Raw genomic sequence first — 102,159 nt, 5'->3', positions numbered from 1 at the left:
ATAGAATAAAACCTGAAACTCGCTTAAAGGGATAGTTCACCCAAAATTCAAATTTACTCACCCTCATGTCAACTAAGAGCTGTGAGAATTTTCAGAGTCCTCCGTGCCTTCTCTGAGTTACGGGGGGGTCCGCGCAGCAGTATTTGTCCATAATGGTTGTCAATGGATACCAACTTTCTTCGTCCAAAAAGACACACCAAAAAACATCCAAATACCTCTCGTACTGCTCGTCTGTAATGTCCCTCTTGTATTGAAGCCCCGACATGAGAAATTGTTCCGAAAAAAATTTAATAAGTCTATATTTTAAGCTTGTTTGTAGCGGAAGCTCCCAGTGTCTCAGTTCACTGCTCTTCCAACCAGCGGAACAATTTCTCATGTCGGGGCTTCAATACAAGAGGGACATTACAGACGAGCAGTATGGAGGTATTTGGATGTTTTTTGGTGTGTCTTTTTGGACAAAGAAAAGTGGTGTCCATTCACAACCATTATATGGACAAATACTGCTGCGCGGACCCCCCTGTAACTCAGAGAAGGTACGGAGGACTTTTGTTAACCACAGACCTAATTTGAGGTATTTTACCAAGATACCATTCAAAAAATGTATTGGCTTTTATATGAGGGAACCGGAAGTGCTAAAGGCGCTAACAGAGTTCTGGGTTTTTACTGGCAGACTCTATTGGCAATGAGTCGGTCCATGGACAATACATGCACTTTTCCTTTGAGCTGTTTTGTCTCTAACATCCCCTCAAACATATGTGAAATCATTCAAGAACATGAAATAACTTGAAAAATTATGATTTAGAAGTACTAGGATATATGTGGTTTATTGTGTTTGTGTCGGCCAAAGGTATGGCAATGAGAGCAGACCAAGGGTCAGCTGTTCAGTTTAATCTGCCTTTACATCAGTTCAATACATTCAATCAATCATTCACAGTGAACATACAGAATTAGTCATCTTACCCACAGGCTAACTCAGGCCTGTGACCAGTGCTGCTATGGTCACATTCAGAGGAAAAAAAACAAACATGTCCTGCTGCAGCTGAACGGTTGGATGTGATTGATCAGTCAGACATTTTTTTCTTCTTCTTTTACATTTTGAAATAAGTAACTGATTTACCCAGAACTCATTGCACAGCAGTCTGGCTTCAGAATCAAGAACTGTACTGTCTGTGCAGCTGTGTCAGTCAGTCTCAGCTCCTCTTCTGTTCTCACACACTGTTACCTTCATGTGTCTTAGTGCAGCTGCAGCTTCACACGACAATGTCCTCGCTTACACCATTGTTCAGACTCTGTTGGCACCAAATCATTTCAAAAGAGCAACAACCAATCAGGAGAGACCAGGATTCAATCAGTCAGACAATAAGAGACGCTGGTCTGGCTACAAACACTGCAGTTACTTTACATGTTATCAGCTGGGGTGGGTTCAAAATATCAGTAAAAAATATATAATATATATTGAATATGATTTTCTATTTTTTAAATTCAAGCAAATATAAAAGTCCCACAACAAGTGCTGTTGTACTCGATTAAAATTGTGATGTGTTCTTTTTTTTTTTGTTTCTTTGCAAACACTTTAATTCAAGTTTGGGGAGAAATGATCACTCCACCTGTTTTCAGTGAATGTGCACAATAACAACACTGACATCACACACGTGTCAGAGGTGTTGAGTGCGTAGAGCAGGGAATTTGATTGACAGCAAATGTGCATATCAACACTGAAACAAACACAGCAGGTTTCCGATATAACAAATATGTCATTTCTCTGTGAATTATAATGTCTGTTGTTATGATTATGTTATATCTTGTGTAGGCAGGATTAATGCAGTCAGACAATGTCTTCGCATGAAACTCTGAAATGTTTTCTAATGAGGTATATGCTTTAAAAACACACAATTTCAAGTTCAGTCTGCTGGAAGACTTCAAAGTGTCTTGTATAAAACTGTTCAAATGGGTCAAAATCTGAGTAATGTTTAATTTTATTTAAGTTTGTGCAGTCGCTGGGTTTACAGTTACAGAAAAGCATAAGAAATACTTTGTACTATTGCAAGAAAGACCAGTGGTGGACAACAAGAGGCTTGTATTGATCATTTTTAATGCTGGTGAAATACAAAACTAATTGGGTGCAGTACAGTACATGATAAACAGTTGTATGTCAAACTCAATGTTATGAGCAGCAGCAGCTGCTCTCAGTAAAGGAAGTAAATTATAAACACTTGACATGTAGGATTTTACATGTGTTTACAGGTGTGTTCCACTGTGTACTCAGGACAACACACACACACACACACTGGTGGTTGTTAGATTACAAGTCACCAGGACGGTGTGTGTGTGTGTGTGTGTGTGTGTGTGTGTGAGGAAACTTTAGCTTGGCCTCTGAATCTACAATCACAGAACAGTTTGCTCTGGATGCTCGGGGGGAGGTATTCCATCAACGTGGCTAATGTGGCTAATTTCCATGGTTACCAATGTAGCCCTTTTCCAACCAAGGGGAATTGGTCCTAGTGCCGGTGCTTTAGCTGGTTCAACTTGCGTGCCTCCAAAGAGCCAGTTTGCTTTTCCCTATACAGAGGCTGCTCCTGTCTAAGACTACAGTACATTGCGATCCAGAGCCGGAAAATACAATTATTACTGGCTGTTTTCGTCTTAATCGCAGCAAACCGCAGCAACGTTTGAGGAGAGAGGTAATTATCAAAGACGTTTTTATTCTTAAAAGGTCCAGTGTGTAATAATTGCCGAGGTTTATTGGCAAAATCTGAATATACTACCCATGAATATATTTGTGTAAGTGTATAATCGCTAAAAAATTACAAATTGTTTGGGTTTTCGTAGCCTTTTATATATACAGCAAGGGTCTTGCTTTAGAGAGTGTCGCCATCTTGCGCCGCTATGTTTGTATGGCAGCCTGAATGGAAAATCCAGCCAACCAGAGAGCACGTTTCAAGAGTTTCGCGTTCATAAATAAAACAACAAAGAAGAAGGCGGAAGGAAAGAAGAAGTTTAGATCTTCACCTCATCGCTCCTTGCTCCTGAAATACTCCCAATCGTCCCAGTCGTGGTAAACAAGGTTTTTTGTCCTCGTAGGCCACCGTCACTTTGCCAACGGGAGGTGTGAGTGCGAGCGAGCGAGTAAACACTGCAATCTACTGTAGAATCTGAACGCTGGATATCGCTGTTTTACCCACATTTTACACACTGCACCTTTAAAGTTTAGTTCAGCTACATAGCTTCGACTATACTTGCATTGATTACATGGCAGTTAGACAAACGTAATAAGATACTGATAACATCTATGTATATCTTTATAAATGGGACGTAATCGGTTATTGGATCTCGACCAGCCAGGAGTTGGTGCTCGTCTACAACCAGTTTTGAGAGCCAGGATCTGGTGTTCAGGTGGTCGAAAGGCCCAACTGGCTCCAAACCAGCACTGGAACCAGGCGGCTTGGTGGAAAAGGGGGAATTGATGGACCAGAACTCGGTTTCACATTAGCCAGACTTGGTCATTTAAAGGGAAAACGAGGAGTTTCTCCATCGGCAGAATGAAAAATTGCGCGACAATAAAAAAGTCTCATATTAATGTGGATGAATCTACGTTACCACTTGTTAATGGGCCCATTTTTGATAAATATATCGTTTTGTCTCTATCGTTATTTTGTTATTATTAGTGGTGGTGGAAATGCTGGTCGAGCCGACCAGCGTTTCTTTACCTTCGGTTTCGCGGCGAGTCATGAGAATAACGCCGCCGGAACTACGACGGTATCTGAACCTCTTTGAACCTCTGACTTTAATTCTTGATGAATGAAAACATGAGTCTGTCTTGCGCCGGTCAAGGAATTTCACGGTGCGCGGAGGCTCATAAATGTAGTGTGAAAACGCTTCACTTTTCCAAAACTCCTCGTTGTCCCTTTAAGCCTGGATTTTCCATTAGCCTGCTTGATGGAATACCCCCTTGGTCTCTTCTTTTTGTGTTCAGTTTAACTAGAGCTGGTTCTACTCTTTGACCAGTGTGTCATCAGGACACAGTGAGATGTTCTCTGGTCAAAGATCAGAGGATGTCAATCAGTACAGAATCCACCATCATCTGAAATAAACCTAATAGATATATATAGAGAGAGATATATAAATAAAAGGGACTTAGGACAATTTTCAAGCAAAGTATGTTTCCTACAGTTTCCTGTTGTCACCAGAGCGTATGAAGTTCAGGTCAAAGTGAACAGGGCCCTCTAGAGGTGAGGATGGTGAAAGCTGCTGGTGACTGCAGCTTCTTGGAGGCAGTTCAAACATGTTTCCTGTGCAAAAAGACATTCCCATTCCCCATGTCCTACTAACATGTGACCTGTGTCTGGGGTATATCACCTGTTATGTGTTAATGCATGCTGAATGCAGTGCAAGTGGATCAGTCTGACCGCACACAGACATGTCAGGCTGGTCCGGAGTTATCGGCCCAATCTGAGGTTCTCTCATGGATCGGTCTTGGGCCTTGGAGGTTTGTTCTTCAGAAATAAAGCGTGAGGGGCGAACCCACCCACCGGAAAGAGTCCATACGGCAGCTGCGACGTGAAACACGAGGGTCACGTGACCGTCACGCAGAGAATCACTTCTCTTTTGAATCTGTGACACTCTGTACCATGTTAATAGGTCATAATTGAGGCAGAGGAGATAATAAAACTCTTGTTAAAATGTTAAGTGCAGGTCACAGATCACATGTGAACACCAGGCGGATTCGAGGAGTCAAAGGAGATCCGGGCTCGATTCGCTCCTCGTTTCCATTTCCTTTGAAATCCTCATGTGATTATGTGTTTCCTCGACTACAGCTGCTACCTCTATATGTACACGGAGATAATCTTACCTTAAAATGAAAATAAAAAATAAACCCTCTGGCTCAATTTAAACAACATACACATGAAATCTTTAGAGCCATATGGAAGCAATTACATCTCAAGCACACACTGTTTTTTGGAATGGTGGAACACAAGAGGTCTTGCATTGAGATTACTGGCTACACTGTGAGGTAAAAAGACACGACAGGTCAAGTAGAAAAAACATTTCAAGGAATCTTAATACTAAAACAAGTCTAGTTAAAACATGTCACCATATATGGCTTATGATACACATGAAGGCTGTGGAGGAAGTGGGTACGCCAGCACAATAAACTCTCTCATCCAGTGTCCACCGCCTCAGACGCTCATCTTCACTCTGACACCTACTTTTTAAATAAAGTGCTGATTACGTTTAAGAAATATATTAGATCCAATTGTTAAAGTGAGAACATGTCCAGGGATAGGTCGATTTTTTTAAGGCGCGGTTGCATCAACTGGTCGGAAAAAAAGCAGTTTATCTGGAACTAACCAACCCACTCAGTATTCTGAGCTGTTTGGGTCAGACTCTTAAAACTGAAGCCCCATAATACGAGACAACATGGCAGAAAGCCGATCCGTGGTGCAGAGACGGAGGGGCACGGTACTGTCGCGTTTCCCTCATCAAACTAAATACACAATCCAACAACTCCAAAACGCTCTGGTGGACAAGTTGTGACCTGCACATTCACCACGTTATGAAATAATAGCATATAATTATGGAACATTACAACACATGAAGCAAATACTCAGAACTACTTGCGCTTTTGCCCAGCAGCCCAGGGCTGGTTCTAGGCGGCATATATGAGGGGGCAGTCAGAAATGTGAAGGGGGCATCATGTGACTACATCAAGCTCCAGCACTTTTTTTTCTCTGTGCTTATAGTAACTTCATTGAATTGGGTTGTTGACTATGTGTCCAACCCCAACCTGGAGAAGTGGATTGCACTTTGACAGGCCTCTACCTTCAGACCTGTCCAACTCGGGGCCGGGGTGGCCAACCAGGGTCTTAGAGCCCAAATTTGTTACTGTCGTAATGCAAAGAGCCACATTATATGGGGGGTTAGGGGTGCATATACCTGAAGATGCATTGCAAACCCAGAGGGGGTGAAAAAGGTGAGTAGCTAAACCCCTGTAGGGGGGTCTGGGGGCATCCCCCCCCCAGAAAATTTTTGTGATTTTAAAATGTGAGTGAAGCATTCTGGTGTACTCTGAGAAGGGGGGGGGGGGGGGGGTCTACTATGGTCAAGATTTACAAAACTGAAAGGTAAACTTATGAATACTAAAAAGAACACTTACTAAAAGAAAAAAGAACAGAACATTTTAGAAAAGAACAGTGTCCCTTTTTCGGCGGATTTTTGTGCTACTGCAGATAATTTTGTCAACTTGTAATATACACATTTTTTGAGTATATTAAAATGTGCTTTCTCAACTTCTAAAAGAGATTTATTTGAGGTGGTGCTGCCCCCTCTTGCCCCTGCGTAGAGCCGGCCCTGCAGCAGCCGTGTCTGGAATGTAGTTCCGGCTACGCATTTGCCTCGAAAACAACTCAGTCTCGTGATGCTCCATGATTATTTCATAGCGTGGTGAATGTGCAGGTCACAACTTGTCCATGTGAGTGTTTTGGAGATGTTGGATTGTGTATTTGATGAGTTTGATGAGGGAAAGTCGAAAGTAGCGTACGCTGTGCAGAGCTCACGTCTCTGCCGCGCCGATCTAAAAACAGCTTGCACCGACAATTAAAGGTAATGAATCTACTCCTAAAACTATAGGGATTATGACTATGGGAGAATTTGCCAAAATGTTGAACTATCCCTTTAAACAGGTGTTTTATTTTGAGATGGGCAGCAAACATATGCTGTTAGTTTGGGCCGGTTCACAGCATTTGATCTCCTGTGTCTCTGTCCAGCACTATGAGCTGGTATGAGAGCAGAGAGCCGTCTACTGCACATATTATACTGAGGGGTCATTTGTACCTCATACAACCCCACTTCAAAGAAACTGAACTATCCCTTTAAGGAACTGTTTACTTCAGCCTTGCTGCAGAGGAAATGAAGGAAGAGCTCAGACTGCGTCTCGCAGCATTTGCTCCTCTCCCTCCACATCAGTGTATGAAGATTCCACAATGATACAGTGTAGTACTGTACATCTCTCTGGCAGTTGTGGAATAACTTCCATTTTATATTGTTAGTACATAAAAACGAAGTATAGGATTACTGTCAAGATAAAAACAAATTGAATTTAAAAATATCTTTTTTTGTGTGTGCTTTTCTTTTTCTTTACCTTAATGTGAACAGACAGCACAATATAAATAAAGCAAATTGTCAGCGTGGATGGACCTCTGTTTGATTCTTATCGTCCATGTGTCTTTAAGTCCTCAATACTCTTGTTAGAATGCCCACTACAAGTTCATTGCCCAGTGTTTTTCACCAGACAGAACCACAGTATGCAGACGTTATGTTTCATTTCAAAAGAGGAAAAACAAAGAGCTTTAAAGCTGCTCCTGCATGATGCCGTGTTATTTATAGTAGATTTGATTTTTTAGTTATTTAGTAATAGCATTAAAATGAATGGAAGTATTAGATGGTGCAGGGTGAATGCTACTGTATTGCAGCTGTTTTCAAACATGATATCATATAATCTGTGATTTCCACATTAAATATGTAAAATCAAGTTGATGAGTTGAGTTGTGTTCTTACATTTTCCATAATGTTTCCATCAAGTCTCAAACATGAGAACTTTGAGCATCGACTTACATCAAGTTTGTCAGAGAAGTAAAGAATAAATGTAAAACGCTGCAGCTCATTGGGCTGTGATCTCCAACCTGCATGAGGACCGTGAGTGGTGAAAAACAAAGGGAAAACGCACTTTTCATTACAAATGGCACAAAGGAGGGTGAAGAAGACACTTGTCAGTTAAAATGGAGCAGCATCGAACGTGTGTGGCCTATAAACAGCTGCCGACGCACCTGTGCTCGGGTGATCCAGTGGAGCTGAGACGCTCGCGGCTTCCAGGTGAGCGGGCATGAGCAGAAACTGTGACACTTCAAGTACACAAACGACTATTATGAGGTATGAGGGGACGACTCCAAACCAACAATCTGATACCAGCATAGGGTAAATAAGGTCCATGCAACATGCATGTTTAGTGCACATGTCGAGTGTGCAATTAGTAAAAGAGGAATGTCTGGTGTCACGTCACTCTGGTAGAAAGCGCAGATATTCTGCACCTTTAACCACACGTACAATTATAGATTTGACATCTAACTGGAATTATTAAGATTAGGACACATACTGTAGATCCCTCTGACAGAGTGTGATGTGGACTGGGTTCAGGACCTGGACTGGTTTTGTTGAATGGAAGCCCTCTGTGTTTTCTCAGTGTGTAGGTTACTAGGTTCCTCCTGCGGTGACACAGGAGTTTAGGGAAGTACAATAACATTAAATGTGGATTAGATCTATCTGGATTAAATGGGTGTTTAATAATCTCTGTGTGCTGACTGCTATTGAGTTTGTTACTGTGTCGAATGGGATGAACGTTTGGCCTGACCTGTCTGTAGGCCTCAGGTTTTTTTTTTTTCAATCTGGTGTTGAATTAGTCTCAAAACTTGCACATGGTAAAAAACCACACATGTGCATGTCTGAGGGCGGGAGCTCTTATCTCTCAGTGTCAAAGGTCCTTCAGGGATTTGACAGCCTTGGCCATGTTGCTGTAGAACTCGGCCATGCTGGACGGGAAGAAGGAGTCCACCACGGAGCGAGGGAGGAACCCGCCCAGGTCGGTCTGGAAGAAGCTGAACACCTGGGTTTTGTTGGGCTCTCTGGAAACAAAGCAGATCAAACACACACACACACATGCTGTGACAAACAGAAAAAAGGAGCTTCACCAGATTTGGCACAAACACTCATGGTAAACATGGATAAACTTATTGATTTGGTGGCTCAAAGGATCACTGTGACCTCAAAATCCCAAGAACTCCCCGAATTGCATTAGACTTTGGAGGTTAAAGGATGCTGTGACCTCACAAGATACGTTTTTTTTTCCTCTTTAAAGGCCCAGTGTGTAATAATTTTCAAGGTTTATTGGCAAAATTAGAATATATTCATATAAGTGTATAATCACTATAAAATAAAAGTATTTGGTTTTCATAGCCTTATGATTCTTTTATATATACATATAGCAAGGGTCTTGCGTTAGGGAAAGTCGCCATATTTGTACGGCAGCCCGAACGGAAAATCCAACCAGTCAGAGAGCACGTTTCATGAGTTTCGTGTTCATAAATAAATCAACGGAGAAGAAGGCGGAAGGAAAGAAGGAGGAGGAGAAAACAGCAGTTTAGATCTTCACCTCATCGCTCCATGCTCCTGAAATACTCCCAATCTTGGTAAACACGTTTTTTTGTCCTCGGAGGCCACCGTCACTTTGTTAATGGGAGGGGTGAGTGCTGCAAACTAGAATCTGAACGCTGGATGTCACGGTTTTCCTCCCATTTTACACACTGGACCTTTAAAGCCCCAACTTATTTGGCTTTTTATTAGCAAAAATCAAATATTTCTTTCATAAATACGTATTTCACTGAAGTGGAATCACAGCCGCATACAAATGAAAGCTTTCTCGTACCTTAGAATGAGTTGTTACAAGTCGTTACAAATACATAAGTGGGCGACACACCGAACCGAGGCGGCCATGTTGCATCGCCATTTTTTACGTTGAGTGGCAGCGTGACCGTAGCCTGATGCATCAGCCGCTTATTTCATTACATTTCATATAGCGTCTGAACACGAGCCGTAGAGATTTGTTTGCTTCCGGGAGGCGGTTGCTTCCGTTTGCTTTGACTAATCGCTGCTGCTTGGCGGTGACGTATGCTAAAAACGTCTTTGCCCTCCAAAAAATTCGTCAAACATGCTTCTTGTTCTGGCTTTAAGTCTTCAATATCCGGAATAGTTTCAAGCACAGAGCGTATAGCTTCGCCGACATCCATCTCGTCAACTGTTTACCGCAGCTTGGGAACTACACCGGTATTTAAGTTTGGGCGCTTCAGTTCAACGTCATCGCCCGTCATCGCCACATCTGCTCGCTGATTGGTCCTACCGTTTTGGCGGACGGAGCAAACCGAAACGCATTGCTAGTTGCCGGAACCAGTAGGCGGCGCCAGCCTGGCTAGCGTGACCGTAGGTAACCACGGAAACTCAGCGGAGCTGTGGGCTCGGCCTGTTAAAACTGTCACCACTGTGTAGTGTGAGGAAGGACGGAGGCACTGATGTTGCATTCAGGTGCAGTCAGGCAGACGGCCGTCGGCAAACCAACCGGATGTCATTTTACTCCACGAGAGAAAGACGGTAAAACGTGGGTCAGGTAAACAATACCACATCACCATGACAACATATTGTCACGTCTGTATTGTTTTGCGTCCGTTGTCTGTCTGACGTCTGCCTGATTTCACGTGAATGCAACATCAAGAATATGTTCAGATATGCAACCGCACCGCTGGAAAGGGGGAATTCCTACATATTATACCTTTAAGTCTTTTCTTTAGCTTTTTATGCCATTATTTTGACAAAGAAATGGGGAGAACGACATGCAGCAAAGGGGTGGAATCGAACCCAAGGTCGTTGCAGCAAGGACTACAGCCTCTGTTTATGGGGGCACCTGCTCTACCGGGTGAGCTATACGACGCCCACACAGGATTCTTTTTTACCACGACTCCAGACTTTTATTATGAGTAAATTTCATACGAATGGTTCATTTCTTCCTCTGACTCTGGATGAACAGATGTGTAACCTGAACCCAGACTGAGCAGAGGAAGCAGACGACCATCAGGGGGAGAGTCTAGATTCATCTGTAGTTTGGAATGTCAGTTTCATCAACAGTACTGTTAGAACTTAATTTAAAACTCCTCAGTAATGTGCACAGGCTCAGGTCCAGGTTCAGTAGATGTGATACTCAACAGACTGTTCCATTAGCAGGCGCCAGAATACAAATGTCAGAAATAACTTTTTATTATCATAGAAACAAATTATTTGATTTTTTTCTAATTAAATAACTTTTCAGAGGAGGGGGGGTGCACTCACCCTGAGATGGGCACACAGATGCAGCCACATGCATGGTTGAATCCTCTCACGTAGCCAGACTGGGGGGGGCAGCCCGGGTGACTCACGTTGGTGGCTGTTTGACACGACACAAAACAAACAGACACACGTGCACTTTTGTCAACATCATGTTGATCTCATGAAGACTCACACGGGTCACACACTAAACCAAGAGCCTTCAGTTAAATACACTTGGTTAAAGGTAGGCCTTAAAGGGATAGTTCAACATTTTGGCAAATTGGCCCATTGCCATAATCACTATAGTCATAGCAGTAGGTTTGTTACCTTTATTTGTCGGTGCAAGCTATTTTTAGAACGGCGGAGCAGAGCGGCGAGATGCTCAGAGCTACGCTACGGAGGCTAATGGAATTTCTAGGTTTCCCTCATCAAACTCATCAAATACACAACCCAACAACTCTAAAACGCTGTCGTGGACAAGTTGTGACCTGCACATTCACCACGCTATGAGATAATAACAGAACGTTACCAGACGGAGCTGTTTTAGAGGTAAATTCATGCAAAACCGCTGATGCGCGTTGCCTTCAGGGACACTTTTTCAGGAAGCAGTCTCTGTATTTACCTCTGAAACAACTGTTTCGTAACGTTCTGTTATTATCTCATATCGTGATAAATGTGCAGGTCACAACTTGTGTATTTGATGAGTTTATATCTTGCACCGACAATTAAAGGTAACAAACCTACTGCTATAACTATAGTGATTATGGCAATGGGCCAATTTGCCAAAATGTTGAACTATTCCTTTAATGATCTGACAGGTCCTCTCCAATTAGGGTTGCAAAATAATGGGAATTTTCAAAGTTGGAGACTTTCCATGGGAATTAACGGGAATATATGGGAATAAACTGGAAATTTACAAAATTGAAGGTTGGATTAGGGTTTTACATTTTGAATGGGCGGAGGCGGGGTGTGAGTGATATTTTACTCAACATTCACGTTTTTGAAAGAATTGATTGTTTAATACAAGAATTAAAGATTTAAAGTTCTACTCACCAATGAATCTGTTGACATGTCATGGTTTTTAATTGTTTTATTTTGCAAGGATGTCTGCACATGTTTAAATTATTTCCATTTATTTCCTATAAATTCCCATAAGTTCCCCAAAATTCCCATGGAAAGTTTCCAATTTGGAGTATCTTCCAAATTCCCTATCTTAACTCCCCATTGAAAGTTTCTGAACATGTTCCACCCATCTGCAACCCTATCTCCAATTCACTACGATTATGACAATAAACCTATTAGAGGCTTTTACAGCCATGACATCATCATTTGATATCAATTTTCCAGCTGTTACAGGAATCACAGTCAACTGAATGTATCTACATGTATTGTGATATTGTGAAATATACAGAGAAACAATCTGTCTCCAAACAACTGCTAGAAGTTACTTGTCTAAACTACAGTTAGCTTCTTTATAGTGGTTAAAGAAGGAGCTTTAATCACTTCAGTCTGTGTGTGTGTGTGTTAGTTTTCATAGGTCTGGCCATCGCTTCCATCAGCAGTGATATTTATAAGTTAATGGCTGAGATACAGGAACACAATGACATCACTGCAACAAAGTCCTGTACACTGGGACTCAACTTACACTTCACTTACGCTCTCTTTAATAAATCTGTTTGGGCCATTTTATAACTGGATGTGGCGACATCATCAAGTCATATGGGAAAATATATTTTCTCTTCCTGAACTACCTCTCATCTGTGCAGAATTTATACATTATACAAAATCAGACCTATTGGTTAATAATTACCATCTATTATAGTAATGACATAACTTTATTGGCAGTTACTGAATGTTACTGCTCAGTGATGTTAATGTTGGTCTGATCTCTGTGTGATTAAAGCTCAGTTTCAGCTTCTATTTCCCTGTTTACACCATATTAACTGTAGTTCTTCAGGTGTTTTCCTACAGAAGCAGAGGAAATACTCACAACTATTCCTCATCTTACTGAAAGAGCTTTGCTTTCTTGAGCTCTCAGGATAGCTATCCTGTGATCTGTAGATGAAGGAGCTTTGTTACATCCAGATACTGGATTAATTAAGAATTTAGCTGGAGATAACACTAATTGAAAACTTTGTTATGGAGCTGTGTTTTCTCAAGCTAACAGCATGATTGTGTCATTCTCGACATAACAAAGCTGCTAATTGAGAGAATGGGATTTTATTTTTTTGGCCTTTCTTAGCTTCTGTATCTGTACTATCTGTATGTTGATGTCAATGGTGAGTACAATGGTGTATAAACTTGCATGGGCAAAAGCAAGGTTGTAAAAAAAAAAAAAAAAAAAAGGATCATCCTTTAAATTACTGTTTAACCTACAGTGACAGGTTAGTCTGCCTATAAAACAGCACACGGTTTGCACACAGTGACAACCACAGCACTGTGTGACAGAGGACACACTGCAGGTCTGTGCTGGAGCCAATCACAGCCACAGTCTCACCACAGTCAGTTTGAAGGAAATCAGAGAAGTAAACACGGAGGTTTAGTGTCCACACTGAGATTTATCAACACCTCTATTTGACTTGATGTTTGAATATGCTACTGCTTTATGTTCAAACAGCCACAAGCTGTGTTTAAACACCGTCAGTCCATAAGTCTAATCTACAGCAGATCCTTATCTCCTGGGCCATGTCAAACATCCTGTCTGACACACTGGAGTCTATTCTGTAACTTTTTTTATGAGACATGTGACTGAAATCAATGTGATGTAATGTAATGTTTTAGACCTGTAGTGTGTCCTCAGTACAGAAAAAACAAAACAAACAGCCTTGCATCAAAGTAAAAACGGTCCAGCCCCGACAGCAGGGAACAATGAATCTTAAAAAGTACAAAGAACAAGTACAAGAAGAAGAAGAGATAAGAAAGGGTCATTACGCACCATTTGATGAAATGGTGCCATCTTCGTATTGCTTAATTAAAATAACATCTACAAAGTCTCGTGGAGCTATGATACCCATAGCTGCTGAGGGCGTGACTGTTCGGCAGATAGAGATGTCCTGTGCAAGAATGGGAGACAAGGGAACGTACTCAAACACTGACTCAAACACGGCTAAAGCAAAAATGGATATCACCTCTAGTATAACATGTAGTGTATGTATGCATTTAAAGCTGCACCGGGCCAGATTTACATTTTATAGAAACATGCATGGATTTGTCCAAACTTCACAAATGGAGCGGGTTGGGATGAGACAAGTGGTGTAAAGCCTCAGGGATGAGTTGTGGTATTAACCCCCTGGCACCCTGCACTCACTCTGTCATTTCTTAAATTTTCTTTTGTCATTTGCTTCTTTTACTGCATAAAGGTTTTAACTAGTATCAGTTCTTGTCATAAGTATCAAATATTCATTCCTTTTTTAATATTTTAACCCTTCAAGTGCCAGTGTGTTTGCACAATGCACTTGTTTGTTAAACAACTTCAAATATGACAATTTTCTATATACTCGACATTGTGTCATACCCAGGGGGCAAAGCAAAAAAACAGACACGGAGCGTTGTAAAAGGTTTGACACCAGAAATGATCTCTAGGAACTTGAAGGATTAAAACCTGGGTGGACAACCCGGTCAACTAGCTGCTGGAAAGCTACAGGGGCCAAAACCCCTTTCTGGGGTCATTTTGCTGGCGAAATTATGTAAATGCAAATATTTAGGTACTACAATGGCATAAATAGTCATACAACTATAAAATTTGGCAGAGAGTATCTTGACACATAGGGGGAGGCAGGAAAAAAAAATTCTGGGGTTTGTTGCAACTCAATTTTAAGATATCACCCTCAACATCCCAAAAAAGACCAAAAAAAAAATACTGTTCGTCTGACAAATTATCATGAAAATTATGATTTTTCAGCACTTTATGGAGAATATCTATGCTTAACATGTATATAGAACATTTCCTTAATTCATAAGCTTCCATGTGAGTCCAAGATAGCCTTTCTACTAGCTACTGGAAAGCTACAGGCTGTCTCCAAACAATGCAACACCTATTGTGAAAAACTACATGTTAACTGACATGATCAGAAAACATTCTATTTCTGGTCTCCCCAAAGTGAACAGATAGATAGAGAAGACCGTTGGCCACAGCAAGTGGGGCTTTTTAGATAGAAAGGCTATCTTGGACTCAAATGGAAGCTTATGAATTAAGGAAATTTTCTATATACATGTTAAGCATAGATATTCTCCATAAAGTGCTGAAAAATCATAATTTTCATGAGAATTTGTCAGGCGAACAGTACTTTTTTTTTGTCTTTTTTGGGATGTTGAGGGTGATATCTTAAAATTGAGTTGCAACAAACCCCAGAATCTTTTTTTCATGCCTCCCCCTATGTGTCAAGATACTCTCTGCCAAATTTTATAGTTGTATGACTATTTATGCCATTGCAGTACCGAAATATTTGCATTTACATCATTTTGCCAGCAAAATGACCCAAGAAAGGGGATTTTGCCCCCTGTAGCTTTCCAGCAGCTAGTTGACCGGGTTGTCCACCCAGGTTTTAATCCTTGAAGTTCCTAGATATCATTTCTGGTGTCAAACCTTTTACAACGCTCCGTGTCTGTTTTCCAAAAAAACTGGGATTTTGCCCCCTGGGTATCATTCATTTGTTCCATCAGAGCGCAGTAAACCTCATACGCCCCCTATTGGAAACTAAGAATATTATATGAAATTGCTCCCTTGGCCAAAAATGGACCAATGACATAATCTGGTAGAAAACTTTTAAAAAATACAATTTTCAAGTGTTGAGTATAAAATGAAAGATATTTTACCTACATTGTTTGATTTAATACTGTAAATAACAAGGAACACAAAAATTAAGTTTTCATGGGTTTCAATTGGCCACAATGGAGCCAAGTATTACAACTGAATGTATACTGAATGTGTATTATTGATATATTTAAAGAGCTGAAAATGTCCGGCCCAGAGCCCAGAGGGTTGAGCCATGAGGCATACAGTATCTGCAGATTGGTGACATAGAACATCACAGAGTTACAGTTTCCCAACATCTTATCTGCATTATGATGAGACGCCGAGTGCAGCTTTAAAACAATCCAGACAACCTTCGATGGAAATCCACAGAAATGTGCCAAGTAACCGTTACGGTGCGACGACTGGAGAGATAAGACTGGAACACACCTCTGTGATTTGTTCTAACAGCTCAAACTTTTTCACGTTGTTGTCCCACTTGACTCTGTGTCCGTTGGGAACCGGCTTCAGGCACTCCCACACCTTCTCCAGGCTGCCGCTGACGACCCCCTCGCCCCTGTAGCTGCAGAGGTCAGGCAACAGGACACGGTCAGGACAGGACAGGACAGGACAGCGCTGTAGATTACTGAGGCATGACTCCACTCTAAATTAGATGTTCATTATTGGACAAGCTAATTATTGAAGGCCTGTTCACAGATAAACAGTGCAGACCTAGACACCATGCATATAAAAACCTTTGGTCAATTATCAAACCATATTTTCTTTAAACATGATACACATTATAAGGATAAGAAATAAAAGTCTCTCCTTCTGCTGTGAACTGAGGTGGCTTCTTATGTTCTGTACATTGCAAGAGACTGAGGTCATGTGATTTGTACATATGTGTGTCCATAATAATAAATAACTGAATTATTAAACATGATTTGGTCTGATGCCATTAAATGGAGCAGCAATGGGGGTTAAAAGCTTTCTGAATGTCATTTAGCTTCATGTCAGAAACATTACATTCTAAATCACCACATGATCTACATTTGTATAGATGCCTGTGTTCAACTACCAACTCATAACAGCTAATAACATTTTAATGATCACAAAAATGCCAGCACTCAGTGTTCTCAGTGTGCGCATTCTGCCTCTAGGGGCCTGTCAATCAAACCAATAACAAGACAAGAGTTGGATGACGTCATGTGGTCTGTAGTGTGGGACCATGGGAGGTGTTACCATAAGCTCCTCCCAGTTTGGATTCCTTCAGTGTGTCATATTTCATATTTAAACTCAGTTTTTGACAGCTCAGCTGAAAAATAATGTATAACTAGAAAATGCATTTCCTGAAGGAAATACGGGTGAATGCTGAAAGCTGAATAAGCTGTTGAAACAATGCTGAATTAATTGAAGAAACTGCTGAAGAAATCTTCAATAATATGAAGAGTATGAAATGGTTGGAAATTATTTGAATTGTTGAAGATCAGTATGAAGAAATTGAAAGGCTAAAGTCTACTCAGATTTATTTAGAACTGACAGCTTGAAACATTTTTGAAATTAAATTTTTATTAATAAGACTATTAGACTACTCATCTCCAGCTCAGGATGTGGAGCTGTGTGCGTGGACAGGCTCACTACAAACTCACCACGAGTTGATTCCTGAGATATTTAGCTTTTAATTTCATCAGTACACTTAGTTACCATGGTGCGCAGGACAGGTAGGACAGGTAGTACAGTACAACAGAAACGAGGTCACAGGTGGAGGTACGAGGCCTTATCCCACTTGTTCAGACTTACTGTACACCAAAGCAACATGTCTTCTCAAGTTTACTACATGTACGTCACCAATGTTCAATGGTAAAAAGGAAGAAAAAAAAGAAAGTTGAGGTTTCTCACACATTCCCCGGGAACTCTGACGATGGACGCCAAGACACCACCACGTCGTTCTGCCAAAGAAAGCAACAGGGTTGTTAAAAAAATGTGAAGTTCGTCAACATTAATTTATTTATTCTTTAAATTCATTTTATTTTAGTCAGCAAGTTATTTTGCTGCTGGCTTTTATTTTATTTTTTCATCGTCCCCTTTTCCATTTGTCAACTGTGTGTGTGGTACGTACTGTACTGAGAACAGCTCCGTGTTTGTTTTTATTCATTATCATTATCATATTTTCACATAAACTTGAGAAAAAAAATGTAAAATGTATATAGAGTTTTGTGTGTAATTTTGCCATGTTTTGTAATGGTTGTTAAGTGCTGTCATCTATAATGTGGTGTGTTTTAGCCTGTCCTAACGGTCAGCTGTTCATGTAAACAGTAACCATTCTGATATAGTTTAAGTTTCTTTAGGTTTATTTATTGTAGGAGCTATACGATCACACTGTGCTCGTCACCTTTTCCATTTGTCGACTGTGTGTGTCAATCAATAGCTGTGAACCTGAGAGTGTGTGTTGCTGTCGATCTACTGGACCCGAGATGAGCAAACATGAGCAACATTTGCCTGTGTGACACACTACACATTTCAAAACAACACAAAAGGTCATCAAAGTCATATTTCTGAGCTTTTACATGTGTGTGGTGTGGGAGAGACACTTTATCAGATGGTGGAGCGGTGGGTGCTGTCAGGACAAGCAAGGTGAGCAGCTCTTGACCAGTTGAAGCTAAAATAGAAATCACATAGAATCATATAGAAGTTAGGGTTGGGCAGTAATACAGTAATTCTGTTGCTCTTTTATATTATATTATATTATTATAATTTCCCCTCTGGCATGAATAAAGTTTAACCTAAACTAACCATAAGGTATCCTGCAGCATCTTAAAAATAGCACCGTTTCATTACCGCCATTAGAAGAAAATTGCAATGCATTCATATAGGGGCCTGATATAATATTAAATATAATATATTTAATTTATAGAAAAAGACGGCCACCGCACACTGATAAGACTCTGCTGATATACTTTATTAATGAACAACGCGTTTCGCTTTCAGCGTCGTCAGGTTCTTAAATATATTTAATGCTTAAATAATGAGTGTATGTCCAGCACCACCAATAGTATAATGTTTTCCTTTCAGGAGATGTTTGATAAAGTTGATGGCCATATGACAGCTCAGAGAAAACAAGATCCTGGTCCCCAAGAAAAACACAACATCTGCAAAAACCTTGACTAGATTTGTTGCCTTAGTTGATGTTCGTCTTGCCTTGTGCCGATCAGCAATTCCATCCTCTATCAGCGATTGAGAGGACGATCGACTATGTTTTTTTCCCTTGCCGATGTTATTAAACACATACACACGCTGCTACAGCTGTGCAGCGCCTCATCCACTGTGATCTTGTTCAGCTGATCTGCGCTCAGATGGCGGTTAGATCTTCACATTTCAACTCTTTTTTATACAAAGTGTAAGCTGATTTATTTATTTTTTTGCAGTTTTTAGAAGCTATGTGTTGTTAATAAAAGCTGTTAAGTTGTTGTTATTGTTTCAGTCTCCTTATGTGGTGTTTGGTATAGAGTGCCGAAGCGGAAGCAGGAAGTAACGGCCCCATGGGTCCTCAACTCGGAAAAAGGCTCCATGTAAATGAACGGGAGTCAAAGCTTTATTTCGTGATCTGATTGAATTGTGTCATGAGAAACAAATATGACCTCTAGGTCTACCTGTTTAAAACATCATGTTTCATGCCGAGAAATCAGCAGTTTATCGTAAAACGGCAACGGAAGAATGTATTTTGTGTGAAGACCGCTCTAGGACTACAAATCTGGTGTCCCACAAAAAATACATCACCAACTGACACGGGAAAGGGCGGCATTTGGTGTGTGACGTCACCTACGCGACCTGTAGTCTTTCTGGTTACGAATTCTTCGGAATTTTATTCTACAATAGTTTTACAACAAACTGCTGATTTCTCTTCATGAAACGTGATGTTTTAAACAGGTAGAGGTCATGTTTTTTTCTCATGGCACAATTCAATCGGATCACGAAATAAAACTTTGACTCCCGTTCATTTACATGGAGCCTTTTTCCAAGTTGAGGTCCCATGGGGCCGTTACTTCCTGCTTCCGCTTCGGCACTCTATTCCGATGTAGGCGCAAGCCGACATTTTGGTGACTCCGTCGGAGCTGTACAACATGATTTTTAATTGGTCACAGTAATACTGTATACCCCGGTAACATGTGGAGGAGGTCTAACAGTATTAACATTTGGATACCACCCAACCCTGACAGAAGGTGAAGCAGACTAGGAGAGCACTCTGTCCCTTTAAGAAGCTATAATATTTACATTACGTTGTAGAAAGCTCAATTCCATGACCTCAAACATCGTCATTGCCATTGAAGCCATCACATCTATCACTGTCATGGGCGTGGCCCATTAACAAAGGCTGAGGCTTGTCAAGAGAAAGTAACAAGTAAATAAACACGTTTCACTACCATCTCAAACTGGTGAACATACTGTAGTCTGAAATAGTTGGTCTATAGGTGTATGGATGGACTAATGGTTGGTTCTTTGGATGGGCGTACATATTGAAATGTTGAATTTTGAATAATGAACTTTACACTGGATAGTTCCACGAGGTTCTGAAAACAGGTCCGGCTTTTACGCATTTACGCTGCCAGCTTCCTGTTTGACCACATCCCTAAGGTGTGCTACTGGATCCTGGTCTGGAGACTTAAAGAGCCATGAAGGGATAAACATGGTCAGCAACAAAACTCAGACAGACTGTGGCAATCAGACCATGATGATCTGGCATTGATGCAGATGGATCAGACCAGAGTGAGGAAACTTGAACATACTTGTAGGTATCTGGGTTGACTGAACATAATGTTCACCATCCTGGATAACCTGTAGTACAACAGTGATTATCAGTCGGCTCAGTCGACTCTCCGGCTACAAGCTCATTCATGTGGAAGAGGTGGAGTTCATGGAAAACCATGAATCAAGTACTTAACAGGATATGGAGAAGAAACACTGATGCCTGCAGGCAGGGCCGTTGCTAGGAGTTCTGGGCCCCCTGTAAGAATACTGAAATGGGCCCCCAGCCCCCTGACTTTTCATCACGGCTTTTTTCTTAGACTGCATTATCATTTCTCTATGTTCTTGACAGTGCCTGATGAGATAGTTCACCTAAAATTCAAATTTCACTCATTATCTACTCACCCTCATGTCGACTAAGGGCTGTGAGAATTTTCAGAGTCCTCCGTGCCTTCTCTGAGTTACGGGGGGGTCCGCGCAGCAGTATTTGTCCATATAATGGTTGTGAATGGGGCTCACTTTTCTTCGTCCGAAAAGACACACCAAAAAACATCCAAATACCTCCATACTGCTGGTCTGTAATGTCCCTCTTGTATTGAAGCCCTGACATGAAAAATTGTTCCAAAAAAAATTTAATAAGTCTATATTTTAAGCTTGTTTGTAGCGGAAGCTCCCAGTGTCTCAGTTCACTGCTCTTCCGGCTTTTCCGGCGGAACAATTTCTCATGTCAGGGCTTCAATACATGAGGGACATAACAGACGAGCAGTATGGAGGTATTTGGATGTTTTTTGGTGCGTCTTTTTGGACAAAAAGAGTGGGCCCCATTCACAACCATTATATCCAATACTGCCGCGGGGACCACCCCTAACTCTGAGAAGGCACGGAGGACTCTGAAAGTTCTCCCAGCCCTTAGTCAACATGAGGGTGAGTAGATAATGAGTGAAATTTGAATTTTGGGTGAACTATCCCTTTAAATTATTTTTCCCATATAACCACTCACTAGAATAACTGGGTATTTACACACATGGAATTTGCATTGTGCATAACAACCATAACCAGATTTATGTGTAGGCATTCTCTGTTCTTTCTGCTAGCATTAGTAACCTGTCTGTGCTATGTTAGCTAACAATTCCCTCAAGACTTTGCGAGGGGCTACTGTTGCTCCAGCGTGGACTAAACCTTTTTTTTTTTTTTTTTAAAGAAGACAGAGGGTTATTGCTTGGAAAATAAAACGTATTTCATGAATACTGCATGTTTTGTGGCTTTGCTTTGATGCTGATGCACCATTAGCATGAATATTAGTCTGGGTTATATGTAGAATAATTTAGTCATAGAAAGATTAGGCTAATGGGCTGTGGGGCTCTAGAACTGTCATCACCTTTCTCCCCTATGCAGCTGACCTTAGTCACAGCCGTGGTAAGAAGTGATGTTCAACAAGAATAAGAAGCTTATGCCTCTTGTCAGGCCATCATTGTAAATAAGAACATGTTCTTAATTGATTTCGCCTGGTTAAATAAAGGTTAAAAAAAACAAAAAAAACAATAGAAAATGTAAATTATGTGAATTTTAAAAAATAACACAAAGTTAGACTAGTATTAGATTGTAAATAAGAGCATTTCTGTGTGGTTTCTCTCTTTTGTCAGATGATGAACAGGCTGTTGAATGTTTCATGAGACAAAAAGCTGAAGTTAGACTGTTTCTGCTACAGGGAGGAGGAAAAACAGATGTTTGAGAAGACTGATTTATAATCATGGAATATTATGATCAGTGTGTGGATCATTGTTCTACACATCAGAGATTTAGATTTATTTCCAGTTCTTGTCAGAGAGTTTACTCGTTTTATTCTGAGCTGAGGTGATGAAGAAGACTTAAAATCACCATCATTGTTGGATTAAATAATCTTGGTTCTAATAAAATGAAGGAATGAGATTAACTATATACTTATTTAGTGAGAAAAATGTAATGTAATGTAGCTTGAGCTGCAGTGGACACGTGAGATCTAGATAAATGCACTGATGGTTATTGTTTATAATGGAAATGTAAAGTCTTTTGTTCTCGTCAGGACTGACTCCCTTTTTCCACGGTTCCGATTGGTCAGTAGTTTGGCTTAAATTGACTTGCTCTGAAGCAGTTTAGGACAGAAGCATCGTGATTTACCCTGGTAACATGTGAGCAACCGTTGTGTAGGACTGAAGACTTAGAGTTAAACCTAAAGTTACCTTGATAACCTCAAATCCTGCTTTGTAGTTCAGAGCAGCTCTGTCTCCTCTGACCTCTCTACCAACAACAACCTGTATCTGCTTGATTTCATGCAGACCACTGCTGCCACATAATTGGCTGATTGGATAAATGTATGAATAAGCAGCTGATTCTAATAAAGTGCTCAGTGACTGTATGTTCAAGATAATGGTCAAAGGGACAGACTTTCATGCTACTTTCAGATTACAACAATTTCCCAGTGGAAAATTGAGATTATTAAATTTTGTTCTAGCTTGATATATTTGTACAACACTGAACAAGAAACCTAAATTAATATGAAAACTCTCAGAGGTCACCAGGCCATAAACTGGAAAAACTCCAGGGAAACTCTGGACTCAGTTCAAGATTTTTTGTTTCTATTTCTATTATTCTGTCTTTATCTGAGAGCATTTTACTGCTCTGGTAGATCTGATAATGATAAAGTGTTTCTCTACAGCAGGTAGCTCATGAGCTACAACCAACTCACACAGAAAATGACTCCAATTGAGGTTTCAATCTGATTTTTTAGCCCATGTTTGTTTTCATTTTGGGGAAAAGAAGTGAACTGAATGATCTATTTTAAGTTGGTGTTTTTTTATGATGTAGTGTTAATCAAAAAGGTCACTTCCCTTTGTGGTCAGATCTATGACCATGTAACTACAGCGTGGTGTTATCAAGCCTCATATCATCAGTTTTGTCTGATGTGGATATTTAACATTTAATCTCAATCAACTCATTTAGTTTGTAGATCATTGAGTGTTTTGATAGCATGTATAAATTGGAATATAAGACATGATGCTGTCAGTCACTTTGATTTTGGTTTCTCAGGGTAAAAATCATAATCCTGCTGATTTCATGTCATTATATACATGTATGGAACCTTGAGCATATCCTTGTAAAAAACCATCTCTTCTTGCAGCAGGTGTCAGGTTTCAGGTGTTCTGCTCTGCAGGTGGGAGGGCCACGGCCACACGTCGCGTGGCACCATCATCAGAGAGCCTGCCTGTCAAACTCGCTGTCCACACACCACAGTGTGTAAAGGTCGAGTGGATGAAGAGCAACACAGTTTCACATCACACAACAACAGCAGAGACAGTTACCGATTTCTTGCAGACTTTCCATCCGGACTCATCCCTCTTGTAGCCCTGCAGGCAGTCGGCCACTGTTTTCGCTTTGTGTTCATAATCCATGACAGTTGGTGAAAGTTAACGTCACCTTAGCTAACCTAATTTTCCACTTTGCGGACTGACTGGCTGGGCTGGCTGGCTGACGCTACAGCGGCTAAAGTGGTCGACACACACACGTCGCTTCTGTTCCTCAGTTCAACGGAGACTTAAAGCCACACTGTAGACGACTTGTGTCACGAAACTTCATGTAGTAAACCTGGTGTTATCGAGTCGACCGAGCCCCCGGTCAGGTGAACGTGAGCCGCCGAAGCTAGCGTTAGCCAAAATGAATGAAATGTGCTATGCGAAGACGCATCGTTTACCAACAGGCAGCTAGCTCCCTTCGAGGTTACGTAGCCCTTCGCGGACAAAGAAAACCGGCGCCCACGTCTGTCAAGCGCTGAGAGCTGAAAATAATTTAAACCGCCCTGAGACTACACGACGGCCCCCATCTGCCTCATAGGTAACACCGGAGCTTGTAGTATCTGAATGAATTCCCAGAACGAGAGGAATTGCCTGCACAAGACACACAGACGTCAAATCAACCAGAAAAAACGCGCCTCCGCTTTTAGCCTTCAAAATAAAACGCCTAGTCGCAGACGTGTGCGTTAAATGGTGATGTACATATTCCGTAATGACGTTCCATGTGAATTTTCAACACCATTTAGATATTTAATCAAATATCATCTGATAATTTGAGCACAATGCGGCGTTTTTAACGAAGTGCCGAGTCCCATGTGTTTTATTTTGAAAGCCAGACCGCCCGGTTTGTTCTTTGATCCGTGCTTGCTGCAGCAAAGCCAGCTGGGAAGTGTAGTAGCTACAGTTACTACAATCCAGATGTTTATTCACACACAGTACACTGAGTACAGGACTGATTTATTTTTTCTTACAGAGATGCTTTTTATTGTGTTTGGTAGTGTGATTATCTAAGCTATATAACATTTAATAGCTTATGTTACACCGCCAGTGTTTCTGTTTTATTGTAATACACATTGCAACAGTAATTTAAAAGCTGACAAATCATACAAGACAATGACCACACACAGGACACACACGTATGATAATATACTTTCTGTGCTTTCAATGCAATGTATCAACACATATTGATATGATATTTTGAGAAATATTTTAACAGCATAGGCTATAACATTTTAGCAAAGATGTCATACGTTGGAACAGACCAGGTCATTTGACTCAGTGACATTTAGATCGAAGCTGGTCTTGGACTTCTTTTTGGCCATCTTTCCTTGTTTGGTGTCAGACTTGAGATACCGCTCCTTGTTGTGAATAACCTGAATGTACTGGTCAGTGCTGCTGTTCTGCTGGTCACTGCTGGAGGCCAGGGAGGCAGAGTCCGACTCGGTCAGCGCCGGGGCGTCCAGCTTCGGTCTCGTCGTCTTGGGCTTCACGTGAGATTCCACGTGTCTGGTCCTAGCCGGGGACTGAAAGTGTCTTCCTGGAGAATGGATGCGATGTCTGGTTCGCACAAGAAGAGGGTCCGCTCCTCTCACGCTGGCCTGGGACCGGGAACGCGACTCTAAATCCCCCCAGTCCGTTTCTCCTTCGCCGTCGTCCTCTCCGTCGTCTTCTCGTGCTTCATACCTCCCTCGGGCCGAGTGGCCGCCGTCTTTAGCCATGGACGCCTGGCTCTCCACGCGGTCGCCGATGTAGAAGTGCGCCGACTGGTGGAGGTCCGAGAGGGACCGGGGCCGATGAGTCTTCCCCAGTGACGTCCTTCTCCTGCCTTTTCCTTCTTCCTGCTCCTCCTCCTCTTCACTCAGGTGCTGCTGTGACGGGTGTGACGGGTGTGACCGGTGAGGGTGTGGGTGAGGGTGTGGGTGTGGGTGTGGTTGGTGGTGGGCGGCGGTGCGGGACGTGTAGCGTTTGATATTGCACGGGTACAGCTCCAGGATCTCCGCGGGCTCCTCCATGAGGTAATGCCGCGGGATCCGAGTGGCCGAGCGCAGCAGCTTCTTCCTGGGCTCGTGCTCGTTGACGATCACGTAGCGGGTGGTGTGGCCGCGCCGTCCTGCGTAATTCTGTGCGGCGATGAACCCGGCGGCGGGTTCCACGGGGTGTATGGAGCGTATGGTCTTCCTGTACAGGGGGTCAGAGTGGATGTTGTCAGAATAACGAGCTGGGGGATTGTACGCCATGTGATGGTAGGACTTGGACCTGCAGGATCCGCTAGGGCCGCTAAGAAATGGTGGGGGCCTGTATAAGAAAGAACAACATATAAGAATCAGCTTATAACATTATTGTTGGTTTGTTATTGCATCAAGCTGTTAAAAAGCATGGACAGATTTGAAATGTCTCTTAATTTTGACTGAACTGAAATTAAAGGTCCAGTGTGTAATATTTGTTTATTGGCAAAATCTGAATATACTACCCATGACTATATTTGTATAAGTGTATAATCGCTGTAAAATAAAATGTGTTTGGTTTTCGTAGCCTTATAATTCTTCTTTTATATACTGTATACATATAGCAAGGGTCTTGCTTTAGAGAGTGTCGCCATCTTGCAACGCCATGTTTGTACGGCAGCCCGAAAGGAAAATCCAGCCAACCAGAGAGCGTGTTTCACAAGTTTTTTTTGTCCTCGGAGGCCACCGTCACTTTGCGGACGGGAGAATGTCACGGTTTTCCTCCCATTTTACACACTGGACCTTTAATCAACAATGGCTGCAAAGAAAGAAAGGGGAAAAAAACTTGTACAGCGGGGAAAATAAGTATTGAACACGTCAACATTTTTCTCAGAAGATATATTTCTAATTGAGCTATTGACATGAAATTTTCACCAGATGTCGGCATCAACCCAAGTAATGCACACATACAAAGAAATCAGAACATTAATGTCCATAAATTAAGTTATGTGTAATAAAGTGAAATGACACAGGGAATAAGTATTGAACACATGAAGAAAAGGAGGGGCAAAAAGGTATGGAAAGCCAAGAAAGCAGCTGGAGTTTGTCAGTATTTAGAATGTAATCCTGTCTCCTATCAGTGCAAAGTAATATCTGCTGGTTTAGTCCTGATTGATGCCTTTTAAAAAGGTTTCTCACCACCAAGGTGTCAGACAAGAAGTATTGCATGATGGGCAATGGCAAAGAGCTGTCTAAGAGCTGTCTAAAGACCTACGCAACCAAAGATTTCAGACAGAAGAGTCAAAACAATATTCAGAAGGGTTCCCTAACAGTCCAGGACACTGGTGGAGAGCTTCAGAAAGACCTGGGATCAGCAGGTACAGTTGTTTCATAGAAAACAATAAGTAATGCACTCAACTGCCATGGCCTCCATGCACACACACCATGCAAGCCATGGCAGTTGAGTGCAGTACTTATTGTTTTCTATGAAACAACTGTACCTGCTGATCCCAGGTCTTTCTGAAGCTCTCCACCAGTGTCCTGGACTGTTAGGGAACCCTTCTGATTATTGTTTTGACTCCTGTTTTGCAATAGTAAGGTTGTGTAGGTCTTTAGACAGCCCTTTGCCATTGCCCACCATGCAATACTTCTTGTCTGACACCTTGGTGGTGAGAAACCTTTTTAAAAGGCATCAATCAGGACTAAACCAGCAGATATTACTTTGCACTGATAGGAGACAGGATTACATTCTAAATACTGACAAACTCCAGCTGCTTTCTTGGCTTTCCATACCTTTTTGCCCCTCCTTTTCTTCATGTGTTCAATACTTATTCCCTGTGTCATTTCACTTTATTACAAATAACTTAATTTATGGACATTAATGTTCGGATTTCTTTGTATGTGTGCATTACTTGGGTTGATGCCGACATCTGGTGAAAATTTCATGTCAATAGCTCTATTAGAAATATATTTTCTGAGAAAAATGTTGACGTGTTCAATACTTATTTTCCCCGCTGTATAATGTCAGTGATGATATAATGCATAATGCCATTTGAACAAAAACATGCAAAAACTACTGGTATGGTCCCCAGCCAATCAGAAGCATGTTTGAATTTGACCTTCACATGCCAAAAAGACAAACTTACAAGTACTCAGAGCTTCCCAAAGAATCTAATTCTTGTGAAGGTGAAAAGAAAGTGAGTCAACTCTGAAACCAGGTTAGTGCTAAAGTAGGCACAGAGTAGGGTCACAACATTTTAAGAGTGCAATTTTAATATTATAATTGCCACATTTAATAAACATTATTACAAGTGTTAAGCTGTGAGAATGAAAGGCCCCTGTTAAGACTGTCAATACCAGTCAAAAGTTTGGACACGCCTTCTCATTCAATGGTTTTTCTTTACTTATAAAGTTTTTTTTCTTTTCTGCATAATTTATTTGTATTTGTTCACTCATACAAGCCATTGTTCTTCATGGGCACCCACACTGTGCAATATCTTCGGCCAAACATATATATAGTTTTCTACTTTTTAGTTTTCTCTATTTTTTGTACACAACAGTACATACTGTATCTTTGTGTTTTATATATTTATATTCTTGTACAAAGTAAATCTTTTATACATTTTATTCCTTATTTCACTCTTTGCTACTGTTACAGCACATGGGATCAATAAAGAGTCTTACATGTCTTATTTTTCTACATTGTAGATTCAAACACAATGAAGGAACACATATGGAATTATGTAGTAAAAACAAAAACGTTAATTAAAACCAAAGTGTAATCTGTCACTTGACCTAAACCCAACTGAGATGCTGAGGGCAAAACAGCCAACAAGTGCTCAGCACCTCTAGGAACTCCTCAAAGACCAGTGGAAAACCGTTCCAGGTGACGACCTCATGAAGCTGATGACAGAATAACAAGAGCATGTAAAGCTGCCATCAAAGCAAAAGGTGGATACTTCAAAGAATCTAATCTAAATCTAAAATATATTCTGCTTTAACACTTTTTTACTACATAATTCCATATGTGTTGCTTCATAGTGTTGATGTCTTCAGTTTGAACCTACAATGTAGAAACTAATGAAAGTAAAGAAAAAAACACTGTCCAAACTTTTGACTGGTAGCGTTGACTTATTAAACTATGTATTTGTTTAAAAATTGTCCTGTAAGAGATCATCACTTGTTCACAGTCAACCCTGCCTGGCTTGATCAATATATTAGTATTGTATGTGAGACCTGTTAGGTATGTGCTCCAGCCGGTGTTTGGGCAGTATGGTCACTGTGGGACTCCTGACGGATCCAGCCGCGCTCCCTCTGTTCACGTCCGCCCTGGATGCTGACCGGGTGATGGTGCGGATGCTGTTTCCGCGGCGAACGGGAGACTGAAAGTTGGTGACGCTGCCGTTACGCCGAGGAGACGGAGTGTGGATGGAGGCCTCCTGGCTCGTGATGTCACTCTCCTGCTGATCCAGCTTTTTGTCCGCCGCAGCTTCTGGAGTCTGCAATCGCGCTGAGGGAGAGAGGTAGCACGTGTCAGATAGTGTCCAGTTCTACTATAAGGAACCTTGTGAGTTACTTTTAGAATTGACTACTTTACTGGAATACAACTCAAAGTGCAACCTCGTATTGTCCCTACTACTCAACTCTCATGGCTCCCAAGAAATTCATCTTCATGGTTCTCTTGTTATGTCATACATAGGTACCAAGGAGACATAGCACCTGATAGAGACTGCAATAATCCCTACATCCCTCTTCCAACGGCTCATGGCAAGCCTTCCATCCATCCTCTAGCTGTCAGGTCAGCATAGACCAGAGCGGCTTTTTTATGCAAATGAGAATGACTGATGCATCCTGGGTAATTTAGGGGCAGCGCCCGGCATCCCTCCATTGAAAAGTTCAGCCTAACTGGCTTGACAAACTAACTAACAAAAAGTTGGCTATTAAGGGGAGCATACGTCAGTCCGACTGCCCAAAGGTCCGACGGCTCATTTCTCCGACTACCCAACTGTTAAGGTTAGGTTTAGGGTAAGGTTAAGGGTTAGGGCTACTTAAGTCGGAGAAGTGGGAGGTCGGACTAATGGATGCAAAAATAAAGAAATGTATGGTCGGAGAAATGGGTAGTCAGACAGACGTCATGCGCCCGGCTATTAACAGGCTATTTACAGACAACATTTAGCCAAAACCTCCCCGGTGATTCGACCAAATACGTGTAGATGTCTGGGTAAGAACTTTCTGGCCACTGTGTGGAGTCATTGATCATTGTGGGAGGCTAAATGAGCATACCGGTAGTTTAATTAGGTTAATTGTAATTTTTCAAGATAGTGTGAACGGTCGGTTTCAAAGAGGGTGTCAAAATAATTATGAGACATAGTGCTACAAAAGAAACAAAAAATAAAACATTCAAACTGATTGTTAGTTAGTCTACGCTCCATCAAAACACAAAAAGCCACTGAGTGCAATGTAAAAATGCCGGGTGCTGCCCCTAAATTACCCAGGATGCATCAGTCATTCTCATTTGCATAAAAATGCCGCTCTGGTCTATAGACAGTTCCTTTTCTTTCCTCCTCCATGAGGTCTTTCCAGCGGACAAACAACGCTACATCAAGCCCTTGCATCAAGGGCTACAACCGCAACAGCACCGTTCACACTCTTTAAAGGGAACAAATTATGGAAATATCACTTTTTGAAGGCTATTTAACATACATTTAGGTATTTTTCTTACCTTCCGGCCCCCTAAAATGTGAGAATTGAAAAAAAATCTGTAATTTTCAGGCTCCCTAGGTTGAGATCCATGTGGTTTTACGAGCTGTTCCCTCAATTGTCTGGCAATGATGTAACAAGTTTTCGAATTTGCATAATACCACCCCTACCTGGGACCGGTAGTAGGGATCGGGTGGGGCAAGCAGTGGTTCATTTGCATTTAAAGGGACAGACACTGAAAGCAGCCGTTCTGAACAGGGCTGTTTAGAGAGGATGAAAAGAGCTGTGATGTTTGATCCTTGGGGTATTTTGACTGAAGCATGTCACAGACATGTCTTTAAGACACCTGGGAGCTATTTCAATTTGTGGAAAAGGGGCAGAATATGTCTCTTTTAAGGGGTGTTGTGGTAATTAGAGGTTCTGGGGCCTGTAGTTTTTGTTCTCTCCCTGCTCTCTACACCTGCAGGATCTTGATCTGACACTACTGCTTGTTATCAGGCCTAAATACACACCCATTTTCAATTGAATGGAAAACACAAAGGAAACCTAAAGTACCTGCAGCCATCTGGAAAACTTTCTTCTTGTCCTCAGTCCGTTCCTAAAGAGATTAAAGGAAAGTTCTACATTTAAAAACACCAGACATTGGTATCTGTCATCGGTTCAGAACTGAAACTGGATATTATCCAGCAGAGCAGGAAAGAGGGAGAGAGAGAGGCCATTGCTGAAGTAACAAGCAGATCTGAAGAACATGTAAACAGAGACAGCAGCAACCAGACAGGTTACCTGAGGAAACCCTGTGGAGATATAAAGGCCCTGCCAACTGAAACATTTGAGGATAACTTGAAAACAAGGCTTTATACAAAGATCAACTCCAATGAATACCTGCCTCTAACAGAATTGAACTGAAAAGAATAAGAGTTGAAGTTGAATTTAAGTGTGCGTGTGTATGAGAGACTGAATATGAGAGTTAGTCTCTCTTCTGCAATTATTCTCTCTGAGTGATCAAGTTAGACTGAATACAACTGATATCAAAGCTCAGCATTTTGTCAGATGACATTACAGTTTTTAAACAGTAATTTAACCATGTGTGATCCAGACATGTTTCGACTTTGTCTTTAATAACTGTTTTGTTCCCAAAAATATCTCAGCTGCTAAGCTGGACTGCTTTTTTCCATAGTATACTCTTACTGTTATAGTTCTCAACGGGTAACAACCCCAAAAATATACAAATGACTCAGGTTGGATCGGACCTCGGCTTCCATGTGTTCTTTTGTTTTGTTGTTTTTTTGTGTGTTTTGGGGGGGGGGCTTCTACATGGTTCTCAAACCTGTCTTCATTACTCTGTATGTCCGGTCCAATTTGGTATTTCATTCAAATTTCGTCACATCAATAATTCTAACAAGGACGGTGGAGTAGTAAAGTGATTTTACAGGATTCTCACACGACATTTGTGTGATCCATAGGTAAAAGTGTTAATAGATCCATAAGAGCAAAACCGGCTTCTGTTTTTGATGTTTGGAAACTTGTGGATAGTCATGAAAGCTGGGAAATGTAAATGAGCTGTAACTGAGAGACACGTTGACATGTTTTGATACAGTCCTAACAGACCACAGCCCATTAGCTGAGAACAAGACTTGAGTGATTCATCAGAAACTCACAGTCTGGAGCTGCATCCTCAGCTGGTTGTTGGTGAATTTGAGGGATCTGGCAATGGCCTGGAGATAGTATATCAGCATACTGAAACACACACAGGGGCAATTCAAAAGTCAAGGTGGCGTGTTGATTTGTGGATGTGTGCATATACGTGTGTGTGTGTGTGTGTGTGTGTGTGTGTGTGTGTGTGTGTGTGTGTGTTCTTACAACAGCAGCAGCAGTGCCGGCAGCACAACGACAGGGCTGGTAATGTAACTCATCACTTTACTGAACCACAGGGGGAAGTCACTGGCCACCGTCTCAGAGATGATGTCATAAATCTTCTCTTGACCACTGAAACACACATTGAAGTTCTGTATCAGGCTGCAGCTGGTCGCTCCACTGGTTAATGTGATGAATGCTAAACAAACACATTATCTTAAAGGTACATTGTGTAGGAATTACTCCCATCTAGCGGTGCGGTTGTATATCGCAAGCAACTCAACTGTATTTTTCATGTTGCATTCACCTGAAATTGGGCAGACGGCAGACGGACGACAGCCACTGCAGGTAACGGCATAAACAAGCCTCTATGTAAACAAGTGGTCCATCAGCACGAGGAAAAACAATACACACGAGGAAAAACAATACACATGACAATATGTTGTCATGACAATATGTTGTCATGGTGATGTGGTATTGTTTTACCAGCTTCCTCTGGACTTCTGTGACTAAAATGACATCTGGTTTGTTACCGACGGCCGTCTGCCCGACTGCAGGTGAATGCGGCATCAGTGTAACGCTCCATTCCTCCTCACTGCGTTACCACAGTGACTTTTCACAGACGCCACCTCCACCTGAGCCGACAGCTCCGGTGTCTCCGCTGAGTTTCCGTGGTTTCCTACCGTCACGCTGCCACTGAACGTAAAAACATGGCGACACCACATGGCAGCCAGCACCGAGCTTATGTAACGGATGTGCACTCACTCCACCCATAAAAGACGTGCTAACCAACTTGCCAAGCGGTTGTCAAGCGGTTGTCAACCTCTTGGCGAAGAGGTTAGCATCGTCGCCTCCGGTGCGGGAGGTCGTGGGATCGAACCCCACCTAGGGCAGGCCGTGAGAAACACAACGCAGAGGGCCAGATCGACATCGGCTGCACTTACCCGCTCCATGGAGATATGAATGATATGAACGGCTCATTCAGAGCTGAAAGGAACACTTCAGTTTGTTGATGGGGGGGATTACTGATTAATGAAAAACATACCTTTAAATGAAATAATCGGTTTTCGTGAATAGATAACAGGAGAAGTTACACAATGTCCCTTTAAGTTAGCAAGTACAGTACTGTTATTGTTTACCTGGGCATCAACAACCTGTCACATCACCGTGACTGCCATATACACACAAGAGACCTGAGAGATCACATCATCTAAAGCCTGGTACTGTTTGAACAAGTGAGAAATACCTTTCTAAGAACTGCCTCATCAACAAAAACACAGCACACACACACACCTCTATTAAACTCTTATAAATAATACAACAGTCTGTCACTGTGGTTGTTGTTGTTGTTTCCTGTCCTGTCTTGTATTTTTAACTGGACCCAGAGTCTGTACTAATAAATTATCTATCTATCTATCTATCTATCTATAAAAACTGTTTTGTACACATAATGATTTGTTGAGTTACAAAATATCCATGTGAGTAATGTAGGCAATGATACACTCTTTGGAAAATGCAAAGAAAGACTGAAAAGAAAACACACACTCCTTGAGCTTCATGCATAGGTCTAATATCTAAAAATATGGGGGCTACTTTAACCAAATCAATAATAATCCAATCCATCTGCACAATTTAAATAAACACAAAGGTTTCCAAAGTGCTGTACAGTAAAATAAAAAACATAAAACATACTAAAAAGGCAAAAATACTAAAGATAAAAAACACAATGAAACATAATAAATAAATAGACGTGGAATTAATAAGTGGAAGAACATTTGAAAATTGCCTGGCACATTTCAAGTCATGCTATGGTGCAGTATTCTTGTTACAAACCACTGGTATACTTAATAATACAACAATACTTATTCATAATTCGATACAACAGAATGTTACAACAACAAACAAATCTTGTCCTTCAGCAAGGAGTATAATACTTTATCTGATAGGCCCATTGGGTTTCATGTGGGACAAAAATCTCTGTCTCTACCTGAACGGTCCACAGTGCTGTGACGGTCTGTATCTCACTATGGCGAAGATGGTGGGCAGCATGCACAGAAACAGCATGAAGAGCAGCATGGCCAGGTAGAAGTTGTTTGATCTGGGAAAAAAAAGGTAAAGCAAAGACAACTGTTAGTGTCCGTCCTCTGTCCATCTCTGGACTATGAACCGTTTGACATGGTGTGCACTGGCGCAGCATAAAATCACAATCACAGAACTTTGTAAAATCATTCACATTATTCATCTAGCTCAGAAAACCTCCCAGCTGTCAAGCTTCCTGTCATTCTGTCCATCCCTCCCCCTCTCTTTTTACTTTCCTCCCTGTCTTCTCCCCCGTCTCTCATTCTGTGATTGCTCAGTCCTCACCTCCATGTCCACATCACCTGCTTCCCATTCTGTCTTCAGCTCAAATTTACACCGGCTGTCTATGCCCAGTCATTAACCAGATTGTGTTGATGTCATTTATGTTTCATCTAATACCCACTTCCTGTCCTGATCCACTGAATCACTGTATGAACCAAATCATCAATTCTTGGTGTAAAACTGCATTTGTTTTAAATGACTTTTTTTCGGAGGTAGGACATCCAGACTCCCTGCCGCCACATTGTAAAACATATCAGATGTCCATGTACCGGAATGGACTCCACCACGCTCTGGCATGTCAACACTGCACTGGCCTCCTGTGTTAAAGGGATAGTAGCATTTTTTCAAAGTGGGGTTGTATGATCTACAAATAGCCCCTAAGTACTTTAATTGCAGTAGAAGACTCTCAGCACTCCTCCCATTAGCAACGCCAGCCCATAGCCCTGCCCAGAGATTTACAACATACATTGTTGTGAACACACCCAAAGAAACGGCCTATTTTCACGGCCTAAAAGAGGTTTTACCTGAAAAAGAATACACAGTTCCATTGTTCGCTATAATATAATTTTTTCCAGCCCCTCAAAGTGCAGGAAAAACTCAGTTTTTATTTGGACCTAACCAACTGCTGATCGGCGGGCGCTAACCCTGGGCGGAGGCGATACGTGAGTTGGTTAGGTCCAAATAAAAACTGTTTTTCTTGCACTTTGAGGGGCTGGAAAAAAATTATATTATAGCGAATATAGGTTTTGGATCAACCTCTAATCTACTGGTTTGATGGAAAAGGTTAGGGGGTTATAGGGTTAGACCAGGCATGGGGCGAACTATACACGTTGGGCTTTTTAATCAGGCCCGTCAAATATTAGTACAAAATTGTCCAAATTATAGCAAAGACCTCAAATTTTAAAACTCATTGTGGCCCCTGAGCCAAACGTTTGCCCACCCCTGGGTTAAACCCATTGGATTCTGGGTCGTCTGGACAGGTCCTCAAATTAGAAGGTGACACTCTCAGCTCATTTTAATCGTGTTGTGAACATTATTCAGCTTTGACATGTGTCTTCCGGTCTGTCAGCTAGCTGGCTCAAACATGTCTCAGCTCCACTTCAGTGATGCTGAAACACAGTCCAGATTATCATCAGGTAAAATATACTGTCAGTATAAAATACATTCAAATGTCTCAGCACTCTTTAATCGCGAGTAGGAGATTTTTATGATCATTATTATTAGAGGTATCTCTCTCCTCTCCTGCAGAAGAACTGCATTTAATGACTCACACAATGTATGTGTGTGTGCGTGTGTGTGTGTGTACGATTATGTAGCTGCTTAGATTTTCCACTACATCTGGGAGTGACTGATAAGGACTGAAAGAGGCAATGACAGGCTTGTTACATAAATCAGAGTGGGCTGAATGCCTCAGGCCAGTGTGTGTGTGTGTGTGTGTGTGTGTGTGTGTGTGTGTGTGTGTGTGTGTGTGTGTGTGTGTGTGTGTGTGTGTTTATGTATAGGAGACTGTGGGGACTATTCACTGATTTGTCACTATCACAGAGCAGAGCAATGAAAACTTACAAAACTACTATTGATATGTTTATAAGTAAAAAGAGCAGCGATGATGCAGTTTGATCTTTGTCATACACAGGGAAATGTGGAAGTAAAATCATGTGTCCTTTTGTCCTGAGCGCGTGTCTGTGTGTGTGTGTGTGTGAGAGAGAGAGAGAGAGAGAGAGAGAGAGAGAGAGAGAGAGAGAGATCAGAGACTTCTATCCTCCTCTGTGAATGTGTGTGTAATTATGCTTCAGAGCGTGTTCACACCCCTTCAGTCTTTTCACATTCATGTTGCAATCCAATGCAAATAAATATGACATTGACAGATTGACTGAGTTTTGACTTTTCCTAGAGATGGTCCTCTGTCCAACCTGCAGTTCCTCTAATGACCACTAGAGTCTGTCCCTAAATGTGTGCATGTACATGTACTGTATTATGCTTGCCATAAATGATGAACCTCACTCTCAGCTCCTCCTCTTTGCCCATATTAAGGCCTAGTCCACAAGAACACGGGTATTTCTGAAACCAAACTTTTCTGGCCCCCGGTTAAAAAAGATTCCCGTCCACACCGCCGGTGTGATAAAAAAATATCTCTGTCTGTCCACATGAAATTACAAAATCAGCCTCAAACAATGTCATGCACATGCCAAAGCAGTAGGTGGCGATAGCACTCCTAACAGGAAGACCATTTTAGCCAATCACAAGGCTGGAAAAATTCATACCGGAAAAACAACAATGGCGAACCGAGGCCGGGCAGATTCCTTTGTGTGGACTAACAGCAAAGTTGAGTTACTTCTCACTGTCACCCATGAATTTAAAATCAGTAAAAGTGCTGATAAGTTGCTAAGTAGCACCAGTATTTTGGCTAGGTCTTCCATAACAGCAACTCGGTCAGCTGGTCACGTCTAGCGAGCTCCACAAGTCTCCATGGATACAACTTACTGTTTACCGTCGCACAGTGTGACGTCAAACAATGTCGACAAGAAATTGCGGTTTTCCTCGTTTTCCTGTCCACACATGACTGCTGAAACTGGACTTTCGAAAAAGTTCACCCTGGACTCTGGTTACAAAAAACTCCGGTTTCAGGAGCCCACAACTGCAGTTACGTGTGGATGAAAGGCCAAAAAATACCCGCGTTCGTATGGACGGCCCCTCAGTTTAGCTGGCAATAAGATGTAGAGTCAGGCACTGTCATGGTGGTAACAGTGGAGCTGCTCACTCTGATCTTTGTAACTGCTCTTCAGAAACCTGCATTGTTAGGCACGTTGCTTTTAAAGGGATAGTTCACCGAAAATTCAAATTTCACTCATTATCTACTCACCCTCATGTCGACTAAGGGCTGGGAGAATTTTCAGAGTCCTCCGTGCCTTCTCGGAGTTACGGGGGGGTCCGCGCAGCAGTATTTGTCCATATAATGGTTGTCAATGGTGCTCACTTTTCTTCGTCCAAAAAGACACACCAAAAAACATCCAAATACCTCCATACTGCTCGTCTATAATGTCCCTCTTGTATTGAAGCCCCGACATGAGAAATTGTTCCGAAAAAAATTAAATAAGTCTATATTTTAAGCTTGTTTGTAGCGGAAGCTCCCAGTGTCTCAGTTCACTGCTCTTCCTGTGTCAGTGCAAATCTCGCGTGATTTGCAAATCTCGCGTGATTTGCACTGGCCGGCGGAACAATTTCTCATGTCGGGGCTTCAATACAAGAGGGACATTACAGACGAGCAGTATGGAGGTATTTGGATGTTTATTGGTGTGTCTTTTTGGACGAAGAAAAGTGAGCCCCATTCACAACCATTATATTGACAAATACTGCTGCGCGGACCCCCCCCCCCCCCCCCCCCCCCCCCCCCCCCCCCCCCCGTAATTCAGAGAAGGCACGGAGGACTTGGAGTTGGTTAGTTCCAGATAAACAGCTTTTTTCCGACTAGTTGATGGACTGAAAAACAATCCTAACCCCCTGTGTGTAGAATGTACACTTTAACAGGTGTATGATTATGTGACAGGACTTCTTGAGTCAAGTAACGGCACATTTTGTTGTCAGTAACGGTAATGGGATTAAAACGGGGGAAACAGTAACTTTTTGATTAATCGTTAACGCAAAAAGTAACACCGTTAGTTACACTGTTATTACTCATTAATGGACACCTGTGTAGTGTCACAGAGTACGTCCATCTTTATTTATAGTCTGTGTCCAACCTGAGCAATCGGGAAGAGGAGCAATCAGTTCTCAGCATCACGTCTGGTTTCACCCAGATACTACAGTTCGGTCCAGGTTTCATCAGACCAGAGGAATCGTCCTGCTGCTTTCCTGCAACCTGTCAGCCTGAAGTGGAACCGCTCCCATCTGGCATTTCACAAGGCCGGGGTACACCCTGACCAGGTCACCACCAGTTTATCACGGGGCTGACACATAGAGATGAACAGCCTCACACACTCACATTTGGAGACACCAATTAACCCGCCTGAATTTGAACAGTGGCAGGAAGTTGGAGAATCCACATGGACACAAGGAGAATAATACTAACGCTGCACAGCGGAGGTAGCAGCTGGGCACCAGGTTTGATCGACGTCAGTGAGGCTAACCACTGGGCCACTATGCCATCCCATACCAACGCAGACAGGCTGCCAGTGTCTCACTGGCAAATCAATTTGCTGATTTGATTTTATTTATTTATTTTCTCACTCAGAATGCCAAGTGTGCAAAGCAAAGCAAAGTGAAGCAAAAGGTGGGCACAGAAATGGAAATATGAAACATTTTTGCTTTGTTTACTACACAATTCCATAGGTATTCATCATATTTCTGTTGTCTGGAATAATTCTACAGTGTAGAAAATAATATATTAAGAAATCTATTAGAAGGTGTGTTCAGACTAGTATTGGTATGTAAACCAGTGTGTGTGTGTGTGTGTGTGTGTGTGTGTGTGTGTGTGTGTGTGTGTGTGTGTGTGTGTGTGTGCGTGTGTGTTTTTTTCATCATACCTGGATGCTCGGAACACCTGCTGATGAGGAACGTTACAGGTGAGGACGGCCCAGCTCCTCAGGTACATCAGACCAATCAGCTTCAACACATTGAAAGCAGGAAGACAAGGAGAGAAGAACGCTCCCATCCTGCAGGAAAGAATGGGCAGAAGACAGATTGTGTAATTAAATTATTTTACCCTAAATAGTTGTCACACACCACCATCAACACTTGTCACCTAGCTATATGAAGCTAGCTATAGCTCACTATTCTCAGTGTTTAAAGGGATAGTTCAACATTTTGGCAAATTGGCCCATTGCCTTAATCCCTATTGTCATTAGCAGTAGGTTTGTTACCTTTATTTGTCGGTGTAAGCTATTTTTAGAACGGTGGAGCAGAGCCGCGAGCTGCTCAGAGCTACGCTATGGAGGCTAATGGGATTTCTTGGTTTCCCTCATCAAACTCATCAAACTCATCAAATACACAGTCCAACAACTCCAAACGCTCTGGTGGACAAGTTGTGACCTGCACATTCACCACGCTATGAGATAACAGAACGTTACCACCAGACAGAGTTGTTTTAGAGGGAAATCCAGAGACTGCTTGCTGAAAAACCATCCCTGAAGGCAACGCGCATCAGCGGTTTTGCATGAATTTACCTCTAAAACAACTCAGTCTGGTATTGTTCTGTTATTATCTCATAGCGTGGTGAATGTGCAGGTCACAACTTGTCCACCAGAGCGTTGTGGAGTTGTTGGATTGTGTATTTGATGAGTTTGATGAGGGAAACCAAGAAATCCCATTAGCCTCCGTAGTTTAGCTCTGAGCAGCTCGCCGCTCGGCTCGGCGGGTCTAAAAATAGCTGCACTGACAATTAAAGGTAACGAACCTACTGCTATGACTATAGGGATTATGGCAATGGGCCAATTTGCCAGAATGTTGAACTATCCCTTTAACTCATGGCCACAATGCCAACAAAGACGTTGGAGGAGAAAGCGAGAAAAAGATGCACATGCATTTTTTTCTCCATTATAAACCTCTTTAAATTATCTTTATTTTATTTATCTGTTTACATATTTATATTGTTGTCTCTGGGAAAGATGTTGTCACCTTGTTCAAGTGGGACTTTAAACTTTGATCTAAATCCCCCAAAAAACGCCAAGACTTTCAACTTCAGATTAAATCCAGAGATCTGTCCTGGCCTCTAATCCTAGTTTAAATCCAATTCTATCTAAACCCTTTAAATCAAGTCATAATCCTCTACAGGCTAAAACTTGTCGTGTTAAAGATTTTGGCTGGACACCAATAGTATAGTGGGTTCTTCACCAATATAATAAAATGAGACAACATGCACACACACACACACACAGACGCAGACACTTTGGTCACACCCCATATAAAAGACATTATATCCACTGGCTCATGGTTTCACTTCATTATGTTCATTGCTGCAAGGCGACATTTCTGAAATGAGTTGAGGAAATACAGTCGGAGGAGCAGCAAAGGTGCAATGGAGAGATTACAGAGGCCACAGTCCTCTAAACAGGGTCAGGGAGACTGGACAGCACCAGCCAGAATATTAACTACTGGATCCTCTATTACACACACAGGATGTGCTGATGTAATGGGATTGCACGGAGAGATGTTCCAAGAATTTCACCCTAATGGTTATTTATTATAGATTATTTTTCAGACTCACCAGATCATTCCCTGGTTATAAATCAGGTGCAAGACATTCTCAGCTATTTTGAATTCTCCATACTCAGGCTGAGGGAAGACAGAAGAAAAAACACAACATGATTATTGAGTATTGTTGATGGCTCATCCGCTCTTTGGTGTGTCTGTTTAGTGTAATGATCCACCTGCTGATTAGTTTAATTTAGACATAGACTTGGAGCAAAGGGAAGCATTTAGACTGAATCTGTCCAAAAATAACTTCTAAAATCCATTAATTAATATATCTTTAGTTAGTCTGAACAAGAGCCGAAGCATAGAAACAAGATTTGAACAACTATTTTATAGCACTAAACTGTACAACTTACAAACTTGCTCTCTAAATCCCAGCAGCAGCAGTCGCTCAGGTAGCGAACCACCAAACCTCTGATGAAGTCAATGAGCAGAATGCTGGCCACTGTGAAGATCATGTCTATGATGGACAGCTTCAGCATTTCCTGGAGATACACCAGAGACATCGTCATCCTCATCGTATTTCACACAAATCAGACATAAAAGCAAAAGCAATAACTATGGGTGAAAATGCAACAACCAAATAAGTTTCAAATACCTGTGAAGTTACAGCATGTAAAAAAAAACATAAATCCTATAATATCTAAAGTCCCATAGAGAAAAGCTATATGGTCCAAAAACATTTGTCCCATCCGTCCAAACATTAATTCAATAGGCAGGACCCTAAGATGAATCCCTGAGGGACGCCATATTTGATCATATCATGTTATATCAGATTTAGGACAGTTTATACATACACATTGTTTCCTGCAATGCATATACTGTATATTCTGAACTGACTGGATGCTGTACCTCTGACACTGTAATGTTAAAGCCAACAGTGTCAAATCCATTTGCCAGGTCAAGAAAAATTCCACCATCTCCTTTATTATGTGTCGGTGACTTTTCCATGTGAGATCAAGAACCTATTTTTTCCACAGTGTAAAGGGGTAAGAATATTCGATTTATCTAAATACTGGGCCTATGCTATCTATATATAATTTCTACAATGTACCTATATTGTACATATAATTTTCATTGTAGGATTTCTTGCCATCTTTATTAATTTTTGACACAACCCTGCAGAGTTATGACCTACATGGTTGATAGGTGGCTCCACAATTTTATCAGTTTCAGCTGTGACAGTTTAGTTTCCACACATTTCATCTATGTCCGCTTTATGTGAGCTTTTCATATCACCAATGATTTTATAAACTTAATTAATCAACTGGTATTAGAAAAAGTATATTTTGAATAATGGCTAAGTTTGCACATATTTCTAGAAGCAGCACACACTGGATCATTGCTCGTTATATTATTGTTAAATATTATATATTGTTAAATGTAAAGTGTGTGATGATGGGACAGAACCTGTCCCACGTAGGTCTCCCAGCACGGGTCCTGCTGAGAGCGGGTGTTCTTCTCAAACAGAGCAGTCTGGTTGGAGACGGTCCCAGAGCTACTCCTGCTGCTGCTGATGCTGATGCTGCTGATGATGCTGCTGCTGTTGGTCACTTCTAGCACCGTAGCAATGGTTGCTATGGTGCTGTTGCGATGTTCGGACACAGAGATCTCAGACACCAGGGTGGACACACTGGAGTCTACCTCAGGCTGAGCGATGGTGGCCAGGAAGGAGCTGAAGTCGGACCAATTCCCTGCACTCCCCGGGACCTGGAAGACACATAATATGACATCATCTCTGTCTCAGGCTCGTCTTCTATCAACAACTAATAATGCATTAGCTTTGTGATGTCATAGGAAGAGTAACAGTAACACGTCTTCATTTCTTAAAGTGAGATGAGACAAATATTAATGTGTTAAGTGAAGAATCTGAATTTCATAAAGTCTGAATTTTGATAGATAAAATAGATAAAATTTTCACATCCCACATCTCACTTCTATAAATGCAAAACCATGAAAAATAACTTAAAAATAACTAAAAAAGAAAGATCTGTCTCCTCAAACCGCTCACACACACATCAGAGATAAAATCAGGATTTGACCACAATTGATAATAGATAGAATAGGTAAATAGGACAAAGTCTTGTTCAACTTGCACAACTGTAAATTAGTCAAAACATCTTTATGTTCAACTCTTCTTGACCATAAGACAAGATTTATTTAGCACTTTAAATACACTAGCTCAAACTTAGTTACAGCTTTTAATATGTATTAGTCCTTCATCTTTATTTAATTTAGTGATTTTGGATGTGTAGTTGTTGTCTATGTGAGTGTTGTTTGGTCTTCTGAGTATGTGTCTGTTCATTTGCACTGTTTTCAGCTGCAGCACTTTTAATTTCATTGTAATATATTGTACTGTATTTATTCATATATTTATATAATATTGATGTAGTTGGCTTTCCATAATCTAAAATGAATGAAGAACTATGAAAATAAGAGCCAGAGTTACTTTACTACAGTTACTATGTACTCAGTGTTGATTTAGGAACTATATGCTGGTTAGTTGATTTTCTGACAACTACCTGTAGGCCTCAGAGAACTTGTGTTAATGAACCCCTGTCCGAGACTCTGTTGTGTTCCACATGCTCGCCCCAGGGATGTGTTTTGTCGCCTCTATTGTTCATGTTTTACACTAATGATTGTAAGAGCATGCTTGAGTCAAGGTACATTATTAAATTTGCTGATGACTCTGTGATTGTCAGCCTCCTGCAGGACCATGAGGCGGGCCACGGACCGGTCCTTGACTATTTTGTTAGATGGTGTGATGACTCTTATCTGCAACTTAAAGGACAATTCTGGGCAAATTCAACTCGGAGGTGTATTTTCCTAACATTTTAGGTCTAAAAGAAGGAATCTGAAGATTTTCAGTTTAATCGCTCCTGTTTTGCGGTAGTTGTGTCTGTCCCCACATCGCCACGGCAGCGATGAATGGGAGCGGATGCAAGTTCTGCTGCTTAGGCTGTTTACATCCCTCAAAGCCGCATTTTTTTTCGACAGACAGCGTCAGATGGCGACTCAAACATGCACCGAGAAGTTTATTTACTTCAAGCAAGCCGACATGTTTGTAAAACTAGATCTAATTCAAAGTCTCCCGGAGTCTCGCGCGAGACCCAAGTTGCCGTGCTCAGTGTATTCAGGTGCAGTGGGAGCTCCCGTTTGTGTCATAAACACTCTTCACTTGCTTCAAGTGTACATTTTTTTCCCACAGACAGCGTCAGGTGGCCACTCAAACATGCGCAGAGAAGTTTTTTTTACTTGAAGCAAGTAAAGAGTTGATATTCCTGTGTTTATGACACAAACGGTAGCTTCCTACTGCACCTGAACACACCGCGCACGGCAACTGGGTCTCGCGCGAGACTCTGGGAGACTTTGAATTAGATCTAGTTTTACAAACATGTCGGCTTGCTTGAAGTAAACAAACTTCTCGGTGGACAGACACAACTACCGCAAAACAGGAGCGATTAAACTGAAAATCTTCAGATTCCTTCTTTTAGACCTAAAATGTTAGGAAAATACACCCCCGAGTTGAATTTGCCCGGAATTGTGCTTTAATGTGTCAAAAACTAAAGACATGATAATTGATTTCCACAAGAAACCACCTGTCTCAGCCCAAACCTTTGTTAAAGGTACAGCTGTGGACATAGTCAACCATTATAAATATTGAGGCACCATCTTGGATGATAAACTGTCTTTTGAGACCAACTGCAGGAAAGTAAATCAGAGGTTGTTTTATTTTAAGAAATTAAGGTCTTTTAATGTTGACAAGAAGTTTCTTAAACTGTTTTACTCACCTTTTATTGAGTCGGTCTTAACTTTTGCAATGATTTGTTGGTATGGGAACCTCAGCATATCAAATAAGAATATGATGAAGAATTTGGTCAAACTCTGCCAAAAAACAATTGGCACTAGCCTGAATGACCTTGATCATGTTTATCAAGTCAGAGCCACCCAGAGAGCGAAGGCCATTCTGGCAAAGCCTCTCCACCCTCTTCATGCAGAGTTTCGACTCCTCCCATCTAAGAGGAGGTATACGTTCCCTTGTCAGGCCAAATCAAATAGATATTTAAAATCCTTTGTCCCATCTTCCATTAGATTTCTCAATAGGCTGTAGGCGAACCTGTTGGGAACGATGTACAATACTGTAATCTGTGATGACTATGTATTTATTGTGCTATGTGAGATCTACTGTGTTTGACTCTGAACTTTTGCTGCAAACCAAATTGCCCTCCGGGGACATTAAAGATTTTCAAATCAAATATACTCACAGCAGAGCTCATACTGTTGACTTTATCAAGGAGGGCAATGATGAGGCTGTAGAGATTCCCCAGGTATAGAACAAGTACTCTATAAACACATGAAGACGTGGTCAGTGTTAGTGTGCAGTCAGACCTGTGTGGACATGTATTGTGTGTGTAATTAACGCTGTGTGAGCGATGGATTACCTGGCCAGCTGAAACCGCAGTGAAGTCCGAGGGTGATACATCTCCAGCTGAGCGACCAGCTCAAAAGCAGACGGAGCGATCATGGTGATGAGAGAAACCACCACACTCACCTGGATGGAGAGAGCACATCAGAGTCAGAACAAGGAACATCTTTAGTGAACAAAATATATATTTTTATTTCACTTCTTCTCAGACTGAATAAGCAGTTGGAAGTTTGTAAGGAGGGATGCAACGTTAAGGACACAGGTAGGAAAAGAGCTGCATTCAGTTATATGGCAGATGAAATATAAACATTTTATTAAAAGAAGAGAATGAGTTCACTGGGGTAACGGCACCGAGGGAACACACACTGAAGGATCCTAATGGAAGGAGAGAGACGTTTCCTCCAGACAGCAGGAGGCCAGAAAGATTAGAGCGGGTCACTGAATTCATCACTTTGGATGAGCAGCCAATCACAGGGCTGGACTACTATGTAAAAAAGAAAAGAAAAGAAAAAAAGATAAAGAAAACCAAGCCATGTGGAATATTTTTACAAGTTAACTTGACATTTTGCAAATTTGCAAAAACGCAATCAACAGCTGTTGAATTGTCTAGCTTATACGGTGGGTTGATTTTCATTTCATTTACATTGTCATTGAAGTGTATTGTTAATTTAAAGGTCCAGTGTGTAGGGAGTGGGGGGTAACATCTAGCGTTCAGATTCTAGTTTGCAGCGCTCACTCACTTACTCGCACTTAAGGCTACGAAAACCATACAAATTTTATTATATAGAGATTATACACTCATACAAATATATTCATGGGTAGTATATTCAGATTTTGCCAATAAACCTTGGCAATTATTACACACTGGACCTTTAAGCTTCCTTCTTCAGCTGTCGTTAACATTTCCATGCTTCCCACGTTCTCTGTTATAAACTGTTTTCTTGTCTGTAACAACATCTATTGCACGTCTGTCCGTCCTGGGTGAGGGATCCCTCCTCTGTTGCTCACCCTGAGGTTTCTCCAATTTTTCCCTGTTAAAAGGGTTTTCTATGGAGTTTTTCCTCAGTGGATGTGAGGGTCTAAGGACAGAGGATGTTGTTATGATGCCATGTAAAGCCCTTTGAGACAAACTGTTTGTAAAAACAGGCTATACAAATAAAATTGCCTTGCCTTGCCTTAAAGCAGAAGTAAGCGATATTTTTGTGTTAATATAAGTCTTAAATAGTTCTATCTTCCGACAGCAATCACTTACATAGAGTGTTTGGTCTGAAACACGGGTCTGTCAGTCACTCTGCTCTGCTCTGAGCCGAGGAGAAAACTTTTCTCGTATCCTACAAGTTTTATCCAATGAGGAGAGAGAACGGCATAAAGGGGCGGTCCTCTCTGTGTGTGCAGCCAAGGGATGCGCGTGAATGTGGTGACGTAGGAACGAGGACCAATAGATCCATGACGAGGGCGGGGGCTGCTAACTCCATCGGCTGACAAGACGTTATGGTGCGTTCAAGGCAACCCGTAACTCGTGTTTTTCCGACCTGTGAAGTCGTACCAGTTCGATCTGGTACGAGTTCACGGGTCAGAAGTTACGAGTGGCCGTTATAGTGACTTTCACAGGCAAAACAGGTCGGAAAAACATGAGTGGGTTGCCTGGAACGCTACAAAGTCGTAAGTCGTGACTTGAAGCTGTAATTTACGGTTTCAAAAGCCTGCCTGGAACGCAGCATTACCCAAAACGACCGGATCGCTTACTTCTGCTTTAAGTGTTAACTGTGCATTCACATACTCTGTAGGCAGAAAGCCAATATTAATGACTTGGATCAGGATCAAGATCAGAATTAAAAAACAAAAAACATAATCACTAATACTTAGTTTATAATAATATTCTACAGATAAACGGTGTTGTTATTGGTCTTATCATACTATTGTGCCTTTAGTCTGCACTTAGGGTGATTATACTACTACTTTAGTACTTTAGTTTTCTCTCAGGAACATCCTTTTGGTGCAATACATGGGACATGTGCGAAAATTGTAGACCATGTTGTGTCTGTGCGGACTCTTCCTCTGTTTCTGCTATTTTTTTATGTTCTATTTGATCCATGTTTTATGTCATAATTGTGTTTGCAACTTGAGTAGCACTGCTGTCTAAGACCAGGGACAATAAAGTGTATCCATATCCTCATGTTCTATGTTAACAAATAAAGTGCAATCACATGTAATATTTTAATTAAATTCAAATAAAGCTAATTAGAAAAATAGAATAAGTCATTTTTCCCTGATGGCTGTAATACTTGACTTCTCGTCAATATATGGATCCAGAGCTGGAGGCCGAGCTGCTCCTCAGGTCGATTGAACAGCAGGTTCACTCGAGTAAATGAAGTGATGTCACTGACCACTGACCAATGGCTGCGCCTTCCACTGGATCACTTTAAGGCCTCAGCTCTCCTCCGAGCTGGATTGTATGTTGGATAATCTAATCAAGCTAATGATGATGAGGAACGACGAGGACGCTGATGTCCGTTCTGCTCCGCTACCTCGTTCTTCTCCCACAGCGTCAGCTCGGGCTTCTCCTGCTCCAGTTTCTGAGAACGGTCCACCACGAAGTAGATGATGTAGATGCTGCCGGCCAGAGACAGCAGCACCAGGATGTTGGCTAAGATACGCAGACTGATCAGAACCGCCCTGAAGACACACGGAGAGATACACCGATCAGAAAGAAAACACTAAATTCATCTCCAGAGGTTCACAGTGATTGGAGCTAGAAGAGTTGAAGTGAATGTTTGACAGACAGAAACACACACACACACACACACACACACACACATATCGTATGTCAGACACACTGTTCAGGCAGCGACAGCTGAGATATGGAGGAGGATACAAGGCATTCATTTATCTCATTTTAATGTCTTTTGTCACTCCAGTCATGCCCATGTAGTGATTTACTGTCAGCTTCAGGATCCTCATCACTGTGTAAAGACTGCAGAGATTCCACATGCACATCTGTCTGAGAGCTGGATGTGAAGACCATTATTATAATAAAGAGAAAGTGGAGATTAATGAACTAAAATAAATTATTTTTCAACAAAGTAAAGATAGATGGGCATTTGATATTTGGGGTAAACCAATGCTGCGTACTTACTGTGAAATAAAGCAGGTATTTGTGCCAGAAAATGATGTTTTGTATAATTTGTCTAAAAAGAAAAGATCCCTGTGTGTTCAAATGAGAGCCGGTATACTTGGTCTTCACATGGAGACAGGCAGGTATGTACGTAGGCATAGCGGAAGAGGAAAGAATTTGTACTGAGTGTGATCTCAAAGATGCAGAGAATTAAATACATTTTGTGTTCTACTGTCAATTCTATGACTGTCAGACAAAGACTGTTTAGTAAAGTAGACCCAAAAAATGAATTTATGTGGTTGGACGACGTGGAGAAGCTAAAGCGTCTTTTCCAGCTTGATATGTCTGCATTTTCTTCATATCTCATAAAGGCCATTGAGAAGAAGAGCGATATACAGATGAATGTTGGTAGTAGTCTTAAGGCCCACACACTCGGGCGTACTTGACTCCGCGGATGTACTCGGTACTCGAGGCGGACTCAATGCAGACGCAAAGCGGACGTCCGCCGGACCCGTGTGCGTGAAGCTCAATTTTTGCGAGTGTGCGGACTCCGCGTATGCATAGTCGGTGTCATACAATAGATTGCTCGGCGGGAAATCTTCACATCGACCTGTTTTAAATGTGACACCGTACGCTCGACTATGAAACCTCAAACGGACAGTGACAGTGCTGTGGGGGCCTTTAAGTTGTTTATGTATGTGTCATGCATGGGCGCCGATTTATGTTTTTGCCCGTGGGTGCGCGCGCACGCTCACGAGGGGGGGTTGCACCCCTGAACCGGGCTCTACAAACAGTGGTGCCACGTAGCAACGGGACTCATCGCTCATTATTAATAACAGCCTACTGCACAACTGAAAATATTGTAGCAACCCCGCAGTAATGTTCTTGTTATGATGTTTAAGTTCTGTGATTTCTGACTGACTGTGAATGTGTACGGTACGGGCAGGTAGGGTATGGTTGATGAGAAACTGAGGGGCCGGGGTGAGTGTGAGTGAGTGAGGAGGAGCAGAGGAAGAAGTGAGAGCTGTCAGATAAGTTTGTGTTATGTTGTTGTAGTTACGTCAGGTCGGACGCTACAATATCAATAAAAACGCGTGCTTAACATAGACGTCAGATGCGAAATACCGGCACGGAGAAATGCGCATCTAGTGGCGTGCCCCCCAGTGGGTGCTCAACCTGCTCGAGCACCCACGCAATCGGCGCCTATGGTGTCATGTACAATCGTGTGGTGGGTAATAGCAAAAGGAAGGATTGTCTAGTTTTAGATTTTTTTTTTGTAAATGTGTCTTTTAATCCCATATGGGATGGGCCACAATGGTAGCATGACACGAAAATAAATTATTCATTCATTCATTCATTCATTCATTCATTCATACATTCATTCATTCATTTATGCACAAAGTTGTAAATCAGCTGGATGTGAAAACAAGCACAGATGATTATGGAGCCAGTGTGCATGAGAAATAATATTATGAAGTGGTTTATGTGTACAGAATAGTATGATAACAGTTGATTTCTGCAGAAAACATGCAAACACAGGAAATACTGATAACAAATACACCTACAAACTGGTATCCTTCTTCTTCTCTTGCTCCTCAACAATGGCTTCCTGTACAGAATAAACATTTGTTATCATGCGTTATGGGAAACAAAAATCACAGTTTCTGTTCTATATCATTCTGTGCATAAAAAAGTGCTGAAGATGCATGAATACAGAAATGCAAACAGATGTCCATACACTGAGCTACAGCTAACTGAATATGAAGTTTCTGTGTCTCTGACCCTGATGTTGTTGACGATGGCGGCTCCCTTGCTCTCTGCAGCCTCTGGGTTTCCTATCAGGTAATCCCAGGCACAGAAAACCCTCCAGCAAAACGTGAAGTTCTCATCAGAAGCACTGGCCAGACTCAGACGGGAATTCTTGGCCATTCTGCAATAGAATCATTAAGTATGTTATTACAACATTTTAAGGATATTAGTGAGGTTAGTCAGTGAGTGACCCCTTGAGAGAAGGGCCCATTGCACAAAACACTGTTTTATATCGACATATGGCACTTGAGCTTCAGTTTCTCTTAAGATTCTCTCTCTTAAAATGTTTCTTTAACTAAGGGAGAATAAAGTTGAGGTATTTACAGCCATGACAGAAATTTGACAGAAATAAAATTCTACTATCTGCATGGGGACACTTTAATTCTTGCCAATTGCAAAGTTGAGGGATTGAACTCTCATCCCAATTTATAACACCCTATGGGCCGGATTTACTAAAGGTTTGCGTGTATTAAAACGTGTGCAAACGTGATTGCACGCGCAAACACATGTGGAACCTGATCTACTAACCGGACGCACCGAGGATTGCGTCCCTCACACGGGCAGAATAGCACGTGTGATCCGTTTAGCGTGTTTGCCTTGATGCATATGTAAATATGGGCGTTTCAGCCAGAACGTGCAAAATACTGGGAGGAGTAGATGCAAATAGATTTATTTAGCGCGTGCAATGTGATTTACCAAACCAGGAAGAGATTGCGGTGGCTGTTTTTGCGTCTTTATTTACCACGTCTGAAAACCATGTACTAACTGATACAACTTTGCCAAAACTTATGCGTTTATTGATTTGATACCTGTCAGAGCCCCATGATCTTACATCTCTGCATTTCCTCACGTCTGGGTAATTTTGTAACAGTTTTTCAGCCGTGTTAAAAGTCTTTTACGCGCCGTTACGCACGGGGCACGTCTGTCCTGCAGTGCGCTCCTCTCCTCTCCTCTCCTCTCCTCTCCAGTAGGCTACCTGGCTGCTCAGCTCCGTCTCTCAGTCCCGGTCCCGGACTGAGACACGTCACCGCTGCCTTCACCCGTCTTTGATCCCTCTGGTCAGTGGTCAGAGCGTTTAGATCCGTGTGTCCCACCTGAGCTCTCTATTAATCCACTCGATCATGTTCGTATATATAGGTGTGTGATTGTCGCTGCAGCTGCTGCCTGTTCGTCAGTATATGACGAGTTGGGCCCTGTAGCGATTTGTGTTTATTTATCTAAACAGAGCGCGAGAGAGATGAACACACGTGCTGTCACTGTATGCATCGGATCAAATGTCATTCTGTCCCTTCGTCCGTCCAGCTCTCTGTCCACTCTCTCCATGGCGGAAACGATTACGACGCGCAAAACCCTCATTTACATATTGCGGTTTGCACGTGTTTTCATTTAGCGGGTTACTCTTAGTAGATCACCTGTTTTGCGTGCACTAACCAAACACGCAATATTATAGCGGACGCAAACAATATAGCGCCCGCTATCTGGGATCTTAGTAAATCCGGCCCTATGTGTCATGTAAAAACAATAAAGTTTCAAATTGAATTTAAAATCCTCTTCTTAACATATAAGTCTTGCCTCGCCCCTCCCTACCTGTCTAACCTCCTCCACGTTGCCACTCTCTGATCCTCCTCCTCCATCACTTCAAATCCAAACTCAAAACCCACCTGTTCAAAACTGCCATTTAATGATTTCAACTGCACTGTCTAATTTTAACCTGACCATTGTTCTTATTGTTTGTGTTGCACTGTTTTTACTCAATCTACGGTGTCCCTAAGTGTGTCCTATAAATAAAATGTATTATTTTTATGTACACAGGGTTCTTCAGCTTCTCTTGGGACATTTTCTTTATTTATTATCATAAAACCTGGTCATGTTGCAGTGAAAATGGAGCCAGAGCTTCCTGTCATTTTTTTCCCTCACCTTTGTTGCTAAAGTTTTCCATTCAGAGCTCAGAGCTACAGAATTTTACTACAGAAAGATGCAGTGAAGTTTATCGCTGCATTGTCCAGTTTATTAAAACAGTGCAGCAGTAAAATTGTGCTCATAGTGCTACTGTTCTCATAATATTACTTGGTTCTTGCTATAATAATACTTTGTTCTATCTGTATTATAATTCTACAGGTAAAGGAGGGATGATATTAAATTCTACAGTTATAGTGATGAAGGGTTTTCAGTAGTCTGGGTTGCAGCAGCAGATGATGCAACATGTTGAAGCTATGGAACATATCTAGAAAATAAACTTTATTATTATACGTAAAATGTATCAAAAATTGATGTCATTCCTTCATTTTGCTGCTTTATATGTAGACATAGACAGGGTCATTAGACCACGTCACCTGTCAGTGAGCTTTATTGATCTGGAAACCTGGTCAAATCAATCTCAAGCATTACATCATGATATTACATCATCTAATCATCTAATGTTCCATCAGTGTAAGTACAAAGCATGATGCTTACTTACTTTCTCAACAGTATGATGAAACTGTAGGCAAAGACAGCCATCCCAACCAGGAAGTAGGCCAGAGGCAAACGGTACCCAGCACTGCCGATTTTCCTCACCCGGCCGTAGTAACCGTAGAACAACACAGAGTACTGCAGGTAGCCCTGTGGAGATAAACACATGATCACAACACTGAGGTGCACAGCACATGAGAACATGTCAAGGAAATTACCTTCATCGACAGCAACACTCATTATGCCCTTACCGCAGGGATTTTAATGATGTTAATGATGATTACCTCTATAGGTCCAAAACTTATATAACGTGAGGAAAGACTCAAGATCAACAGATATTAACCCTCCTGTTGTCCTCCTGGGTCAAGGAAGGAAGGCCGAAGGGAGCGAAGGAAGGAAGGAAAGATGGAAGGAAGGAAGGAAGGAAGGAAGGAAGGAAGGAAGGAAGGAAGGCAGGAAGGACAAAGGGAAAGAAGGGAGGAAAGAAGGGAGGGGAAAAGGAAGGAAAGAAAGATGGAGGGAGGGAACAGATGGTCAACTGGATCAAAAGAGGAAGGAAGAAGAAGTAAGGACGAAGGGAAGGAAGGAAGGAAAAAAGGATTGTGGAAAGAAGGAAGGATGGAGGAAGGGAACAGAAGAACAACAGGAGGGATAAAGTCATGTTTAATTGAATAATGGCCCATTGTGTGTGAGTCATGTGCTATTGACAGAACAATAAAAGCAGAGAGGCTTGCCCCAAGAGACCAGATGGTGTCCAGGTCCTGGGCCGAGGCCAGGTGCTCCTTGGGGATGGTCTTACTCCTCGTGGTTCCAAATGGAGCTCCAGCTAACAGCTAGTACACATAAACACAGAGCTATTAGATGAATTAGATGTTATTATGATGACAGCAGTAGGGAAGGGATTTCATAGTACAGTGATTTCAAAAGTGGGGACACCAGGGGTCACTAGGTGGTCCTCAGCAAATTGGAAGGAAGGAAGATCTCATTTGCCACGTTGATGCTTGCGAGCATGCAGTGCACTAAACTGACTCCTGGCCAGCTAAAACTCAAAAGAGGCAGTATACATTTATTATTACTTTACCACCACAGGTAAAAATGGCAATGAGAGACAGAATACATATCAAGAACACATATGACGAAACAAACAAACATACATCTGGCTCACATACACATTAAAATTCAAATTTTTACAGTAAATAAATAATATATGTATAAGTAAAATAAACCGAGGGTACACTGCCATGCATGACATGCATGATCAAAAAAAAGGTACACACACAGAAACACAAACATATCAATTAAATGGTAGGGTGTCATTTATGAGTCTAATGGGTGTTTAAAATTGTATAATATAATAATTGCATAAAATGTCCAGACACTCTACACACTCACACAGCAAGCTGCCATCCTTCGTTCTCAGCACAACACATGGTTGGACAATCTACAACTACACAGTGTACATACTGTATGTACTGTAGCTATCACTGCTATTACATTCTGTACAGAATGTTTCACTCTACTTTCACAAATACATCTATTTAGATAAATACCAACAGTTTATCTACAGATTCAACCACTTCTTGTTTATATTGTCATATGCTACTGCTGGAATGTGCATATTTCTTTCTCATGTTTCGTATTGATTTTTTCTCCTTTTACATTTTCTTATAAATATTGATTTCTTTTTTTTATTATTTATTATCTGTGCTGCATATTGTTTCGCTCTTGTTTGCTGTTTAGCTGCAACCCACCATGGGACAAACAAAGGATTATCTTATCTCGTCTTATCTTACTGATTCCTGTCTAACATTACAATTAGCAGTAAGTGGTGCTTAGCTGCTACTTGAACCTGTATAGAACCTGTATAACAGTGATGTAATGAAAACAACTCAAATGATAACCTGGATTCTTCACTGTTTGCTGCTTTAGTCTTTTTCAAATTGTCAGTACATGAATCCATACCTCTATTCATGCTCTTCCCAGACCTGTCTCCCCCCCCCCGCCCCCGTGTCATATAAATGTTATAAATGCCCTTATTGCAATGTGTATAATACATTGAATAAATGAGTGCATAAAACAATGTTTGATGAGTAAAGCAATGTAGAAACAAAGTGAAAGAAAGTGATAGAAAATGATTGATATTTGGAGTGAACTGAGTGACCCTCTGTTTCATTCCTCATGGAATTGGTCCCATGAACCAGACACAGCATCCATGATCTTTGATATTGGATGCCATTACTCAGTCAGCAGAGGTGAGACAAAGGTTGGATGCATGGAAGGAGACAGTGGAAGGTTAGTCCCAACATGATGAAGGGAGAGAGAGAGAGAGAGAGAGAGAGAGAGAGAGAGAGAGAGAGAGAGAGAGAGAGAGAGAGAGAGAGAGAGAGAGATGGGAATGATGGGATGTCATGTCTGGGGAAATTGCCTGTGTCTGCATGTCAGTGACAAACATAAATCCAACAACATCCTCCTCTGCCTTTTCTTCTTGGCTACATGTTGTACTGTAACTGCCTGAGCTGAAGTAGCTGTAGTGAAGTGACTGTAAAAGATCCTGAGTCTGGACTTAAAGGGATAGTTCACCCAAAATTGAAATTTCCAAAATCCTCTTCCCGGTTCGTCCAAATTTGATGAACTGGGAAGAGGAGCTTCGAGAAGCTTCCGCTACAAAACAAGCTTGAAATATAGACTTATTAAATTTTTTTCGGGACAATTTCGCATTTTGGAGCTTCAATACAAGACGGACATTACATACGAGCAGCATGGAGGTATTTGGATGTTTTTTGGTGTGTCTTTTTGTTACGAAGACAGTTGGTATCCATTTGCAACCGTTATATGGACATGCACTGCTACGCAGAGACCCCCTGTAACTCAGAGAAGCCACGGAGGACTCTGAAACTTCTCCCAGCCCTTAGTCCACATGAGGGTGAGTAGATAAAGAGTGAAATTTCAATTTTGGGTGAACTATCCCTTTAATGCAAGTATTGTTTATGTAAATGTGAATGTTAAAGCCCCAGTATGTAACTTATTTAGCTCTTTATTAGCAAAAATCTAATATGTCTTTCATAAATACGTATTTCACTTAAGTCAAATCACACCCGCATACAAATGAAAGCTTTCTCGTACCTTAGAATGAGTTGTTACAAGTCGTTACAAATACATAAGTGGGCGACGCACCGAACCGAGCCATGTTGCATCGCCATTTTTTACGTTGAGTGGCAGCGTGACCGTAGGTAACCATAGAAACTCAGCGGAGCTGTGGGCTCGGCCTGTTAAAACTGTCACCACTGTGTAGTGTGAGGAAGGACGGAGGCACTGGTGTTGCATTCAGGTGTAGTCAGGCAGACGGCCGCCGGCAAACCAACCGGATGTCATTTTACTCGACGAGAGAAAGATGGTAAAACGTGGGTCGGGTAAACAATACGACATCACCATGACAACATTGTCAGGCCTGTATTGTTTTGCCTCGTGCTGGCGGACCACTTGTTTACATAGACGCTTGTTTATCCTGTAACATGCAGCGTCTGTTGTCTGTCTGACGTCTGCCCCATTTCACGTGAATGCAACATCAAGAATACGTTCAGATATGCAACTGCACCGCTAGATGGGGGGAATTCCTACATATTATACCTTTAATGTAAATGTTTTACCGGTTGGAAATTAAAATTGAAATTCATCATTTAAGATTGTTAAAGAAGAAAGTCAGCCGGTTGTGATTGAATCTGAACAGTGTATGTGACTGATAACAATCTGTCCCCACACACACACACACACACAAACACACAAATGCATACCGTACATGTATTTTCATCTCATAGAGATATATTCAGTTCACCTCCCACTTTCTGAATTCACTGTATATGAACATTAGTGTAATATGAAGAGTGAGTGACTTGCTGACCTCTGGCAGGACAATGAAGGCTCCGGTCATGATGGTGAGGACGATGTTGATCCCAAACAACCAGCGCAGGAAGATGAAGTAGGAGGCCACGCCCGACCCAAAGTGACCTCGAACACACAGAGAAAAATATCACAACTCATACTGACTAATATCAATTCTATTTCTATATTCATTTAATCCTTACAGGTATTTGAGTTGTCATAATAACTAGTTTATAACTTTGTAAATTCCAGCCAAAAGTGTGTTTTGTGAAGTCACAGTGACATTTGCCAACCAGATGTGTATCAGTTCATCATCGAGTCCAACATAAAGATCTGATGTAAAAAGCTTGACATTTATTTATTTCTTGTTTTAACCAGAACAAAGAGATCAGATCACATCAGCCCAGTTCTTAAGACCTTACATTGGCTCCCAGTCAGCTACAGAACATATTTTAAAGTTCTGCTACTGGTTTACAAATCACTGAATGGTTCAGGTCCAGAACACATGAATGACATGTTAGTAGAGTATAAACCCAGTAGAGCTCTGAGATCTAGTGACTCAGGTCAGATAGTGGAGCTCAGAGTTCAGACCAGACATGGTGAAGCAGCATTTAGCTGTTATGCTGCACACAAGTGGAACAAAATACCAGCAGAACTGAAATCAGCCCCAACTGTAAACTCTTTTGAATCCAGGTTAAAAACATTTCTTTTTTAATGTGCTTATAGCTGAGCTCTTTTAAGAACTTTAAACTTTATCTATTTTCTTTTATTCTACTTTTTTATTCTTCTTTGGTAAAAATTGTTTGTTTTTCTGCTGTTCTTTTCAAATGTTTTGTCTTTATCTAAAGCACATTGAGTTGCCTTGGTATTAAATGCGCTATATAAATAAAGATGTCTTGCCTTGCCATTTATTGCCCGAAAAAACTTTGTGATCTATAACTTAGATAATATATCACAAAGCTCAGTGATGACAGTTGCAGGGTTTGTTACGTTGCTCAGTGTGGCAGCACTGTACAAAGTAAATCTAAGTGTTTTATCAGTGACGGCTTATTTTAATTACCTCTGTGAGAAAAAAACACAACTCACTTTCGATCTTCTTGATCCTCACTTCCCAGGGGATGAACAGAACCACGATGTTGTAAAGCACACGGGAAAGTTTCTTCAGCAGCTACAAGAGGAACAATGGAATGGGATTAAAGAGGAGACACTCACACTGATTCTGTCCTTTCTTATCTCACTCTCAGAAATAAAGTAAATGTGTGTGTTTTCCCAAAATGAAGAATTATCCTTTAAAAACAGTCTATTACTACTACACTTATAGTCTAAACTGTCTTATTCCTGTTTTCAATCATTATTTATACTTGTACGCACCACTGAAATTAGCATTATTAAAAGGTGTAGATATAACTTGTTTTCTCTCCCTCTTGCAGATAAATACTGCAGCTGTTACAAACTGGTGGCTATTGTGTAGTCTCTAAATTATTAATATATTAAAATATAACATTTTTTTTTGTTTTGTTTTTCTAATCATAGTGAAGCAGTATTATCCCCCTGCTTCCTCTAAAACCAGTCACAGCAGACTTCCCCCATTAAACTAAACGGTCTTAACGGTGCAGCTTTACAGTCCATAGGACAAAGTGAAAGCAGCTCCTCCTGTCACTGGGGACAGTTCAGAGCCTGTATGTCATGTGGGTAAATGAGGCAGTGAATACAATAGATGCAGCTTCTGCCTTTTCCCTCGTACCTGTCTTTGTCAAGTAAATGTAGATCACTGGTTTGAGTGAACAACCAGAGTCTGGTTTCACTAAGTCTGGTTTTGACTTAGAGATCAGAGATATTCAAACTTCAGATAGACTGAGTCTGAATTCATCTCTTGCACAAGATGAGTTATTGACTGTCATTTTTGTGCTACAAAGAATTCTGGGTAAATTGTGACTTTACTGCATCCAAGCACTTTTGGAGGAATCTAGTTACTAAAGTGAAATTATAAAAATGATCAGTGGTCTTCAAAAACTCTTCAAATTCTCTTGTCTTGGCTGTCTAGTGAGTAAGTAAACTTTATTTCTATAGCACTTTTTTCAGATAAAATCACAAAGTGCTTTACAATAAAAGTGCTGAGTGGCATAATAAGGCAATTAAAATAACACAACATTATACAACAACACACAACATAAATACAACAAAAAAGAGAGGTAAAAACATAGCTACCATCAAAATAACATTACCAAGCCATCAACTAAAAGCTTGTCTAAATAACAGTTTTAACAGCTGCAGAGTCAACAGAATCAATCAGACACAAAGACACTGGTAAAACATTCCATAAACCAAAGACCTGAGTGATCTCAGATGTATTGTGGGGCTTGTCCATGTATTGTTCTGAAAGTCAAAACTAAAATGTTAAAAAACCAATATGGCGTTTTGACTGGGAGCCAGTGTAAAGCAGTTAAAATTGGGGTAATGTGAGCACCTGTTAAAAGCCTGGTGGCAGCACTCCTCCTTCTCTCCATAGGCTAATGCTATTAAACCAGAAATTAGGAGCCATGTTTTTGTAAGTGTGTTTTATTGTACTGGTCAGTGCAGGTGTCACTGATTGTTAACATGGAACACACTACTAATAATAAGAGAAAGCTCAACATACGTACAGTAACATTTAAGAAACAGCTAAAAACATGGCTCATTAAAAACATTAAGGGTAATCTTATCTTTTTTTTTTTTTTTTTTTTTTTTTTTCAACCGTAGGAACTTTACCCGACACACTTTAAAAACAACACTTTATGACAGATACTGCCTGTTGACGCACTTTACGACACTATGGTAGGATAAATGCACTTTAATTTTTTACCATCATCCTGATTAATGCAACCATTATGTGATGTACTGCACTATGTTATGCACTATATTTGTTTCGTCTCTGTCTAAATGTAATTTTATTTGTTTGTGGACCATGGGACTACGGATGGAAATGAGTTCTCTAGCTAAATCCGTCATATTTACATTAAATAATTGTTTTTGTATTTTCATGAATATGCAGAGTCCCATTTCAAATAAACTAATAAATGAAATGAAAAAAAGAATTAACATGGCCTGGGTGTAAGGTGTCTAATGTTTTTGTCTTAAAATGAGGGTTTTAATGAAAGTTCAGTATTTTCTGTATTTAAACTTGACAGAATAATCGTGTTGCTGTTATCTACAGGAGACATCATGACTGAAGCTTTTCACACCTTATGATGTGAGTGAGACGATGATTATCAATCAAAATAATCTGGACCAATGATTCCCATTTTCAATTAACTGGGAGCCAAACAGCAGAATTAATACATCATCATCATCATCATCACGCTGCTTGATTAAAGTCAATTTATTCTAATGGTGCATGAGCAGCCTGAACATTTTAATTAAACTGAGCTATAACAACAGGCTATAAATCCACTCATGCTGCTGTGCTGTGGCTGCACAGCTCGCGCTCTCTCTCTCTCTCTGTACGTGTGTGTGTGTGTGTGTGTGTGTGTGTGTGTGTGTGTGTGTGTGTGTGTGTGTGTGTGTGTGTGTGTGTGTGTGTGTGTGTGTGTGTGTAACACAGGATCGGTAGGTGTGTGCTGGACTTACAGGAGGAGCAAAGCTTTGTTGAAATCAGAACTCAGCAGCCTGGACAAAAGATATCCACCATGTTTTATTATTCTGGCCCTGATGGTGTTACTGCAGTGCAGCGAGCTCCTCTCAGCATACAGTCAGACTGATTCATTAGAGTTCTAGCTGTACAGTACCAGCACATATTTCACTGATGGGATCTCAGCAGAGCCGTCTTTGTTATTTCACTTTTCTGCAGCAGCATTGTTACAACCACGATTCTCTGCTCTTCCGTCCTCGCACTGTTGCATATAAAAACACATACACAATCTATGTCTGTTGCTGCTGGAGACTCGGGAGACATGAGTTCATGTGATGTTGTGTCACGATCACCCTCTGACAGGACACAACAATCAGCTCAATAGATCTACAAAATCTTTAAGAATGCAAGAAATATTCTAAAGCTACAAGAATGAGGAAGTTACCCACTGATTTGCTTCTATTTTTAGTTCAACCCTCCTGTTGTCCTCCTGGGTCAAGGAAGGAAGGACGAAAGGAAAGAAGGAAGGAAGGAGAAAGGGAAAGATGGGAGGAAAGAAGGAAGGGGAAAGGAAGGAAATATAGATGGAGGGAGGGAACAAATTAGGTCAAAAAGGAAGGAAGAAGTAAGGACGAAGGAAGGAAGGATTGTGGAAAGAAGGAAGGGAAAAGGGAGGAAAGAAAGATGGAGGGAGGGAACAAGGAAGGAAAAAGGGAAAGAAGGGAGGAAAGAAGGAAGGGAAAAAGGAACGAAATAAAGATGGAAAGATGGAGGGAAGGAACAGATCAGATCAGTTGGGTCAAAAGAGGAAGAAGAAGGAAGGAAGGAAGGAAGGAAGGAAGGAAGGAAGGAAGGAAGGAAGGAAGGAAGGAAGGAAGGAAGGAAGGAAGGAAGGAAGGAAGGGAAAAGGGATTGTGGAAAGAAGGAAGGGAGAAAGGAAGGAAAGAAGGAAGGATGGAGGAAGGGAACAGAAGGGAGGAGTTGTTTCAATGGTTATGATTTTTTAGTTGACTTTTTAATAAGAAGGCATTTGCCATCATTGAGTTGTTTGTGTTTTTCGTTGTTTAGGATATTTATAAGTAAATTGGCGAACTGTCTATTTATAATTTCAGAATGAATTGATTAAAGGCCCCATGCTGTGCACTTTTCTCTGGGTTTATTTATCTGCTGATATCCCTAACAAGATGTATCATTGGTTTTGAGTACCTGTGATCTGCTTAATATCGTTTCTACTGCCCCTTTCTGTTGCCTCTTTCTGGAGCTCTAGCAGGCACAGGTCATTTGGCCAATCAGAAGAGAGACTGAGAACCTCTCCTCTGATTGGCTCACTGTTTTTGAGTGGCATGTGGTCGGGCCAATCACAGGCAAGTAACTGAAACCTAAGCTGCATTCATATAAATTGAAAAAAAAAACAACTTGTCGCAGTGGGCGGAGTTACCTTGTGTGTGACATCACAGAAAGGAGGAAGTGCTATCTGCTCGTCTTAAAGAGAATGTTCCTACAAATGGGCGGTGTGTGTTTCTCCGTTTATGACCAGTTTGATGCATGGGGCAGTATATATGTGGCCCAAAGACCTCCCCAAGCACGAAAAAATAACCAAAATCACATTTTCATGCCATGGGGCCTTTAAGAGGCAGGAAAAATACGTTTTCTTCATCCTGATCCTTTCCATGCATGGAAATGGAATGTGCAAATTACAAACAAATCATTATTTTGTCAATGTATAAATTGAAAATGTCTATGGATGGAACAAAATAAAAATCAAATGAAAATGATATGAAATGGTTCCACTCCATTTACACTGGAAGTCAGAACTTGGAGCTCGTCACCTCTGAGTTGAGCGCTTTCCAGTTGAAAAACATGGAAGTCGGAAAAATTGATGATTAATAAAACAAAAATGAAAATACAATGATTTCATACTTGTAGTTGTGTGATTTTAATGCGAATATGTCACGTTTTTTTTTAGCGCTATGCACGTGGCTGACTTTAATGTGAGACAATTACGAGAAATGAAATAAACTGTAAAATTACGAGTGTTCACCACTGTTTATCTGACTATCAGCCATCATGAATTCTAATGTCGGGGCTGGTGGGATTTCAGATCCGACTTCAGAAACGCCCCATGAAGTTGGATCTGAAGTAGACTTGGGGCTCGGAAATTCCGACTACTCCGAGTTCAACTGGAATGCACCATGACTCACCACTTGGTCACTGTTCCTAGTTTCTCTTTGGTAGTTCTGACCTTAAAGCTTTTGAAATGTCCACAATGGTGAACAAAACCTCATTGCCTCTCCTCTTCTGTCACAACCCAATTCATTGCCTGGAAGTAAAGGTAGAACCCTCTACCGGTAATTCAGACACCACTGTCCTCGTGTTTAAAACAATGAGATCACAAACCGCACAATGTCCAGCATTGGCTCTTAGTTCAGATTTAATGTGAGCAGGTTTACGACACTAATGACAGATGAGGTCTCCTTGGAATGGAGAGGTTTGTGTTCACTAATAGACACCAAACACAGCTAGCTGTTTCTCAAATTCCCCTGTCCTTTTATCCTGACCACTGAACTCATCACACCATGAATCCTTGTGAATGATGACATCGTTTAAAGCAGCTCAGGCTGCTGATAACATCCAGGTAGGTCTGCATGACCTTGAGCAGGCTGTGTTTAAACTGTTCCAACAGCAGTGGAGCAAGTCCAAATGAGCCTGTCCCTGCTGTACTGTCTCTGTCTTTATCCTTTCAGCACAACCTGTCCAACCAGAGCAGTGCCATCAGTGTGACTGAGTTTCTGGCTAGTTCCTGGACTGAATGATGGTCACTCATTCTTCTTTTGGACTCTCTTACTGCACAGCCATCTTCTCAAACATCTCAAAGCATCGCTCAACCTCAACATGATCAAACCTTGACCTTGATAAAGGGGAACTATGCAAGTCCGGTATCTTCTCTTTTGCTAACCCTTCTCCTGGCCATGTGCATTTGTTCTCAACAAAACCGGCGAGAAAGCCGATGTGTAACGTTTTATATCATGTGTATATTTGTGTAGTCTTAAATGTTATAAATGAAGTTCAAATCCCGCGTCGGGCAGACCTTTCCTGCATGTCTTTCCCCCTCTCTCTGCCTCCCCCTTTCCTGTCTATCTCACTGTGCTATCAAATAAAGGTGAAAAAGCCAAAAAATATACTTAAATTTTTTTTTATAAATGAGAGACTACAGGTTACGGTTTATGTTTGTGTCACAGTGCTGCAGAGACAAGAGCTGGGTTGGAGGCTCTGATCTTACAAGGTTGGTTTTCAGCCAAGAGACGCTAGGTGGAAGGCAGAGAGCCTCCATTCTCCCTGGAACTAGTTACAAGTCATTTATTTAACCATCACAATTTCTCCAAAGCTGTTTCATTAAGGTAAAAATGTAGCATAGTTAAGGTAAAAATCCTGCATAGTTCCTCTTTAACATCTATTGGTATAAAACATTTCTCCTGACATCTGCAGTCTAATGCAATCTCACCTAACCTCACCAAGGGGGTAACCTTCTCCTAATAATGACCATAACCCATCCAACTTGGCTTATCGTACACTCATTACATCAATTTCACAAGAATCCTCTGGCTCAAACTCCAAGGGCCGGATTTACTAAAGGTTTGCGTGTATTAAAATGTGTGCAAACGTGATTGCACGCGCAAACACATGTGGAACCTGATCTACTAACCGGACGCACCGAGGATTGCGTCCCTCACACGGGCAAAATAGCACGTGCGATCCATTTAGTGTGTTTGCCTTGATGAATATGTAAATATGGGCGTTTCAGCCAGAACGTGCAAAATACTGGGAGGAGTAGATGCAAATAGATTTATTTAGCGCGTGCAATGTGATTTACCAAACCAGGAAGAGATTGCGGTGGCTGTTTTTGCGTCTTTATTTACCACGTCTGAAAACCATGTAGTAACTGATACAACTTTGCCAAAATGTATGCGTTTATTGATTTGATACCTGTCAGAGCCCCGTGATCTTACATCTCTGCATTTCCTCACGTCTGGGTAATTCTGTAATAGTTTTTCAGCCGCGTTAAAAGTCTTTTACGCGCCGTTACGCACGGGGCACGTCTGTCCTGCAGTGCGCTCCTCTCCTCTCCTCTCCTCTCCTCTCCTCTCCAGTACCTGGCTGCTCAGCTCCGTCTCTCAGTCCCGGTCCCGGACTGAGAGACGTCACCGCTGCCTTCACCCGTCTTTGATCCCTCTGGTCAGTGGTCAGAGCGTTTAGATCCGTGTGTCCCACCTGAGCTCTCTATTAATCCACTCGATCATGGGCGGCACACACATACACATATTACAGGTGTGTGATTGTCGCTGCAGCTGCTGCCTGTTTGTCACTATATGACGAGTTGGGCCCTGTAGCGATTTGTGTTTATTTATCTAAACAGAGCGCGAGAGAGATGAACACACATGCTGTCATTGTATGCATCGGATCAAATGTCATTCTGTCCCTTCGTCCGTCCAGCTCTCTGTCCACTCTCTTCATGGCGGAAACGATTACACGCGCAAAACCCTCATTTACATATTGCGGTTTGCACGTGTTTTCATTTAGCGGGTTACTCTTAGTAGATCACCTGTTTTGCGTGCACTAACCAAACTCGCAATATTATAGCGGGCGCAAACAATATAGCGCCCTCTATCTGGGATCTTAGTAAATCCGGCCCTAAGTTTAGAGTTTAGTCACTGGAGCTCTACTGTACTTTTCAGCTTCATTAAGCCTCTGGGCAGTGGGATAATGCAAGTTAAAAAAGGCTACAAGTAACCAAAGTAACCAATTGTGGTGGAAGGTTAACATTTGAAAAATTGCACAAAATTTTAATCGTGGACTACAAACTGTTTTTTTTAACTCATTGGCTGCCATTGACGTCTATAGACGTCAATCTAATTACAACCGTTCACTGCCATTGACGTCGATAGACGTCAATTGCGTTTTTCAACGGGAGGGGCTGGAGGATGGTCTGGTGGAGCTTGTCCATCAATATCAGGCTTGTAAACTAGTGTAAAGACGTGTAGCTGTCCTGTAGGTGGCAGCAGTGCCCTCTTTGGATGAGAGATCAGCATTGATTATGAGAAGAAGCGAGATGACAAGAGATATAAGAAACTTATCGGAGCCTATGTGTTCCGCACGTTGGCACATTATGTACCGTATGTGTCGCGGTAGTTCGGAGAGGAAGAGGGTCGCAATCGTGAGAAAACGACGGAGATCATTGAAAAAGACACCGACGACCGACACCGACGCTGGACACCGGCGATCAAGCCGGGCCGAGCGGCCGGTGAGAGAGTCAGCAGCTGACGGCTCGGTGACCCGGATTCGTCAGATGAGCGATTCCGTCCGGATCAACCAGGAGCAGCAGAGACTCGTCCCCACGCTCCAGAAAGACATGAAGGTAATAATATAATACATCAATGGTAAAAAAAATAAAATAAACTAACTTGCTAGCGAGCTAACTTGCTAGCGAGCTAACTTTTACTGCTAGAAGGGCGGATCGCTTTGAACGCCGGCGGAAAGCTTAAAAAAAAAAACTCCACATCACACTTGACTACAACTATAAGAGATGTATTTTTATGGTAATTATATATATTTCTATAATTTACAGGTCGTGGATCAAGCAGTGGTCGACCATGGGGCAGAGGTCATGTGACAGCTACAAACGTACAAAAAAGTTTTTATATATTTTTTATAATATTTTTACTGATATTTGTAAATAAATTATTATTTTGCCATCAAAAGTCCTTTCTCTGTGTTGTTTTTGTTGTTTTATAGAAGGAGAACACTGTTCAGATGTGTGAGGTGTCACTAAAGCAAAAAATATCAACGTCAAAGTCACTGTTCTGCTTGACACGTTTCTTTCCACAAAAAGCTTATTTTCTCAGTGTTTTGGTCAAAAACTGGTGTTTTTGGCGAAACCAGCCTATGTTCTACTGCTGTTTACAAAAGAACGGAAAAAGGTAGAAACAAACTTTTTTTCCTATTGAACGAAGAGAGTCTACTCTTTCTCTTGGTAGTTTCGGTGTTTACATACATACAATAACACAATATTCTGTGGGTCTTATAAGATCGTTCAAAATGCTCTAAAACGGCTGGCAGTATGGGGCTCTCTGCTCTGAAAATGGCTGGCAGCCAATGAGTTAACAACTGTGACAACAGAGGGCAATCTGTGGAGCGATGTCAACCGAGGTGGGGGGGCAACCGCCATTCAGACATCCCACCAGTCTGACATAGGGCTCTAATTGTCTAAATGGCAACACTTAATTTTCCATCAAACGACCCATCATTTCTGACAATTTTTGCCTCCTATGGTCGGAATGACGGTATTTTTTTTTCTTTTTTTTAAACATCCCGCCTTTCCACCGACAATTCCTTTAATAGCGTATTTTTTTCCCAAAAGGATTTTGCACTGGTTGGGCTTAGACAATGATGAAAGGAGTTGGTTAAGTTTAGTAAAATGACCAGGTAGAGGCTAGACAGGCAGACTAGTCCCTGTCTGCGCTCTGCAACCATGTGTGTATTCCTCTATGAGTAATGCACATTTCCTTATATTGAAAGCATTGTCGGAATGGTGGGACGTTCCCATGTCGGAATAGCGGTGTGTTGGAATGGTGGTATGTCTAAATGGTGGGATGTCGGAATGACAGCATGTTTCCCCTAACCCTAACCCTCTCCCTGGAACAACACATTTAGCCATCACAATTACTCCGAAGCTGTTCAATTAAAATAAAAATCTTTCGTAGTTCCTCTATAAACAAAACATAAAAAGGATGTGAGAATGAACAGTTACGTACATCAGCTCCTGCAGTCTGGTAGCCTCTGGTTCTGGTCAGTCGGCCCTCGTACTTCAGAACAATTTCCCTGGCCTGCCTGGGAAACAGATACACACAGGTGGAAGCTCACAAAGTGCCTTTACTCACATACCAGACTTTTGTTTTTGAATACTTCTTCTTTACTCACATTTTTATAAACACACCTTTAAAAAAAAAGAAAAAAAAAGAATGATGAATGATGGTCATAATGTGATTGGACATTATGGTACTTCTGGGGCCCAGTCGTTCAAAAGTAATCAGATTGAATTTTGGGTGGGATCAAATCTTGGAAATGGGTTGTTCAAAACTAAAAACAGATTCTGAGATTCGATTGGATCATATAATCCAATCTGGGTTTTAATCTGGATGAAACCCTCAGTTTGTGTTGTTCAAAACTTTTTAGTAGGATTGGGATACAGTATAATAGTAACTTTGATCCAAAAAATATGGATTATTCTGATGCCAGCAGTTTGGTAGATTCAGGGTGGACTTCAGGAACAAAACGTCATTTAAATTCTATTCAAATTTGTCGAATAAACAACATTGATAATTAAGTATACATTGATATTTTGCACCTGATTTTTAAACCATGATAAAGTAAATACAATTCAATTTTGATTATTCCACAAATAAAGAACTGCTCCCCAACTAAACTTCAACTTTTATATGTGGCTTCTGTACTGAATATGTTGTACAACTTTTAACATTTGAGGTCAGACGATATTTCACCAGTAGCATAACATCATGGTGGTAGGCCCGGTGCAAATATTTTTTTTGAGCCCCCACCCCCGCCCTAAACACAAGCGCACACACGCACAGCGGCCAAAGCCTGCAAACCAGCCTTTCAGCACCACGGACAGCGGCCAAAGCCCCATATCAACTCTTATCTACAGTCTGCCCAGCCTGGGCTTAAACTACTACAACCTGATGATGTCTCCAAATGATCAAACATTCAAATTTAGTCAACTCAACGTGGTCTTCGATCTCTTTGCTGCTTCTCTGTATGTTCATCCCGGTTGCTTGTCATTTTCCACAACTCTCCTTTGGCATGGGCAGTCAGGATATGACGTTGGCTGGCTTCATAGTTCCTGGTGATTCCACAGATCCCTGCAGAATATGTTCCAGACCCTGAGTTTGACCATCTCATAGCTGTCTCTTCTATCGTTTTGTCCGTGTGGCAGTACGGTGTGTATGTGGCTGTTTGCGCATGCGCAGTTTGTTCCCACATAGTAAAGTTACGTTAAGAGACTGGAGACCAACGCCTGAGCTACAGTAGCTAATAGTTAGCAAGTCTGAAAGTACTCTCTCTCCCTCCCTCTCTTTCTTACACACACAGCCTAGGTTGTCTGTCATGTTGTAAACCTTGTAATAATAGCTTGTTGAGACAGTACAGTTAACATCCTTGTTGCTTATGTTTGAGTGTGTCATGTGAGCGGTGCTCCAATATCTCGATCATGTTATTGATTTGAGTTGCGTTTTAAGGTTACACCCCGCCTTTCCGAAACCCCGTCTTTCCGAAAATAGACTTCCATTCATCGTAATAGCGGGGTTTTCTATTTTTTCTAAAGACCCCGCTATTCCGAAAAGGCTATTGGGGAAGCCCCTCCATTCCGAGACCCCCCCACTCCGAACTGACAGACAGACGTAATCAGAAAGGAACCAGAGGCTGTGCAGTGCGCATTGATCCTTTTTTCCTTTTTGGGGTCAAACGGATCATGTGAATAATTAACTGCAAAACAAGCACTTCATATTAATGACATATAATGTTCATTATGCTTCTAGCCTGTCTAGCCTCTACCTGGTCTTTTTACTAAACTTAACCAACTCCTTTCTTCATTGCCTAAACCCAACCAAAGCTAAATTTATTTATTTTTCTCCCTCAGTCTGCTGTCAGCAGGAGCGGCGGCTGCAGCAGCCTCGCGCCCGTGTGGGCTCTGTAGATCTCCAATCTCTCATCTGCTGTGAGGAAAGGCAGTCCCTTAAAATGTGGGTCCAGGGCAGAGGCTGTATAAAGCAACTTCTTCTCTGCCTCAGAGTTGTATCTCTTTAGGAGATCTGTTCTGATTGCATTCTTGATCTCACGGATCACTGGTGAGTCACCAGTGGTGTCTGACATGTTCTGAAGGAGCTGTGTATACAGTGGTGCAATCAGACAAACTGTTAGATTGCTCTCCTCTGACATCAATGTAGTGGCATCTTTCATTGGTCTTAATGTCTTCACTGCATGTGCTGTGTTCTCCAGTTCTGTTTTGTTGAGAGTGTAATGTTCAGCATCATCTTTTGCGACCTGAGGACTCAGCAGGGCAGCATGGATTGCAGATTGCTGTTCCAAATACCTCTCCATCATATCATGTGCGCTATTCCACCTTGTTGCCACATCAGTTTTCAGTTTATGGGTTGGCAGGCCAATAACTTTCTGGTTTACTTGCAACTGGTGGTTTGCAATAGTGCTGCGATGAAAAAATGTTGACAAGCGTCGGATTCTGCCCAGAAGTCTGGAAACCGTCTGCAGTTTAAGTGCCCGCTGTCCAGCGAGATTCAGTGTATGCGCGAAGCATTTTACATGAGGGAATTTCCGAACTTCAGCTGCACGAATCATATTAGACGCGTTGTCCGTCACCAGCACAACATCTTTGTCTCTTACGTAGATGCCATTCATCCACAGCTTCAGACAATAACTCTGCCAGATTAGCACCCGTGTGACTCTCATAAACAGCTCTCGTCTGCAGCACATGTGATAAAATCTGCCAGTCCTCGCTTATAGTCCATGAATCACATGTAATGGATATTCATATTATTATTCATATTAGTTGTATTCCCATTTTCGTGTGGCAGACTTTACACACAGCGTGCGTCTTCTCAAGCTTCCCGTCAAGCTCATAAAAGCCGAAATTAGCCCAGACGTCCGATTTAAATGTAATAGGTGCATCTTTGATTACTCGCGTGGTTCGCGCCGTATCCCCGTCCGCCATTTCGGGCGCATGACGTCTGTCCGACTACCCCTTTCTCCGACCATACATTTCTTTATTTTTGCGTCCATTAGTCCGACCTCCCACTTCTCCGACTTAAGTAGCCCTAACCCTTAACCTTACCCTAAACCTAACCATAACGCTGTAGAATGGGTAGTCGGAGAAATGAGCCGTCGGACTTTTGGGCAGTCGGACTGACGTATGCTCCCCCGCCATTTCTGTTGTTGTATTGACGCTAGTGCAACGCAGTGCGCAACTCTGCCGCCGGAAGTAGTTGAAAAACCTCAAAACTTTATTGTCCAAGCGCGGCCGGGAAAAAGCGATTATGTCACGTCGCTGCATCGATGCAGAATCGTGCACGTACGAATCGCGATGCATCTTAGAATCGATCATTTTTCCCACCTCTAGCCAATAGCGACTTAGCTTACTGAGGAGTTGGCAACACTGTGAGTAACGCACATTTCCTTATATTAAAGCCTTGTCGGAATGGTGGGACGTTATTGTTGTTATTATTTATTGCTTAGGCTTTTAGGATGAATTATTATTATTATTAACATTATTTTAAATGCTGCTATGGGTATCTGGGAATGCCTCAAATGGAAATTTCGTTGTATGATATACAATGACAATAAAAGCATCTTAATCTTAATCTTAATCTTAACATGTCGGAATAGCGGTATGTCGGAATGGTGGGATGTCGGAATGACAGTATGTGACCCACCTGTATGTGGTAACAGATGGACTGTGAAGATGAAATCTGGAAGGGTGTGTATGTGTGGGTGATGCAATACTGTCAGGTCAAGACACATTGCATTCAGGAAGATGGACGACAATCATAGTGACAGCTCTTGTGTGTAAACTATACAATCTGTAGGGACAGAACTTATTTCATTCATTTTACTGTGTTGTGTGTGTGTGCGTGTGTGCGTGCGTGCGCTTCACATGAAATAAATTGTCCAAGTGATGCAGCTTTAAAGCCCATAAGATACTGTGATCCATATAACACTTAATGGAGACACGTATATGTAGAATACACATAGATCTATTTTTGCTAAGTGTTATTTGTGGTGTTCAGTTTAAACAATTCAAACCAAAAATGTATCAGTTTAGATTATAATGACAAATTGATATGTGCAATGTGAAATACGAGCTCTTATTGCAGTGGGAGCAATCACAGACGTTCAGCCGGAGATTAAAGCGGGTGTAAAAATGCAGACCAGCATCCCGTCCCTGATGATGGCAATAAAAGTTCAGCGGTAATAACAAACTGCCTATATAAAACCTGTTATCCATGGCACATACTCAGCACATCTTAGAGGCTCTCTATCTCCTGTAGCTCTCTCCGGCCCAGCCTGCACTTTATCTACAGGTCTAATTACATTCAGTGAAATGTTGGAACACAACCTTCACGTTTGGTGTTTAATCACAACAACTAGTGATGAGCTGCATCTTCTGTTCCCTCCTGGTTCTTTCTCTCCTCTGCCGCCTCATTGTGATCCAGCTCTGTGTGACTGTGAGTAGGTGTAAGGGACATGTACACGTACAGTCTTTAATCTGCAGCCTCCAAATATAGAGATGGGATGCACCTGCAACTATAACCAGCAGAATTATGTTTGTCAGTCATTCATTGATTATGGTTTCTGTCATCACAATGATGAGTGTCTTCAATGACTGTAATTGAGAAAGATTCACTGCAAACAGACATTGAAAAAATAAAATAAAAAGTCAACAGTGATTTCAAGTGTGAGAAAGGATGTTTTAACATCTTAAGTATCAAACCAAAATAAAGATATATTCTACATCATGTGCAGAACTTATGTGTACATAGTACTGTACATACAGCAGTGTTTGACCACCTGAGAGAAAGAAAAAAGAAATACTGCCGAAGTGAAAGCAATATCTCTCCTTACATCTGATTTAATCAGCCATTTGTTCCATAAGGGATCTGATATACTCTTCTAAGTTGCTGCCCTCTGTTGACTGCCGTGTGCTACTGTCTTGGGAAGCTAGCTTCACTACCAGCCCAAGGTTTGCGCATACACACAGTCCTGGGATTTCTGACGGGTGACATTTTGGCAAATTGGCCCATTGCCACAATCCCTATAGTTTTAGCAGTAGGTTCATTACCCTAAATTGTTAGTGCAAGCTATTTTTAGAACGGCGGAGCAGAACCGCGAGCTGCTCAGAGCTACGCTATGGAGGCTAATGGGATTTCTTGGTTTCCATCATCAAACTCATCAAATACACAATCCAACAACTCCAAAACGCTCTGGTGGACAAGTTGTGACCATAGACTGTAAAAAGAATGGACGTAGCACCTGTGACGTCAACCATTGGTTTGGGGGAGTCTGTTTTGTGATCCTACTACTGTACGGGCATTTGAACTGCGCCATCTTGGATTTTAGTAGGAGTCTACTTTCCATATTTGGAGGAGATGCGGCGGTTAGCCGGCTGAGAACCCGCCCACTGAACTCGAAGCAACCAATTAACGGCCAGTAACTGTCTGTGAACCTGTCACTCAGTGTAACCACACCCCCATTTATGTACAAATTTTAAGCCTAAACAATACTACAACGGTTGTGGTATAAAAAAATTCAACCCCCCCATACATACACAGTGTTCACAGAGGTGGAAACTATCTGTAGAGACCAAAAACAAAAACTTTACCAGGCTGTAAATATGTTTTTTTAAGCTGTAAAGTTGGCTATTTTAACATGGGGGTCAATGGAGAGTTGCTCACTTCTGGTCCCAGCCCCCAGTGGCCGCCAGAGAACTGCAGCTTTTTAAACACGGAAGTGGTCTTCACTTGTAGAACTCACAACTCCTCCCTTGGTTGTGACCTGCACATTCACCACGCTATGAGATAATAACGAAACGTTACGAGACGGAGAATTAAAGTTCTACATTTTCTCATGCCATCGTTCAATTGACTTAGTAAATTAAACAAATTCCAGCCCTCTCCATGGCACTGCAGTGTCAGGAAACCACTGTGGTATGTATTTTAACCTGCACACCACCAGGACGCCTCAACTGACCCATTAACTGGTTTTCTCAGAATGCAACAGACCAGATAGCAAGGGGGATAGCGGGTGGGGAGGGGGGACATAAAATATATAAGAAAGATTAATGTTACGGTGCAGGAAATATTAGTGCGAGGCAGGTAGCACTGTTAGTTCAGCACTACGTTATTTATTTCTTTGCTGATGTATGGATGGATTTTAGTCACACCCTCTGTGAGTCTCCTGGGAGCACTGATGAGATTTTGAGCACTTGCTTTAAATTCTGCAACATCTTTATACACATCTTTCCTCAAATATACTGTACAGTGTGTGTGTGTGTGTGTGTGTGTGTGTGTGTGTGTGTGTGTGTGTGTGTGTGTGTGTGTGTGTGTGTGTGTGTGTGTGTGTGTGTGTGTGTGTGTGTGTGAAGACAGAGGAGCGACAGATTAAACCGATTTTCCAGATATTGAGAAACAATCAAACTGTGGCGTACTTGAGGACTTTGAGCTTGCGTCTCATTGGCCAGGGTCTGGTCCGAATGTTGGCAATGATCTCTTTCTGGTACTGAATGTTCTGGAACATTTCCTCTGGGTCGTTACTGTCCACCCGCTCATCCTCTTTATCTTCATCATCTGAGGAGCTGCAGCAAAAAAGAAAAGGGGAGTAAGTAAAGAATGTCACCTCAGGGACTGTATGACATAGTTTCCGTGATAGAGACACATGACAGAGATGAAACATGTTGCAAAACAATGTATACACTCAAATGAAGTGGATTTTATTGGGTGGGTTATGCAGAAGTGAAATGGAAACACTTTTGTCCTGATTGAAGTTGTGGCTCTTGTCATATTGGACCATAGAGAAACTACTATTGATTACATTAAAATAAAACATTAGCAAACATTTTTGCTGTCTCTAGCACATTCCTAGCCAGAGATATGAACTTTTAAGCAGGTCCGGCCCATTTACGTCCAATGGGACCCACTTACACGCGTTTTTTGCGCATAACTCGCCAACGGAAGGTCGGACACTGGCGGACATGACGTATTTCCCGCATAATTAGACCACGCTGAACACGATGGTGTGTGGCTGGCTCGCTTTGTTTATTTTTTTTATTTATTTACCATAAAATAATGCAATGTTTTTCAATACAGGAGAGAAAAAGTTTAAGTTTTATGAACAAAAAGATGGAAGTGGAACTTCTTTTTTTTTTGTACCAAGACAAAGTAAAAAAATAAAAAATAAAAGCAACCAAACAAATAAACAAAAATTTGGGGGAGAGTGCAGAGCGACCTAGTTGCAATCCTATATTGAATTACATTACAGGCTGGGATAACTCATATTTAAAGTAACACCTCAGTCATACAACACTTAACATTTACATATTTCCAGAACATAATTCCACATGTATGTACGTATATCTACTACAGATGTGCTGCGCTCCAAATTGACCATACTCTATTATATTAATAGCAGCAAAGAAAGCAATTACATTAAGACGCCCCCCCTCCCCCCTCCCCATGCTGAAGGGGTAACAATTCTAAGAAAAAATACCATATATGTTGAGATTACAGAAGGAAGTGTTTATAGAAAGATGGTTACTATTAATGGAGGTGGTGGGGGAACAAATGGACTGATAAGTTTTTCCAAGATAGGAACTAAATGTTAAATGATAACCAGAGTTGCTTGTTAAACATACAGTATATGTGCTGATATTAACTGATTAAGGGCTGGACCTACTAAAGGTTTGTGTGCATTAAAACGTGTGCAAACCTGATTGCACGCGCAAACACATGCTAAAGCTGGTTACACCCCGCCTTTCCGAAACTCCGCCTTTCCTAAAATAGACTTCCATTCATCGTAATAGCGGGGGTTTTTTTTCTCCATTCCGAAACCCCCACTCCGAACGGACAGACAGACATAATCAGAAAGGAACCGGAGGCTGTGCAGTGCGCAATGATCCTTTTTTCCTTTTTGGGGTCAAACGGATCATGTGCATAATTAACTGCAAAACAAGCAAATACTTCATATTAATGACATATAATGTTCATTATGCTTCTGGCCTGTCTAGCCTCTACCTGGTCTTTTTTACTAAACTTAGGCTCGCACCCGTGAAGTGAGCTCAGGCCGGGTTCAGCCGCGCTCGAGCGCAGCGGGGGAGAGAAAAAAAAAAGTGTATTTATTTTACTGTGTGGAAGATCACCCTCAACGGAGTGGGAGAGAAAGCAGGTGGGACAGATCTCTGAGCAGCACGCATTTCACAGACAAGCCACAGCGCTGAGTGTAAACAACGTCACACAGTTCAGCACCTTGGACAGCTGCAGGTGGGGGTGGGGGGGTATCGGAACAGCGGGGTGTCGGAATGGAGGTGTGTTGGAATGGAGAGCTGTCCCCTTGCTCTATCAGCATGTCTTAAAGAAGGGAGTCACCTGTTGAGTAACGCACATTTCCTTATATTAAAGCCTTGTCGGAATGGTGGGACGTCGGAATGGTGTGATGTCGGAATGACAGCATGTAACCGAAAAGCAGATGTTACTAACTGTGTATCCTCATGTGGCTTGTGGACTTCAAGTGTGTGCATCACAGGAACAATAATCAGAAACCAACAACCTCTGATTATTAGTTAATAACATCAACTGGCATCATGCAGTGCAGAGCTGTAATGTACATAAGGCTATGGATTTTGTTGAGGAACAAAGAGCTGATACAGGAACAGGACAGTTATCTTTTTTTTTTCTGATGCAGTTTGATTGATGATCAGAAAAATCAAGCTCCATCATCACATAAATGATATTATCAGTTATATCTGGGATGTGCAATCATTTAAATCCACCACAGTAACAAATAGGGAAAAATTGAAATTTCCATATTTCGCACATTCTGTGTCATAAACTGTAATCTGTCTTGTCTGTAACAACATCTATTGCACGTCTGTCCGTCCTGGGTGAGGGATCCCTCCTCTGTTGCTCACCCTGTGGTTTCTCCGATTTTTCCCCGTTAAAAGGGTTTTCTATGGAGTTTTTCCTCAGTGGATGTGAGGGTCTAAGGACAGAGGATGTTGTTACGATGCTATGTAAAGCCCTTTGAGACAAACTGTTTGTAAAAAAAACGGGCTATACAAATAAAATTGCCTTGCCTTGCCTTGAAAAAGGTAACATACAGTTCAAACTCAAAATAACTGTTTAAGTTCAACCAAGTACATAAGTGGAAAAAGTGGGGGAATGCACTGATGCATTTCTTTCTTCAAAGCAAACATGTCATTAAACTGGTGAATATAAATGTATTTTCTTTCTTTCTTTTTTTTTTTTTTTTTTACTTCTTTTGTCTACTTACAGAAACTTTTAGATAAGCTCCTGAACTGAATGAGTACATTTACAAAAAGGACATGGAGGTGTAAAACAGAAATGAAATGGATCGATGAAAGAAGAAGGAACTCACCCCTGCTGGTGGTCCTGGAAGGCTGAGTAAATCCTCCTGGAGTTCTTCCTGATGCTCTTATGTCTCTTGGCTGCAGACAGAGACCTGCTGCTGCCGACCCAAGACTCAGACACTGTACTCATGCTGTTGCGCCTCAGTGTGTGTGTGTGTGTGTGTGTGTGTGTGTGTGTGTGTGTGTGTGTGGAGTAGAAAGTGAACTGGCTGCTGCTCCTCAGTCTCTGTGTGTGTGTGGAGTACCTGAGCTGGGACAACCTGCTGCTCTGGAGCCCAACGGGAGCCTCACACACTACAGCAGCACAGACTGACACACACTCACTCATCAGTCCAATCACAGGCATACTGTCTGCTTAAAGGGACAGCGCCAGAACGGCCACACTTGAGCTCCAACGCTCCATCCATATCATTGGTGCAGGGTTCCTACACATTTGAAATTTCAAAATTCCATACTTTTTCCAGACCCTAATTTCCAGACTTCTCGGTAAAAGAAAATCAAATAATTTGTGATATTTAAGTAAATACCTGTAGACGTGCATAATATATAAAAAAGCATACAATTTATCATTTGTTTTCATTATTCTGAAGGTGAATGCCATTATGCAACCAAATAATTTCCAGGAGATTGTAGCTCGATACAATAGCGCATCAAAATAATTAACCCAAATAACTTCAGATAAGACCAAACCAAGATAAGATAAATAAAATAAATATATTTCCATACAATAGTTTCAATTTTCCATACTTTTAAAGACCTGGAAATGTATAAAATCAAATTCCATACTTTTCCATACTTTCCATACTTGCGTAGGAACCCTGTTGGTGTTTGTCTGACACGTTTAACACAAATGTAAAGACCTACAACTGAATGTCAGAATTCTACATATATTTTACGTAAAGAAGTGTGGTTGACTAGAGGTTGGATGTTGGTTGCTTGCCAACATGACATAAAACCAACTAAATAACATCAGCGTTGAGTTATATTTTGACGTTGTTTCTATGTTGTCAATATAATGTTGAAAAAACGTTGGGCTTTGATCAAAAGACCTACAACTGAATGTCAGAATTCTACGTAAATTTTACGTAAACTGGTGAGGTTGACTCAAGGGGGCAGTTGTCGGTCTGAGAAGTGAAGATCACTTCCGCGTTCAAAAAACTACAATGCCCTCGGCTTCCTCTGGGGGCTGGTGTCAGAAGGGAGCATTCTCCATAGACCCTCATGTTAAAATCGCCGATTTTACATCCTCCATAAACATGTTAAAAGCCTGGTGTCAGCACGTTTTTTGGTCTCAATCGATAGTTTCTACCCCCGCACACACTCTGAGGGGGGTGCATTTTTTTAACTCTACCGTTTTACTGTTATTAGGTTAAAACTCTGGCCAATTAGGGCGCGGAAACATTGAGTGACAGGTCCGGAGCAGTCCGTGGACAGCTGCTTCGAGGCCAGTGGGCGGGTTCTCGGCCGGTAAATCCAACATGGCGCTGTTCAGGCCGCCATATTTGAGTCACAAAATCGACTCCCCAAAACCAATGGGTGACGTGGTTACATGCTGCTATTCCGACATGCCGCTATTTCGACATTGACTTCTAATTGTCGGAATAGCGGCATTAACATTATTTTTCAAACGTCCCACTATTCCGACATTTTTTTTTTCATTGTCGGAGTAGCGGCACTTTACTATTTTTCAAACATTCCGCTTTTCCGACATTGATTGATTACGTTATAGTCAGACGTGTACTTCTGATTTTTTTTTTTTTTTTTCATCTGAGACACTGTTTCTCATACACAAATACATAGGCCTATAAGAGAAGAAAAAACAAACCCTCCAAGTTTAAAAACACACAGGCAGCTCAGATTTGGGAGGTTTTTGTTTTTATTGTAGCTTATTAAAATGCAAGATCATTTTTCTGACTGATTTATTGCCCGATGTAGCCATGTATCTCGCTTTCTTTCCCCCCCCCTCCGCCCGTTGTCTTTGTTGTCACTTTGTTGCCGCTCCACAGAGCGCACATGGCTAATTAATATGCACGTGCTGACCATATGGTTGTGTCTAGGCATTCCGGGGGCGGAGGTGTGTTCACGCACCATTCTTGGATCCAGTTTGATTTATCAAAGAGAAATTGTGGAGAGTTTGATAGATCTGAAAAAGGTGTAAATATTTTGGGTGTCTTTTCGCCGTAGGCCTAAGCAAAAAATTTTGTAGCAGCAGTTTTACACTGCTTACTTACAGTTTTGATAAATGAGGCCCCTGGCCCTAAGCCCAGAGACGCACAGCTACAGCTCCGCGGCTCATCCGCGGCGCTGTCCGTGGTGCTGAAGGTCACAGGTTAACTTGACAAACAAACTGCAGCATAGTTATGTTTGTTTATCATGTGTGTCAGTTTTGTTTGTGACTTGATAGTTGAGTTGTTGAGATTAAGAACATCACTCCATCAAACCAGTGATAGGCATGCTGAAAAGAAAAGAGAGAGACGCGCCTGGGTATCGCAGCTGTAAAAAAAAAAGAAGAAGAAGAAGAAAAAAAAAGACCACGTGTCGGAATAGCGGTATCAAAAAGTGTCGGACTACCGGCATGTCTAGATAGAGGGATGTCGTAAGTCCGTTTTTGTCGTCTGAAATTGCCGCACGTCAAAAAATAAATTCGACCTCATGTTGTATCGATCATGTTTACACACCGAGTCCGAAACTTTCGTCCGTCATAAAAGTTTTTGGAACAGGTTCGATTTAATGCGTTTTTCGCATCCGTGAAAAGCCTTTTGACCAATCACATCAGAGTTTCAAGGCTGGACAGATCACCGCTGAGTGCGTGTCTGTGTGTGTGCGTGCGCCAGCCGCTGTTCACCGCTGAGTGTGTGTGTGTTTGTGTGCCAGCCGCTGTTCAGGATCATGGAAATTGTCCGTCTTCTGTTTAATGTGTGAGCTAATAATCAATAGGTTATCTATCAAACTGGACACTGACATCCTAAAATAAACTGTTGAAGTGATCATGATAGTTCCGCTGCTCATTTACAAGCAGGCAGATTGGCTCCTCTCAGGATGGACACAATATTTAAATTTTTCTCTTTCATTTCTCAACAAGTGAGAGAACCACAAAGTGCATCAATGCGTGACGATTTTGTCTCCCTCTCCGAAATTTGGAACACAAAATAAAAACGCATGCGAATAAAACGCAACGGACTCAGTGTGCAAGGAGCCTGCGCGTAACGTTTTTTGTCGGATGGAGGATACGAAAAACGCATGCGAAAAAAACGGACTCAGTGTGCAAAGACCTTAATACAAGTCAATATCTGTGCTCGGAAAAAAAAAAGATTGAATGAAAATTCTCGTTGGATAGCTGACTGTGGGTGTGTTTGAAACCGCATACTACATACTATATACTTCCATACTGCATAATGTCTACTACATACTCATCGATCAGACAGTATGCAGAGCGTTTACACTGCAGCATACTACATGATAACCCATAATGCATTGCGCTCCTACCCGCCAAAATCAACAGGCTAAAGCTGATTTCATTTTAGCTCTAAATTCTTTAAATATATCACTTTATTAACATTTCAAACATTTTTAGGCGAGAAAGTAGCCGTTTAGATCAGCAGTGTGTCGTTAATTTGTCTAAATACCAGCTGTTTACAATTTTGTTTGGACGAATTCGGCGCTACTCAAGCTAGCCGTTGTGACCAACGCACTTCCGGTTACTTTCACAAAATAAAACGCCCGTTGCCCTTTATTATACAGAAAACCCTAACGATAGAATTTGTGCTTTTATTTTGAAAACAGGAAGCGAACCTACCCTCGATGTAGCTAGCTTGGAACCGCAGTTTTGACTGCTCTCGTCTAACGGCATTTAACCGTTCAATATGCCTTACCGGAGAGTCTAGCCAGCTCTGAGACCAGCCCGCTTCATTGTAAAACATTTATTTATTGATGTAAATGTGGTGTTTTCTGTGCGTAGGCTGACCCCAAGGCAGTGCTGCTCTTCTGTCCAACCAATGGTTTTTTATTCAAACAAACTTCTGCTACTGCCACAATTGTTAGATTTTATCAATGAGACCAACATTTATCCAACAGGCCGCCACTGGAAATGATGTCCTAAGTATTTGACTGAAATGACAATTTATTGTCTTCCTTGCTTCTGACTATCATGAGGTGCTCTTTTTTCTTGCTCTTTTTTCCATTAAATTTAATATCAAAGTCAGAGCCAAGTTGAGAGCATACTCTGACACAGGATGACCAGATCATCTGCGTACATCAGGTGGTTTATAATAGTATCTCCAACCATACAGCCTGTTCTACAACTGTTTAGCTGGTTGGATAACTCATTATTTAATATTATTCATTGTTAGTCATTCTGTATTGTAATATTACTAACGACAGTGTTGGAGCCTCATCTGCAGTGGTTTAGAATAAAGGAAAATGATGCACGTTTTTATTTGTGTGTCTGACTCTTAAGGCACAAACTGTATTTTTTTTATGAATTGACTGATTCAGGAAGTGTCTTCATCCATTTATAGTTAATTGTGGAAGGAGAATGAGACTTGTCCTCATGTGGCTAATTCTTCCAATAAGTGAGATTTATAAAGCAGAACCATGAGTATGCACAGTTTTACAATTCTCATTAAAATATGTAAATTTCAGAGTCATATCCGTTCCTGTTCATCAGAATATTGCTGTGTATAAATCAGTTAAATGGAGGAAGGCATCGTATAAACTATATGTGGCATCATCCACCTTTGTTAAACCTCACAACTGAAACCATTTCAGAACAACTCATAATTAAAGTATATCGTGAGACTTTATTGTATGCTTCTCATACTCTGTTTGTTCCATGAGAACAAATGCAGTACCTGCTAACTACAGGAATAGATTCCTTTATACTTTTTATACAGTGATAGTGCGATGTGCCTTATGTTCACTTGGCTGCTGTTTGCAGTGTTGTGTTATCTTTAAAGCTGAGGGGCAGATGGATCATAGAGCTGGATTAGACCTTGAAGGTCCGACAGATGTCTCTGCTTTAATTGGAGGCTGTTTGACTGCTCTCAGAGGTGTGTTTCTGGCCACTGCGCACTCCATGGAGACCAGTCACAAAGTGTAACTTACAGCTGGATAACTGGATGTTCAACTCAGAGAGGCCTTGGATAATTCTACAGTGTTTGTGTAGGAGCACAAAGCCTGGACTCGACACCACCACCACTAGAATCAATGTGGGACCCTGCCTTAATCCGCCTTTTAGCATCAATGACACCTTCTTGTCATTGTTAGGATATTCAAGCCTGATATTTCATCTATTATCATTAGCCAGACAGCACACAGTGAGAACAGGTCATTGTGATAGAACATCTCAAGCCTGTTGAAAGAAATCTTAGTATTTAGTTTTATAAAAATGTCTTCATGTTCTTAAAGCCCCAGTGTGTAACTTATTTGGCTTTTTATTAGCAAAAATCAAATATTGCTTTCATGGGCGGCTGTGGCTCATGAGGTAGAGCGGGTCGTCCACTAACCAGAAGGTCGGTGGTTCGATTCCAGGCTCCTCCAGTCAACATGTCGAAGTGTCCTCCTTGGGCAAGACACTGAACCCACACTTGCCCCCCGATGTATCCATCGGGGTATGAATGTGTCTGAATGCTTAGTTTCTTGCATGAATGTGTGTGAATGTGACCATTACATTGTAAAGCGCTTTGAGTGGTCCAAGAGACTAGAAAAGCGCTATATAAGTGCAAGTCCATTTACCATAAATACGTATTTTACTTAAAGCTATGGTCTACGATTTGAAAACCAGTTCAGCCTCTGAGACAGATTTGAAAAAAGCATCCCGCCCCCCTCAACCAAACCCCTCCCCTCTGTTCCACGATTCGTCCCCCCAGCTCGCATCGCCCTCCCTCGCCTCGTAAGGACACGCCCCCTATGCCAGAGCACGGAGCCGGCTGTCAGACAGCCACAACAACCGAGCCAAGAATGTCGGATTCGGATTCACAGGTATAACAACATTTATGGTCATTAAAATGCATGTTAACACTAACGTAACAAGCCTGTCAAAGACGAATTTCTATCACTCGTGATAGACAATAAAGTTTATCTATAAATGTTGTTACTCAATACAATGTTCACCGCTATCAGGCTAGCGTAGCGTTAGCATTTTACAGCTAAGTTACTCTCACCAGCTAACGTTACCTCTTGTAGCCTACTGTGAAAAACGTCACTATACCTAGTCATTTAGGTCACTTCTGATATAATTCTGAAATGTATTGAACGTATGTATCGGGATTATTATTTGTATGTAAGTCGTTATATTGCTTTTTTTAGACTTCCGCTGAGAGCATGCTCGACCCTGTCCCGGGCCCATCCACCGGCCGAAGACGAGGACGGGCCGCTAGAACCTCTACGACAGGCAGGAGAGGGAGAGGGAGAGGCCGAGGCCGGGGATCTGGCCGCGGTTTGGATTTGGAGCTGTCAGCCGCTGACCTCCAGCGAGTCCAAGATCTGCACGAGCAACGCCTTGCATATGAAGATGTAAGTTATGTTTTGTTTTTTTTAGTTTATTCAGCTAAATAGTGATGCAAACATCTTCTAAAACAACACACACAGATTGCTCCAATTCGTTTTGTTTTTTCGTTTGCTGGAGTGTAATAATAAAAGTCTATCTATATTTACTGAGTCTTTTCAATATCTACTTTATCGATTTATCTTTGTACTGTACTGATGTGTATTTCACCAGACAGGCATGATATTTAGACATGCCATGGAAATGTTTTGATAATTGATATATATTTATAATACTAAAAGGATCTTGTCAAAAGTAGTATTTTATATTCCAAAGTGTAATAGTAAGTATATAGGCCTGTGCATATTCTCATTTGTCCAGGTCATAGTATTTCAAAGGAGGTTAAATCGAAAGCAACTGGACTTAGTTTTTTGTCTAGGAAGACGTTTCACCTCTTGGAACCATGCCACATGTCCAAACTGTGTCTGATTCCAGAGTCTTTGTATTTGCTAGTGTCTGTATTTGTGAAAAAAAAGAGAATAAAATTAAAATATTTCTGTTAATGGATATCACTGCACAATCAAGAAATATTAATTTTCTATTATTACTCTTACTGAACTCCACGATTGGAAGTTCCTTCTGAAGGGTTTCAAGTGTTTGAATGAATCCCTCTTTCTCCATGGCCACAGAATTGCGCATGGTCTGCCTCTTGTCGATGTTTATCATGCTGATGATTTTTTTTGTGTTGTTGTCCATTGCAGTGTATGTGCAGTATTGGGCACTAAAGCCAGAACTGTCCATTCTTGCGTCTCCTAAAGATAAGCAGGAACAGAGACAGAGAGATGAAAAAGACTGATAAATAGTTAGTAAAGCATTTTAGCTTTTTTTTTCATTAGTCAGGACTTATGAAAAGTGATTTGTGTGTGAAGGTGTGTAGATGTTTTTGTGTCCTGTTGTATAAATGAAACTTTTTCAGAAAGCTCACCCAAGACCACAACAGGTCCCTGAGACTGAAGCTGGGCAATGGTGGTACTCCTCTTCTCAGTCCAAAACTCTTTCACTGTGTCAACACAGTAAGCGTCTTGGATGCGGTGGAAGGTGGACCTGTCCACCATCCCCAACTTCAGGAAGTCAAACATTAGTGCAATCTTCCGGAAATTATTTCCGGACAGAAGAATGTTCATTGACAGCATAAAGTCCCCAGCCATCATCCCGTGTTTAAAGCGAGGCTGGGACACCCATTTCCAGACAGTGTGGCCCTGTGGACATATCTGCAAAAAGGGAAAATAAGAAAATGTTAACAGCAACATAAATTATGTGCCTATACCTCTCTTATACAAGTAAACAAACACATCTTTACTATATTGTAAAATGTAAAACAACTAAGTAAAATACACAATAAAACCATACAGACCCACTCCATTACAGCTGCCGTTCCCCTGGAACTGATATTTATATCAAAGGGTCCTGGAGCCTTGCACTCCAACTTATTTTGTCTGTCCTTGTGAGGACACTCTTTGACAGCCAGATGCAGAGTCTGTGCGAGCTGTAGAAGACTGTCGTGGTACACAATGCTTGACTGTTTTTCCAGTACATCTTGTGCATCCATCATTTTCAAAGCATCTTTGGGCAGGCGTCTCTTAGTGCTAGCTAGGGTCCTTGTTCGTCTTCCATTGAAAGAACTTGAACTGTTTCCAGAGATATTGTGGACATGAGAGCACCACCAGTCCTGTCAGAAGAACAACAGTGGTTACTGATTAGCTACCTAAACTTTTATTGAAGTGTGTAAAAGTAATTTTTACAACATACTTCACACGAATGTTTGGCCTAGTTATCATCATCTTCATCTTCATTTCCATCTCCATCTCCATCATCATAAGCCATGTTTCCATCCAAAGTGATTCGCATTACTGGGCAATGCGCATTAAAAGAAATTCAAATCATGTGTGTTTCCATCAAAAGAACGGACTTTGGTGAAAACTACAAATTCGCGCGAGTTTTCTAAGTCACGCGAGATTTTCCGCGGGTTGGCATGGCAACCAGCCTGTAAACATTCCGTCATCTTCCTGCCGGTGTTTTGATGTTTTACAATGGAGAGAGGACTTCAGTCATTAATTACACTCGCTCAAGTGGTGCTCGATCTTGCGGCGCAGTTGGTCCTGGCCATTAGAGGGGCTGTCAGGAGGAGAAGACAGCAAGCTGCCTTAATTAATGCCCTGGCCCAGCGAGAGAACCGTCTCCGCCGCCGACGTCCCTATGAGTGGGAAAGGAGGCGTCAGAGGGACTTTTGGAGTGTGGTGGTGGGCCAGCATTTCACACCTAACCTTTGGCTGTCACACTTTCGCATGTCCCGTGCCACCTTTGAGACGCTGTGCAGAAGAATTGGTCCTTTAGTTGCCCCCATCCCATGGCCAGGACGGCGTCCTATCCCAACAGATAAACGCATCGCTATTGCCTTATATAAATTGACCACATGCGCCGAATACCGAGTGGTGGGTGAGGTATTCGGTGTAAGTAAGACCAGTGTCCATCGGTCCCTCTATGCCGTATGCCGGGCCATACAAGCCGAAATGATGAAGGAGTTCATCAGACTCCCAGATGTGGCCGAGGCGCAGCAAATTGCGCAGCGCAACGCGACAAGGCACCTTGTGCCACAAGTGTACGCATCGGTTGATGGCACCCATATCCCTGTACTCCCTCCATCTGACGGATACCGGGACTACGTAAACCGAAAGGGGTGGCCCTCCATAATCCTACAGGCGGTCGTGGATGATCGGTATCAGATCAGGGACATCTGCGTTGGAGCACCCGGCAGTGCGCACGACGCAGCTGTGCTCACCACATCAGATTTGTACAGGTAGGGCTATTTCTATTTCTATTGCTATTTATTTATTTAAAGGAGCATTATCGCAAATACAGCAGTAATAGCATAAAATAAGATGAAATATGCAAAAGATGGGTCGGGGGGAGCCATAACTAAATTTACAAAAAAAATCGCCAACAGTATAGTGTCCGTGGGGCAAATGCATTTGTCTTTGTTATGATCCAAGCCGGCCCGGCGCTTTCTGCATTAAAATGCACTCGGAACTCGCAAATCCGACCCCCGAAACCGGACAAATATGCAACAGTAAATAGTAATGTAGCAGTGTGTTAGGCTGCTTACAGTCACTGAATCGCTGGTAGAACACTTTGTCTCCACGTCCCGTGTCTTTCTTCAGCTGTCCTCTCAGCGTTATTAAGGAGGAGGAAGTTGCAGTTGCTGTTGTTGTGGTTGTGCGCGACGTAGAGCTGCCGCTTCCACTAGCGAGTTTTCTTTTTCCCGCGATTGCACGTTCATTCAGCCTGGTGAGGGAGGAGGAGGGGGGTGGGGGGGGACTAAACGAGGCTGCTCTCTCTCTCTGACAGCTGGCCACTTGTTTATATCTGATAAGCTCCGCCTGGCTCCATCTAGTGGCCGAATTAAGGATTTGGATTTGCGATAATACTCCTTTAAAGAGGGACAGTATATCAATGAACATTTCATGTAAAAATGCCCGATTATAGCCGTAGGCTAGTTTCCATCTGTAGTCTGTTGGCAGGTTGATGTTTACATTAGGTATTTAAAACACAGTAAAATAGAATAAGAGAAAAGAAAAAAGGAACAAGATATACACAACACAAGTACACAGATCAGGCGACCATCAGAGCTTCTGTACAAAAGAGAAAAGCAGTGCTAGTACATATTAGATAAAGTGCAGTAAATTCTACAAGTACTAAATGAAGATTACACGTTGCTCTACTGCTACTGCAGTGCTGATGAGATTGGGCTATGATCTCAAAGAAAGTTACTTTTGTAGAAGCCTAATCAAAATATCAAATAAATTTAAGTTAAATTTAACTGTCTGTATTAGAATTAATGTAGACCTAATACTCACTATTTCTGTTAAGTAGACTTTTTTGTTTTTGCAGTTTAATGAGAGCCAGCAACCAACATTTAATTTCACATTGTGCCTGTCTGATTGTGACTTTATTCAACAGATTCCTTGAAAGACATCCCCAAGCCAGTGCCGAGGTAGAGGGGGTCCAGGTGCCTCTGCTTATAGCCGGAGACCTGGCCTATCCATTGCTCCCTTGGCTGGTGAAAGGATTCTCTGGTCCCAACCTAACAGGGGAGCAAGAGGCCTTTAACATTCAGCTCAGTGCTATTCGTGTTAAGGTATGTGTTTACACCTAGGAACAGGAAATATCATAAAGTTTTTCTCAGTTGCTTTTGGTGCATTTCTCTGATCCGATTTAAAATTCTCATAATTTAGCTATTTGTGCACCGTAGCAATTTCTAATTCCTTCCAACAAATTGCAAATGCTTTTGGACATGAATCAATTGCTTTCATACAATTATCTGTTGTTTTATAACATTATCATTTGTTTGTCATGTCAGTCAAGATGAACTACACTTATGAATGATGAATAGTCATTCTCTATAGAACTAATAGTCCTAATTTCATTGCTTGAGTCATTACATACAAAATTATTTAACCAAAATCTGTCAAGCAATTTTTTTTTTTCCCTCAAAATGTCTCCTTATGTATTATGTTATTAGGTTGAACACAGCTTTGGGCATTTGAAGAGCAGATTTCGCATCCTTTCCAAGCGGTCAGATGTTCACCACACCTTCATGCCCACAGTTGTGGTCGCATGTTGTGTGTTGCACAATCTGTGTGAGAGGGAGAAGCAGCAGCGTCCTCCTGACCAAGAGCCCCCTGGAAACCTCTTCCCTCAGCCACATAACCAGCACCACAATGTTCAGCCCCCCAGAGAAGCCCAGGAAATCAGGGATGCCCTCGTAGGTCATGTGGCGAATCTTCGCTAGGCAGCTTCCTAAAGCTGAAGACAAGGACAGATGACTCCTGTTGCATTGAGAATTTAAAAAAGAAGAATACAAAATTATTTTTAAAAGTGTGCTTTATTGTGGCTGCAAAATGCATAACCAACATACATAGGCTTGAACAGTACTTTAACCATTTCATGGCTCAGTTCAGCATAAAAAACTATAGTGCAACTGAACATTTTTTGTTTTTGTTCAACAGTGTAATAACCATTCTTTGTAAACATATGTACTGGAAAAAAGTTGTACATTTTTTCAAAACAAGTTTTAAAAGGTAAAGCATGCAAACGTTGCATCAGGTCATGTGGCAGCGGCACCTAGCTGCGGCATCTTTGGTGGTGAGAGGGAGAGAAGAGGATTCTCTCTCTCTTCTCTCTCTCACACTCGCTCACACATACTCACTCTCTCACTCTCACACGCACGCACACACACACCCACGGATAGTGCAATCTTAAACATAGCTGTCAACTACAATAAAAATACTGTCAACTACAATAAAATACAACCATACCTTAAATTGGTAAGTAACAATTAAATGTGGCCGACGGCCTGAAAAAAAAATAGCACAGAACTGGCTATGTGTTGAAAAAGTTATTTAAAAGGAAACATCTTTGACTGGCAGCTCATTTCTACTCCTCTAATAATGATGAGAATGACAGCTCCTGAGTGTTGATGTATGAGCTGGGTGGATGTTGGTTGTAGGGGGGCTGTGTCATGCTAGAGGTAGAGGTAGGTGGATGTTGGTTGTAGGGGGGCTGTGTCATGCTAGAGGTAGGTGGATGTTGGTTGTAGGGGGGGGGGGGGGGGGGGGGGGGTTGTTGACTGTTGGAGGTAGACCAATGTGGGTAAGTGACAGATGGTGTGGCAAACAGGTGTGTATGATGGTGATTGCCCTGATGCCCTGAAAAGGCCATATGTTCAACAGCACGTGCCTGCCTTTCTGCAGCATCTGCACAACGCTGGAAGCATTGCATAGCCTGACCAAGAACAGTTGAAATTGAGTGAATGCTCTCTTGGTCCTTTTTCTGCTTGTTCCTGCTGCTGCTGCAGAAGAGCTTCAAAGTAGGGCCCCATCTCCCTCTGTCTTGCAGTCGTTCTTGTGGACGAACGGGACCACGTTCTCCCACGTCTTGATGGTGCTGGCCCCTCAAGATGGGATTCGTCACCGTCTGCTGCCGACTCAGTCCTGTCTGGTGACTCTAAAATGTAATATGACAAAGTGGTATCAATAGCCTATATTTCTCTGGACTTTTCTCTACCGTCATCCCCAAGACAGATTTAAATAGAAAAGAATTAGCTCTTATTAGTCTCCCTTAAGAGAAATTTGTTCTGGGTTGGCAAGAGCTGTGGCATGTACAAGACAAAGTACTGTAGTGTGTATATAATGCAAGACATTCACTACACATGTTACATACACACGTACAGATCATCAAAAAAAAGTAGAATATCGTGGAAAAGTTAAACATATTTTGTTGGATATTTCTGGAAGTCTAAAATGAATAAAATATATACAAATGTTTTCAGACACCATGGAAAATAGTTATAAATTTGTATTTGTCGTTTCACTTTCTGAAATAGGCTATCTAACAAAAAATATTGCACTTTCCCACGATATTCTGTTTTTTTTTAGATGCACCTGTACATCAATACATAGCATACATTAATACATCACCTACATACACCCATCTATCCATCACATCCTTATTATAACAGCCTATAACTGGAACTCACATTTATAAGGTAGTATAAACAGAGTGTTTTTCGCAACGGAGCGTTACCTTCATTCCCATTGCTCTCCTCCTCGGCACTGCTATGGTCTCGGTCTTCATTAGTCACTATTGACACACACAAATGGGAAATTCAGAATAAGAAGATGTTTGTGGTTTAACTAGGATAACCTGGATATAAAATAAAATAAATTACACATATCTGAGTAACGTTAACGCTAGTTTTATTTCTGATGGAAACGTTTGGTGGTCATTTAAAAAGTTAACTTAAATTGAATCATTTACAAAATCTGACGGTGCTTAATTGATGGGTTTTCCTCATAACGTTAACCTTACAGAAAAGCCAAGGGTAACGTGAAATGAACCACACAACTAGCTGGTGTTGGCTTAAGTAATGTTAGCAAGCTAACTAACCGTTGTTTACACGTTAGCTAAACAGGGTAGCCTCAAGGCCGTAGCCAGGATTTTTGAAATACTGAGGTCATTTAGTCGTGGTGCGCGGGGGGGGGGGGTCAGAAATTTGGGGCAATTTTATATTAAAAGGCTTCAATCTGGTGCACTTTGACAGATAAAAACTACACACATCATATTAGATTAATCCCATATTTATAATATTATCATCAAGTGATCATCCAGAGAAGACCCAACTTCACTGAAATCTGATGAGAACACACCATCATCACAATTACAAACAGGAGACTAGCTCCTCACACTCGTAGCAGCCACAGAGTAGCAAAAAATATTATATGATAAAGTTACATTCCAGCTCGAAAAGTCTGAAATGCAATGTGATGGTCCTGGTTGTTAACATAAAGATGAACAGGTTTCTAGGGTGAAGTGTGCACTCTTTTTTACCATAGCTATAGCCTACTATTTTTGGGGTGACTTCCTTCTGGAGCGTCAGCTGTGTTCCTCACTTTGAAACAGGCCCAGGAAGTTTGTTTGCTTTTCCTTATACAGTAGCTACCACAAACATACATCTGACTGCTCCTTGTTGCAGCAAATTTTGGTTTGTGTTATAATTGGTTATTCACGTTGTTTAGCTATGTAGTATTTCACATTTTTATGCATATTTTTTATTAGTACAATATTGGTGTCAAACTTAATTTTGGTTGTATGGTCTTCTTTGAATGCAAAAATATGAAGAGGTCTAGGTGAAATCAAAATGAGCCAAAAACAGTTGTATTTGGATGGAGTGAATATTATGACACAGGCTATTAGTGAAATATAATTAGTTTTCCAAAGGTCAAATTCCACCTGGACATATATCTCTGATAATAAAACTGCTGCAAAATTGCTCAAGTTCATTTTTTTTAGCATCTACTTTTACACAATTAGCCTACACATTACTTATTCATTTGCCTGATATCCCATGGTTCAAAGGTAGATTTTACTCTGTGTTTTTTGTTAGTTTTTATACTAGGCAGAGATGAAAAATTTACATTTTCTACTGTAGCCTACTCCAGACATGTCTGTAGTAATCTCACAGGTATCTTAGCTCTCTTTAAATAAATAAATAAAAAAGACTGAAATAAAACTAATGGTTGCCTAAAAATTTTACACCAAATCTGTCCAAAATTTCACAGTCTTTGTTGTTTGTGAAATTTTGTGCTCCTGCACCATTATGCTCACATCTTGTGCATCTCCTGGGGGCTAAGCCCCCCTGTCCTTAAAACTTAGTGACGCCCCTGTCTGTAAACATAAAATGTATCATGTCACTGTGCTTTTCACATAAAGTTGATGGAAGAATGGACAGTGCAGTAGATGCCCCTTCAGTAGCCTATAGTATCTGCAGGAAAGAGGTCTCTGCTCTCCCCCACTTAGCTCAACTAGTGCATAGTGCAGGACACAGACAGTAAACGGCGCTGAATTGACCCTATTAAACAGCTGTTTTCTCCGCATACATGAGGTCCCGTCCCGAAATTATACAGCGGTTCAAGTGCACGTATGTGCGAAACTTTTACAGTGTAACAACTGGTTGGAAAAAGCAGTTTATCTAGAGCCAACCGACTCACTCAGTAGCCTTCTCCTCCATGCACGCAGGCTCCGCTGTATCACTCGCTTTTTCCGAATTAATCGCCCTTTTTCCCGCGACCAGTAAACAAACACCAGCGTACTCAGTAACTCAGCTGCGTGAGGGCGTCAATAAACAAGAGCATTATAGGCCTACCGGAATTGTTGTTTGGAGAGGAGTCACCCAGTCACCTTCCATCTGTCCTCCCTAATACTTTCACCGCACATTTTTTATTTTTTTTATTTTTATTTTTTTCATTCATTAGGCCGAAAAAAATACCGAGGTCATGACCTCGGTGTCCTCAATGGTAGCTACGGCCTTGGGTAGCCTAAACGTTAGCAGACCTTTAACTTACTGACCTTCGCTGCTGCTGTTTATCATCGTCGACAGAGATGTAACACTCGGCCTCTGCCCAAGGATGTCGTCCATCTCTTTGAAATATTAAAATTTTGTTTTCGACCCCGAGCCACTTCGGCTCAGCATCCGTTTTTCTGTCATGTACTTTTGTTTGAGGCTTTTCCACTTGTTTCTGCAGGCCGTCCATGGTTTATCGAACCCCAATTGAAGCATTTCCCCACACAGTTCTTGATATATGGTGGCGTTTCTTTGGTGTTTGCTGTCCAGGATCGCTATGATGTTTTTTTCTTTTACCAGTCTTAACAAACTTAGTACCTCATCCTCCGTCCACAGAAATCTTGAGCTATCCGCCATGTTGTTGTCTTGTGAGTGAACTGCAAACATGGGAGCAGACGGGGTGAAAGTGCGCTACGTCACACTTAATTCGCATACAGCTGTTTCCATCCCATTCGAATCAACCAAAACCCTATTTCAGTTTGTGCGAATCAGGGGATTTTAATGCGAATCACGGCGTTTCCATCATCATTTTCCGATGCGATACATCTCGATGCGCATCTAAACAGCTGATGGAAACGCACCTATAGTCATCGCTATCTCCATCGTCATCACCATCGTCATCTCCAGAATATTCTTTTTCCGCTGATGAAACCGAATGTGTGTCCTTGTCAGGAGTCCATGTGTCATCGTCAGAGTCCCAGTCTATTCTATGAAAGACAGAGAGAAATGATGGCAACATAAATGTATGTGAAACAAAGTAAAGTTTCAAAGATGCAAAAAAGTTTCTAAAATAACACAAAGTTACTTACATGGAATTTTGAATGTCATTGAATTGATTCTCATCAATATCAACAGATGGATCAGGTGTTACAGCACTGAAGTAATAGAAAAATAAATATGTTAGGTGTATGCGCAAACTGCAATGTCTCTATGATACATTTGGTAAGGTATCTTCAACGCTGATGATGATAGCAATGTCAACTTACTTCACAATGCTAAAAATACATGTCTAAGTATGCTACCATCTGTTGACATAGCGTTTATCAGACCGGTGAGGTTCACAGTCATTATGCCAGTATTGAAACAGACTAATGGAGGATATTTATGTAACATCTACCACAATAAAATAAAAAAATTACCTGTTCAACAAAAAGTCTGCTGTGTCGGCATCTGTTTTCAGTCCCAAATCCTGGCTTAGCCTTCTCCACCGGTCAAAGGAATCCCCGATGTTTACTCGGTTCCTACTTTGGTCACGTTTCTTCTTGTTTTCTGTCTTTTCCTCGGTCAACTTACGTTTTCTTGCAACCTTCGCCGGTGGGGCAAGCAGAGGCCGCTTGCTGGTGTCGGTCTTGGTAAAAGAAGCTCCGGGAGCTGAGCTGCTGGGCTGCTGCTCTCAGTTCACAGAGAGGGAGGGGGAGTGGGCGGGGACGAGGCGGGTCGAGGAGGAGCAGGTGAGATGAGGGGATTGGATGGAGGATACGAGCCAATGCGCGCGAGACGGGGCGCGCGATGCCCATTGGTCAGTTTCTATGCAGGCCCACGGCTGATAGACTGAATGGATTTTTTTGGTTCTTTTTGCTATTTATATTGTGTAGATCGGACCACAGGACTATAATCGCCGTATTAAAGGTGTACAGAAATGGCCGTTTGTCCTGTTTGTCGCGCCGAGTTGTCACGAGCTGCAACACGAGTTTACCCGAGTGAGGAAAACGAATTTGATTGGTCGTTATCGAGCAGGCGGGATATTCAAAGCTTGGGGCGAGACCGAGCTCCGTGTGTGTGTGCGTGTCTCAGACGTTTGAATGACGGATTACGGATCCAATATCAGTGGCTGGTGAATCGTGTACAGGCTGACGTATAATCCGTGCGCCTGCATTATCCAATGCGAAAAAAAAAATACACACTTTCATCCCGGATTTACTCAAAAATAGAATTTTGCACAAAGTTTGGCCTACAACGTCTGAAAGATGAGTTATCACATTAATTTTATGACCCAAAGTGGGCTCAAATTCAATTTTCTTTTCTGTACACCTTTAACGATGTTAATAATAATTACATAATCCGCCAAATTGTAGACCATAGCTTTAAGTCGAATCACACCCGCATACAAATGAAAGCTTTCTCGTACTTTAGAATGAGTTGTTACAAGTCGTTACAAATATACAAGGGGGGGAGGCACCGAACCGAGGCGGCCATGTTGCATCGCCATTTTTCACGTTGAGTGGCAGCATGACCGTAGGTAACCACGGAAACTCAGCGGAGCTGTGGGCTCGGCCTGTCACCACTGTGTAGTGTGAGGAAGGACGGAGGCACTGGTGTTGCATTCAGGTGCAGTCAGGCAGACGGCCGTCGGCAAACCAACCGGATGTCATTTTACTCCACGAGAGAAAGACGGTAAAATGTGGGTCAGGTAAACAATATGACATCACCATGACAACATATTGTCACACCTGTATTGTTTTGCCTCGTGCTGGTGGACCACTTGTTTACATAGACGCTTGTTTATCCTGTTACATGCAGCGTCTGTTGTCTGTCTGACGTCTGCCCGATTTCACGTGAACGCAGCATCAAGAATACGTTCCGATATGCAACCGCACCGCTAGATGGGGGGAATTCCTACATACTGGGGCTTTAAGATACAAGGAAGTTTTCTTTGTGTGAAATGTACAGTGGTACCATGCACCCTTTAATTGAAAAATATTTTCTCTTTACCTGGCCCTTCCTTGTCCAGGCATGACTCCTCCTCCACTTGCGGCTCCATCTCCTCCACCTGCGGTCCCACATCACCGCTGGGGTCGCAGGGAATAAGATTGAGAGTGATAATCTCCTCACTCTCCGCCCCAGTGCCATAAGGGGTCCAGCCTGTGCAAGTTTGAAAAGTGTTGCTCACTAAAAGCCATGGGTAATTGCAAATGGCAACAGAGTCTCAATGGCAATAGCTCCACACTATACATGAATGTGGTAGGAAAATAACAAGATGCAATTAGTATTTTGGTAAACAAAGGTGAGGGTGCAATGAATTTATAAAAAGTCAAAAAATCATACCTTCACACACATATTCATGTATGGAGCCCATTTTTTTTAATGGACTCCATAGAAAACGGAGCCAAGGTGCAGCGAGGTGTAAAAACCTGCACCTTGTGCTTCGTCTTATTTGCTTTTCCCAGAAGGAGGACAGGCTTGTAGCCAGCAGCCTGAAATTTTTCAAGCTGCAATGACATTACAGTATGTTAATGTATTGACTGTTGTATTCAATAAAGAAGCCTGCAACTATTACATGCAACAGTGATTGTGACAGTTAAATGTTAAAGAAAGGTAGTCTCAGTCTACATACCATGACAACCATCTCGTCCTTTATCTGGGACATGTTCCAGGTTTTTTTTTTTTTTCGGGAAGAGACCCACTCGTCCCGCTTCTCATCAAATATTTCCAGTACCTTTTTGAGGCGTGGCTTTGTGGGCGGCTCCTTGTGGCAATGTGGGCTTTTTTTTTTTGGCACAGGGCAGAATGTCCTCACAATGAGGGCACTTTTTGGTGGTAGGCATTACTACAACAGACTAACACAGACAGAAACACCAATGAGAAATCATTGCGTTATTATCGCGTTAACTCATTAACGTCGACATTTATTTTGTAAAAGTCTGTTGCTGGCTACTGCGGTGTAGGGGTCAGAGTCGCCGGACACTTTTTACCGGGTAAACCCCGGTAAACATGCGCTAAAATTTCATGAATGAGTCTATATTTTTCACCACAGATTAATATCCCTCCCCCTGCGCTATGCTGACCTGACGCGTCTAGAAGTGGTTGACAGCTCTCTCTCTCTTTTTTTCCCCTCACTTTTAATTATAAAGTCACGGCAAACCAGCCATTAGGTCTGACACGCGAGGCCTGTCTTAAGACTGTCTTAATATGGAACTCAACATGAGAGAGAACATGCGCTCTGCTCTACCTTATTTCCATCTCACCCCACACACCTCGACCTATGACTTGTGCAGAAAGTGTATGGCTTGTGAAAACGTACAGCGCGATGGAGAGAGAGAGAGAGAGAAAAGAGGAATCATACAGTAGGCTATACAGCGCGCACTGCACACCAGCTGATCCGCCGGTCCTCTGAGTGAAATATGCAAGTTAGTCAGATAATCAGGGCCGTTGCTAGGAATTCTGGGGCCCCTGAAAGAATACTAAAGTGGGCCCCTACCCCCTGACTTTTCCACTTTTTTCTTAGACTACTTATGTATTATCATTTTTTATTTAGCCTACTTTGTTTTGATGCTAATGCAGCATTACTATGAGTATCAGTCAGGGTCTTATGCAGAATAAATCAGTCATACAAAGATTAGACTACTTGGGTTTTTTGTGGGCCCTACTGGGCGCTGGGCCCCTAGAATTATCATCACCTTTCTCCCCTACACAACGGCCCTGCAGATAATTAATGACATGTCCTGAATCAAAAGTGACTAGACTGACGAGTTTTGTTTTATTTTATTATTATTTTATTTTAACAACAAATGTTATGGCACTTGCAGCAGAACATTGAAATAAAAGTGCACTTTACACTACTTTTGAATTCATTATTGGATTTTGCGTATACAATTCGATAAATCGTGATTAATCAGGGAAATCATGCGATTAATCGCGATTAAAAATTTAAATCGTTGCCCAGCCCTACTAAAAACAAACTATTTTAAATTTAATATTATTATTATTATTATTATTATTATTATTATTATTATTATTATTATTATTATTATTATTATTATTATCATCAAACTATTACACATCAACTATAGTAACTAAGATTACATAAATTGCTTTTCAAAATAGTAGTAAAGATAGTTTTCTTAGCCTATTTTCTTGTTTAGTTAGTATTCTGCATTATTCGTTAGTAATTAGACGGTCTAATTCAGTGGTGGAGGAAGTACTCTGTTACGTAAAGGGACAACAAAGAGTTTGTATTTGGTTATAAAAAAGCCTCATATTAATGTGGATGAATCTACATTACCCACACTTGTTTTCTAGAGAGAGTGTTTTATCTCCATCTGCACAAACGAGGTACAATCTAACGACAGACATCTCACTCATAATATCCACTGATGACATGGCTCTGAGAGCCTGACTGCAGGATGCACCAGCCCCTCCCACTCTCAGCACACTGACCACCTTGTCATAGTTATCATGAAAGGGCAGGAAGAGGAGCAGGCCATTACGCTCTGCCGTCTCCATTCTGAATGGGGGTATAATAAAGTCAACCCTCCCACACACACAAACACAGGCGATGCACATGGGGTCAGCCCATGAGCACTGCTGTATTTCAGCATGTGTCTTAACACATTGTATATTTCGACTGTGCAACAATTACACAATTGCACCTGCAGGAAACACCAGGCACATCTGAAACAGGGAAATCCCCACCATCATTACCAAGTGCAAATTAGACTCTGTAGATCAGTAACCACAGGCACACGGTTACTTTAACACAAGATAGTGGATTGAGAGAAACAAAGGCCTGATAGAGAAGTTGGTTTGAACTGAAGTCAAGTAAACAAAACAAACGCAAACACACTCCCTAGACGAAAATAGTTATAGTTTAATGCTGGAACAAGTGAACGAGAAAAAGTTTCCAAAAGCAATAGACTTCACTCTCCTTCCAGTTTTTAATAATGTTAGACAGTTCTTAAAGCAGAAGTAAGCAATATTTTTGTGTTAATATAAGTCTTAAATAGTTATATCTTCCGACAGCAATCACTTACATAGAGTGTTTGGACCGAAACACGGGTCTCCCAGTCCCTCTGCTCTGCTCTGAGCCGAGGAGAAAACTTTCCTTGTATCCTACAACCTTTATCCAATGAGGAGAGAGAACGGCATAAAGGGCTGTGTGTGCAGCCGGTTACACCCCGCCTTTCCGAAGCCCCGCCTTTCCGACAATAGACTTCCATTCATCGTAATAGCGGGGTTTTCTATTTTTTCTAAAGACCCCGCTACTCCGAAAAGGCTATTGGGGGAAACCCCCAGTGCGCATTGATCCTTTTTTCCTTTTTGGGGTCAAACGGATCATGTGCATAATTAACTGCAAAACAAGCAAATACTTCATATTAATGACATATAATGTTCATTATGCTTCTAGCCTGTCTAGCCTCTACCTGGTCTTTTTACTAAACTTAACCAACTCCTTTCTTCATTGCCTAAGCCCAACCAAAGCATCTCCCTCAGTCAGCTGTCAGCACGAGCGGCGGCTGCAGCAGCCTCGCGCCCGTGTGAGCTCAAGCCGGGTTCAGCCGCGCTCGAGCGGAGCAGGGGGGGAGAAAAAGAAAAAAAGTGTATTTCTATTACTGTGTGGGAGATCTCCAACAACGGAGTCGGGGAGAAAGCAAGTGGGACAGATCTGCCCAGTCCCTGAGCAGCGCATGTTTCACAGACAAGCCACAAAGCAGAATGTAAACAACGTTACGCGGTTCAGCACCTTGGACAGCTGCGGGGGGGAGGGGGGGGTGTCGGAGTAGCGGTGTTTCGAAGTGGGGGTATTTCGGAACAGCGGGGTGTCGAAGTGGAGGTGTGTCGGAATGGAGAGCTGTCCCCTGTGCAGCCAAGGGATGCGCGTGAATGTGGTGACGTAGGGACGAGGACCAATAGATCCATGACGAGGGCGGGGGCTGCTAACTCCGTCGGCTGACAAGAAATTAATGGTGCGTTCAAGGCAACTCGTAACTCGTGCTTTTTCGACCTGTGAAGTCGTACCAGTTCAATCTGGTACGAGTTCACGGGTCGGAAGTTACGAGTGGCCGTGGACGTAGTGACTTTCACAGGCATCAGGTCGGAGAAACGCGAGTTGTGGGTTGCCTGGAACGCTACAAAGTCGTAAGTCGCGACTTGAAGCTGTAATTTACGGTTTCAAAAGCCTGCCTGGAACGCAGCATTAGCCAAAACGACCGGATCGCTTACTTCTGCTTTAACCCAGTTTTAGTAGTCTTAGAAATCTGCTTAGATGTTTTATTTGCTTGATGCCAATAATTTGACCCTTCTGAAACAGATTAACATCTTTTCCACAACTACAGGAAGTGCCTTTTGACATGATTGTTTAAGAAATGAGACTGCATCAGTTAGGGTTAGATAAGTTGTTGCTAGCTGAAACATAATCATCCATGCAGTAATAATCCAATGGGAGGCTCTTACCTATTAGCTTAGTTAAGTGTTTTTGTTGTTGTTGTTGTTTTTTGGACGGGCAGTGTAGGCTATATAAGAAAATATTTTAATCTGGGAAATCTACTAAAAAAACTGGAATGTCAGCACTCACAAAATAATCTTGAAACGCACAGCACTGCCTGACGGACTCGTTTCAGCCCTATAAGCGTGAGTCTTCTGAATGGGTGTAGCCCATATATAACCTTCCAGACCTCCCTCAATAACACCAGCTGGCATCAATCAATCAATCAAACACTTAATCATAAAATAATCACAACATGACAAAGAAGATCATACTACAAGTGGCCAATAGGTGTTCGGAAACCTACAACATAATTAATAAGATGGCCACCCTCAGTGTGTGACTGATATAAATCAATCAAATAAACCTTATTTGTCCCACCAGGGGAAATTTGTCTTGGGAAAGGGAGTTATGACAGCTGCCATGTACATGTAAAACATCCATACATTATAATATACGGTTACACCCCGCCTTTCCGAAGCCCCGCCTTTCCGACAATAGACTTCCATTCATCGTAATAGCGGGGTTTTCTATTTTTTCTAAAGACCCCGCTACTCCGAAAAGGCTATTGGGGGAAACCCCCAGTGCGCAGTGCGCATTGATCCTTTTTTCCTTTTTGGGGTCAAACGGATCATGTGCATAATTAACTGCAAAACAAGCAAATACTTCATATTAATGACATATAATGTCCATTATGCTTCTAGCCTGTCTAGCCTCTACCTGGTCTTTTTACTAAACTTAACCAACTCCTTTCTTCATTGCCTAAGCCCAACCAAAGCATCTCCCTCAGTCAGCTGTCAGCACGAGCGGCGGCTGCAGCAGCCTGGCGCCCGTGTGAGCTCAAGCCGGGTTCAGCCGCGCTGGAGCGGAGCAGGGGGGGGAGAAAAAGAAAAAAAGTGTATTTCTATTACTGTGTGGGAGATCTCCAACAACGGAGTCGGGGAGAAAGCAAGTGGGACAGATCTGCCCAGTCTCTGAGCAGTGCACGTTTCACAGACAAGCCACAAAGCAGAATGTAAACAACGTCACGCGGTTCAGCACCCTGGACAGCTGCGGGGGGGGGAGGGTGTCGGAGTAGGCTAGTGGTGTTTCGAAGTGGGAGTATTTCGGAACAGCGGGGTGTCGAAGTGGAGGTGTGTCAGTCAAGTGAGACGTATCCTCAAGATTTTTAGCAGCTGTGTTGGGTCATGCTGCTTTACATGCTGGCAAAGCTAGACATGTCAGACTTGTATGGGCTCAGAGAAAATCGCTTCGTTACTTGATCGTTTTTAAACTTTGACGGCTCTGCCACTCGTCTTTTTGCCACTCAGTGGACGTTCCACAGCGACTTCCGAGTACCGCGACGTCACGTGCATACCCTCTATACGCCAGCAGGTGAAGGAGTGTTTAAAACGGTTGGTTCTACACCTGCTGGCTCTACAGCGCCTTCCTGATGGCAGCAGCTGGTACTATGAAGTCACCTATTCACAAGATCAAATATATCACATAGTGAACAACACAAGTATCAAACATCATAGAATAATATTCATGTAAGAATAATAGCTTAAAAACAGTATACAAATATTAAAATTAAGTGTTTGATTGATTGATGCCAGCTGGTGTTATTGAGGGAGGTCCGGAAGGTCATATAGGCTACGCTACACCCATTCAGCAGACTCACGCTGAAAAAAGCCAAGAGCTGAAACGTGTCCGTCAGGCAGTGCTGTGCGTTTAATAAATGTTTCAAGATTATTTTGTGAGTGCTGACATTCCAGTTTTTTCTTGTTTCGATTTTTGAGCCGGAACCCAGTTCATCTTTACATAAGAGTCGAGCATGCCATTCCCTTTGAAATCTACTTACCTTAACCTTGGCTTGGTCAAGAAATCAAGTTTGGCTGCAGAGATACAGTACACTGCAAAAACTCAATATCTAACCAAGAAAATTTGTCTTATTTCTAGTCAAAATGTCATTTCTAGTCAAAACAAATCTAATTCTACTTAAAATAAGACTCATCACATTAAAAAGCAGCTTGTTTTTAGACACTTGTTACTTCTTTCAAGCAGATTTTCACTTGAAATAAGTAGAAAAATCTGACAGTGGAGCAAGTTTTTCTTTCTTATTACAAGCACAAAAAACTTGCTTTCACTGGCAGATTTTTCCACTTAACTCAATTGAAAATTAGTTTGAAACAAGTGAAAATTATCTAAAAACAAGTTAATTTTTAAGGTGATGAGTCTAATTTTAAGTGGAAAGAGAGTAGTTTTGACTAGAAATGAGACATTTTGACAAAAAATAAGACAAATATTCTTGGAAAGATATTGAGTTTTTGCAGTGTAGAGTTTGATTGTCTACTAAATATGATGAACAACCATTATTACCACCATTCCAGAAGCTCAAAGTCTGACAGAGCTGCCTGGACAGTGCGTAAAATGCTTGAATTCACATGTCACACAGGCTTCAGCAGAGTAAAAGCTCCTGTCCTCCTCATGTCTTCTCCTCAGTGTCCTCTATGCAGATGAACAAGACATAGTCTGTGTGTTGATTCTCCAAGAGGAACCAATATCACTGAGGCCCAGAGGCTTCATTCCTCACAGCTACACATGTAAGCTGAGCCTTTTGTGTACAAATGACCACACCACAACACAGGAGACTAACATCCATGTCCTTGCACAGAATTAGAAGCTGTCCAGCCATATAAATAACAGAGCTTTGGTTATTATTGCACTAGTGCCACACTGAATTTCTCAGATCAATGCCACAGCCATGATGTGTTCCCGCTGTTTGTTTCGCATGTATCCACCTGTGTAGATGGGCGGCCATTACAGCTTAAAACTGATTATTTGATACCTTTACAGTAAATCTTCCAGTCCATACCCCTGAGAGCAGAACAATCATCTCAGAGTGCATTTTCCTTGTGAATGTGATATGATAAGAGCTGTGGTCACTCTGCTGTTTGAGGCTGTTAGTCCACTCTGAAATTCTAAAATAGAAGGATAATAGATGAAACTGCAGCATCGTATTGACCAGCGCAAATGAGATTGTGTCTGTACCTCTTTTTTTTCTGTCAGTTGTGTCATCTGAAAGCAATTGGACAAAATACACAATTTTGTATATTTGACAGTGCATATTTATGTGTTTTTATAGTAAACAGGTGTACATAAGTTATATATTCAATACATATTTTAATATATCTGTTTTAATTTACAGTTTACTTATTTAGTGTAATGCTGGTATTCAACATAATGTTAATTATGTTTTTTGTTGTAACAGAATGTTTT

General features: G+C 41.7%; 2 protein-coding genes across 2 annotated transcripts; both read right to left on the bottom strand.

Annotated features, from left to right (window-relative positions):
* Nucleotides 1-6,121: 6,121 nt before the first annotated feature.
* On the bottom strand, nt 6,122-24,281 carry stard5 (StAR related lipid transfer domain containing 5). The gene is made up of 6 exons (XM_083995443.1): nt 23,716-24,281; nt 17,534-17,583; nt 16,085-16,217; nt 13,838-13,955; nt 10,927-11,020; nt 6,122-8,675 (listed from the first exon to the last, which is right to left on the bottom strand). The coding sequence occupies exons 1-6, from the start codon at nt 23,803-23,805 to the stop codon at nt 8,525-8,527; spliced, it is 636 nt and encodes a 211-aa protein (XP_083851569.1). The 5' UTR covers nt 23,806-24,281; the 3' UTR covers nt 6,122-8,524.
* Nucleotides 24,282-24,947: 666 nt separating this feature from the next.
* Nucleotides 24,948-76,387, bottom strand: tmc3 (transmembrane channel like 3; the record flags this gene model as incomplete). The annotated part of the gene is made up of 22 exons (XM_083995397.1): nt 24,948-25,998; nt 28,884-29,157; nt 30,894-30,945; nt 32,006-32,084; nt 32,208-32,333; nt 34,189-34,299; nt 39,083-39,211; nt 40,762-40,829; nt 41,105-41,233; nt 42,159-42,458; nt 45,014-45,092; nt 45,191-45,300; nt 47,703-47,850; nt 49,855-49,898; nt 50,072-50,219; nt 52,557-52,699; nt 53,284-53,382; nt 56,448-56,554; nt 57,515-57,596; nt 66,845-66,920; nt 73,324-73,470; nt 76,266-76,387. The coding sequence occupies 22 exons, from the start codon at nt 76,385-76,387 to the stop codon at nt 24,948-24,950; spliced, it is 3,624 nt and encodes a 1,207-aa protein (XP_083851523.1).
* Between the last annotated feature and the right edge of the window lie 25,772 nt (nt 76,388-102,159).

Source organism: Trachurus trachurus (genome assembly GCF_905171665.1).
Source record: "Trachurus trachurus genome assembly, chromosome: 3".
NCBI lineage: Eukaryota > Metazoa > Chordata > Actinopteri > Carangiformes > Carangidae > Trachurus > Trachurus trachurus.
This window is presented reverse-complemented; position numbering and strand designations above follow the sequence as displayed.

Bases quoted from the DNA above. Each gene is read 5' to 3' on its own strand.
- stard5 (XM_083995443.1), bottom strand. From the start codon at position 23,805: ATGGATTATGAACACAAAGCGAAAACAGTGGCCGACTGCCTGCAGGGC. The intron at 16,218-17,533 runs GTGAGAAACCTC...TGACCTCTGCAG, and splicing joins TCAGAGTTCCCGGGGAATGT to CTACAGGGGCGAGGGGGTCG. The intron at 11,021-13,837 runs GTGCGTAATGAC...CGTGTCAAACAG, and splicing joins TGGCACCATTTCATCAAATG to CCACCAACGTGAGTCACCCG.